At 41.9% G+C, this 108,133-nt stretch overlaps 1 protein-coding gene across 3 annotated transcripts; it reads right to left on the bottom strand.

The window, feature by feature from the left end:
• Positions 1-3,303: 3,303 nt before the first annotated feature.
• HOMER1 (homer scaffold protein 1) lies at positions 3,304-107,408 on the bottom strand. Of its 3 annotated transcripts, none has more exons than XM_084833396.1 (9): positions 106,168-107,408; positions 71,739-71,895; positions 65,347-65,478; positions 61,352-61,444; positions 54,492-54,631; positions 32,336-32,492; positions 17,818-17,928; positions 14,893-14,973; positions 3,304-6,559 (listed from the first exon to the last, which is right to left on the bottom strand). In XM_084833396.1, the coding sequence occupies exons 1-9, from the start codon at positions 106,170-106,172 to the stop codon at positions 6,371-6,373; spliced, it is 1,065 nt and encodes a 354-aa protein (XP_084689522.1). In that variant the 5' UTR covers positions 106,173-107,408; the 3' UTR covers positions 3,304-6,370. The 3 variants fall into 3 exon arrangements, with proteins under 3 accessions (XP_084689522.1, XP_084689521.1, XP_084689520.1); XM_084833395.1 differs by lacking the exon at positions 106,168-107,408 and adding an exon at positions 94,580-94,642; XM_084833394.1 differs by lacking the exon at positions 106,168-107,408 and having other exon boundaries at positions 71,739-72,002.
• Between the last annotated feature and the right edge of the window lie 725 nt (positions 107,409-108,133).

Raw genomic sequence — 108,133 nt, 5'->3', positions numbered from 1 at the left:
GCCTGCCCATAGAGTTCAGCTGTGAAGATGTAAAACATACCTGCAATGGCACACTTCTATTTACATAAGATTTTGAGAACTGGTCTTGGCTAGGAGTGTGAGTCATGGGTGAGCTTAAAAACACTATTACGCTACTGCCTTTAGAAGAGCAAGTGAAGGTACTTTTTGGAATTGTGGAATACCCTTGAGGAAGGGAATTATGTTTATGAGAACTCTGAAGAAGAAAAGTACAATAAACAATCACCTTGAATTATTACATTTTCATGATGGTCTTTTGTTCTCACCAGATCCATATAAAGCAACTGGCCTTTTTTGGGGTTTCTCAGCACTTTAAAGTTTCTACATCCCCCTTTTTCTGTACCTTTCTAGACATCTCTCTCCTGCCCCTCCATAAAGCCCATTTAGTATATGATACTAGCAGCTCCTGTGTAAAGGAATGTAGAGCATAACAGCCACCACCCTACAGACAAGGCAAATCTTACAGCCAGACATCTGTTCATGCTCTAGCCTTGGTAAGGATCCATTTTTAACATTTATTTTTAGAAATTTAAATACAAATAAATCATTCATTTATTAACCGTCAATTTTAAAAAAAATTAAAATACTTCTTGCTCAGTGATCATCCTTCACATTTTGTGTTTTTATTTTTTACACCTACCTCTTAAGTACATTCCTCCTTTCAACAGCAAGGACTCTGTTCTTTGGCCAAGCTGTGTTACTACTGTTTTAATTCCTCAAGATGCTGGTGCTTTCTGGTAGAGAAAGAGAATTCCACGCTCCTTGACGCAAGGAATAAAATATACTTCTGTGGTCGCAACAGTTCAGATTGGTTTCCTCTCCTATTGAGGCAAGCCAAACGAGTCCAGCCACAACCTGGATGATGTTCCCAGCTTACCTCAACCTGGTGCCCTCCTGATGTTTTGGACTACAACTCCCATCAGCACTGGCATTGTCTTTATGGGAGTTGTGATCCAAACCTGAATTACGCAAACCTAAAGGGTTTTTTAAAAGCTTGTAGAGTACTGTTTTGTGTGTGCAAAAAATTAAGGCTGCCACATTTGAAGAGAGGCTTACAAAACAATCCTACTTTTTTCAGAAGCAAGTCCCATTATGTTCAGTGAGTATAGAATTGCAGCCTTAGTGTCACACAATGTCACAGCAAAACATAAACATAATTAAATGAGCAATAACAATATTTTGTGTTTTTTATAGTGCTTGAAGCGCTAAAGGTGCTTTGCATACTTTTTTTCACTGATGCAACCTTTAATGCCAAAGTTTAGTATATGGAATAAAACCCTTGCCATCTGTGGCATGACTGCATACCATCCTGCAACAAGCAGTACTGTTGCTTTTATGGAATAACTACGGACACCCTAAAATGTTTAGAAAAGAGGAGGAAGATGCCTATTGTAGCCAAGCTCCAGAGTAGGATCATATCCATTTTAAAACTCAGAATGTTCTAATCGATTATATAGGAGGCTCACTCTGAGAAAAGACTTTATGTCTTCCTCCTACATACTAATAGCAAACTCATTCTCCGAGTGTGGATTCTGATGTAGCCAAAATGGCATGATTCACACACAAAAGGGACGTATGAGCAGATGTGAGGAAACACCAAATTTGCAAAACTACGGAATATTATTAGAAAAATAACTCTAGGAGGAAGGAATAAACAAACAGCCCAACAAGGACAGCATAAAATGCTGAGGGGGGGGGGTGGAGAGGAGAAAAGGAAAATGGGGGGGATGGGAGAATGGAATGGAGCACAGTATCCTAGAAGAGAGCTTGTGGCTGGCTGGCTGGAACTGTAACAGGAGCACATTTTACTCCAGGTCTCACTTGTATACTTACTAAGTCTGTTCACTTTTCCATGTGTATAAAATCAAATGCACCAGTCTAAATTAACATAAGAGGATACATTTGCTAATCTGCATAAGTGCCACAAGACTCTTCATAGTTTCTTCCAGCTTTAGCAGGCACACCTTATACCAAAAGCAGCTGCAGACCAGAACAATAATGTATACCTTGCTTCCTTTATTCCATGGCTATTTCTTTAGGGCTTCAGAAGGTTGCTCTGGAAGAAGGGCTCAGCCAGGTAAAGTAGCTTCTCAGCAATGTTTCCATTTTCTTGGTATCAAAACCAAACTTCAAGCTTTTTTGTACCGCTAGAACAGCTACGATTTTGCTATGGCTGTCAACATTTAATTAATCCTATCCTGCACAGTTAGTCAATCAACCAACTAGGATATCCAGGTTAAAGAGCTGCTTACCACCAAGTTGCTATCAAGTATCAAAAGTGTAGCAGCACTTTGGTCCAAGGTTTTACATAGGGCTCTCTGACCGTTTCCTCTGACTGCCAATTGGTTGGGCACTGCTCAATAATATTGCCATTTTGATACAATCTATGTTTCCCAAAAGGAACCTTGACTTTGTAGGGAGGTGGCTAGCAACAAAGGTAGGGAAAGCTAATTTACAGTGCAGTCCTATGCATGTTTACTTGGAAGTAACTCCCACTAAATTCATTGAGACTATGCAAAAGTATCCATAGAAACACAGTCTTATTAATTTTAAAGCAGTATATTACTGTCTATTATCCCTTATATAATAATTTTAAATATAATTTTGGCTTGGATTGAGAGTTCCTGTGAACTGAACTCCACTCATGTTCCTACTGATAGAAGGGGAGGGGTTATTTTTGCGAATCCCTTCTTCCTACTGCTGTCCCCTGTATCCCCTGAAAATCTGCTGTGGAGGATTGGGAGACCCTCTGAAATAGTGTGGGAGATGGCATGGAGAGAAGGAGGAATCTGTGAAAATCACCTCTCTCCCTCCCTTTTCCCCCAGCCGGAGCTTCCACTGGATTTCAGTCCCTTCTATAAATGGAAGGACTCTTCCATTTGTATAAGGGCAACTTTGAATCCAATCCTGTCTTTATGTTCACCACAAATCTCACATTGATGCAGTCAGAAAATTAACCATTATACATTCTAGCTTACCCGTGAAATGGATTTCTTGGAGACCTGACCAACTAATTTAACATTCTATCCTGCTCTATCTTGCTTGCTATGGCTACAATTCTAAGCATACTTATTAGGCAGCGAACTCTATTGGACACAGTAGAATTTAATTTGGAGTAAACATGCATATGATTGTGCTGCAGTGAAAGAACTATTGCCTCATTTTCATTTGTAGTGTTCTGGAGCAAGTAATTCTAGGGTAGATAGTGGAAGAATTAAGTTGGCAGAATATGCTGGAGTACAGTTATGAGAAAGAGGCTCCAATGACCAACTTCCAGACAGGGGTATACTTATAAAAGCTTTTTATGTCAAAGTCAGAATTTCACAACATGACACTCTAATTCAAAATCCAGTAGCACCTGAAGGATTAAGGTAAATGCTGCCATCCATTGAACAGTTTGTAATACTTAAAAAGAGTCCAAGAAGAAAAAAATGGGTAAAGTACATTCTCCAGAACAGCAATTGTATTTCAAAATAAAAACTGTATTTTGTTGGGTTTTAAAAGAGTTGTTTTTAACAAGACTCCATACTTGTCAAATAACAAGTTATACACAATGTGATCGTTCTCCTATGTAAGTTCTTGTTTGCTTTTTTTTTTTGTCTACAATACCCAACATTATTTTCAGGCATATATATTCCCACAATTTCTCTTAAAGATAAGATACAATATGTAATACCTGTTCCTGGGAAAGATAACTTTTTCTAATATGCCAATTATTATCTTAATAATACAGAAGTGTAGAGGCTACAGTAGGTATAACCACCTAATTAGGAACTTCAGAGTACAATTTCTAGAGTATGATGTCTAAACATCCACCTACTGTAAATATCCATTAAAATATTCTTAACAATAGGATTTTATTTATATGTGCACTTAAGTCCACCTTATCCCATATAAATGTTAGATGACTTTTTGGGAATTCAATGGTGCAGCCCTCATAGATTTTATTTTTATAAACAAAAGAACCCAAAGTCAAGCATCTTAATATACATGAGAAAAGAAATTCTCAAATATTGATTTCCAATTTTTAAATTTAATTTCAATAGGAAAATATTAAAAATGTGCACATTTAAATTTTTCCATATACTGTATATACATATATGTGTGTACATATACAAAGAAATTTCTTGTACCACACATATACACAGCATTTAAGTGGAAATATTTTGTAAACTATTTTCCCACATGTAAATGACATAATATTAAAAATTTTGATCTCATTAAAAATAATGTTACATTTTTTGCCATCATATTTCTGTTCTAACTTGTTATAATTAGGAACACCCAGCATGAACATATTTCATTCCTCCCACAATTACACCAATTTTATACTTTGCTGAAGATGTTTCCAATTGACACTCGTACAGCAAGAGAATCAGGTACAAACTTCTCCAGGTAAATTAAAATCAGGTAATCACTACTATCCTGGACCTGATAAAGTTACACGTCGTCAACATCTAGCTATTAAGTCTTTTAAAAAAATCACCATAGAAAGCTTTTACCAATGAATGCAATGAACAAATATTTTCCCCAATAATAAATAAAATAAGTGATAAACTACTCTAAAATATGGATGAAACTTAAATGATGTGTACAGTACATACAGTATAATACATGATAATTTAGTGTTTAGTTAAATGGTAATCCTGACATTTTAGGAGACACCTGTTTGATTACAGATAAAGAAAACTGCATTTTATAAATTAAACCGTGTATTTCTCCCACTTTGAATACAAATTAGAATGCGTGTATTATACAGTATATACATACAGTACACACATAAAAAACCCGACTTATATTATCTAGTTTTGAATAGCAGTCCTTAAGTGGAAAAATTATCTATTGTACAGAGTTTATATTCAAGCTGGATTTTGTATTTAGCATTCAAATTAATTTGGGTGTAAATAAAGGTCAGTGCATCTTGTGTCTGATTCTTTTTCTTTCATATTTTAAAATCCTCTCCAATATTAGACAATTTACAGCCAGACTGTCCCATAATGCAGTTCCCATTCAGTAAGCAGACATATGACACTTGGCTTACTTTCATTTTTTTCTTTAAAATAAAAAATATTATATAAAGAAATACATGTTTGGCAAAAGTCTTTTTTAAATTACATCAAAAGAACTTAAAAACATGTTCACTGAGGATAACTGAATTCAATTCCTGTTTTGAAGTTCAGAATATTGCCTGGTGTGGTTTTTGATAATGATGTGATGTGAAGATCCAACAGAGAGAAAACAAAGCACTACATTTCAATTTCCTATGATTATACAGTGTCTTTAAAAAAAATTGAGCAAGGACAACTTAAAGAGAATGCCTTGCAAATCACCGTGTTTCCAGAACATGAGGTCTCTTGCTAAATAAATGATAAAAACATATATCAGTAACAGCAGATATTAAGCCTATGTAATCGTTAATAGGACTAGATTGATCTTTATACTTCTTATCTCTATATAGCAAATTTTAAAATACTTTTGAGGGACTCACCTGTCTTCATAGATTGGCTTCAAAATGTGTAACAAAATGGAATACAGAACTTCTACATACATGGACTTCAATAGGGAAAAGTAAACCATACACTGGACAATATTATAGAACACCAGAGTGAACATCATAAATAAATACAGTATCTTCCAGTATAAAAAAGGGAAGAACTCTATACAAGCAGTTATTCACTAGGTTTGAATTAAAGATGCAACTCTCTCACTCCTGGCAAGAATTAATTGGTAATGTACTGTTTCTTAACAGTGCAAAATATCCTGAGAAATTATTAAGATTACAACAAAAGACAGGGCTGTCATCACAAAGTTCTTGCACAAAACACAGCAATTAGGTACCTTAGGGTGCAATACTATGCATGTTAAGACAGAAATAAGTCCTACAACTCCCAGCATTCCCCAGCCATCAAAGCTGGCTGGAACATGCTGGGAGCTGGAGGACTTTTTTCTGTCTAAATATGCATAGGACTGTGCCTTTAACCAGCAAAATAAAATAAAACAGATCATAGACATTGTGTCTAACACTAAAAGGGATGTCATTTGGGGCACTTCTCATTATTTCACTGGCTAATAATTAGAAAAGGATTGCATTCAATTACTGTTAATATCTTTCGAGTTATCTATGGCCAATTATATACAAGGAGGTAATTTGTAATTCAAGTTATTTTTTTTTCAACTAGCTACAAGCTGAATTCTAAAATTTTACACTGAAATATATTGTTTAAAATTTAAAACAGGCCCTCCTGGAGGAGCATTTTCCTAATTTTGTGCAACTTTGATGCAGAGCCCAACAAAGTCCTATGAAGAGAGACAGCGCATCTTTAAGAAAGTTGGCACTGAGATCCCATTTTCTTTAGCTGCATTCTATTAGCTTGGCCAGGTTATCTCGGAGTTCTGTTAGTTCAAAGATTTTGCCATCAAGAATTTCTAAAAGTGTTTTCAAGTTATTGCGAAAAGCTTCTTGTTCATTCTGACTTTTCTCCAGACGCTGCTCTAGCTCAGACAGTTGTCCTTCTAGGTCTTTGTTTCGAACTTCCACTTCCTTTAAGAAAAATATGCATTAAGTGTCATTTGTAAATAAAGCAGTACCCTTTCATTTTTTTATACTGTTAACGTGGGGCTGTAGTAATTACTATGCAATCTACGCTATAGAGTGCGACCCAAACGGAGTCCTTCCAGCACGGTAATTATCATACCGCACATCTTTGTGTAAGAGTGTCAAGTTCTAGACGATGATCCCTGTCTCACAACTGGGAAGCAAGGCTCACATTCCAAACTGATGGTAAATGCCTAGGATAGAAACAAAATGATCATGGACACTATACTGTGGCTACCAGTGCATGGACAGAAGGGTGCTTTTTTCACTGCTTCTGGAATAGTTGAGAAGGGGATATAGGACAGAGGTGTGGAGACTGCCTGCTCCATTGTACTTTGCATACCCTGCCTCTGTATTGTCTTAGCAAACAGATATTTTAATCATTTTAAAATCATTCTGTTAAAGACAGTTTTAAAATCAAGACTACTTTTGGCCGTGTTTGGGTTCAGGGCATAGTTAACAGGATGGTTAAACTTTAACATGCTGAATGCTACTTCACTTTAAAAATGTTATTTTCACATAGAAAAAATTGTCACCTCAAAATAGTTTTGCAAAGGATGCTTTTGTCCCACTTATTTATGAAGCTGTTTTATAAGTCCCTCAAGGGCACATATCCCACTGAATGGTCAGGAAAAAAGCACAGTGCAGTATCTGGTTAATAATAGACCGTGGCATCATTTGTACAGGACTATAATCTCACTGCTTATTACCCAGTAACTTGACCAAGCATTTGTGAGAACTTTAACGGCAATAAAGAGCCAAAACACATGCTCATTTGATGAGATGAAAAACATCAATGCCTATAAAAATTTGCTAAAGAATCCAGCTCCAAAAGCTATGAACACTAACACTCCTACCATAAATTGCAACAGATACATAAAAGAAGGGTTATTTACATGGTGATTATGCTCAGCAGGAATTCATCCTAGCTACCCTGTCCAAGTTTGGTTGTCTTCCACGAAGAAGCAATATAAAATGCGGCACAAGCTTTGGGGTATAATATTTCAACATTTTAGCAATCTATTCTCAAGCAAATAACCTTTAACCAACACTGAGTATATTTGGCATACAAAGTTTCTCTGTATCTCTCTGCCTCCTTCTTGACAGATGTGTTGTTGCCAGGCACCTTCACCAAGTTTTACCGAGTGTGCATGGACTAGGATGTATCCAAGCTTTAGTTATGATGGGAGTTAAATAATGTTTCAGTTTAAAAAATTCTCTTTCAGCATTGCTTTTTCATGTTACCAGAATAACCAAAATGCACAATCAGTCCCCACGTAGGCATTGTTGCCTGACCAGGAAGGCATCAACATAAGGCTCTAGATAGTTCTCTTCCTCTTCCCCATGCATGCACAAGTGCACCTGGCCATCCCATATCCCCATTCTATCTTCCTTTTCACCCAGGTGCAACTTATTCAAGCTGTCAGTGACTGAGCTTACATGACAACCTGCCGTAGGCAGCCAGCCATTGTGGGTTGTTGTGTCGTCTGAACCTGGCATGTTCTCTAGGGTGGCTTAATTTTCACAAACAAGCCACCCTGAGAACCCATGGCTCCCATGGCTTGTTGTAGGCTCGTTCATATTCATGGTTGGTTGTCATGTCATCCGAACCCAGAAGAGCAATTTTATTGTGGGTTGCCAGGATTGGCTACAGAAAACCCCGTGCTGCTCTTCATGATCTCACTAGTGCTGCCTCCAGCCTCCCTTGCCAGTGATTGCCCTTCCATCTGCCAAAACAGCACTTTGAAAGAACCATCACTTGTTCGCCACTTTTTTTTTTTGATGTCTCAAAATTGCACATATTGGGTCGTAACTTTTTTAAAGTATTATTTTTGTCGGTCTTTCACAAGTGTGCAAGTGCACACTCACAACTGTCCGATATGTGTAGCTGTGCCTCGACAATTTTCTTGCATGTTTCAGCTGACAAATGGGGTGGTGAAGTTAAGTAGTTAACATATAAGGAAATTGACAAGACGAGGCTGGATATAGGCTAATTTGCGCAGTTGCAAAGGACCGAGAGAGAAATAACAGTAAGAGAAAGGAGGGACTTGGAAGCACCGAAAATGGGGAAAGAAGGTGAACAGAGTCAGTGCACCAAAAGGGGGACACACACAATATCTCTCCCTTGGCAATGTGATCCCCTCACTTTTAAGTGTTGAACTGACCCTTCTCAGTGTCCTCCTCCCATTCAACTCTTCCCCGAGTCTCCAGTTAGTCCAGAAATGGGAGTTATTAACTCTCCCCCTCTTTTTTGTGGCTCCTTTACAGAGCAATTACTGAGCTTCTGTGGATGTGTGCAAATCTCCCTGACAGTTAAAAAACAAACAAACTTAGAAGGCATGGGACACAGTAAATGGGGCCCCATGGGTGGGGCAGGTGTAAGTACTGCTGGTGCAGGGACCCCATTTGCTCTGTCCTGTTTAGCCACCCTTTAAGGTTTTTTTTTTAAATGTCGGGAATATTTGCACAAATGTAAAGGCTTGGTGGTAAAAGGAAGGGAAATTTGTGCACCTGCAGTAACTGCTCTGAAAAGGAGCTGTGAAGGGGGGCGTTAATAACTCCCATTTCTGGAGTAGCTGGAGATTCCAGGAAGTGTTGAAAGGATGGACGACACTGAGAATGTCAGTTCAACACTTAAAAGCAAGAGGATTACATTGCCAAGGGGTAGATATTGGTCCCCCTCTTTTGGTACACTCACTCTGGTTGCCTTTTCCCCCCATTTTCGGTGCTTCTGAATTGTGCTACCAGGTTCCTCCTTTCCCTTACTGTTATTTCTCCCCCGGTCCTTCACAACTGTGCACAAATTAACCTATATTCAACTTCCTCTTGTCAGTTTCCTTGTATGTTACCTACTTCACTTTGGAGCTCCCTTTGACAGCTGCAACCTACAAGGGCATTGATAACGCAAGGCTACACGCATCGGACAGGTGAAAGTATGCTCTTGCACACTTGCAAAAGAATGGGAACGATAATAATAATTTAAAAAATTAAGAACATATTTGCATACTCCTGAAGCACTGGAAAAAAGAACAGGTGGTGAAGAAAAAGGGGGAGTGAAAGGAGTGGGGAGGAAGCTGGGGCAAGGAGACAAGATGGGTTCTGCTGCAAAGGCACCTGGGTTATGTGTTTCAGCCTGAGAGTGGGTTCACACATCATGCTAAGCCACCCTGCAAATAAGCCACAGTGGGTTGGTTGTTCGCAGAATAATTCACAGTATGCCCAACAGACAATCAGGCTTATGGTAGCTTGTTCTCCCCCTCCTTCCCCCTTAGCCTTCCAGACAGCTGTGGCATGTATTCCAAACACTTTTGCACTAACTGTTCCCAAAAGGAGCCGTGAAAAGGGGGGAAGCCAGTATCTCCTCTTTCTGGACTTGAGAGGCTTGGGGAAGTGTTGAATGGGGGGAGGACACTAATAAGTGTCAATTCAACATTTAAGAGCAAGACAATTACATTGCCAAATGGGAGGTATTGTCCCTACACCCCTTTTTGGTGCACTTACTTCTCTCACTGGTGCTCCTTTGACAGCTGAATCAAAGAAGGAAATTGACAAGGCAAGGCTACACATATCGGGCAGGCGAAAGAACAGGAAAAAAAAATTGTGAACACACTTGCGTACTCCCGAAGCACTGAAAAAAAAATTTAAAAACAAGGTGGCGAACAAGTGATGGTCCTTCCACAGTACCATTTGAGCATCGGTGGAGGGGCAGTCACTGGAGATGGAGGCTGGAGACTGGCAAGATTGTGAAGTGTTGGGCCCGAAGGGCAGTCTGGGGATTCTGCTCGTGTACTGTCCACCCCGCTGCACGACTGACTCCCTGGCCGAGGTGCTTGAGGTGGTCTCTGATGTGTGTGTGCAGTCCCCTAACTTACTGGTGTTGGGGGACTTCAACATACATTCGGAAGCCATCCTCAAAGGAGCACCTCGGGACTTCATGGAGACCATGGCCTCCTGGGAGCTGCACCATATTCTAACTGGGCCCACCCATGTAGCCGGTCATGCACTAGACCTTGTGTTTGTTTCCGGAGAAGTGGGGAGTGATCTGGAAGTCGGAGGTATATCCACCACCCCCTTGTCATGGTCAGATCACTATCTGGTGACGTTGGACTTCTCGGTTCCACAACCCCTCCGCAGGGGTGGAGGACCCATTAAAATGGTCCGCCCCAGGCGTCTTATGGATCCAAATGGATTCCTGAACGTGCTTGGGGATTCTCTGGGGCATGCCAACGGCCACTCGGTTGAGACCCTGGTGGGTGGCTGGAATGCCACAATCACTGGGGCATTAGATCAGGTGGCTCCGAAATGCCCTCTCCCCCTGAACAGGGCTTGGACTGCACCATGGTTCAATCCGCGGTTACGAGCTCTGAAACAGGAGGTGAGACGGCTAGAGAGCCGGTGGCGGAAGTCTCGCTCCAAAGACGATCAGACATGGGCTAGAGCTGTATCTTCAGCCTATCACGTGGCAGTGAAGGCAGCAAAAAAGGAATATTATGCTGCCTCCATCGCGTCTGCAGAGTGCTGTCCCAGGAGGCTGTTCCAAGTGGTCCGGAGCCTGGTCGGTCCTGTGGCTCCGGAACCACTGGAGCATTCTAAGGCCTCCTGTGAGGCCTTGGCAAGGCACTTTGCAGATAAAATTGATCAGATTAGGTGTGTTACTCTGCATGCTGTGGATACAGTTAGTGAGCAAGAGGCGGCCTGTGGCAAACCGGTTTTGTGGGATCAGTTCCAGCTTCTTCCTCCTGAGGAAGTGGACAAGGTGCTTTCATTGGTACGGCCAACCACCTGCTTACTTGATCCTTGCCCATCTTGGCTCATTATGAGCTGCAGAGAGAGACTGGGTGAGGGGATCAAGGCGGTGGTGAACGCCTCCCTTGAGGAGGGAGTGATGCCATCAGCCCTCAAGGAGGCAGTGATAAGACCGCTCTTAAAGAAGCCCTCCTTGGATCCTCAAGTTTTGAACAACTTTCACCCAGTCTCAAATCTGCCATTTTTGGGCAAGGTGATTGAGCGGGTGGTGGCGGTGCAGTTGAAGGCACACTTGGAAGAAACTGATTATCTAGACCCATTTCAGTCGGGCTTCAGGCCTGGGCATGGGACAGAAACGGCCTTGGTCGCCTTGGTAGATGATATGAGGAGGGCTCTGGATAGGGGTGAATGCTCCTTCCTTGTTCTCCTCGACCTCTCAGCAGCTTTCGATACCGTTGACCACGGTATCCTCCTGGACCACCTGGAGGGTTGGGCATTGGGGACACCGTATTGTGGTGGTTCCGGTCCTTCCTCTCCGGCAGGTACCAGAGGGTAGCACTGGGAGAGGAGGTTTCGGACCCGTGGCCACTTACTTGTGGGGTGCCACAGGGTTCCATCCTCTCCCCGATGCTATTTAACATCTATGTGAAGCTGCTGGGGGCTATCATCAGGAGGTTTGGGGTGCAGTGTCATCAATATGCAGATGACACGCAACTCTACCTCTCGTTTAAATCTTCACCAAGGTTGGCCGTAGAATCCCTGTCCAAATGTCTGGAGATGGTGAGTGGTTGGATGGGGAGGAGTAGGCTGAATCTGAACCCTGACAAGACCGAGGTACTTTTGGTGGGAGACAAGAGGAGGCTGGGGGATGTTGACCTGGTGTTGAATGGGGTACGGCTACCCTTGAAAGACCAGGTCTGCAGCTTGGGGGTCATTTTGGACTCCCAGCTGTCCATGGAGGCTCAGGTGTCAGCTGTGAGCTGGACAGCGCTGTATCAACTCCATCTGATACGGCGGCTGCACCCCTTCCTTCCCGATCATCTGCTCCCATCGGTAGTACATGCCCTGGTCTCCTCTCGTTTAGACTACTGTAATGCGCTCTACGTGGGGTTACCCTTGAAGACGGTTCGGAAACTGCAGCTGGTACAGAACGCGGCGGCTCGCCTGATTAAAGGCAGCCGCCGGCGAGATCACATCACTCCAGTGCTGAAGGAGTTGCACTGGTTACCAGTTGTTTTCCAGGCCAAATTCAAGGTGTTGGTTTTGACCTTTAAAACCCTATATGGTTCCGGCCCAGCCTATTTTAAGGAGCACCTCCAGCAGCACCAGACAGGCCGCTTAACAAGATCAGCCTCGGATGGCCTTCTCTCTGTCCCATCAGCCAGGACAGCTAGACTGGTGGGGACGAGGGAGAGGGCCTTTTCTGTGGTGGCCCCCACTCTGTGGAACTCCCTCCCTAGGGAACTCCATCATGCCCCCTTTTTAATGAGCTTCCGTTGTGCATTAAAAACGCTGTTGTTCAGGCAGGCATTTGGGGTGGGTTAGGGTATTTTAGAAAATGTTTTTATTGTAGAATTTTATTGTTTTAAACTGTTTTTATTTTATGTTGTACATCGCCCAGAGTGGCTGGGTGACCAGCTAGATGGGCAATTAATAAATTTAATAATAAAAATAAAATAAATAAAATAAAAGTGCGGCACGGGATTTTTTGCTGCTTTTACCAAACAGGTCTATAGTTGAAGCCAGCAACCCATGATAAAATCACACTCCCAGGTTCGGACAACACAACAGCCCAATTTGGGTATGAGCAATCCTAGAACAAGCCATGGGTTCTCAGGATGGCTTGCTTGTGAAAATTAAGCCACCCTGCAGAGAACCCGCCGGGTTTGGACGACACAACAGCTCACCATGACTGGCTGCCCATGGTTTGTCGTGTCGTGCAAACCCAATTTGAGGCTGCTGAAACAGGCCAGGCCCCTTTAAGGGAAAAGTCCTCAGTCAATAAAGAAGCAGGTCTAACCAGCCTAAAGGAAGTCAAAACCATACTTAAGGTTCAGTCACAATCTGCTGCCTGTTGACATTAACATATAGGCAAGCTTATATGTTATAAGCTGGCTGCCAGCCCCAGCATCACTCGGAGCTCTCCATGATGCTGCTCTATCTCCTGTCTCTCTGGGAAACCCAACTCCTGCTTGGTCAGAATCCACCAAATGCAACTTGCTCAAAGTCCTCAGTGTGAACTTGACCTCAGAGTGCTCAGTGAAGCCAGGTCCTCACTGTGACAACAGGGCTAGCTAGCTGAAAGGGAAGACTTGCACTTGGCTCAGAGAGAGGCTGGATGAAGATGTCAGAGTTGAGCATGGGGTTCTCAATCATGGCAATGGCCTCACATACCATGGGAAGGGAGAATGCGCTCTACTTAGCACTCTGCTGACTCATTTGCATGGGGGTGGATAAGCTATCTGGAGAATTGACCTGCAATTCTCTATGTACTCAACTCTAAGGTTTTGCACACTGCATACATTTTCAGAGACATGAAAGTCATAGAATCATAGAATAGTAGGGTTGGAAGGGGCCTACAAGACCATCGAGTCCAACCCCCAGTGGGATTGTTATTGTTCTTTTTGTCACGTTGCTGCACGTGTTTGTTTTCCAGGGTTTCATAGTTCTTCAGACTTATCCCCAGAAATGTAACCAGAATTCTTGTGACACAGATGACCTAATGAATAGTACCTACAACATCACTGGTGAGATATTATTATATTATTGGAACTTCTTTTAAGGTTGTTGTTGTTATTTAAATGTATCGGGACCAAGCTGGACAAGCAACTACATGAATTGCTTTTTAAAAAATAAATAGCCAGTGCAGGGGCCCAATCCAGACCGAGACCCTGGTGGGAGCATTGGGACCTCCTGGGGTCCCAAATTGGATCATCTCTCATGCCTGTTATATGCATTGGGGAAAAAGTTTCCATTTACATGAAAACAAGCTTTTCTTCCAATGCAGATAGTGGGTGTGGGGGTCCTTTCTGGATTGGGATTGCAGTGGAGAGCAAAGAGTCCAAGTCCCCCTACCCCTGCCAGAGACCCAATCCTAATCAGGCCCCTGTATCAGCAAGTACTTTGAAAAAGCCATTTACACACTAGTATGGTATGTGCTTAAATCCATGAGTTCTCATGTAATTCTTTAATAAGAAAAAAGAAAAGAGTGTGCAAGGCTATTTCCCACCCAAAAGCAGTGTTTGGTGACCAATATAGCTTTTGAAGGATGTGCACTCCTCCTTTCCAGTACTAGGCACTATGTCTTCATTTGTAAAAAGGTTTTCCCTTGCACTATGACAAAACTTCCCAGCCTCCATTATGTATATACAGTGATCATACTACCATTGCAGGAACAGAGCACAACCAAAGCAGTAAGGGAGAAACCACTCCTATCGCCACCCCAAAATGACTGAACAAGTCCATAACTCTCCACCTTCTTTCCTCCAAATTTTTAGATTTACACACACACAGACTGCCCCACCGTTACTTACTTGTAGCTTCTGAGTTAAAGAGTCCCTCTGTGCCTGAAGCTCTCTAGCATTATCAATTTCTTTCCTCAGTTTCTCTATCTCCTAAGGGGAATAAAACAGCAGATTACCCCAACTGACCTTAATGCATATACGAACTTTCATCCGGGATGAATCAACCTTATCATATCAGAACTGACACTGATTGGTTGGTTACTGAAACATTAACACCTGGAGTTACCAACTCCTATAAGTTATTCACCTGTGAACAATGAGCAGCATGTGCTGCATGGTTCGACTTGGGCAATGAATTTACATCAACATCTGTGCTTCTGAACTAGCACAGGGAAGAAATGTTGTAGTGGCTTTAGCTTCATTGTAATCTAGCAAGCCAGAATTAATCTTTCATTTAAATAAATATTATTGCAACATCATATGATCCTATGTCTGCACACCCAAGCATTGCTCATGCTGCAACAAATACCTGTGCAGTACAAGCGGGAGCAAGCAGACAGCTGGACTGCATCCTTCTCCCTAAATACATCACCCTAAGAGCTATTTTGCCAGCCTTACAGCCTTGAACTTCATTATACTTCTGAAACCTTATACACACACATTTCCCAGCAGGAAGCATTGCTTGCACTCCAGTTCCATAGGCACAGGAGGGTGCTATCAGTTATGCAGCAATAGCAATAACCGAGTCAAAAGCATCAGCTGTCAGAGAGCCAGTGCACTTTGATAGTGATGAAGACACCTGGGAAGAAAAGTGGCCAAGACCAAGGATGTGATTCCAGATTATGAAGGACTGGGAACAACTGTGTATTTTATAGCATGAAAAAGCCTGAGGAAGCATATACACAGCTATGAATGACAGAGAAAATAAGCTGTAAAGCAATGCTGAAATTATTTAGTCAAGCATGATATTAATATTGTTAGTTTACAGAATGTCTAGTGAGCCTATGGAAATAATTTCTATACCATATCCCTGGGATGCAAATTTTAAAATGAATGGCAGAAGCATGGGACATCTATAAATGATTTACCAGGCAGTAGCAGAGTTATGAGAGGAACAAGAAAGCTCTGGAGATACAATAGCAAGGATTGCAAAATTTAAAACAGATGTTTCTAGAAGCAGCAAACATCACATACAGAAGAATAAAACTCTACTAGGTGACTAGGAAGTAACTTCCCTGAAGGCATGTTATTTCAGAACTGCACTGAGGTATCTTGAACTTTCCTCTGAAACATCTGGTGCCAATTACTGACAGAAAAAAGAATAATATGCTTCCGGGATGATAGATGTGATATGAAAAGGCAATCCCTACCTATTATTCACTCTTGGGAAAGTGACTGTGCTTTGCTAGAAGCAGCAAAGATGCTTTTTGAACTTCCCACCAATGCGTGGGCCCGTACTGATAGGGTCATTCTGTCGGTGATAATCTCTAGAGAAAGTACCTTTAATCCAAACACACCAGGCTTTTCAAGCACTTAAAATCAGTATATAAAAGTAATCTTGTAGAAACAGGTTGAAGTCTATTTGTTAGCACACTTTCACACTTCTAAAAAGAGCATAGTGAATCTACTGCCTTCTGAAATAAATGTGTGCTTTGGCACAAACCCGTATTTATCTAATTATTTTTAATTTTTCCATAAAGAATAACTATAATTTATAAATATAAAGAATATGTTTATAAAGAATAAACATAAAAGTAAGAAAATTTACAAGATTAATAATTATGAACATTGTCATTCCAAAACATCAAGAACACAGCACATTTCTCAACAAACATATCATCATTTTGCCTTTCATCACACATCCCTACACAATAAGTTAATTTGACCATTGAGATCACGCTCCATATTTTATGGAACCAATCCATTACTGATGGAGCACCTGCATTTTCCAAGCTTGTGCCAGAACCATTCTAGCTGCAGTCAAAAGGTGACAATCACTCTTTCTAATACTGAACTCCGCTGTTGATTGTCACCAGGATTGTAGCCAAAATGAGGCCATTGAGAAACAAAAAGGGATATCAACTTGCTCATGGAACCCTGAGAATTGCAAAAGGACCAAGTCTCATGACACCTCCAAATCTCATGAGATTTTGCCTCAGCTCCTCATATCACCACCACCACACCACCCTGCCACAGCACTTAGGTTTAGAAAAAAGTTCCCATTGGAAGCCCAAGTGGGATTGTTTGGGACTTTTAATATGTTGCTCAGGCAGTAAAGCTGAAATTATGTACCAAATTTCAGCTTGCTTCGAATTTCTTGCTGGCTTTTTTGGGTTAATGTCTCTGGACTATTTGTTAGAGATCCCTACTTGTTGCATATATTTATTTAGTAAGCCTTTAGAATACTGTCCTATCTCTCAGGGGAGCATGGTCCCATGGTAATGTAATCACAGCATGTTGGATCTGCTGCAAAAACATTGAAAAGCAAAGGCCTCCCCACATCCAACAGCATCAGTAATTTCAGGAAAGGATTTTACAGCATTTCCATTGACTAGTTCTTTTAATCTATAAAATTATTTCCCCATATGGTCATATTCCCCCATACCTCTTTAGATTTGGTCTGCTTGCTATAATGGAATTTAGCTTTAGGGTGATAGAACTGGGGAAAGCTAGGTTTTAAATATCTTCTGCACTGGCACCAATGGAAGCATTTTAAAAAGCCTAATTGGTGCCAGGCTGAGGAAGGGAAGCCATGAACCAGATGTTCTCCACCCCTGGTGTAACCCATACATTTGATACAAGTTTAGCTTATTTTAAGAAAATAATTGGTGATTTTCATTATCATCAATCCTAGACCGAAACATTCTTTTTTATTATCTATAAAGAAACTCATGCCAATTTCTGCTGCCATTCTAAGATTTAACATTATGAACTATATAAATGACATATTTGCAAGGCTACTTTATGAGTCAATGAACAAAAGCAAGTAAGTACCTCTTCCTTTTTCTTCAGTGTGGCTTCTAATTCTTGAATTGTCTGGTTTAATTCTGTTTTATGAGTATGGACTGCATTTGCTTGACTACTCACACATTCCAGCTCAGTCACCTATAAAAATACAAAGAGTAAATAAATAATTAACGGGCAAGATAGAAAAATTCTGCTTTCTCGAGCATCTGTATCAAACCACCAATTCCTGTACAAATGTGTATAGTTACTTTTGCACAGTATTTGGATCAGAGTTGGTGGAACATTGTTTAATTGCTATGGTTGACTCCAACACTTCTAAAGGTAGTAAGATTTGGATCAAATAAGTGGAGGAAAAAATAGCAATATGTGGGAAGTACTAAAGAGAAGGACACCGAATGGCCATTGCAATACACTGGTTCTTTTTACATGGCCAAAGGAAATCACTGGAAAATTTTAAGGACCATCTCCAAATCAAAATACTTGCCCTAGGAAATTATTAGTTGTTTTTAAGGACCATCTTCAAATGAAATACTTGCTTACATAGTGGTCTTTAGAGAACAAACCATATGATACAAAGCATTTTTTAGGGATCATCCAAATATGTAAACCCATTGAAATGCAGTAAATCAAAGGTGACTCGAAACTTACAGTCTTTAGGCACCATCTCCATAGGAGTTCCCAAGCTTTCTTGGGATCATTTATATGCTTATAGATTGCCTCTCTGCCCGCACCTCACCACAGGGATGGCCTTTCATTCCGAATGGCCATCAGAAACAACTATCCTTCTGAACAGCCACAGAAATGCATTGGACTGAGACCACCAACCCCACAGTTCCCCAAGGGAATGCAGGAGCCCCAGTACTGCTCATGGTGCATCTCTCAAACCCCTCAAATGCTTTCATTGCTGCCACCACCACAATAATCTCTGTGGGAATGGTTTGTCTTTCCAAATGGCTATAGAAATGTATTGGATTGAGCCTGGTTTCCCAACAGCAAGAACAGTGATAGTTCTCATGGGTGTACGTATTTATGTATTACATTTCCATACTGCCCAATAGTTTGTATTTTCTGAGCAGTTATCAAAACATGAAACTCTAAAATGCAATATGATAAAAGGAATACCCCACCACCACCACAAACAGCTTCTGTTGCCATGACCCTATCCTCACCATGACTTCTCCATAGGAATGGCCTGTCTTTCTGAATGATCATAAAAATAAACTGTCCTTCCAAGTAGCCATGCAAACACAATGGACTGAGACCAGTTCCCCACAGGAAGCAGCAGGAGTCCCGGTATTGCTTACAGGTGGACCAAGGGAGTATCCTCAAACGCCTTAAGGAGAACCTGTTGCCATAATCCCTCCATAGGAACACAATATATTTACATCTCCCCATGATAAACAGCATTTTCAACATTAAGAAAACAAAGATCATGGCATCTGGCCCCATCACTTCCTGGCATATAGAAGGGGAAGAAATGGAAGCAGTGACAGATTTTACTTTCTTGGGCTCCAAGATCTCTGCAGACGGTGACTGTAGCCATGAAATTAAAAGACGCTTGCTCCTTGGGAGGAAAGCTATGGCAAACCTAGACAGCATAGTAAGAAGCAGAGACATCACCTTGCCAACAAAGGTCCGTCTAATCAAAGCTATGGTTTTCCCAGTAGTAATGTATGGCTGTGAGAGCTGGACTATAAGGAAGGATGAGCGCCGAAGAATTGATGCTTTCGAACTGTGGTGCTGGAGAAGACTCTTACGAGTCCCCTGGACTGCAAGGAGGTCAAATCAGTCCATACTAAAGGAAATCAACCCTGAGTGCTCATTGGAAGGACAGATACTGAAGCTGAAGCTGAAATATTTTGGCCACCTAATGCGAAGAGAAAACTCTCTGGAAAAGACCCTGATGCTGGGAAAGATTGAAGGCAAAAGGAGAAGGGGGCGGCAGAGGATGAGATGGCTAGATAGCATCACCGATGCAATGAATATGAACTTGAGCACGCTCCGGGAGAGAGCGCAGGACAGGAAGGCCTGGCGTGCTATGGTCCATGGGGTCACGAAGAGTCGGACATGACTGAACGACTGAACAACAACAACAAAAATGATAAACAGCAGTCCCACAAATGCCCCAAGCACTTCAACCCTTCCATGGGAATGGCCTGTCCTTCTGAATAGCCATAGGAATGCATTCCTCACAGGAAATAGCAGGAGCCCCAAAACAGCTGATGATTGTATTGAGGAAATCCCCCAAAACACCACAAGGGGCTGCTGTTGTCATTGCCCGTCTCCGTAAGAATGGCCTGTCCTTCCTAATGCCCATAGGAATGCATGGGAGGGAAAGGAATGAATGCATTGCAATGGCCATTAGGTGTCTTCCTCTTCAGTACATCCTGCAATGCATAGGGCTAAAAATGAGCTTATTTAACTCTGAAGGCTTTGAAAAACAAACTGTGCCCTTCTAGAGTTGACACCATTTAATGGATTGATACAGATACAGTTTGTTGAAATTATTTAGGCAAAATAATCTTAAACTTTAGTCATTTATTAACCTATATTGTCCACAGCCTTCCCTAAAGATGCCAGTTAATCTCACTGCAGTTTTCCATCAGCACAGAGAAGAAAATCTGATTAAACTAAGGAATTCACTAGCTGAAGATGTAATGATGGTCATCAACTGAAAGGCTTTAGGGGGAGATTAGACAAACTCATGGAGGATACAACTATCAATGGCTACTAGTCGTGATGGCTGCAGATTATCTTCAGTATCAGAGGAAGTACAGTTATAACACTGTGACTTATGCATTGTTAGTTGTAATTCCGAAGACCATGTGCATGAACTCACACAGATGCCTGTAGACTTAAGTTTACAATTCAATGTTAATGTCCCAATGATGGCGTGGAAGCAAAATTGGACCATTCAAAAATAAGGCACGGGTTTCTACATACTTGGTGGGCTCCTGAGATATGCATAAGTACAGATGTTTGGAAAATTAAAAGCAAAAAGATTAAAATAAAGCAGCCCCAAAAGATCCTGTGAGGTTACAAAATGCTGATGGCAGCTAAATCTGTCTCTGTCTGTCTAGACAGACAGACAGACATTTATGTATCTAGACAGAAAAGGGGAGTCGAAAGAAACCAGACATCAGGCAGACTTTAGCCCCCTTCGTGTGTCTCTACGTGGAGAGGTTCCATGCAATCAAAGGGTATTGGGGCCACATCATTGGTCCCTACCCACAATTATGTGCCACTTGCCTGGATCCACCCTTGAAGGGGAGCTGGCTGTAGTTGTGGAGGCTCCTCCATGTGAAAAGCCTTCGCAGGAATACAGCCTGTTCCCGTCAGACCTTCACAGAATGCACAGAGTTCTCAGTTAGGCAAGCAGATGTATTGTTGTGGGGTAATGCCAGCAACATGGCTATGGTATGTTTGATTGTGTGGAGTACCTTCACATGGATAATTCATGAATTATCCATGTGAAGGTAATTGTGTGAGTCTGTCAATTAAGGCTATGGCAGAGACAGTTGGTACGCAGGATGTAAGATTGTCCACTGAAAAAAAACAAACCCTACCCCCCAGGAACATGGAGGACAGGGGGAGAGAAGGAATTAGCCTGCTCAAATTCCTGACAGCTTATAGTCAATATCATGGAGGGGGAGGAATTTGGGTTGAGAGGAATGTTTGCCATGAGTATATAAAGCCCCCCCCCCCCATGTTTCAGGAGGGAGAAAAGGGAAAATGACATGTTTTTTCTTTTCCACTCTCCAGACATGTCCACAGCCTATATGACAGGAGTGGGCAACCTTTTTGTCTCCAAGGGCTGCATGCGGTGGTAGAGAGTAGGCCAAGAGCTACATGCATGGCCAGAGCCAATGGTGGACAGGACCTTGCCTTCTCCTCTCCTCTTTCTCCCCAGCTGTTCTCACACGTACACACATTTTAATCGGTGCACTCGTCACCTGTTTCCAGCACTGATCAGCTGGGAAGCAGGGAGGGAGACCATACACTGCGTGGAAATTGGCTGTGGCCCCCATTTGACTCACAAGTTGCCCATGTGTGCTATATAGCTATAAAATGCACCATATATGGAACTGGAAGCCCTCTAGTATAGCAGGGGAAGGTAGTGGTGAGGGTCTTTATCCCTTTCATCCCTCCAGGAATCCACCCCTCCTCTGAGAGTCCTGAACATGACTATGAGGCTCCCTCTTCCAGGCTGTCTGGAGCCCTTAACCGGAGCACTTCTATCAGGAGCTGGGAAAACACTGCAACGTTTTGTCATGCCTAATACTGTTAGCAGACCTATTCTCCCTGGCTTAGTCTGATCTTTTTAAAAAGCAATTTAAGCTAGTGAGTATCACCACATCCTGCGGCAGCAAATTCCACAAGTTAACTATGCTTGGTGAAATAGTATTTCCTTTCTGCCCCTTCTGAACCTACTGACGATCAATTTCAAGCTATAGTATTATGACAGGAGAAAAATTTCCCACATTATTCAGCTATTGGCTTTAAAATGGAAGAATCTGGAGAAAGGAAGTCATAAGACTGTGAAAACTATTGCATTTCACGAATTAAAAACATTGTGCCAAATGTTACTTACTATGTTGCATATATAAAGACAAAAGAAATTAACAAAGAAACCACCAGTTAACAAGCTAGCATCTGACTGAAAGTTATACGACATCTTTCTGTAGCTGAGCATATTTTAACTCAGGGAAAGAGTAGCCATTTTGTGTGCATGCTTTTCTTCCTCCAGTCTCAGGGATTAACAGTACTAGGTGCAAAGAGTACTAAACATTAAAGGAATTTTCAGTCTGTCCTTGTTTCCCTTCATTCTTGCCCTCAGAGCTATCCTGAAGCCAAATGGCAGCATAATTAAAATGACATAGACTCTGGACATTGACATTATCCAGTTGGTATTCCCTACAAGTAAATGGAAATATTCTTGACAGATATTCTTATAAAGCCAACATGCTTCATAGCAACAAACATCACTGAAGAATCTAAGCCTTGGAGATAAGAAACATCCATCCTCCTTAAAGACAACCTAAGAGCCAAACTCCACAAGACAAACTACATGGGCGGTCTGTGACTGGGTCTCTTGACATTTCTATTTTAGTTAAAAGCAGCCATGGGGGAAGGGGCTCCAACTTTGATCACAGTAGTGGCACTGAGTGAAGGATGTTTCTTCTGTAGCTGCAATTCTTTCCAAAAGTGAAAATATGCATGCACTTGTCCTTTTTTCTAGCAGAACAAACAGCTTTGCGGTCACAGTAGTGGTAACTATACAGCTTGGGGAAAATGGCATCAGGGAAAGGGTTAACTCCTCCTCTCCCCAAATACCACTACTCCAATCAAAATGGACTTCTCTGTGGCTACTTTTTAATGAAAACTAGAAGCACGGGGAGATCTGAACACAAATCTCCCATTTCTTACATAGATCAGCACATAAAAAGAACAGTGTTGGATCCAACCAAAGCCCAGCCTAGCATTCTGTTCACACAGTGGACAACAAATGCCCAAATGGGAAGCCCACTAGCAGGATATGAGTACAATAGCACCCTCCTGCATGTGTTTCTGAGCAACAGGTATTCAGAGGCATACTTCCTCTGATACTGAAGATAATCTGCAGCCATCATGACTAGTAGCCATTGATAGTTGTATCCTCCATGAGTTTGTCTAATCTCCCTCTAAAGCCATTCAAGTTGATGACCATCATTACATCTTCAGCTAGTGAATTCCTTAGTTTAATTATGTGCTGTGTGAAGAACTACTTCCTTTCATCTGTCCTGAATCTCTCATAATTTACTTGGGTTCTCGTGTAACCCACTTGATGCATTGCTCGGTTTCACATCAATACTGGATCAGATTTTACACTTCCACATAAACTGACACAACACAATAGGAACTTTGGAATAATTTTACAATTAGTAAATTCAACAAACAGAGTTAAAGCATTTGTAGATAAAAGACAAATAAAAGCGCATATATACAGATTAACATATGGGACCATATAAAACACAGGAACAATAAAGAAAGGGAAAAGGGAAAAAAATGAACAGTTAAGAAGCATCCCTGAGGAAAAGATAAATCCATAAATGATAAATCCATAAGGCAAAAGAATCCACTAGGCCACTGTAATCCACCAGTTCTCTCCTCTGCTCCTGACAGGTTGCCAGGTCGTCCCAGCAGCCTCTTCCTCACCAATTCAGTCAATTTCCCCAACCGACAGTCCCAACTCCCACTCCGTGATTCTGTGCTTACATTCCCCTGCCCACTGAGATAGAAAGGCCTTATACTAGCATCATGAGAGTGGGAGTAAAACTTCTCCCTATCCACTTTCTCCATACCATGCATAATACAGCTTTTTTTTTTAAAGCACCAGATGTCATAATCTCTCCTCATAGGTGAGGTGCTCCCTCCAGCTCCTTGAGGAAAGCTTAAGAACATAAGAAGAGCCATGCTGTATCAGACTAAGGTCCATCTAGTCCAGCATTCTATTCACACAGTGGCCACCCGACTGCCTGTGGGAACCCCACAACTAGGACATGAGCTTACAACAGCTGGGCCTTATAGTTTGGCAGTTAGTTACAGGAAGAGGGTTTTTTTTTTTTACCTTTACAACACATGGAGAGTCAGCCCCACCCCCACCCTAACCACAGACCGACGTTGTATCTGGTGGAGACAGGTTGGAGTACATCAGATCCTCATATGTCTAGTACCTATTTTCATACCCACAGATTTCCTCTTCTCTTCAGTCAAGTAGATTTTTTAAAAACAGAATCTCTTCAAGATGCCAAGTGTACTTGAATAGATTGGGAGGCTTCTATAGTATCCTTTTAAAATGACATTTTAAAGATACATGCCCAGTTGCTACAAGCTGGGTGTGTGAACACCCTTATTTAAATCTCAGTTTCTGAAGCAGAAATAAGACTCTGCATCACTAACAATGGCATAATGGCCAAATTGCCCAATTTAACCATTTCTGACTTCCAGTAATTTTCTTCATGATGTGAAATGCAAACATGGTAGCAGCGGTAGCAGTTGTCATAGTCTTTTTGCCACAAAATGTGCTTATATTAAGTAGAAAATCAGTATGTCATTTGAAAAGAAGGAACAGTAATATCAGCACAATGCATAGTTAAACTAAAATTCTTCAGTCCCGATCAAGAGAAACTTGACAGAATACCCATACAATTAGAACAGCTTTTGTCCATTTCTGCTTAACTACTCCAGCTGACATATGCCAAACTAGTTTTTAACGTCACCCCCCCTTACAAAAAAAGTACCTTTCAATTTGGGTTGGATCCAAAATTAGTCATGCTTAGAGTAGACCCATTGAAACCAATGGGGCTTAAGTTAGTCATAACCTATGTGTCCCATTTCTTATCTGGAGCTTCAGAAATAGAAATCTTCTGATTTGCTAAGCTTATGGGTCAGGTTTCTAGGTATCCAGGAAAGAACAATCAAATTGAACAAGGCATGGGAGATAGGTTGTGTGTATACCAACTGGAAATCTACAAAATGATGAGCTGTACAGCAGTGCAGTATAAGAATTGTACAACTGAAAGCAGAAACAAACAAAAGATAATGGCCCCAGGCAAAAGATCTGGGTAAAAATTTTATCTGCTCTATTTCTTTTGCCTCAAAATGTTTTTATTTTTGTTATGACTAATGACCCAGGAACTGTTAAAACAATATCCACCGTCCTGGAATGTGTATGTTACATGGGCAAAAAGTTGGAGCAGGAGTCAGGAGAAACACTGAGGGTAGAATGTGGAATATTCATAGTGCCTATAACAGACATGAACTATCAGTTGCAACCAAAAAACCTTATCAAGAAATAATATTGAGAGGCCATGTAATAAAAGTATAATTTGGTGGTTGAAAAATGTAATGCATTTTAAATATACAATAATTAAAACCTAACACAAAGCCTCTGGAAATGCCATAATTCTAATACTTTTGGCTTTTAACTGTACCACCTCATACCCCTTATTTGATGGGAAAGTGATATAAAAGTATTAAAACTGATATACATTTTTTTTTACTTTCCTGTCAACAGTTCCCTTGTATATGACTTTGATCTGGTTCACATGTAATGACCAACCATAGGTTAATTAACCCAAGGTTGCTCTAGGCTGCATGGGAACAGGTGAGTGCACTGCCTCCTGCCCACTCACTTCCGTTTTGCATCCAGTTTAGAAAACAACCCAGGAATGTACCTGGGTTGTTAGGGGTGACATGTGAACCCAAACTCTGGGTTGTTGAGTTTAAACTCAACAACAAGCCCTGGGTTAAAACTCTGGGTTGTTTTCCCCTCAACAAACTAAAGTTCTGGATTTGCATATCAGGCCAAACAACCCAGAAATGGGGCATTCTTGGGTTGTTTTCTAAACTGGATGCAAAGCAGGAGTAGTGAGTGGGCGGGAGGGAGGGAGGGAGCTTGCTCTCATGTGGTGCCAGCAACCCATAGGTTAAACAACTTATGGGTTGTTGTTAAATGTGAACTGGATCATTAGATTTGATGGTACCTGGCACAAAGAGGTAGAATGCAGAGCAATTGAGATGAGTACTAGGTTGCACTGGAGACAATTACAGAATTAATTTTTTCAGTATTAACATATCAATAACAATTAGTTTCCATATGAATTGGACTGTTCTCATATGAGTGGCTAACTTTGAACTCTACAATTCTAGCACTTAGTAGATGACCAAAAAAGAACTGGAAAACACACACTTTATTCTGGTGAATTAACAGATTTTTCCAATAAAGGACTGTGAACAAAGATACACCTTTTGACCTGTCTGGGGATTGGGGAGGGGAGGGGGAAGAAGCTATATTCTGAGATTTTTTATGGATCTGTAACTCATCCTGAATGTATTAAATGGAGAATGCTGTTTTCAGGAGGCACTGAAAACAACGCAGTGTTGATACCTGCCTGACCTTGAGAGGCAGGGAGTTCCACAGGATGGGAGCCACCACACTGAACGCTCTTCTCTGGGTGGACTCTAGTCAGACTATAGGTCCAAGTGGAACCACCAGGAGCATGCCCTCTGATGAACTCAGTGATCAGGCTGATTAGTAAGGGAGAACGTGCTCTTCCCATAAGTAGGATATAAGTAGAGAAAATTAATACAGTTGTAATCCTATCCCATTTATCTAGGAATAAGTCCCATTGAACATATTGGGACTTACTTTTGAATAAACATGTCTTGATTTACATTCCATACCAATAAATGGCTTCCGTTTTATGGAGAGAAGAAAAGTGAGGGCCGTGCCTGTCATCTAACCTCATCAAACATTACTGAGAACCAAGGAACCCCATGGGGAGCTAAGAAGCATGGACTAAGAAAACTCACCATCGCTGAGGACAGAAATGTCCCAGGCCCACATAATTTCAAGGTAGAACTGTTATCTGGATTACTAAAGGGTGAATGCTGGCAGTTCTGTGGCATACTGTTGAGTTTTAATTGTCCTTCAGGAATTGTGATCCATCACTCTACAAACTGTGAATACTATTCTAGGAAGAGGAAATCTGCAACGCAGCATCTACTGCATCCAAAGTCCAGCAGCTAGGGCAGGAAGTAGGTAGGTGTGGTGGTGTGTGTACGTGCGCCAGTTTTGAGGTGGCATTTTGTTTGTTTAAACCTTTTCCTCCCATTGAAACCAATGCGAGGAAATAAACTACACCAGCACCAGGGCTGGCCTAGTTTAAGGCCTTGTTTGAGGGCATGTCTGCAGAGTGGGAGAGTTTTGGGTCCTGTATATACCAGGCCTCTTGTAATTTGCCTCCTAACATGCAACTTCCACCCCCTACCACTGTCTCCAGCAGCAGACCTCCTTCTCCTCCCATGGAACTCCACAGAGACCATGGAAGAGGGAGGCCCTCATGAGCCATAGGATTGTACCTTAAAGGTACAATTGCTATTCCTTGCTCTGAACCCTAAAGATGGAATGGGCCATTAAATACAAAACAAAATATATAAATGTCATATTAATAGACGGACGGACAGACAGACAGACAGACAGTCAGATAGGTTTAAGTACAAAACCGTATTACTTTTCCTTCACCCTTTGTTTTCTGTGCCATCTGTCTTTGTAATTCCAGCTCTGTGTAGGACCTCAGTAGACTGGGGCTTTAATTGTTTAAGCTGGGGCTTGCAAGTTTAACTCCACATGATTTGCAATTCCTATAACGTAACATGAATTCCTGTAACACAGAAATATGTGATGCAATCCAGTTGGAAGGGTGTTTCGCTACTTCTGCTGATCCCCCAGGCTCAAATGCATGCTTCATAAGAACAATGGGCAAACCTTTGATCTTGTTCACCTTCTTGACCTCAGAAGACTGAATCTAATAATGAAATCTAAAATAGAAAAAAATCGATTCCTTGAAAAGGCATGCTATGGGAATCTGCTGTTCTAGATATATAGCTGTGATTGCCTCCTGGTTGATTACAATAATATATCAGCAAAACATTTTCAAGAGTTTTGAGGTAATTCATATACGTATATCTATGGTGTGATGTAAGACCAAAATACGTTACTGGATTTAATATTCAACTAAGAGCTTGTCTGTATTCAACAGCTACGTCTAATCTTTTAAAGAAACAAGGACAGAGGGGGAACCTGAAGAAAATAAACAGTGTGCTCAGCCTTTTTTGGGAGCAAGCACATTGATTACTGAAATTTACCCTAATTTGCTCTACTTCTGCAGCCATCAAAGTGATCGCAAATTGAAGTTGCATTGTTTTTTAAATACAAAAGTGTCATATGTTTCCTTAGAGGGTTGGATTTATTAATTCAACCAGGTCTCTCAGCTATATTTCATAATTCCCAGAGAGGACAGCACACTGCATGAGTTTTTGCTGTTGTAATTTATGGCCACATTTACAGAAATATCTCACCATAACGTGCAGCCAACTTCATAACTAACCTTCTATGATTATAACTTATGTCAATAATTTCAGAAAAAAAAGGAGAACACAAAGTCTTCTTACTAGATAATGGAGTAGAGAAAAGTTGTAGAAAACACTGTCAAACAAATGGCACGATCTGCAGATCCAGCTTTCACAAAATATGCACTTTCTTACTTATTTATTTAAATATATTATTTGTAAGTAAATGAGTGTGTTCTATATAAGAGATCAGTGCCCACAGTATACGGATGCTTCAATTGATGCCAATTCTGGCTGTATCATTTAAAAAAATTCTTACATGGGAATCGTTGTCATCACGTTGAGAGTCTTCAGGCCCTGCCAAAGGTCACTAGGAACATCTGTGAGTGCAGAGGCAGGAATGGAAACTCACAGTGTGGTGACAACAAATGTTGTGGCAAGCATTTCTAAACACAACAGAGGTAGCAGGTATCACTGTGGGTAGTGTAACATGTGAATTGGCCTTGAATTGCCAGAGGACAGGGCTAGAAGTTGACTTTGTTGAATGCATGTGTAATTGATGGCTGGCCTAGAGGTCAAAATAGCTGGGATACTGTGTAGTCTCTGCTAGTGTTATATCATTCTCCCCTCTCCTAAAACTGGACAAATCACCAACTCTCAAGTAGGACAATACCCATCAGAGAACTCACCCCATGACTAATCAGAGGCTAGTCCTGAGTGCTCAGTCTCTGAGAGAGGACTGGATGTCATTTGCAACCTAGCATTGGGAAGTTTAGCCCTTCAAGCTGTTTGGGATTCCTCACTGAGTACCAGACATCAGCCACACAACTTTCAATGTTTCATAAAATATACTAATTGGTTAACGTCATTTGCTATCAGATCTTCAGATTGCTGCCTATCCAGTCTAGGAAGGTTGAGTTCACCTCTTGGTTCTCTTCAGGACTTCAGCGAGTATTGGTTGGTTAGTCCATATGAATTATTGCTATTTCTTTTGCAACTTCTAACACCAAGACCTGGGATCTATATCAGCAGGAGCACAGCTAGGCCATGGCAATTCCTGCAAGACCTACTTAAGAGGCAATGGTTAGCCTCAAGACTTACTGGAACATTCTACCTGGGTGGACTTTGGGGATCCAAGTGTGAATAGGCCTATAGACTCCTAGGAGCCAACTACATGTAATACAGCCCTACCAGCCACTTTTTCTGAAACAAGGTAAGTTGAGAGGGGCCTAATTTGGGGCAGAGAGTTGGCAGGTACAGAGTAGTGTTTAATCTTTTATCCAGCATATATATTCCCTTTCCAGATCCCTTACTCCAGTTGCTTTTCTTCCCCAGGGGGTTCCAAGCATGTGTTTCTCTGCATATGGATCCCCACAGAGGAAAAATAAGCTGGGGTGATTTTCTGGAGCAGAAAAACAGCTGTTAGGGAAAGAGTTAAGCACCCTCTCCCCACTCTTCCATTTAAAATGAGCCCCTTCCAAAGCCAAGTTTCTTTAGAAAAAGCAGCTGTCACAACTTTGTGACATGCATTTGCATATGATGCGTGGTTTGCCCCTTAGAACGCTTCAGAACTTCCCTCCTCTATCCTCTGAAAGGTTCTTATCACTACGGCATGCTGTGATAAATACTGTGCAGTGATCCTTCCTGGAGAATGGTGTATGCATAGAATGGTGTATGCACAGTTTTCCATCCAGTGATGTTGGACTTTAACAGATTTACATACAAAATGAATTTCCCTTTTTTCTACAGTCGTCACCCACCCAAAACTACAACAAAGAATGTTTATATTTTAGATTAAGTAGAAGCTTAATGAAACAAAATAGTACAAAGACAACTTAAGAATGAAGGCAGACATAATATGAAAACAGAACCCACAGGAATTTCTCCACCTGCAACGTAAGCCTGGTTTCCTCCCAGCTTCACAACTGAAATGACAGACAACCCATACCAGCAAATTGTGCATTAACTCAGCCAACATTCTTACCCTTCCTCCAGTACTTCTCCCCTGTACTGTTCATTCACCAACTCATTTAAAAAAGAAATATGTTTTAAACAGTGTAAAACAGCTCTAGAAGTAAGTGTGTGTGTGTGTGTGTGTGTGTGTTTCCTGGTGACATCAGGAGGACCAGTCAATCAGCATGATACAATGCTGATTTCTACTTTGTATTTGTAGTAGATTTGTATCAACTTTATCTGCTAATTAGAAACACGTATGTTTGAACTGAATGTAGTGAGGGTGCTTCCGGGGCAGATGCTATGCTAAAAATGTTATGTGCTCATCTTACAATATCTTATTCATGTAGGCATTAATATGTCGTTAATTTATCATTGACAGCTCTAGAGAAAGATGTTTTAGGTTGGTCTAAGTGTACCAAAACAGAGGATAAATTAAACAATTGGGGGATGAAAGAGTCCAAAGATCATGGCAATTTTGAATGTCCACACTTGTCTACGTTATGAATTTACCAAGTTAATGTTGAGCTGAAGGAACCAATGCAGCATCCGAAGTGACAATATTACGCTTGCTACAATTTAAGAAGGTATATAGACACATGCAGGTAAAAATCTGTATTAAGCCCATATTCTATTATGTCATCATGATTGTTACTAATGTCTGGGCTGAGATGGTTTTCCCTTGTACTCTCCCCTGCCTTTCTCCATGCAGTCTGGCACAAATAATTCATCTTCTGGCTAGTTTATGTTGCTTTCAATTAATTTCATGAGCATAAGCGCACAAATGCTGTGTTGGATTGTGGCCTTGGAGCAGTATCCAACTGTGTCATTCAGTTAGCACAAATGACTTTGCATTAGCGGAACCTAGGTTCCAAAGTATGCACAAGAGGAGAATCCAACTAAAGTGATGCTTGCGCAACCCATTGTGCATAACTCTTGTGCAATCCATTGCACAACCGGTTTTGTAAACATAATGGCAACTGGTTGTGCAATGGAAAGATTCGGTGGAGCTCCACTAGCGCTATTTGTGTTTGCAGAATGACACTGTCGGATACTGTGCATGGTCTGCATATAATTCAGCAGCAGTTAAGAGCAGGTAGTTAGATACAAAGGAAATCCAAGTACTGCAGATCATCACAATGTACATTTGAGCAGCATCAAGGTGCAGTGTCCACAAGCTCACGCAGCAGTGTGACACAGATGCAGTGGTGAGTAAACCCTGCCTCTCTCATTGCTGTACGCTTCCTCCCAGTATCTGGCCAGGTACACCAGATTAATCTTGTGCAACAGACACAGCACTACAGACTTCTCTTAATAATTCACATTAAAATTCTGTGGTGATTTCATTAGATAAATCTAAGTCTATATGCAATAATAATAATGATGGTGGTGGTGGTGGTGATGACGATGTAGGCATTTCTAACCATGGTGGGGGGAGGGGGCAAAATCATTGGAGAAGGTATCCTATTACAAATGTGTAACATATTTAATTTCAAGAACTGAAAATTAAATTCAGCTTGCATAAGCATTGTTTGTTGTTCCATCATCATTTACAATTCTATACCACCCCATAGCTGAGGCTCTCTCGGTGGTTTACATGAAGGTTTAAGCTAATATTTTATTACACTCTTTGAATTAAATAAATAAATATAAAGTAATAGACTCACAAACTCCACATATTCAAGTGCGTTAAACTCACCCGCTTATGTAGACGTTCTGCTTCCTCCTGATATGCAGCAAGCTGTTGTTTCCATTGTTTCACATTGGCAGTGGACTCAAGCAGAGCTGCTGTTAGCTTGGCATTGTTACCCTTGAGTGTAGCGAGTTCTGCTTCCCAGTGCTTGCTGATTGCCGAACTACGGAGGGACAAAACGGGTGGTGTCACAATAGTGGAGACCATGGCATCACTAGGGTTTTTTTGCTTTCTGGCTTATGCCTATACAGTTGTCTTCAAAAGCCAACAGGGCTTGTTTTTTAAAATGTATATTAACATGCAACAGACAGAAGCTTAGTGGTTTGATGCCAAAACACTTTGTTTAGGGGATGGTGGAGCAAAGCTCAGTGGGAAAGCACATGTTTTCCATGCCAAAGGTCCCACTTGGTGTCTTCTCCAGTTAAAAGGCTCTCAGCTTACAGTGTTGGAAAAAAATACTTTTGATACATAAGACATAAGAAGAGCCATGCTGGGTCAGACCAAAGCTCCATCTAGTGCAGCATTCTGTTTACACAGTGACCAAACAGCTGCTTGTGGGAAACCCACAAGCAAGACACAAGTTCAATAGCATCCTCCCACTCTGGTTCCCCAGCAACCAGTGTACGTAGGCATACTGCCTCCAATACTGGAGATTGCATAGAGCCAGCAGGACTAGTAGCCTTTGATAGCCTTAACCTCCATAAAAGTGTCCAATTCCCCTTTAAAGCCATCCAAACTGGCGGCCATCACTACATCTGATGGTAGCGAATTCCATAGTTTAACTTTGTGCTTGCTGTGTGAAGAAATACTTCTTTTTATCCGTCCTGAGACGCTGGAGAGTCCCTGCCAGTTAGAGTAGGCCAGGGGTAGACAACCTGGTGCTCTCTACATGTTTTAGACTACAAGTCTCTTAAGCCACATCCAGCATGGCCAATGATCAGAGATTATGGGAATTGTAGTCCAAAACATCGCAAGTGCACCAGGGTGCTCACCCCTGGGGTAGGCATTAGTGGGGTAGATGGATCAATAGTTTGACTCAGTCTAAGATAGCTTCACACGTTCAAAATCCTCCGTAAACAAATATTCCGATATTGTAAAGGAATAAAACGTCCATAGTAGATAACAGCAGTGTAATGCTAAACTATAATTTAGCAGAACATGCAAGAGAAGAAAGGAATCTTCATGCTCCCCTTCCCCTCTCTTCCTTCCGCATGGCCAGGAGGAGGACTAAATCAAAATTCAGTTTCACTTCAACAGATTTCTGACTTGTCTTTACACGTGAACCAGGAACTTTAAACAAGCCAGAAAAATAAACTCAGGGTTGTCGTTGTTGTTGATGTCTTTAGCAATTGACTAGAGTATCTTTTAAACCACGATTCCTGATTGACATGTAACGACAAGTCAGGAATCTGCTGATGTGAAACTGAATTCTGGTTTAGTCCTCCTTCCGTTGCATCAGAGGAAGGGGGGCGCTCCTTTCTGTTCATGCACACAGCACTGAACTATGATTACGTGCAAATGCTCCCAGGATATAATAATATGTGATAAAACGTATTAGTAATAAATTATGAAAATGTCCATCATTACTTTGCCAGTATAACTAGGTTTAATAACAGGTAACCAATAAAAAGCATTCATTTTATTATATTAATCACTATCATATTTGCTTAGTTACTAGCCCTCTGTATCATGAGCAGGAACAATGAAACAACATGGACAACACTCTGCACCATGGCTACCATCCAAACATTTTAAGCAAGACCTTCTTGAAGTACTCTCAAAAACTTTAACTTGGGAGTAGCACTGTGGACCCTGTTGAACTTATTGGCAGTTTCCTGATTTATTTTCATGGGAAATACTTTATATACCTTTGTTCTCATCACAATTGCACAGACTGAACTCAGCTAAAAAGATTCTTCTGATTTGAGACTTCTCTCAGTTATACTGGGAAGCTATATAAAGTGATGAATTATGAAGAATCTATTTCAACTGAATCCTATGTGCGTGTACTTGGAAATTAGTCCCATGCATTGTGATTCAAAGAACTCTTCAAGTAGTTTTGCATGGCTGAGGGGACTTGAGTACTGTGTTTCTCAAACAACCACCTTCCATGCTGCATGCTGAAAGTGAAGGGACTTTCAGAAGGAGTTTATAATCTGGCCTGGAGGGACTGCTGTTCCAAGAAATAAGTCAAGGGGCAGTACAAGCAACCTCCAGCACAACGCCAACAGCGTAAGCTGGAGTGATGGGTTTCCCCAGAAAAACCATCACTCCAGTATATGCTATTGGTGCTGTGCTAGAGGTTGCTTGCCCTAGCACTACGGCATAGGCATAAGTGGAGCGGCAGCATTGGATACTGCCCAAGAATCCCACTGTACATGCCCAAGCCCTGGGCCTTCCTGCTCTCTCGATCCCAGCCACTGTATTCAACCAGTATTGCTGATTTAGATATAACATTCCTGCACCTATCGTTTTAAAAAAATGAAATATACAAACTTCACCTATTTTAGTCATGTAATGATTCTTAAAAATATTTTGCTTACAGATGTCCTATTTGCTCCTATGGAATTTTCACTGGTGAAATATTCTGAGGTTTAGGGCACTTAATTCAATATTATATTTGGTATACTACTGTAGACAATTGTATTGCATCATTGTATTATTCTATACAATTGTATTATTTCATATGGATTGATGAAAATCAGCAGAGCTGTCTACAGCCAGATTTACAACATTATGATCTCAGGTTTAGTCCCATTACTCTTCTTCTTACATGGTTCATTGATTTACGTGAGAGTGCACTAAGCCAGACAGGTGTTCAAGCCTCCCCCACAATATATAACAGAAGAGGAGATTTCACCTCCTTTTCCCACTTTTATTATACACAATAGCCTACTTGAGAAATAAAATTAATGTTTATAGACCACTTGTCAAGGGAAATTGTTTCACTTTGCAACAAAATTAATAATTTAAGTTGCTTCACAGGAATTAATAAAGAAAATAAAATTACATTTTATATAGGTGGGGAAAAGATAGATGCATGTTCCATGAAATATCTGTTCTTTAAGTCTAGCTTCACCAAGAACGTATCAGCAATTCTGCAGTGCTGGACACACTTGGACTTCTCGCGCATGCATTGCCCTCCCATTTAGGTCTTGAGGAAGGTACTGTGCCAATATGTGAGATCCTGTCACACAAACCGGGACTATTTTTAGCTTAAGCACTAAATTGATAAGGGCAGCAGGAAGACTGGGAGATGCAATACAGAGCTGCCAGGACCCCTGATGTCTTGACCAACGCATGGCTTGGAACATGCACCAACAGCCAAATGGTACTCAGGAGAATACTTTGGGGAAGGGCTGTGGCTCAGTGGCAGAGCACATGCTTTGCATGCAGAAGGTTCCAGGTTCAGTCGCTGGCACCTCCGAGGTAGGACTGGGAAAGACTCCTGTCCAAACCCTGGACAGCCATGGCCAGTCAGCGGCAACAAACTGAGCTGGATGGACCAATTATCTGGCTAGGCATAAGGTAGCTTCTTATGTTCCTGCACTACAACTCTGCTAAATACACAGTTTCTATAGTATTTGAGCCAGTGGATCTGTTGCAGTATACTCCTCCCTACATAAATCTGCAAGGGAGCAATCTGACTAAAAACAGTTAGGCCCTGAATATTCTTTCTTAACCGTTGGAAAGATGTGCATAATCAGAATTATTTAGTGGTATGTGAATAGGCCTCTATGTCCCCCTCACAAAAACTACTCCCCTCACTCACTTCCACTCACAGCTTTAACCCTTCCCTTCCTCTGAAAAAAGGGGAAAAACACTCTAGGAATGGGCTCTATGGTTCCTGCAATAGAAGGAACCATAGTGCCTCCAGAAGCAGGCAGGAACCTTTGAGCACTACTTCCTAGGACACTCTAGAAATGAGGTTTCTATGGCATCCATACAGCCTGTTCCTAGAGCATTTTTTCCTTCCCCCTTTTTTGGGGCAGTGGCAGGTGCTGGAGGTCTTCGTGGCTGCCAGCCCTGGTGTAGGGGGAGCAGAGAACTGCACTCCCTGCAGCTTGTACTTTTTGTACCCCTGCTTTAAACTATGGCTTATTGAAACAAGGAAGGATGAAACTATGGTTTTTGAATGTGGCTTATTTCAACAAACCAGGTTTAATCTAAACAGAGTTCCCAGTTCAGACTTAACAATAAACTCCAGTTAGTTTAAACCAGAAAGCAGATGTTTCCAATCTTCTCCTTGCAGCCACACCAGAGGAGGAGAGGGGTAGGAAGAACTGTGCACAAGCTCAAGGCTCTTCAAGGTTTGTTCATGTAGTGCTAAACTATGGTTTAGCTTACATCCGAACTAGAAGATACAATCCTACTATCATGATATGCAAACTAAAAATGTTATGTTTATTTTTGTAGTATCATTTCAATTATTTGTACAGTATCAATTGTCTCTAGCAAAACAAACACCAGAAAGAATACACATTCCAGCAACATGGAACAAGAGGAAGACCAAGGAATAAAGGATCTTATGAGATGAAATTTAAAGAGTTTCACTAGTTTAAGCAAAAAGGAGGGAAGTAGGTCACCATGCAAGTTCAATTAACACAAAAATGTGAGTATAAATGCTTGTGCAAGATCCACATTTAAGCTGTTAGTACATTTATGCTAGAGACCCAAAAAATCTGAAACATGGAACCCTAGAACCCTTTGCATATAACATTCCTGGACACATTTAAGAAAGGCCACGTATGATCTTTTGCTAAGGAAGATGCCTTAATCTATTTTGGTTAATTGTGGAATGAATTTGTCCTATGCTGTCATCTGAGGTGTCTTATGTTTTGACAACCCATTCATCCCTCCTTCTTTGAAATAATGTCCTGTGGGAAGGGCAAGTACCAACAAAGCTGTTTGAGAGGCTGGGAGTATTCATTCACACAGGACTTTTCTAAACACAGAATCAGGTGTTTTTTTTAAAAAGAGGCAATGACCTCTAGGCATCTGCTCACATTGTGGAACAGTGTACAAACTTGGCCTACTGAGATAAAGGTGCCAGAACTTACTGTGATGATGGCAGTACTTTTTTTTAGCCTCTGTGTGGAAATTATTGTTGGTGCTACCTGTGGACACCTGTCACCAGGTTCCATTATCCACACAAATATGTCCTCAGTGATGGTCTGAACTGCTCATCTGTAATTAGACTCATTTTGTGTGAAAAAGGCTCATGGATAAGCTTTTATTTTTATTTTTTAATTTATTATAAGGTATTGTGTAACTTATGTGTAATGGACCGGTATGCTATGAGATATTCCCTACATCATATTACCTTTTGACTCTGGGCAATGTGAACTCTTTTTACAGTCATCAGTTATAAAGAGCACATATGCACACAAACCATCTTTGTCCCTTTAAAATACATGTTATCAACAACCTGGAAAGGACTGGGTCTCTGTTTTGATGTATTTTAAACTGAAATGTCACAAATGCATACATATGTGTGACCTTCATAAATTATATAATGTGCATGTATTCAATATCAGTACTCAGCTACAAAATGTCTCCCAAGACATGGCCTTGGGTTTTCCCAAAAGCCAAGCAAGGATAATGTGTATTAGGAAGGTAACTCTTTCAGGTAGAAACCCATATTAAGATTAAAGATTATAGTGGAGGTTTGGCTGATGGGGAAGGGCCTAAATTGTGGAATTCTTTCACCTAGGTGGCTCAGTTGGCCCCCTCTGTTATGGCAAAACTGTAATTGTTTTAATTGTTGTTAGTCAGGCCAAGTGGTGCACCAGAAGGGCAGGATATAAATGTCTGTATTACTCCATTAATCAGTATGGGTTGGGGAAATAGTATGACTGAACCAAAGGGAAGGGGCATGATTTTGATCAATACATTTGTCAGCATTGAAAGGTACCCCCTTCCCTTTTAAGCAATTATTCAGGCATCTCTAAGAAAAGGAGAAAACTGTTCACCTGTTCAAGAAGCATTGCCCCAAACAAACTTTTGACTGCCCTTGTGTTCGTTATTGTCCAAGTTCACCGATGTGACCAGTCCAGGAAATATTTCCCTTAATCTAAATCAGCTTTCTTTGTTCTTGGTGACGTAATCCTATAGCATCATGATCTCATCACATTCAACATGTGATCCCTGATTAGCTGAGATCACTTTCCTAACCAAGGAAAAAATGGGCAGAAACAAAAGCAGATTGCAGGATCAAGATCAGTGAACAAGTGTGGGGAAAGCAAACAATCTTAGCAGTAGGGGATATTTGTTTGAGGGAAAAGTTTTCACCCCTCAGAAACACTACTTTCACATTGAAAATCAAAATGGGTGAGGGCACAACCCAGAAAATAATGTAATTATTATATTTCCCCATTTTGCCTTGGGTCCTTCAGTCTGATCCCTAAAGTATATAGAGAACCATCCATCTCAGTTCCCAATCAAAAAGATTTGTGGATTCTCTACATAAACCTTTCCTATAGCTTTCATCTTTCAATTTTTAAAATGTTGGTTTATTACTATATCAGAGACCTGCAGGCCCAAATCAAAAGTCGAAAGTTGTAAGAACAGAAAGCCACTTGTGCAACGAGGTTTCCCTGCCCCTCCAACTCACTGTAGCCATCTGTGCCTCCCCAAAAAACCTCCATTGAGGGTTGGAAGAACCTTCTGAACAGTGTGGGCCATGGCATAGAGGTTGTGGTGCACATGTGGCATTGCTACAAAACTGAGTGGAGCCACCCTCATGCAAGCTATCCCCACTTGATTTTTGGCAATCCCTCTTCCCAGTGCAGTACACAGCCCAGCGTCACAATCCACGCTGTTCAGGACGTTTTCTGCCAACACTCCAGAGAGTGTAGGGAGAAGTAGTGGGAAGAGGCAGGAAATCAGAATCCACCCAAAAACCAGAATTCACACACACCTCCTCCATCATCCCCTTACTGGCATTGCTGTTCCATAGTTCCCCAGGCTCCAAAGGTCCTTTGGGTGACCCTGTGTGAAACTTTTGCCCAATCTTGGATAAACCTCTGTTTCATACAACTTCACTGCACCTCCACTCGTTTTCCCTTCAGATATATGGCTCCTCTATCCATCCTCTCCTCCGGTCCCTGCTTTTCATCTTGCTACCAAATCTACTCTGCTTTTTTTAGTCATTCAGATTCTCTGACCTCTTTTCACTGCCAGCCTGCCCACCCTCTTGCCTTTCTCCCCACATTCTGCCAATAGCTTACAGTAGCCCCTGTCTGTGGGCCAACTCACTGGTCTCTTTTGGGAATGAGTTCAACCAGCCTTCAGAAGGTAATTTTAGTCTGTTCTTGTTCTTTTGCTGCCTTTTACAGTTTACTTTTAAATAGATAAGCTTTTGACTAGCTTCACTTGGTACGCCACCTGCAGCCATAGCTGTATAGGGATAGTCAGGCCATAGCAATCCATGCATTGATAACCTCAAGTTATTGCAATGCACTCTAGACTGGGTTCGCACTGGATTTGAAACAAGCCATAGTGGGTTGTTGTGTTGTCCAAACATGGACTGCTTCCCATAGGGGCTTATTTTTGGCCAACAAGCCACCTTGACAACCCATGGCTTAGTCTTGGGATTGTTTAACCCACAATGGGTTGGCGTGTCATCCAAACCCAGCAGAACCAACCCATCATGGGTTGTGGTGACTGGGCAGTGAGCCCTCGGCAAGAGCGAAAAAAACCCTGCTGTTCTTCCCAAGCAACCCTGCACATACTGTAGTGACAGCCCCTCCACTGATGCCCAAACAGCACTTTCGAAGAGCTGTCATTTCTTCGCCAACCAACCCTTTTCCCCCCAAGTCCCGACATTTGCGCAAATGGGGCTGACATATATGTTTATTTTTTCCAGCCCCAAGAATCTGCACAAATACCTTTTTTATTATTTTTGTTGGCGTTTCACAGTTGCGCAAGTGTGCACTTGCAGCTGTCAGAAATATATAGCCTTGCCTTGTCTATTGCCTTGTATGTTTCAGCTGTCAAAGGGAACAAAGTGCAGTATGAAACATACAAGGTAATTGCCAAGAGGAGACTGCATATAGGCTGATTTGACAGCTGTTAGTGACAACTGGGGAAAAGGGTTCAAGATTGCCCCCTTAGCAAGGTGATCCCCAGCGTTTTAAATCTTGAGCTGACACTTGGGGGTGCCCTGCTTCTATTCCACGCTTCCCTAAGCCTCCAGCAATTCCTTTTAACAGAGCTCTAGGGTCCACTTCCTTTTCGAAGCTCTCATTCTGAGCAGTTACTGCGAATAGCATTGCATCTCACCTTGAAATGTTTTTAGATTAAAACCAATTGCTCAAAACTAGACTATTATTAAAACAGAATAGTTGTGTTTATTGCTGTAAGCTGTTTCATAGGCCTACCAAACAGAGAGGCAGTATGCCTATGCATACCAGTTGCTGGAGAACATGGGCAGGAGGGTGCTGTTGCACTCATGTCCTGCTTGTGGGTTTCCCATTGACAGCTGGTTGGCCACTGTGTGAACACAATGCTGGACTAGATGGATCCTTGGTCTGATCCAACATGACTCTTCTTATGTTCTTAGAGATGGGGTAAAAGTGAATAAAATATGTAAAATACAGGCCCTGTGTAATTTCCCCCCGTTATCCTATCCTCTTTTATTGGTGTTTCTACTCCTCAGCTCCCTACCTACTTCACCTTCCTTCTTGGCCCAAGCCTGCCTCCTACATGTATGGTCTGGTTCCTTTTTCTGTCTGGTTCCTTTTTCTTGCAAAAGATAAAATCTGTATGAACATTATTCTATTTCTGAGTTCACACTTCCTGACTATATCTTGTTGTTGTTGTTTATTTGTTCAGTCACTTCCGACTCTTCGTGACTTCATGGACCAGCCCACGCCAGAGCTTCCTGTTGGCTGTCGCCACCCCCAGCTCTCCCAAGGTCAAGTCCATCACCTCCAGAATATCATCCATCCATTTTGCCCTTGTTCGGCCCCTCTTCCTTTTGCCTTCCACTTTCCCTAGCATCAGCATCTTCTCCAGGATATCCTGTCTTCTCATTATGTGGCCAAGGTACTTTAGTTTGGCCTTTAAGATCATTCCCTCAAGTGAGCAGTCTGGCTTGATTTCCTGGAGTATGGACTGGTTTGATCTTCTTGCAGTCCAAGGCACTCTCAGAATTTCCCTCCAACACCACAGTTCAAAAGCATCTATCTTCCTTCGCTCAGCCTTCCAGCTCCCGCAGCCATAGGTTACTATGGGAATACCATTGCTTTAACTATGCGGGCCTTTGTTGTCAGTGTGATGTCTCTGCTCTTAACTATTTTATCAAGATTTGTCATTGCTCTCCTCCCAAGAAGTAAACATCTTCTGATTTCCTGGCTGCAGTCAGTGTCTGCAGTAATCTTTGTGCCTAGAAAGACAAAGTCTGTCACTGCCTCCACGCTTTCTCCCTCTATTTGCTAGTTATCAATCAAGCTGGTTGCCATAATCTTGTTTTTTTTTTAATGTTTAACTGCAACCCAGCTTTTGCACTTTCTTCTTTCACCTTCGTCAGAAGGTTCCTCAGCTCCTCCTCGCTTTCATATTCTAGTTAATCACAACAGTCCAGACAGAGAGCTTAAGAGATGCTGGGACAGACAAGAGTAATTTTTTAGCCTAATATGTACATGTGTGTGAAATTTTATATAAATATAATTCTATTAAAGAACATCTCTTTTTCCTGGGTTGCATGTAAGCCACATTTTGCAGTAGCACCAGTGTGATACATGTTCTTTTATTTCTTGAGCTAACTGCCAATGGGCTAATGCTTATTATCCATGGGATCCTTTTTGGCTTTGGCATGCAGAAGCAAGTTTCAGACAGGTATGACTCTCTCACTGTGCTTAGAACACTTTGTATAAACCAAAATCTACAAATGAACATTTGTCCATGAATAGACCCTGCTCAACCAATCCATCCACCTCAATAAAGGGGGTGGATGGATCACTCGGCTGAGGCATACCTGCATGCATATGTACAGGGGCATGAGTGCATCATAGCTGCCTATGCTGAATTGCATATTTGGCTACAAAAAATAGGGGAAGACATTTAGGAAGAATGCCTTTATTTATGGTATGACTACAGAGATAACCGTATTTCTGTCACCTAAAACTGAATTTATTTCAAATGGCTCAGCCCATATATCCAATGCAGCCTAAAAGGGTAATAATCTAAATTTACTAAGAAAACTAACTGAACACAACAGATTTCAGTCAAATATAAAATGACACCAAAATCAACAAGGTAATAGGAATATATTACTTTTGTTAATTGTGATTATTTGACATGCTATTGGAACCAAGAAGATGGAAGGACAAACTGTTGTAGCATTTTAGGTTCCTGCCTTGCCTGAAAAATATGTTCTAATATGGTTAAGATGCCAACCTTGCATACATCCCCTTTCTGAAATGCCAGGGACAAATCATTAACAGTTTTTCAAAACATGCAGCTAGTTTATCTATAAGATACATGTTAAGGACTGTCAGTATGTGTGTTCTTCTCTTCTCATCTAAATTCACCCTTAAAATTTTATTTGCATTTCTGTGTGTCATGGAGATAATGCGCCCAAATCTTTGCCCAGTACATATTTTAAAAATCTCCTTATAAAGCAGCAAAGTTCAGAAGCAGTGGGGTATGAAAATGAATGGGACACCAACATAGCATTTTGGAATTATTCTTCCCCATTAACAGAATTGGAGACAACGTGATATAGGATTTTGTAAGGCAAGTGATTCAAGAGACTTGCTCTCTGATCCAATTCAACTTGGAAAGAAGAAGCATAGCTCTCTTCCAAAAAGGAATGTCAACGAATTTCAAAGAATTTTTGCACAGATGACAGCTTTGCTGTAGTTTGTGGGTGGTACTGCACAATTGCCTTTGTGGTTACTTGGCTAACAGTGTAGCCCTCAGTCTATCCTATGCCCTGCCAGCAGGAGCCAGGCAGCATGGGAGGAGGACAGAGGCGGAAATACCTCCCATTCCTCTTTTTTTTTTTTTTACGTTTTCAGCTAGACAAGCCTCTTGGCTCATTTAGCCAAGTTATCTTACTGTGAGCACGATGTGGCGCCTGGCCTCTCCTCCTCCTCCCTCCCTCCCCACCCACCGTCCTACCTCCTCTTTCCTCTCTCTGAGCTATTCCTACATCACTACTGCAACCTTGGAAGAGCAGTCACTGTGGTGCGTTCCACAGCAGCTGTGGGAATGAGGGTGAGGAATGATCCAATCTTGCAGTCCTGCCTGATCTCATCTGATCTCAGAAGCTAAGCAGGGTCAAACCTGGTTAGTACTTAGATGGGAGACTGCCTGGGAATCAGACGTCCTGTATTGAGCAGGGGGTTGGACTCGATGGTCGTGTAGGCCCCTTACAACTCTATGATCTATGATCCCTGGGACACTCTCCAGGGACCATAGGATTGCTCTGTTATACTATTAGATAACTGGGGAACTCTGGAGAGGTTCAGATATGATCTATACAGTAATATACTACCAAGGCGATACCAGAGTTGCGTTCCTACCTCTGCGTTGTACATTTACCAAGAGTTAACAGTTTGTTTTTCAACTTGCTTTTGAAGCAAGCTGGGCTATTTTTAATATTTTATTTTCATTTTCCCCATCACTACCAATACAAGTAATCACCATAAAAAGTAACATTACCCTTCCTATCCAAAACCTACAACCTTTCCTCTTTAACTGCATACCCTGGCTAAGAGTTGGATTACACTAATTCAGTTATTCTGTTTACTGCTTTTCTACAAGCTGAAGACAACAAAACCTCTTCAGGGTTTTTTTTAAACAGTAAAAAGTGGCTGGAAACTTTCTTTTAAATTTAAATCTTTCCTACATTTTCTAGCTAAACAGTTACTCAAATGAAAAATATATAATAATTATATTACAGTTTATTTGCAATACTATGAGCCGCTATCTGTCTTTAGGTAAAGAACACAAGGTGTCTAATCTTTTCTCAACTACTGTAAAACTAGTATTTCCAAATGAGCTACATTTGTACTATACTACTATGCAAGAAAATGGTTGCAGTTTGGTATCAGCTGCATCAGTGTGATCAGGAATAGAATCTGGATCATGATATATTTAAATACAACTATGAGCAGAATGTAAACATACAGGCTTACCAACAACTTAAGACATTCTGGGGTGTTTGAGCATCCCAGCACATTATATGAGGGGTATCTAATCTGTGTGATATTGTCTCTAACATGGGCTCAAAACTTTGTTACAGATGATCTACTTTCTTCCTGTAGGTAGCTCTTACTTTGTAGGCCTTTCCCTTAAACTACAGCCTGTTATCACAGCTACTATTAAAGTATAAGTTTGTGGAGAGAGCCATATCTTTTCAGTTTTCATAAAGCATCTGGTATAGTGATCGTTGGGGTATAAATTATGACAGCTTTCCTGGAAGCTGACATGTCTACTGCTATTATTAGCACTATACTGAATGTGGCTTCACAAGAGGCACTTACACCTGTTAGATACTGTTACACCTGTTACACTCTGACACCGAGAGAGACAAAGGTCATAACTCCTCTTTCTGCTAGCCAATAACATTATGTGAAATTCTAAAGAAATTATTTAAGTACAACATCATTTGCACTCTCTTACTGTATCAATCTGTTGTGGAGGAATTTATGTAACCCCTAGGCAAAAAAAAAAAGTGGTAAAATGAACAAGGCTACTTCCTTCCCTCCACTTCAGTTTCCTGAATCTTTTTCATTGTATCTCTTTGCAAACCTTCTTCAAGCAGCAAAATGCATATAGAACCTGATTCCTTTTGGAACAGAAAGAGCCCCTATAATAAGGCTTTCTCTCCTTCCATTATGGGAGAAAGGACAGCATGTTTGTGGTGCTAGACTGGCACTAGTTTTATTACAAGGGAACGACAACAAACTGTTCCAGTATTCCTTCTCAGGTTTCCACTTACTCTATTCCATTCCCCCTTCCCTTGTCCAGTTTTCTGTTTCTCCCCCACCCCCAGCCAACAGTTAGTTCATTCCATGGCCACTGAGCATTCTCCGTCCTGATTGAGTGGTTTTTGGGGCAGTTCCTCTGTTTAACCATTTTTTGGGTACTTCTCCAATGTTGGTGGTTCCCCAAGCTTGCTGATACCTCCCCTCTTGTGTGGGGCTGGTGCCGTTTTGCCAGGCTGGCATAAGGGGAGCAATCCTGGGGCCAAAGTTGCCTCGGATCCAGCAGACCTAATGGTCCATCCCACCCCTGGAACGTCTTTTTTCAGGGCCTAATGCCAGTTACTGTTGGGGGCAATACCGCCTGCAGTACATCCATATCCATGCAGGTGTATTGTCAGGTGACAACTGAGGCAAAAAACTATATCTGTAACCTAGACATACGTTTGTGATCTTCCTGTCTATATTTTATATTTCATATTTATTATGCTCTTATGTTTTTATTGTAACGCAATGTGAATGTGCCTTACGATAAATAAATAAATAAATCTGGGTGTAAACTATATAATGGAACCAGTTTCTGGATGCAACAAGGAAGAATAGCTTTCAATTGCACTAAGCATAAATAAATATTTTGTCCAATTATGCTGCAAAATGACTAAATGAAGCTAATAAGCCTTTGATAATCATGCTTGAGAAGTATCACTTTCATGTAATTATTCTTGCTTTCAAAATTTGAATACAATGAATGTTTAATGTGAAGATCAGTTAAAGCTCTGTATTGAGATAGTGCACGTCTACTTTTATTTGATTCTTAACAAGGGGAGATATGAAAGTATGATTACATTATAGAAAGTTCTTCTCTGATAAAACTATCTGGGTAAGAATGGTAACATTCAGCAGTTACCAGTGGATGCCTTTAAGGTAAACAAAGTCATAATGGGATGACTACAAATATTGGTTAGATCCGATTAAGTTGCTTGAACTTAAATCCCATTTATTTCAACGGAACCAACTCAAGCCATATGAACTTCCATTGATTTCAATGGGACCAAAGTTTGACTAAATTTGGATCCAATCCATTGCTTATGTCTTGCTGCTGTGACTTATTTCTTATAGCAACAACTTATGCAAGGTTAAAATATCCAGAATGTTTTTCCTTTAAAAGAATTAAAACATGTTAAAATTATAAAATGCAAGATTACATAATTCAACAAAGTTTGTTAGATATCCAAATTCGTGAGAACTGAAGATTTATATTGAGAAATGCTAGTAATAAATTGTAATCATTGTCTTTGAAAGGCAATACCAAACCTATTAGCAAGATTCAGGGAATTGTTTAGGAATCTGTTTCTTAAGAAGCATAAATTCTAGTTTATAGTGAGTTCAATAAGCAAAAGAACTATTGCTTTAGGCTGCAATCCTAGACACTTACATGGGAATAAATCCTACTGAATATTACAGGGCTTACTTCCAAGTAAACATTACAGAACTGTGCTTTAGGCTATGTAACCTGTACACAAGCCTGAGTTTGAACTGAACCTTGAACAGGTCAGATTACTACTTTGTATGCTTGAGCCCCTGAACGTTAGAACATAAGAAGAGTCATGCTGGATCAGACCAAGGGTCCATCTAGTCCAGCATTCTGTTCACACAGTGGCCAACCAGCTGTCAACCTGGAACTCACAAGCAGGACATGAGTGCAACAGCACCCTCCCACCCATGTTCCCCAGCAACTGGTGTACATAGGCTCACTGTCTCTGATACCGGAGGAAGCACATAGCCATCAAGACTACTAGCCACTGATAGCCTTTTCCTCCAGGAATTTGTCCAACCCCCTTTTAAAGCCATCCAAATTGTAGCCATCACTACACCCTGTGGTAGCGAATTCCATAATTTAACTATGCGCTGTGTGAAGTCCTTCCTTTTATCTGTCCTGAATCCCCCACCAATCAGCTTCATAGGATGACCCCAGGTTCTAGTTTTTTGAGAGAGGGAGAAAAATGTGTCCCTATCCACATTCTCCACACCATGCATCATTTTATAGACTTCTATCATGTCTCCCCTTATCCGCCTTTTTTCCAAGCTAAACAATCCCAGCTGTTGTAACCTTCTCTCATAGAGGAGATGCTCCAGCCTCTTGATCAATTTAGTTGCCCTTTTCTGTACCTTTTCCAGCTCTACAATATGTTTTTTTAGGCGTGATGACAAGAACAGTACACAGTATTCCAAGTGTGGTTGCACCATCGATTTGCTTAAGGGCAGTATGATATTGACAGTTTTATTCTCAATTCCTTTTCTAATTATGCCTAACATGGACATCATCTTTTTTACAGAGGCTGCACACTGGGTTGACATTTTCACTGAGCTGTCCACTGAAGAAGAGCATGTGTTCAAAATGTGTTTTGCTATTGGTTTTTGGACCTTCTATGTACTGCTTTCATTTAAAGCCCCTTTGTGGCTGTATTACAGTTTTCAAGAATGTGGGTCAACACCTTGTTTAACAGAACTATTTGTTTTAAACCCTAGTCCTTGAATGAATGGTTCCAGGATACTTTATGGTTTTTGTCTGTTGATGTATAGATATATTATTTGGTTTTAAATAAACATTATTTTGCATTTATTTGGGAATAAATATTCTAGCGATGTTTACCCTTTTATATTATTTTTATATATTGCCTATGGTTAGTGACAGTTCCTTTTTTGTTTGCTACTAGAATAGCCTTTTCCCCTTCTCCAGCAATACCAAAGTTCCCTCATTCAGAAGCTAAAAAAAACCTCTACTTAAATCTAGAATTGCATGCTTGGTTTTCTCTCAAGCAGCTGGGCTGCTTTTGGGACACCTAGCCATGCCCTTGGGATGCCTTCCCCATAACATAAAAACAAAATCAGTCCAATGAGGACTGTGCACATTTTATATAGAAGCTGCTTTCCTGTATATCTTCTAGATCAGGGGTCCCCAACCCCTGGGCTGCAAACCGGTCCTGGTCTGTGGCCTGTTAGGAACCGGGCTGTATAGCAGGAGGTGAGCATAGACACCCCCTTACCTTGGGTCTGCGGGGGTCCACGGGGGGGAGGGAGGCGATCTGCCCCCCCCCCCCGGAATCCTCGCCAGCCCTGGCCAGGTCCACGGAGCTGCCGGCTGGGTCCAGCTGCTGGCGGACTTCTGGCTGCTGGGATACAAATGGTGTCCGTAAAGAACATGTACACAAATGGACCCCCGCAGTCCATGGAAAAATTGTCTTCCATGAAACCGGTCCCTGGTGCCAAAAAGGTTGGGGACCGTTTTTCTAGATGACAGTACTTTTGCTTCATTTGCATGAAGCAAAGGAAGAAAAAAAATAGCAAGAATTTAAAATGGGCTCATTTGTTGTATAACTGGCTTTTGAACAGAGGCAGAATGCCCTGATACCACCCAAGTTGGAATTTTAGGCACATAATGAAACAATGGTCATGTTACAGTACTAGTTATTCCCATACTACTAAGACCTTATTTACATGTTGCTCTTATTTATATGGTTAGATTGCAAAACTATTCACTAAAGGATTTTGGTGGTGGTGGTGAAATGTCTAGCACCAGCTGACTGAATGAGTGTGATACCTTAGAATATCCATAAACATTCTAATAACTGAAAATGAAAACAGGAAACGTGGAATGTCCAGAGACAGTCTCCTCTGAGAAAAGCAAGGTTTAGGGTAAACTGAAAAAGCAGTGTTGACAAGATAGCACAGCTGAGTGAAAAAGGATCATGTGCACATGTGTGAGCCTCTTTCTGTATATACAGAAGGCTCACATATGGCTTACAGTAGCTGATGGAAGCAAGAGCAATGAGAGGAGAAAGGGGAGCTTGAACCAGTAAGTGACAGAAGAATGGAACTGATGGAAGGAGGAGCCAAGGAAAAAAGTGAAGCTATAGAAAAATTAATAACAGCTTAAGTCGTTTCCTTTTTTCTATCAGTGCTCCAATGCCTTTAAACATTTTCCCCATTTAATAATTTGTTCACAGCAAGGTTAAACTACACACTCAAGAAACTGCAAATGCAAATATAAGAATGCATTTGAATTCAAATTCAAGCATATGATCTAATTTGATTTAAAGAACAGATTATGCTGAACCTTTCATTTAAAATGTCTTGCTACACTCCAAAGTACAACAGTAATACATACAATAAAATGCAAGCCAGTCTACAGAAAAGTAAATTTCTACATACATTCTTTAATGATAGTAGCAAATGTGTTGTTACAGTAATGAATATACATGCAGCATTATCATCAAATTGTTTGCTATACAAAGAAAAATGAAAACAGAACCATTATTTGAAGGAGCCTTCTCATGAAGGCAAGAAATAGATCAGATTGTTATGCCAAAACTTTGTACAGAAAAACAAACAATTACTTTAATAGGCACACAATTACATACTATAAATCTATTTCTGTTACTGTATAACGTGTTTTCTTAAAATACTGGGTTGGATCCAAAGTTTTATTCTGTCAGGAGTGGAGTTCCACTTAGAATGCTCCTGCTGGTGGAAAAAGGAGGGGGTTGCCAATTTCCCCTCCCTCTGCAGCCCCCAGCACCACTTTGCCTCTGTTCTGGATGGTCCCCCAACCCTCTGGAGGACATAGGAGACTGCAGGGAGAAGGGGACTTAGTGAAGATAGCCTCCTCCCCTGTTCAGGCAGCAGAAACACTCTGCTTGATCAAAAGCCTCCTGTAGACAGAGGGAGCCCTTCTATCCATGAGATGCTTTTGCTGGATCCAAGTCACTGTATTGTAAGATTGTCTTAACAAAATTCATATAACCACAGGTTTATGATAATGAAAGGTATTTTGCAACATCTTCAGATACTGACGACAAATACTTTCAGAAGGACATCCCAAATTTCCGAGAAGGTGTCTTCCATCTACTTATCAATCCTCATTTTAAAAAAGGATAGTAAGCAACCGATTCCACTTGTTTTCAGCCAGTGTGCTAGTTTTCTTGCAGGAAGAACAATTCATAATTTAAAAGCTGATTTTAGAAACATCCAAGATCAGATTCCATTTATAAATTTGGCTGGCTATCTAGCAAAATCCTATGAACTTTCAACAATAAAAAGTGCAATATGCACATGCAAAGACTTAAACTTTTAATGACATTACATTGCATTCCATGTGGGGGGTTTTGAAAAGCTGTCTTCCTATGCACAAATATGACATTTTTGCCACAGTTTTAGTATCAGAAAAAGAACACAATTAAAACATTTACTTTTAAAGCAAAGTGGGCAGGAGATGCGACAATAAGTAAATTTTTTGCCATATAATACACATGAAATATTTATGTTACTGTCTACAAGTCCCACAGAAATATTTTGAATATAATTCAACATTTAAAATTTTGATATATCTTGATTATGTTTGGACACAATTATGCTACATTGTGCATTTTACATTTATCAGATTGTTTACATAAATGTTTTTTATAATTTAAGGCAGCAACCCTATGGTCCCTGGGATGAAGTCCCAGGGGCCAAAAGATATAGCAGAACCAAAGTAGAGGGAGAGCCGCCAGCAGAAAAGGAGATCAGCCTTGAGAAGATCTGCTGCTATTGCTCTGCTGCTGGAACCCCGATGGTAGAGGGCAAAAAAGAAGCATTTGGGGGGAGGCCTTAGATCCACAAACCCACCCAAATGTGGGACTAAAAGATCCATAAAAGGCCAAAGAAAAAGGTGGTTTGGCGAGTGCAATCCTGACCCTACTTACTCACATGCAAGTTCCAAAGACCTCTACAATTGGTGAAACTCTTTCCTGACATTCAGAAACCAAATCAAACTCCTCAGACTTTCACGCCTCTTCATTTCATCAAAATCCAGTCTTCAGTACATTCCATGCAGCTACCTCTCTATATATTCCTATCTTGTTCAACCTTTCTGTATTCTTTCCCAAGTGAACAATTCTCCCTTTTAATAATCTGCTTTTCCACAATCATACCTTTTTCTGATTACAGATGAGGATGGAATGGAAAAAGTGAAATGAAGTTCTTACGGCCATCTAGGTTAAGCAGCACATTCTCCTGCTGCCTCATATCTTGAAACCTCAGCCACTGCTTCTCTTCTGCAAATCCCCTGCTCCTGACATTGTTTTGTAGGAGAGAAGCAGTGGGCGGAGGGAGGAATGCTTAGCTCCCCATACCATTTTGCTACTTTCCTCCTGCAACTCTTTTCCCCAGCCAAGGTGCCAGTCCTGTGTTTTCATCAGGATCTGGAACCAATGCTGGAGGAAAAGTGACTGGACAGATACCTAGCTGTAGTCTCTCCTAGGAATGGAACATAAGCACAATCTTTACAATGTTCACATGCAGATGTTATTTTCTGCACAATTCTTGAATACCCAAATTTATTATACAATCAGTGAAACATGAGCTAACAATTTCAAGAAAAATATAACACAGTAAAAAAACCTGACAGTATAGTATGCAGATGATCCATGATCTGATCTCCTAACATGTTTTAAAAAGCTAAATGCAGCTGTGCAGGTCACCCACCTCAAATCCGATCGGGGCAGCAGTGCTGGAGGAGAGAGTGGCTAGCCATTTCCCTCAAATAATCCCACGCCCCAGATGCTATTAGGGCTTCTGGGGGGAAAAGAGTTATGTGTTCATACTGAACTTGTCTCCCCACTGCCCAAGGGCTAATAATTAATTTGGGGCAGTACAGAGATTTTAATCAGGGAATGGTATGGGGGGGGCTTTAAGCACTCCTAACTCTCCCAACTTAATGGGGGTGTGGCTGCATTTAAGCTTTTTAAAGAAGATCAGTCATGGATTTCCTGTGTGACTTGTAATTTAGCCCTTATCCATTTCAAAACATCACATTCCTGGGCAGCAGTAATATTACTAAGAATGTATTTATTTAAATGTACAGCCTATCCTGTAGGAAATAACTGCAGCAGTCTTGCAAAGAGTGAGAAAGAGCTCACAAATAGCTTTGACTCCTCCTGCCCATCCCTGGAATGCCTATATTCCCTGCAACACCACCATAATGCTATCCAACACCATGAGAGCCATAGCTCAGTAGTACAGTAGTACAGGTACTACAATGCCTGCTTAAGTCCCAGGTTCAACCCCTGACATTTCCAGTTAAGAGATCCCAGCAGGCTAACCCCCTTCTCAAGACTAAAGGCCCGTTAAATCTGTAGTTCGCTGTTGTGTGGTTTTGTTTTTGTTTTCCTTTAAAGAGCAGCTGCATATATGAGGGCAAACAGGATAGTGATCACAGCAAGGGCAGAAGGTTTTTAAAGCCCTTTACCCTGCATGCCACCATCCAAATAAAACTGCCACCAAATTGGCTATTAGTGTTTGTTTCGGGGAAGACTTTCATTGGGATTGCAGCATGGAGGTAAAAGGTTATAAAAATCCTCCCCACTCACTGTGGTCCTGGTCACATCCCTCCCGCACGGCTATTGAAAGTTAAAAGAAGAAGACGCATCACACAGTGCTAAATTGTACATTTAACGCAACGTAATACCATAGTTTGGCCCTAAGAGAACTGCTGTCAGAATAGATGGACCACTGACCTAAGTCATGTTGTGACCATTCTTATGCTACGTTCTTTAGAAGAGTATCCCAGCTGCCTCTCCGAGCTTCAAACGAGCCGAGACAGACAGCTGTGCTCTTCGCAGAAGAGATGAATGGACTGTGGAACATGTGCAATTTGCCATGTGTCTGCTGACCTTGGAGCAATCAACACTTGCAATATGAATCGCACCCCTCAATGGTCTTATTTCTTCAACTCTGTTCTGCTTTACACCTAAAGCATGGCTTTAGGAAATCAGAAAGGGGCTGAATTTACATACATGCGATAGCTTCATACATGCTTCTCATAGCATTTGTCATATTTCAGGAGTGTGCAATTATCACAATAAAAATGGACACGCTCAAATTCCTTGTTATTATAGCAGAGTTCACGAAATTTAAAGCATGCCCATTTTTCATTTTATTAGGTAGACAACCACCACATTCCAAAACAGAGGAGAGGAGGACAGAAGGAGAGGGTGTGTGCACCTGTGTATGTAGGACACACACAGCTCTTCAGCTGCTCTAGATCATTACGCTCTGATTACAAGTCGCAAGTCTGAAATGCATGTTACTGGACAAGATTATGGGAATGGCAGAAAGGAACAGAAACATTTGCGTCCTATGTAGAGATATTCTTATCTGCAGATTTCAGACTTGTGTTTGAAATTATAGTGCAATATTCATCATAGAAACCAAAGTATTTCTTTGTGAACAACATTATCAAAGTATTTAAATCCATAAATAGTAGCAAAAATATTATCTTGACCGCTGAAACATTGCTTTCACATAAAAATTTTCAGAGCCCCTACCATTCTCTACATGGAGAAGAGCCAGTAACTACGTGGTTATCTATTAAAAAAATCCACACTGAACTACAACATAACCCATCGTAGATGGAGACTATTGACTCTGCATAATAAATCACAACTTCTTCCTACAATTTAACTGCAACTAAATTAGTAAAAGAAAAGACTCCTCACATTACATTCGGGAAATAAATATTCTTAAGTTTCAGCAGAAGGCTCAATACTGGAAGACCAATTCAAGATTATAATGTCAAATAGCACAATACTGTAAAGGATTGTCTCTCTCACACACCCCACACTGTATAGAAATATACATAAAGCAGATTTTAAAAGTCAGATTTCTGTTACTGCCAATATAGAAGTCTACAAATATAACCAGTAGTACAATTGTTTATTTTCAGAAAAATAATTATCTTAATTAAAAATAATTAAATTATCTGCAGATAGCCTGAGTGACAAATCATCCAACTTTTAAATTGTTATCAAAAACACACAATTTACAGTAATATAAATAAGAGCAGTCATTTTGCAATAATCAAGAATTTATTTACAACCTACCAAAATCACTGCACTTACTCCAGCTGCATTCATATTCACAATTCAGCATTCAAACATACATACATTTCAACTTAACTAGCCCAACTCAAAATCCTGTTTTATGGCTAGAAAAGTAGTAAACGTGTCTCAGACAAAACAGTTACAGTTTGCATGAACTGTGGTATGGAACCCCATATCCAGCACCCAGATCAGGAATACAGGAAACATTTTTTTAAGTTTAAACCCCAACAAATGGAAAAAAGTGGCCACCTTAACAATAAAGTACATCTGTATTACTTAATAAGGACTTGTGAATGGAATCTGTACCTATGTGCAAACGGCAGTGCATTCTGGGTTGGTTCAGCCCTTGGTTCTGAGTTTTGCGTCACTTCTGGAGTTGTCCTTTCATCATCCGTCCCATTAATGCTCTCAGGTGTAAGAGGAGATTGAATTTCACCTGCAGATTCCTTAAAAAAAGTCATGGTTACACATTGAGTTTTCTGCACAATATAATCCCAACAGTTAAAATAAAATGTTACAGCTATCATACACTTAGTAGGTACAAGGGGGGGTGGGGAATGGCAACATGCTCCTACTGGGCTTTAGCACATTTAGGTTAGAAAACCAAATGACAACTAGAGGTGTGCAACCAATGCACACCCTTCTCCACATCTCACTTATCTATCCAATCAGCATACCATGGGAGAATGTCTCTCTCTTCCTGCCACACGCCATGTTCTCCCTTCCTGCTGCCCTGATTTGGGGTGGTAGTGGAGAAGGTCATAAACAGAATACAGTGTTGTTGTTGTTGTTTTAACATAAATGTCACATTTGGGAAAATTCTGCCTGGATTTTGCTTGTTCACAGGGTCTGACAAATTACTATATGTGGAATCACTAAATCATGTATCCCAATTGAAACTGGTAACAACTTCAGAAGCGAGAGACAGTATATGTATTATTTTTAAAAATTCTTGGCCACCTTTCAGGGCAGAAGCCCTACCAAGGCAGCTCACAGCAATAATATATAGTTGTTCCATCTTCACTTGCAGCACCTTGGCCTGGCTTACTGGACTGCAAGGAGGTCAAATCAGTCAATCCTAAAGGAAATCAACCCTGAGTGCTCATTGGAAGGACAGATCCTGAAGCTGAAGCTCAAATATTTTGGCCACCTAATGCGAAGAGAAAACTCTCTGGAAAAGACCCTGATGCTGGGAAAGACTGAAGGCAAAAGGAGAAGGGGACGGCAGAGGATGAGATGGCTAGATAGCATCACCGATGCAATGAATATGAACTTGAGCACGCTCCGGGAGAGAGCGCAGGACAGGAAGGCCTGGCGTGCTATGGTCCATGGGGTCACGAAGAGTCGGACACGACTGAATGTCTGAACAACAACAATCTCAAGATATTTGCTCTGTAAGCATCCTTGGGCAGTTTACCTGCTCTCTCCTTGAGGTACATTACAAAAATTGTTCTATAGGAGATGCATGGATGGGTGATCTTATTTCCACAAGGAGCTGGACAAGATGGCCCATTAGACACTTCTCATTTTATGCTTCTATAGGAGATAGCTCATGTCCTGTTCTGTGCAGGAGTGCTGGCTTCTACATTGTACATCATGAGATCAAATGTAAAACTATCTCTGCTTCAGACTTTACTAATAATCAGTGTGCCTTGGGCTATCTGCATACTAATTTCATCTTCCTAGTTAATGTTTTGGGTAAACTTCATGCACCCACCCCAAGAGAAAGATGTACAAATGTCCAATGTTCAGATTTCTCTAGTTAACAGGATATCTGGGATGTTCCAAATTTCAAATGTCCGGGTAGTAAGAAAGTACCTCATGTAACTTGGGATACATTAAAGAAGCAATCCTATGCATGTTTAGACAGAAAACAGTCCTACAACTCCCAGAATGTCTGGCTGGGGAATGCTGGGCGTTGCAGGACTTTTTCCTCTCTGAACATGTATAGGATTGCACCCTAATGCTCTTTTGGAGATAGAGATATACAAGAGTCCCATTTTCATCAACCATACAATGGAGTGAGGACCTCACAACTCTTGTCTCCTTCAAGAGAATATAGTATCGAAGCCAGCTTTGCCCTGACAAACTTTCCAATATTTGGTCAGCAGAGCTCAGCCTTTATTAATAATTTGGACCAGGAGTTATTTCATGTGAATTTGGATTTTGTAGTATATTTATTTTTATTGCATATGTGTATGTCTATAGATACCTAAAATTTATCTTGTTTTTTTTAATTTTATTATATTTATGTATTTATTTTGTATGTGTGAGCTTGGCTATATTTGGAAATGTAACAGTTAAATAAAATTGCGAATGCTAAAATGCCCCCATCAAAAAAGAGTCCCATTTTCAGACTTTCCAGTAATTAAGACTACATACACAGCGCAATTATGTTTTGTGTTTTGTGGAAATACTCCAACAACTTTGATACTTCCATGTATCATGCAAGTGAGAAAGTCCCAAATGTTTTATATAAAAGATTGCATATTCCAGTGATTAAGGAGTAGTTTCCATTTGTTATATAAAAATGTAAGATATATAATAGGCATAGATTTAAATCATTCTTCCTGTATCAACTTACTGGAAATGGGGTTTTATACATCAGCTTAAAAACCAAACATGTGTACTGGAATGCACTACATATGAGTATAGGAACCCACATTTGGGCCCATATGTTTGCATAATGAATGCAGTGTGTTTAATTGACTTAAATTCTTTATGTGTCAGGTTGTCACAAGAATTATTTTTAACCAAGGGTGATAAAAACAACCTCTATCAACTCATGAACAAAAATCACATTAGCTGGAAAATTCTTTACTGTTCAGTTGCAGCATATTTAATAAACCTTATCACCTATGAAGGCAAGGTTTGAATCAAATGGAAGGCGCAACATATATGCCTGAGAATTCATATGATATTCAGTGCTTCACTAGTGGAGGGTCCTACATGTTCAGCCAAAAATTACAACTGAAATATGTTTAGAGATTGGGAGCGTAGACCCAAACAAGCATAATGCTTTCAAAGAGGATTGCATAGTGGTGATCACTTCTGCAAGCTGGTATTTAACATCATATTTACAGTAAATAACGAAGAATAAAGCTCTTAAATGTTAGGAAACATTACAATTCAAATAGCATGCTACCAAGTTTCCTACGTTCCCTATAACTTGATTATCCATTCAAGGACATAATATATGAGCTTCTTTAGGCGACCTGCTTGAGAAATAGCTTGAGACACTCGCTCTTTAAAATGGTGTGATCCAGGCTGACCGGCCTAGGGAAGTTTTTGTTTACATACTGTCCTGAATAATGCATGAACTTACTAACCCTTTGTGCACCAAGGTACTCAGTAACAGAGAGGTCACGTGAATCAAAGTACCAGTATATGGGGAAGAGCAAGTGATTAGTTTTTGTATTCCAGTTAGATGGAGGAACCAAGTCCTCTGTCATGGTCAATTGCAAATAATTACTAAAGTCAGAGGATTAGGTATCATAACTTTTTTTCCAACTACTTTATTAGTATTCTACACATTCTATGGTTATTTTCAGTATTTCTCCTGTAACTAACAACTAGAATGTTCTTAGTAAAAGCTAACTGCACTATCTTTTTTTAAAGAGTCCCTGGACAAAGAAAAATGGGATTGTTCCATTTTAGCACATCAGCACATAATTTATTTGGCCAGTTTGAACATAATGGTGGCAAACCTTGGGTTAATTAATTAATTCAGAATTTGCTGGGATGCACGTCACTTCCATTTTCTGTAAACAACCTGCAATTGGCCCAATCAGACATTGTGAGCATGACATGAAAACCTGGATTGCTGGGTTATTTAGCCCCTAAACAACCCAGTGATCCAGCTTTGCACATCATGCTCACAACCTCCAATGGGGCTGATCAGACGTTGTTTACAGAAACTGGAAGTGGTTCACAGGCAGCACATATCCCCATGAATCATGGATTAAATAACCCACAATTTGCTGATGTGATGTGAAAACCAGTCATAGAAGGTGTGTATATTTTGTATTGCAGAACAGATTGAACTGAAGTGCTTAGAAGATAAATAAGAAAAATAACTGGAGCAATGATTTTGAGATATTCACTGTACGTATTTAATAGCTTGCTTAAGCTTTCAAACAATTATTCTTAAGCTGGCAGTGCCAGAAGTCTTCTATGTAGTACAGGTAAGGGGGTGCATAAGGCTGACACATATAAGAACATTTCAAGTGCCTATTTAAATTAATGTACCAGTAAGATGCAAAGATCAAGAGGAGAAAGAATCTAACAATCTTCCTCAACAGTAATATTAAGAAGTGTACCACTATGAATACCAGTATGGCTATACAAACTCACATTCTTCAGTCACCACACAAGTCACCATTTTGTCTCCATTCTGACAGATAGAATTGCTGAGACATCATGTTTTCCACGCATAAAAAATAAGATCTAGTCAAAATACTAAATACCATTCATGATGGACCTGTTCACACCTGTGAGCAGATTACTATATATGGAAAAGCGGGTAAGGGGTCATGCACAATCCACAAGTAACAATTGTCGGAGATGTGGCCCTGATTTTACCACATAGTGATACTATTTTTCTTCAACTGAAAGATTTCCATATGGATTTGCCCCCTAGGAAACTACTACGCTTTTCCAGCATTCTCAATCACTTGGACAGCATACATGGATACAGGAGGCTCTCCACTTCAGCAAGTCACCTTCCATGAGTAGAGGGCAACAAACGTGACAACTGAGGGGCTTGAGGCTAGGGCACCCCTTCTCCTCACACATTCAGTTTAACCACTTCAAGAATGCCTGAATAGGACTAAAATAATGCAAACATCAGGATATCAAAGGACAACATTTCCAGTTTTTATTGCAGTATTTTTCCCTATTCAGGCATTCAGTCTCAGTGCAAGAGGGCAGAAAGTGTGTAGGAGACCAGGGGTGCATACACTGCCACCACCCTCAATATCCCCACACATACTGGCTCCACCACCTTCACTTTCAGCCTTTGTGCTTTCAGGTCTGAATGGGAATTTGAAACACAATCAGGTGAATTCACTTAGAAGCCCTCTTCAGAAGGGAGTAAGAGTGCAGTGGAGGCAGTGGGGCTGGTGTGCACAGGGATGTTAGGGTCTGGGGTGGTGCATGTGCCCCCAGCCCTCTACACACTTTGTGTCCTCATGCATACAGGCACCATGCCTGAAAAAGAATTGTATTAAAGCAGGTTAGAATTGTGTGATAACCATTTGGAATATTTCTCTCCTTCCACTTTCACTGATCTTTAACACCAAGGGAACATTCTTTGTAATAACTTCTATACTACGTCAAATATGACAAAGACAATCCAAGCTCTATTTTTGTGGCAGGTGCTGAGCTTTAATCCTAATGATGCTGTAAGCAAGTTACACAATACTATGAATCCTTAGGCTACTTGAAAAGTGGCAAAGAGCTAAAAGACTCCTCCTGCCCTTAACAAGAATGACAAACAGGAATTTATCAGTAGGCTAGTTATACAATAAGCTTTTATAATTCCCTCTTGTTTTTGATGTTCAGGAATGAGTGACGATCCTTATGTAGCACCACCCACATACAAGAAAGTTCTCTGCATGCTCGAAGGATCCCTGAAGTAGGCACAAGTACAATAGAAATCTTTACCAAAAAATCAGAAGGGGGTTAAAAGATCCCAAAGACACAGAACAAGGGAAAACTCTACATGTGTATGCACATGGTGGAGAGGGTAAGGAACAGATAGCAAACAGAGGTGAGGAGGCTGGCCTGCAAAATTGCCCACTCACAGCACAAGCTGCATTTTGACCATTAAGGCCCAAAGACTACTGGCTCTTGGCTATGTGTAGAGCAGGGGGTAGGGTGGGGAGGTGGTAGGAAGAGGTAGGAGGAAGTGGAGGAGATGGAGAAGAGAAAGCTGAAAAAGGAAGGATAGCAAGAGATGGGGAATAGGGGGAGAGCTGAGTAAGGTAAAAGGGGCATTGAGGAGCCAAAAGTGAGGTGGCGCTGGGTGACTGGCAGATTGAGGAGAAAAGCAAAGAAAAGGCAGCCAGAGAAATAAATGCAGCGACAGGTGGGAGAAGGAAAGTGAGAGGCAGAAGCTACTAGTTATGTGAAGCATACTGGACTCACAGTGTCTCTGGCACCTCCTTGCTTTCCCTACTCTGCTTAGCAGCCACATATCTCAACACACAGCAGTACATTTTTACTTCAGTTTAATTCTGCTTTAAACTTAAGGCTTTTATACTACATTTTACTATGTTATTGTATATCATGGTTTTAAGTTTTGTGAATCGTCCACAGACCTTTGACTATTCAGTGGTATAAAAATGCAATAAATAAATAAAATATGTAAGTCCCCGTTCTTCCTTGCAAACTTGCTGTGCCCCTACACCTACCTGGGGAACCCTCTGAGCTGTCCTCTAACCTCTGTGGCAAACTTCTGGGGTATGGAAATAGCTGCTGGGACAGAAGGAGCCCAAATCTCTCTCTTTCTCTCTCCCCACGTACCTGAGCACAGCCAAGGAGCTTGAACTGCTGTTTCTCAGCCTGCCTGCTGAGCCACTTTGCTAAGTTGGTGCCCCCCTCTATTGCCCTCACCCCCACCTAAAAGCCCCACTATTCTCCTCCTCAGCCCCTCACCTACCACCTCAGCTAATCATTGCCCTAAAATCATGGCATACTCCTGCCAGCCTCCCCCTGCTCCCTACAGGTCCTGCTTCAGGTCCATAAAGCTTATATTATCCTAGAAGAAGGGATGGCTAGCTAGCTGGCTGACTGAATTTTGAACAGAAACACTCCTGTTAGAGGTGAGGATCCACAGCAATGTTTTGTTGTGGGTCTCACTTGTGCAGAATAAAAATTAAATCCACAAATTAGATAGCTTGGTTTACTCCCATTGTCTTTATTGGTCTATAGATTACTGCTTCTTGGGCTGGATACACACTCCCACATCAACCCCAGGGAATGAGCATCCACCGAGCGTTCCCCGATGTGTAATGGACCTGCCAGGCACAGGACTGAAGCAGTCTGTATTTAACTATGCACCTGCGCTTCCCAACCCACAAATGTAATGAATAAATCAAGCCCCATTTTTAAAGCAGTTGGTAGTATCCAGAATGCAGTCTGAACAGAGACTAGAACAAACGCACCTGTGAGGGTGTACTTGTTAATTCCATCTTTTCTTGGGATTTTTCCTTAGCTAGTCGTGCAGCTTCTTTAAATTCCTGAAATTTTTCTGCAAACTGAAGGCAAAGATTATATAATCAGGCATTGTACACAACGTTTTTTTCTGAGCAAAACATCCTAAATATGATACCTTGGCCAGCGAGAAACATTTGCGCTTGGGTATTCTCACCTTCAATAGCGGTTGATAAAGAATCTGAAGCAAATGGCAGAGACCTATCTTGAAAGACCATGCTATCCACAAAATGTGGCAGATCTGTTCAGGATTTTGAAGCTAGGCTGAGTCTGAACAGTGAGCCAACCTATACCCACAATAATATTTGCATCTACTTTGTAGCCCCGAAATTCACTTACATAGCTCAGATTTTGGAATACTAGTTAAATAGAGTCAGAGCCTAAGATCTCAGATGCCCAATCTTGTCCAACCTTGTTTTGGTGAATGGGGAATTGTTCAGAAGACAGTTGTCTTGCTGCTTCTGGCACATTTGGATACTACTGGCTTTCTCAACTATAGCCAGGTTGGGTTTCTACTGAATTATGGTGGAGACTGCTGTTATGGCCTTGGCTAACGATTTTTGCCTAGAGATTGATAAGACAACTTGTACCTTACTGATGTACTAGATTTTTCTTCAGCCTTCAAATATTAATCATTTATTTTCAGAATATATCTTGCTAACCATTTATTCTGAGCAGGAATCTCTAAAACAATTTTCCTAATCTTGTACGAAATCTATTTTAAAAGGCCTTTTACATCATGGTATCTGAATCCTCAAATTCTTTGGGTTGGATCTAAAGGTTCCCTTCCTGCACTGGAGAAAGGCTCCTTCTCTAGGAAGAAAGGAATCTTTGAATCCAACCATTTTGCATATTAAGTTGGGAAAACATTCTGCAATGTACAGAGTCTGGTATATACATCTCTATTACTCGTGTTTATGTCTTTGCTTGCAGTTATTGATTTGTACACATTATTCACAAGGGCATAGACAGCAGAGTGAGAAGGGTGGATTCACAGATCCGCTAGTGAAAACTGAGGGGAAGAAGGCAGTCTTTTTCCTTTCTTCTTCTATTCTTTGTTTCATATAAACCTCTGACTTATTATGTCTCCATGAGTTGTCCCTGTATGCATTCAGGCACCTGTATTTGGAAAGTAACCCTTCCGTAATTTGCCAAAGACCCATCTTTGGTTCCCAGTTCAATTCTTGGCTTTTACTTGCTTTTCCACTTCTTTAATTTTAACTACTTCTTCAGTACCTGTGTGGCTGCACAGAACCATCTGTTGTGGTAGTTTAAGCAGTTCCAAATATAATACTCTCTTTGAAATTCAGAATTCCAGAACCAGCTGCACCCAATGTCATCGCTTTCTCTAGAACGTCTGTATGCTCTAACAATTCCAGAGCATATGTGAGAAGTCAGTGTTCCCTGGGCTATACTTCCAGCATTGAGACATGTGTCCATTTGTAACACTGTGTCCAATACAATCTGACTATTTTTGCTGTATTTAGCTGCAAGCATCTATTTTTAAGTATTGCAACAGTATTGAAGGCAAAAGGAGAAGGGGACGGCAGAGGATGAGATGGCTAGATAGCATCACCGATGCAATGAATATGAACCTGAGCACACTCTGGGAGAGAGCAGAGGACAGGAAGGCCTGGCGTGCTATGGTCCATGGGGTCACAAAGAGTCGGACACGACTTAATGACTGAACAACAACAACAACCTAATCAAAGTCTTTTAAAAATCTTGTTCCCCAATCTACTTCCTAGTGCTGCTTTTAAGATGCACAACAAAGTTCATATTTTTCCATCCATCCATCCATCTATCTATCACTGGTCTTCAGTCCTTGAGACAGCTCGCATCCATAGGTCCCATAGCTGGAGTGAGGGGCCGAGCATTTCCAGTTTGCTTCTGACGGTTAGATAAAAAGATCTGTGAACAATAGTCTAAGAAACTGGCAACTGAAATTTGCCCTGCCATTCTGCAAAGGATAGGCTTCACACACAGGATACTCTTAGAAACCCACTTTTCCTACACAGAGACCATGCAGCTTTAGCTGAGAAGGACCATAGCTCAGTGGTAGAGCTGTGCTTTGCATGCAGAAGATCCCAGATTCAATCCTTGGTATTGTCAGGAGCACCCGAGCTGCCTCTTACAGTCCCCTCCAATAGCCAACTCAAGACACAGACGAAGAGGATTCTTTCCAAGGCTTTATTCCTTTACAACTTAATGACTCTTTCAGATACTATTCACCAGTGAGTAAGCAAGGAACTGGACTGAGGTAGTTAGCAGAGTAGCCTAAGCTCCAGGTAAGGCAGTTGGTCCCTGTTTGAAGAACAGCGGGAAACCTCTGAACTTATGGGCTATGGAGAGGTCCTCCCTCTTACCCGTAGGTCCTCAGGACACGGCTGTTGTTTTAGTGCCAAGCGGGCAGAGCGCCTCCTCTCAGCGTCCTCCATCTGGCGCTGCTCCCTGCATCTGTGCTGAGCACCCAGCGAGACCCCATCCCCCGCTCTCTCACTGCCAGGGTCACTATCTCTCTCAGGAACGCAGACAGGAGGAATCTCTCTCTGCCGCTCTGCCTGTGAGCGATGAGCAAGCTCCTCTCCCACAGGTTGTTGCTCTTCCTCAGAATCAGAACTGCTCTGCGGCAATATGGGCTCAGTTTCCACCCCGACAGGTATCTCCAGTTAAAAGAATCAAGTACCAAGTCAAGGGGAAGACCTCTGCCTGAGACCCTCGAGAGTGGCTGCCTATAACAGTAAACAACAGTGGGCTAGATAAGTTGTCTCACCTAATATTAAAGGAGTGTCTTATGTTCCTAGATCTTGGGTTAAACTACAGACTTGCAGAATGAGCCATGGGGTTAAACCCTAATTTACTAAGTGCCCACTGCCAAATCTCTCTTGCACCAAAGACAGCTAGGATCTCATCTCTATTACAGTGGTCACTGTAGGATTCAAGTATTGCTTTCATCTAGAGGCAAGAGTGTGTAATGTGGGACATGGCAGATATTCATCCAGTTGTTCAGGTGTGGTTTTTAGCAGAGAAGGGCCTTTCATTTGATATCCCATACATGTTTAAAAGTGCCTATGAACCTGCTGAACAAGATTATATGGAGAGCTGGTGGGTGGCAATATCAGTGCCCTGATAACAGATAGCTCACTCTTGCCTCTTCACGCAGCCTCCAGTTTTGGTCTTTACTTCTTGCCTGTCCACAATCAAAGACTGGATGAAAAGGAGCCAAATGAAGCAGAATCCAGACAACACTGAAGAAATTATGGTTCTCAGACCCAATGTCCTGGTTAATACAAGGGAACTAGTCATTGGCCTAAGAAACATGTATTAGGTCCACCCCAACACACACACAGTCACCTTCTCCAACTTGTTCTGTCATGTTTCCCAAGACTGACTAAGAGCACCCTGAAGTCAAAACAGGAAGTACACATAACAAAGCACAGCCAATGGTTGCCCCATAACTCTGGAATGTCTTCCCCTGGAAAATAGCCAAATTCCAAACCTAAACAAGTTCCAGAAGTCTTTAGGGACTCTACAATTTGGCTTGCCTTGGTTCTGGTAGCCAGGGTTCAGCTGGCACATGGTGGATGGTTTAAGCTATTTTAATTATGTTTTATATTGGTTGAATTCAGCCTTTGGAACAGAGTTCACGTTCAAAAGAGAAAGTTGCTTTTCAAAGTGAAAAGGAATAGACTGGAAAGTTAATGCTTATGTTGTGTCATTCTTCCCAAACCTACAAGTTAATTTGCCTTTGCTGATACGAATTGGAGGAATACAGGGGCATTCTCAATGTTTGCTTGGGGAGTCTTTGCCCTGCAGGCAGCATTTTCTCAAGTATGCACTGCACAACGCTCCAAGACCATCTTGAGATATTATCTTGCACATTTTCTGAGCCTATCCTATTCCTTGGCAACTCTAAGCAATCAAACAGTTGTATAGTGTTACTTACTTTTGAGAGATGATGTTCAGAGGAAAATCCCAAGCCATAAACTGTATTTGCTCTGCTATCTGCCCACTGACCAAACTTCTGTGATGTTTTTGTGAATGTCATGTTGGGAGTGATAGTGCTATTTATTATTGCCTGTACAAAAAGAAGGAATGAAAGTAAAACAGTCATAAAGCTGCCCTGAGAATGTCGATTGGCCATTGTGTGGGGGGGTACATGTTTTAGGAAATAAATAGTGTTCACTTCACCAGTTAAAGAAGCATATCCTAAATACCCAAGCACACATTTGTAACTGTGGTAAAATGCACAAAGGTAATATGTTCCTCATGCAAAAACCAACAACTAGCAAACTGAAATAGTATCTGCTAACTACTAAAATCCACTAGTAGGCAGTGAAAAATTTTATGACAAGAAACTGTCATCAAGGGATATTTGATGTTACATTACCATAAGCCCTATTAAATCATTATTATCCATTAGATTGTCATCATTTGAAGAGCAAGAGAGTGGGACTGTGTCTTGCCCCCTCTGCTATCCATGCACTGGGGGAATGCCTAAAGCACATAACTTCTCCCTGTCATTTAAAACCCTGTATGATCAGAGTGGGAACCTACGCATATACTGCAGGCTTCCCCGTAACAGACATTCCCCCAATGTGTGGGCAACAGGAACAGGGCCAGCAGGGGAAGCAACAGCAGAGGTGGGGCAGCAGGCACAGCTCTGCGCTCTCTCTCTCTCTGTCCACAATCATGATCACATGGAGAACCGAATAGGGCTATATAGCAGGTGTGCCAGAAGGTAGATCTCTAGATGTTTTGGACTTCAACTTCCAGAAGCCCCTGCCAACATGGCCAATAGTCAGGAATTAACTCCTAGTATTAAGTCCAAAACATCTGGAGATCTACTTTCAGTTCACCCCTGGGCTATAGTGCCTAAGAGAACAGAATTCTGATGATACATGACATATGATCACCTACTATGTGAAACAGGATGCTGGTCTAGATAGCCCTTTAGTCTGACCTGGCAAGGCTCTTCTTATGTTTCCTTCAAGGGAATTCCTCTATTTCATACTAGCTCACTGAACAGATGTACTAACAGAGGTTTAAACTAAATTTTATTTTATTATGCTTTCCCACTAGAATGCTCCAAATATAGCATCATTAGGAGGAATTCTGGATTAAAAACAAAGAAAAAAAAACCCAACAACTGACAACCACCCCTGCAGCAGCACTAGAAATAAAGTTTAAAAAGCCACTGCTGACACTAATGGTAAGCCCCCTTGAATATTTGAATTCCCCCCCATTAGTCCTCAATTTTGACCCTTCTCCCAACTTAGAGCTGAAAGTCCTCACTTGAGAGCTGCTGGCTTAGCCCTAGTTTGTAAATTCGGGTATGTGCTAAAAATATAAAAACACTATTGAAAAATAAGTTTCAATGTTATTCCTAAAACTGTAAATACAACATTTGCATTGGGATTAAAGAACTGTACCTTTCCTCTTACCTGAGTGCTTAGTTTCAAGCTACAAAATGGATGTGCTCATGGTGCAACTGGATGGCTAAAAAGGTGCTAGCTGGGAAAGAATGCTATATGCTGCCCCAGTTTCCAGAACCATTTAGTTGTAATAAAAGGCTTTGATGATAGTGTAACCCAGACTGGGACTCTGTTTTGTTTCAGGCCATTATGTAATTCTCTCACAGAAAGTTTTGTCCCAGGTCCCTGCTGGTACATTACTGTACATCATAACTTTCCACTGTGTAGCTTAGGTCACTTACTACACCAAACCATGTTTTAGCATTTTTAAAGTCATGGTTCAGTTCACAACCACCACCAAATCATGGTGTGTTGTTACATTAGTAGTGCACCAACTGTAACTCTTTGGAGACAAAGATAGCCCAACCACAGCTCTGATAACATTCCATTTGGATTACTGTAATGTCTTTGAAAACTATTTGGAAGCTTTAGATTATGGGTGCACAACCCACAGTGCAGAATCCTGGAAAAAGACTAGCAACAGGAGGATCTCAGAAAGACAGCTTTCTTCAGAGGTAAGGAAGGAAATCCCATTCTTATCTCTGATTAGTGGTTGGGGATAATAACATTTTGAAGACATTTAAACTTTAACTATTCAGCTGGGTATTTAAAATTTAAATACTTTTACATTTTAGAACTGAGCTGTGGTTTGCATGCTTGAAAGCTGTTACACTGGGGCTTACTTCTGAGTATGTTTCTCTCTCTCTCTCTCTGAGCTATGCTTTGTACACTTGGTGGGAAAAGTGTCCAAATTGGTAAGAATTACATTTGTGGGAGTGTGTATATATGTGTGCATGCACTTGTGGTTTTTAACCTCTACCTCTTAGTTAATATTCCACTTCTTTTACATTTTGATTGTGTTTTAATCGTTAAGTGCTTTTTAGGGTTGAAGAGTGAAGTACAATAAAATACCTTAATAATAAGCTCAGTGTGTCTTTGGCTCATGACCTCCCCTTTCCTTCCCATACCCCAACTCCCTCCATGACTTCCTGTTTTGCAGTGAATTATAGTTTGCCGTTAGCTTACCAATTCGGATGTATGGTTGGCACTTGAACTCCAAACTCAAACTGGAAACTATGATCAATCCATGGTTTCCAAATCTAGTTCAGAAAGTAAGCATAAAACCATAATTTGCTGATTTGGGCTTAATGGCAAGCTATGATTTAACACAAAAGAGTGAATCAGAGCACCGGAAGGGAAAAGGGAGTGTGCAAGGCTGACACTTGCTCAAGTAACGCCAGAACAGCAACAGCCAAGAGGAACTCCACCACTGCAACACTAAAACTGAGCTTTTAAAGGTTGACTGCTACCACCCCTAATGGTAGGCCCCCTAATCCATTTGTGGTATTTTGTATCCTAATACAATCCCAAAATGCTCCCTCCCACATGAAACTGACCTCTGGAAAGACATTACAGCTGATCGGTGGTTTACTAACAGTGAAATCCTATACATAACTACTCAGAAGTAAGTCCCATTAAGTTTAATGGGACTTACTCCTAAGTAAGTGGGTACAGGATTGCAGCCTAAACCTATTATCTCAGTCTTAGGAAATGGCAGGTGATCAGAAATATTGCACTTCCCATCAGCAGTTGTCAAGTCTTTATAGGGGCCATAATACTGAAGCAACACGTGCAACAGTGGAGAAAAGCAGGAACTTGTAAGGGTAGTTTTGTTTCCTCTACCTGTGTACACCAAGGAGACATTGCTAAGGCGGGCTTTGAAATGTGCTGTATCAATGAGGAAAAAACGCAGCAAGTTATAAAACAAGGACCAAACGACGTATTACACAGAAACTCTGCAGTTGGATCTCCCAATACTTTGCTTTCACTATAAGCTAAATTCCATTTCAGAGAAGCTCTTGGTAGCCATATCCAGTGGTGGACAGGGCCCAAACACCAGCATATTTTAGCTTAAAGCTCTTACTACAAGTAACTATGCCTTAGGAGAGGCACTTCAATTTTCAGAATGGGGGAAAAACTGCAGAAATGCCAGGAAACCACCCAATGATCTGTGGTTGGGGGGAAGTGGGAGGGCCTTCTGGGAAACTCCAGGGGGTCGGATTTGGCTCCCAAGTCTGAGGTTATGCACCCCTGCTTTAAAGCAACTGCAGGAAATGTTATCAAAGCTGTGGCACTGGGCAAGGGGCTCTTTCATTCCTTCCCAATCTGGACCACTCCCTCGCCCAACGCTGCTGTCAACCCCATGGCGGGGGTGAGTTATAACATTTTCCCCTCTGTGGGGCTAACAGCAACTTTGGATTGTGGTGCCTAAAATCCTGGTTTCCTAAAATCAGGAAAGGGTTAAATAGCCCCTCACCCAGCGCCATCAGATTTAGTGCTCTCCTGCAGTTGCTTTAAAGTGAAGAGGTGCTTTAAAGTGGGAGATCTAATCACAGATCTTTGGCATAACATGGAGTTTGTAAGTGCTCTTGAATGCAACTATTTAAATGAAAGTGCAGAACAGAGTCTGCACACTTCACCAGATTTGGGGGTACAAGGTGCCACTAATATCCTTACTCAGTACTTCTTTAAGGTATAATTCAAGAATAACATATGTATAATGCTTCATGTTTAATGTATTCCAGAAGTCTAACTGAACAAAGGCTACTTAATTAGTTTGTGCCATAAACTGAATTCTGTGTTTTTCAGGAGCTTGCAAGAATGTAATTTGCATAGCTACTAACATATTTAATTCAAGTAAACCACAGCTCAGAAATAAGAGAAGGCTAATTTTAAAGGAGTAATTAGTTCTGAATTTAGTTCAAGGCAATGGGAAGTTTGATGCCTATAGCCAGATCAGTTCCTGAATGTAAAGGTCATCTTCCCTGGGATTAGAAATTGAGACTTACCACTGGAGCCTGAAATCTACCACTCAGCAAAACTGGAGAAAGAAATACTTGTTCAAAGCTTTGTAACTCTAAAATTGCAGCTTGTTCCAATGAATAGGTTTTGAAGAGGGGAAAACAGAGCTAAGGAGCCTGAAATCCTAATTAAAACGCCTAGGTCAGATCTTCATATATTTTTGGCAGCGCCCGTAGCTGTATTTTGACCAAATGAGTTGCTACCATTTAATTGAAAAATGAATGAAATAATACTTCAGCTTTCTACATTTAAGTCATCCAGTTGGTGGTGCTAGATAATTGTACAAACCAATTCTCACGTGAAACCCTGCATGTTTTTTCTGATGCCTGCAAGAGCCCACTACAACATGAATGAACTTGGATAGCAATATCAATATCCTCAGAAAACTGCTTTGTGCGTTACCAACAGGCTTCAATGAAGAAATTGTTTGATCTTTCAGTGCTTGAATTAAATCACACAGTTTCAGTGTTTGCTTTGCATATTGGCATCAATTAGCCCGTTCAATGAATTAGGAGACTGATATACTGCAAGGATACCAACTACCCATAACAATGAGAGGCAGGCAGCTCAACTTTCTAAGCAGCAGATCAAGAAGTAACACATCTTTAAGAAGCCCCTGTCCTACAGATGCGTCTTTACTGGAGGCCAATTAGCTAAATAGGCATTTTTAAAAGCAATCCCTTTACACATCAGGGCAAACAGTGCAGATGTTGTAACATTCCCCTCAACTTCCTGTTCTGGGTAGTGAGGGATACCACCATTTTGAACTCTTGTTAATCTTGCTTAGTTCCTTCTGTGTTGTTTCTCCCACTGTCAAAATATAGATTGCGAACTCCTTGAGGCAGGGACCTCCTGTTTTGCTTATATTACACCAAATACTTGGGTGACACTCACAAAAATGTTGTTTGCAAGCTGCAATTTGTCCTTAAGGTTCTTTACTCTTGTTAGAAACCAAGAATTTTGGAGAATATGAACTAAACAGGTCAATGAACCAGCTTTCATAAGCAACTAGATGCAATTTATTGTTTGGATCAAAAGTTAGGATTTTTAAAAAGATTCAGAAGGAAAGACAATGTGCTAGTAGTGTAATAATGATACTGTTTCACCTTATAACTTGCTATTCTGAGCGCTCAGGAAGATTACACATGTTTACAAATGTATCAACTTGTCCAAAGACATTCTCTAATTCAAGAGACCCCCTCTCTACTTGCAGCTCAGCAGGTATTTTTCACACTAACACACCCATCATCTAATTCCAAACCTCTTCACTCTCCATCCAACCCCAGAACTCCCTCTTGTTCATAGTGAAACCAGAAAGAATCCTACATTTGTTAAAGCTGCACTTCTTTTTACAAGACTTTGAAATAAATATTTCAAATGGTCAAACTGTTAATTTCTAGATGGTTGTAAACCCTTGAAGACTTCACATCTATTTATCTTTATAGCATTTTAATACTTTTTACAAATGGATGGACGGTGGAGTGCACAGGTTATCAAATGCAATCAACAGAACATTCCTCAGTGATACCATGTTATGACAGCAAGAAATGCTTTGACCTTTTAGAACGCAATCTATAAAGTATTACAGAAAAATATGACCATTTCTAAAAATCAGAAAATGGTTTCTCTGTTTTTTTAAAATTAAATGTTAAGTTATGACCAACACACACACACACACACACACACACACACTCTCCACACACATACAATACTTCAAGCAGCACATACTTTAGCCTCTTGCCTACTTTGTAGTGAATTCACAGGCATAAGTCAAAATGAATCCAACAATCCCTGAACTTTTGCCAACACATGTCAAAAGTATATTTTAGTAAAGTATTATCTTGTATGCAAAATTCCAAGAACTGTTGCCTCATTTTGGATCATGTTTCAATTGAACGTTCTGAGTTGTCTTGAAAGAAAACAAATGAAACTTAAGACATTTATGCTTACATTTCAATTATTTCTAGTAATTTATGTGTGCTGAAACAGTCAAATAGCTTACCTTTGAGCCATCCAAGCTGATTATCCTATAGACATTTCTTGTGCTGTCGTAAAAGTAGGACACGGTAACAGCATGCTTGCTGGTGGGAACCCAGTTCTTCTTCGTGTTAGGGTCAATCTGGAAGACATGAGCTCGGGTGCTGTAGATGGGTTGTTCCCTGAAGGGCAGAAAGTAAAAGTGATGGATTTGATTTGGACGCAATATGGTCGTACACAAGTCATTTGGATATTCCATCCATTGGCCCCTATGGACTTCACTTTGCATGAGTAATGCACTTGCCCCCCACAGGCTTGTGTGTATCGAGTGGGATATAACTGTGGAGCACATGAGAAGTACTCACAGGAGAGGGAAGCACAAGTCCTTTAAAACAAATCGAGGAGCCAGCTGTACAGTCAGATAAAGGAGACGTATCTAAATATAGAGGCACTACTGATCCACCACCTTCCCCTCCCCCATACTCCATCTGTCAACCTCTTTAACAGTGACTGTCAATAATACAAGTGGAATTTCCTTCCATTGAGGGATACCTAGCTATATGACTTCTATCATCCTTTTTCTTGAGCTCTTAATAGGTGCTCTAGATTGTTAAATAAATCATAGCTCATGATCAGAAACTGAGCCGCCACCGTCTCCTCCTCCTTCCAAATACTTCAAATGGCAGACCACGAGTACTGCCTCCTTTAGCCATATCTCAGAATCTAGTTTTATGGCTGTTGAGGCATATTCAAAATATCAGCTTACATCTGCCAAGAAAAAAAATGTAAGGAATTTGAACTGTCCAATAACATCAAGGAGTCCGATCACCTTGTTTCTGCGGTCAGAAATCTAGCACCCTGTAGGAAAGCTATGCAATTTTTGCCTCAACTTCCTCCCACCTCAAGATGTGGCCTTCAGGTTGAACTTGAGCACCCACCTGTAGATTCAGTTACCAAGGACTCATTTGTTCCCTTCAGATCAGCTGCCTGCTGCTTCTTCCTGATAACCACTGGTAGCACCTTTATTAATACCCTTTCTAGACACCATAACCTTTAGTCTCCCTCTCATGGAACGGTTTCCATGGCACAGCATGTTGCAGTAGATCCAGTAGAAATCCAGTCACCATGCATTGACTACAATATTAAGTGGTGATGTGAATGAGTGGCTATAAATTCCCTCAGACAGAACTTTCAGAAACCTGATGTCAGCTCAAACACAATACTTAGCAATGAAGATCTTTCACATACTGCGGCTGAGAACTGTTTAAAGTGTTGAATACTCAAGCGATGAGATGAAAGATAAGGTGAAGCGCTACACATGTAAACCAGTTCCTTAGCTCAAATCCTTGCTCAGCCACAAAACTCATAGGGTAGCTACACATATCAGACAGCCATAAGAGCGAACTTGAGCACTAGCAAAAGACAATTAAAAAAAATTATAACCTCATTTGCACAAATTTCTGGGGCCAATTTTTTTTTAATGAGGGGGCAAACCAGTGATGGCCACTCCAAAATGAATGCCACTCGGGCATCAGTGGAGGGTCTGTCGCTGGTGGTGGCCCAGGCGAGTCCACAAAGAATGGCTGGGGGGTTTGCTGCTTTTACCGAGCTGCTGATTGGCCAATTCCCACAACCCAGGATGAAATGGCTCTGCTGGGTTCGGATGACACATCAATCCATCATGAGTTGAACAACCCCCTAAAACAAGCCATGAGTTGTCAAGGTGGCTTGTTGCCCCAAATAAACCACCCTGCAGGAAGTGGTCTGGGTTCAAACAACATAAGTTACCCATGATGGGTTTTGGTGAAACAAGCCATGATGGGTTCTCATGTTTTCTGAACCTGGACTACTTCCCACAGGGTGGCTTATTTGTCACCCACAAGCCACCCTCACAATCCATAGATTATTTTAGGGGTTGTTTTTACCCACAATGGCTTGGTGTGTCATCCAAATCCAGCAGAGCCAACCCATCATGGGTTGCAACAATTGGGTACCAAGCTACTTGGCAAGAGTGGCAAAACCACCAGCCGCTCTTCCTGAGTAATTCTCCTGTGCCACAGTGCCAGCCCCTCCACCAATACTCAAACAGCACTTTGGAGGGGCGCTCAATTGTTCTCCAACCCCTCTTTATTTTTTTGCCCCCAAGGTTTGCGCAAATGGGACTGTAATTTTTTTTAATTTTTTTTTGGCCCCAAGAATTTGTGCAAATGTCTTTGTAATTTGGGGGGGAGGGTCCATCTTTCACAGTTGTGCAAGTGTGCACTCGAAGCCATCAATGCCCTTGTTTTACCTGTGAAAGGGAAGGAGGTGTAGTATGAAATATACAAGCAAATTGACAAGACTGCATATAGGCTGATTTGACAGCTGGGGGACAGGATATGCCATGTGGCAAGGTGATCTCTGGGGGTGTTAAGTGATTGGCTAACACTTGTGGGTGCCCTGCTTCCATTCCATATCTCCCTGAGTTTCAAGCAAGTCCTTTTAAGAAAGAGCTGGCCTCCCCCGCTCTCTGTGGCTCCCATTACTGCACCATAATAATAATAAACAATTATGAAGACATTTACACAAATTCCTGGGGACAAATGCACACGCGCACGCACACACACAAAATGGCCTCATTTGCGAAAATCTCAAGGGCTGAAAAAAAGAGCCAGGGAATGAAAACAGGATCATAATCAGAGTGAGGAGGGGGACGGGACAGGCAGACAAGACAGGTTGTGCCATGCAGAACCTTGGGATACCAGGTGGAGCACTGAGGGGGAAGGAGGGGGGAACAACCCATGATGAGCTCCGTTGTCTGTCAGGCGCACCATGGGTTGTTTACAAATAACCCACACTACTTAGCTTATTCAGGGGGAGATTTATCACGTCGTGCGAATTCACCCAATGTCTTTTTCCTGTCATTTCACTGGTGGTGGTGTTAGCTACCATCAGTATTCTGGTACTAAACCCAATGTAACTAAGCAATTTGAGGTCTTATCATTTTCTATCAGTTTATGTAGGAGAGATCTTTAAAAACAAATTTTGGCACTTCCCAAATCCTCTGGAGAGTGATTTTAGTGATAGTGACATATTTTTGTTCGCAGTTCAGCTATTTCGCATCTTAAGTCTTTTATACACCAGGTAAGCTCAAGGTAAATCCCATCTGACCCCAGTAATATCACGTTTTTAAAGTGTCAATTAGTTCCACCACTTTAAAAAAAATTACTAATATTTTGCACCAATAATATCTCAATTACTGTCCCCTGCTCCAACAAAACTAACATTCCCTACACTGAAACAGGATTATGATATCAAGCTTGTGTACATCAAAGGTAAAAATCACATTTTTTTCATAAGGTCTTTCAGCACTATTGAAGCCATGCCACAAAGTATTATGAATGCTTTAGGAAACCCTTCTGGCACTTCACCCCATCCAGCTCTCAAAGTACAAAGAAAATATATGATACCCTTCTTCAATAAGAACATAGGCGTAAATCCTACACAGTTAGCTCACTGAAAACAATGGGCTTAAACATGCCTCACACTGCATTGGATTTACAATCAGCGTAAAAAATAAACAAATCAAAACACTTAAATTAGCAGCAAAACAGCAGACTGAAATATAAATGATCTAAAATGAAAACAGAAAGGTTTTTGCCCAACACCTAAATGATAAGAGTAGATGCTGCTAGGTGGCCCTCCCTGGTGATGGAGCTCGACACGCACTGTGCAGGAGGGCAGCACTTAGATATACATTCGGTTTATCTGCAATTTCCCATCCAAGGGTGCTTCAGGATCAGACTCATTCCTGCTTCAGCCCTGTGCACTCTGATGACAGAAACTACTATATAGCCACCTCTGCTTTCATGTGTAACCACGCTCAGATACTAGAATGCAGTAAAAGGGAGCTCTGACCTCCATGAAGCCTGACTGCCTATTAGCAAAGCATTCAATGGTCCACTCTTGCAAGATGGCTTCCCCATTGTAGCTGTCACCCCAATTTGCTCTGCACTAGCAACATCGGTAGCAACAAGAAGCTGAGGTTGATTGGTTCTATGAAGACCTACAACACCTTTTAGAACTAACACCAAAAAAAGATGTCCTCTTCATCACAGGGGATTGGAATGCTAAAGTAGGAAGTCAAGAAACCACCGGGATAACAGGCAGGCATGGCCTTGGTGTACAAAATGAAGCAGGACAAAAGCTCATAGAGTTTTGCCAAGAGAACACGCTGATCATAGCAAACACTCTTTTCCAACAGCACAAGAGGCAACTCTACACATGGACATCACCAGATGGTCAATATTGAAATCAGATTGATTATGTCCTTTGCAGCCAAAGATGGAGAAGCTCCATACAGTCAGTAAAAACAAGACCTGGAGCTGACTGTGGCTCAGATCATGAGCTGCTTCTTGCAAAATTTCGGCTTAAATTGAAGAACGTAGGGAAAACCACTAAACCATTCAGGTATGACCTAAATCATATCCCTTATGAATATACAGTGGAGATAAGGAATAGATTTAAGGGATTAGACCTGATAGACAGAGTGCCTGAGGAACTATGGACGGAGGTCCGTAACATTGTTCAGGAGGCAGCAACTCAATCCATCCCAAAGAAAAAGAAATGCAAGAAAGCCAAGTGGCTGTCTGAGGAGGCTTTACAAGTAGCTGAGGAAAGAAGGGAAGTGAAAAGCAAGGGAGAAAGGGGAAGATATACCCAACTGAATGCAGAGTTCCAGAGAATAGCAAGGAGAGACAAGAAGGCCTTCTTAAATGAACAATGCAAAGAAATCGAGGAAAACAACAGAATGGGAAAGACTAGAGATCTCTTCAAGAAAATTGGAGATCTCAAGGGAACGTTTTGTGCAAAGACGGGCATGATGAAGGACAAAGAAGGCAGGGACCTAACAGAAGCAGATGAGATTAAGAAGAGGTGGCAAGAATACACAGAAGAACTATACAGGAAAGATCTGAATGTCCCAGATAGCCATGATAGTGCGGTCACGGAACTTGAGCCGGACATCCTACAGAGTGAAGTCAAGTGGGCCTTAGGAAGCATGACTAACAACAAAGCTAGCGGATATGACAGTGTTCCAGCTGAGCTATTTAAAATCCTAAAAGATGATGCTGTTAAAGTGCTGCACTCAATATTCCAACAAATTTGGAACACTCAACAGTGGCCACAAGACTGGAAAAGGTCAGTTTACATTCTAATTCCAAAGAAGGGCGACGCCAAAGAGTGTTCAAACTACCGTACAATTGCGCTCATTTCACATGCCAGCAAGGTTATGCTCAAAATCCTACAAGCTAGGCTTCAGCAGTATGCGAACCGAGAGCTACCGGAAGTACAAGCTGGGTTTCAAAGAGGCAGAGGAACTAGAGATCAAATCGTCAACTTTTGCTGCATCATGGAGAAAGCAAGAGAATTCCAGAAAAATGTCTATATCTGCTTCATTGACTACGCTAAAGCCTTTGTGTGGATCACAACAAACTCTGGCAAATTCTTCAAGAGATGGGAGTACCAGACCACCTTACCTGTCTCCTGAGAAACCTGTACGAGGGACAAGAAACAACAGTAAGAACCAGACATGGAACAACCGATTGGTTCAAAATTGGGAAAGGAGTACGACAAGGCTGCATATTGTCACCCTGCTTATTTAACTTATATGCAGAGCACATCATGAGAAACGCCGGGTTGGATGAATCACAGGTCGGAATTAAGATTGCCGGGAGAATTATCAACAACCTCAGATATGCAGACGATACCACCCTAATGGCAGAAAGTGAAGAGGATCTAAAGAGCCTCTTGTTGAGGGTGAAAGTGGAGAGTGCAAAAGCTGGTTTGAAACTCACCATTAAAAAAATGAAGATCATGGCATCTGGCCCCATCACTTCCTGGAATATGGAAGGGGAAGAAATGGAAGCAGTGACAGATTTTATTTTCTTGGGCTCCAAGATCACCGCAGACGGTGACTCTAGCTGTGAAATTAAAAGATGCTTGCTCCCTGGGAGGAAAGCTATGGCAAACCTAGACAGCATAGTAAGAAGCAGAGACATCACCTTGCCGACAAAGGTCCATCTAATCAAAGCTATGGTTTTCCCAGTAGTAACGTATGGCTGTGAGAGATGGACTATAAGGAAGGCTGAGCGCCAAAGATTCAGATACTAAAGCTGAAGCTCAAATATTTTGGCCACCTAATGCGAAGAGAAAACTCTCTGGAAAAGACCCTGATGCTGGGAAAGACTGAAGGCAAAAGGAGAAGGGGACAGCAGAGGATAAGATGGCTAGATAGCATCACTGATGCAATGAATATGGACTTGAGCATGCTCCGGGAGACAGCGCAGGACAGAAAAGCCTGGTGTGCTATGGTCCATGGGGTCACGAAGAGTCGGACACGACTGAATGACTGAACAACAACAACAACAGCAACATCCCCTTTGGTGTTAACTTTGTGAAGATAGATGTCTAAGGTGAAGGTTTGTAGTAAACCACAACAAACATACTTTAAGCAAGACTGCAGTTGATTTACTTTTGTAGTGCCTAATTTTTAAATATTACATTTGCGAGAATAAACAGGCATACGTTAAAGGAAAATGAGAAAGAAAAATCCCACATCCCAGGAGTCTAGGACCATTTTTAGTCTCATCTCTTGTTCTCAAAATAGTGTTCTCACCAACCAGGAACAGGTGGTTGTCTGGGTTGATTTTTCTGATTTCTATTTGCGCTGAAGGAACCACAGTGTTATCTAGGGTTATGCTAAGACATGCATCAAATACTTCCACCCTATTTGGCAGTAGTACAGATAAAGCTGGATTATTGGGTCCACTTTGGATAACTTTTCTTTAAGATAGATAGTGCTATGTACATGGATGACGCTATCTATAACTAAGAAGAGACAGACTGGAAAAGGTTTAGAAGACAGAGGAAGTAAGGACAGAGTGGACTTAACAGTACAGCTAAAGCAATAATTAGTAAATTAATTATTCACAGTTTTAAATGCTGTAAGGCACATTTGGAATTGGAACAGTTCTCCAAAAACGATGGTGACAATCCCTCACTTAAGGATAGGGCAAGAAGGAATTAACGAAGTTACCAGTGGTCTACTTATTCCTTTTGTTAGGAAGATTGCTGGTTAACAGTCCTTGATATCTTTTTATGGGAGTTAATTCTTAGAAGATATTTCTTAAAGCAGAAATCTCTCTTGTTTGGAATGGGGCATCCAGCTTCTCCAACTAATGGTGTATGGTTGTAGAAGCAGCATTTGGGGAAATTTGGGAACAGATATAAGCACAGAAAGATTTCAGAGTATGCTGAAGGCACCTTGAACTGCAGGCACTAATGCAGGGAAGTGGATCGGCTGCCTCTACTTAGGCTCTACTTACGTATTTGTAAATAAAGCAAATATCACATAAAGTCCAAAACTCTCCAGTGCACTCTCTCCTCCACAGGAAACCAAAATCCAGCCATGTTGTCCTTGGAACTTCGCACAGCTCAGGGAAGTGAGGAAACTGCAACAATGTATGAAACTGCACTCTATATAGCACTAGCTTATGCTAGACAAAAACAAGCAGCTGGCACAGATGGTAATATTGTTGCTACTGCTTATATCGTTTCTCCCTCTTTCATAGTGGATACGATTAAGGGTTTTCTTTTAAATCATTTAATGTATTTTAAAAGTTGCCTCAGTAAAGAAGCCAAAAAATGAGTTCCTCAGAGACAGTTTTATCCCCCATACTATTTAACATCTACATGAAACTGTTGAGTGGGATCATCTGGACTATATTAACATCAGCATGCTGATGACACGCAACTCTACTCCTTTTTGTCTTCATCAGGCTGTGCATGCGCTAGATCAGTGACTGGCTGAAACAATGGGGGCTAATAAATTGAAGCTTAATCCAGACAAAACTGAAATGCTAAGGGGGAGGCTCTTCTGACTGAATAGACGGTGTTTACTGGATAGACGGATGGGGTTGCACTTCCCCTGCAGCAGCAGGTTCGTAGCTTGGGGGTTCTCCTAGGGCCATCTGTGCCACTTGGGGCTCAGGTAGCCTCAGTGGCACAGAGTGCCTTTTACCAGCTTCAGCTGATGGCCCAGCTACACCCCTATCTGAACAGGGATAACATGGCGTCAGTAGTCTATGCTCTGTTAACCTTTAAGTTAGATTGCCGCAATGAGCTCTACGGGGAGCTGCCCTGAAAGACTGTTCAGAAGCTGCAGCTTGTGCAAAATGTGGCAGCCAGATTAATACCGGGGACCAGACATTCTGAGCATATAACATCAATTCTGGCCTGTTTGCACTGGCTGCCTGCACATTTTTGAGCCCAATTCAAAGTGCTGGTTTTAACCTATAAAACCTTACACGGCTAATGACTGCAATACCTGACAGAGCACCTCTCCCAATATGAACCTCCCTCAGACAATCAACATCTGAGGCCCTCCTCCGAAGGCCTCCTCTGAGGGAGGCTTGGAATGTGGCAACAAGGGAGAGGGCCTTCTCAGTGGTGCCCCCCCCATCATGGAATTCTCTCCCCACCAAGGTACGCCTGGAATCAACATTGTCATCTTTCTCGCACCAGGTTAAGACTGTCCTCTAGCTCCCAGGCATTTGACAACATATCATAGGACATTTATGTCAGTTGTTTTCATCAGGTACAATATTTTATCATAACTGTTTTTAGCTATATGGAATTGTTAAAAAAAACCCAAATATTTTAATATAATTATGTACCTGGGGAGCTTAAAGGCTTTTTTTTTTTTTTTAAGGCGGGCACCCCACCTGAAACATGGGAGAGGCAAGATAGCAGAACCACCTTTGATTTGTTAGTATGTATAGCTAGCTATTATTCAAATTAAGAAGCTGGGAAGAAGCCGGGCACACAGCAGCCAAGAGATCCAATGCGAGGTTCTCTTTTTATGTCTCACCTGCCATCTCCCTTGAAAACAAGGAAAGTTGTTCCCTTCTTCCTTCAGTAAATTCTGCTCACTGTTACAGATTAAGGGCATTTTAGACCCCTTCCAGCTCAACAATTCTTTTATTAGTGGAGACATTGTGTAGGAACACAGGCTGAAGCAACTGGAAGTGGAAGCACTTAGAAATGGAAATGTTTTTCACATATCTCAGTCTACTGCAATTTGCTATGCTAATAAAACAAATTCAGCTGAAGCCAAATGTATCAAAACAGCGCCCATAGAAAGTCACCCTGGAGAACAGGTTAGACACAATAGTAGACAGGATGCTCTTCTGTTGCTAAGGTCATGGTGACCCAAACTTCCACACCATGCAGTTGTTTTCTCCTCTTATTGTGTTGTTACACACACTATCTGGAATGCAGCAAGGACATCCAGCAAGGTAGTTTTTAAAAGCAACATTTGGTATTAAGTCATAAAAGAAAGATCAAGAGCAACTGTTTTATTTATTTATTTATTTATTTCTATACCACCCAATAACCAAAGCTCTCTGGGCGGTTCACAAAAATCAAAACCACAAAGTGCAGCATAAAACAATATAAAATATGAAAGCTTAAAAACACAAAACAGTACAACAAGAATAAAACCTAGCAGCTATGCAGAGATTTAAAATACAGATTTAAATCACCAGATCTAAAAGACTAGGAAGCTAAAATGCTAAAATACTGGGAGAATGAAAAGGTTTCATTTTGAAACCTGGCACCGGAAGGAGTACAACATAGGCGCCAGGCGAACCTCTCTAGGGAGCTCATTCCACAGCTGGGGTGCCAAAGCAGAAAATGCCCTTTTCCTGGTAGCCACCTGCCTCACTTTCTTTGGCAGGGGCTCACAGAGAAGGATCCCTGAAGATGATCTTAGGGTCCGGGCAGGCACATATGGGAGGAAGCGATCCTTCAGATAACCTGGCCCCTGCCCTTGGCCCCTGTACCAGTATATTTAGAGTCATAGAATCATAGGGTTGGAAGGGGCCTACAAGGCCATTGAGTCCAACCCCCTGCTCAATGCAGGAAGCCCGATTCCCAGGTGGTCTCCAGTCTAAGTACTAATCAGGGCTGACCCTGTGTAGCTTCTGAGATCAGACGAGATTGGGCACATCCAGCCCTCTGATTGGCAAGTTAATATTAAAGCCTTTTAAAAGGCTGCAGTTTAGTTACAAGTGTACTCAGCTATATATTTCACACCAAATGCAGTTCCTACTCTGTTTTAAATCAGAAAAGACATTTCTTAAAGTATCTTAGTTGGTTATTATATATTATATATGCTTCCTAGATTAGTAGTGTAGCATACACTGCCCTCTTGCTTCTTAACTTGGAAATAACTTCAGTCTATACACTAATCACATTCTACTCCTCCTTCTGTCAAGAGAGTTTTGCAATCTGGCCAGCTGTAAACTACCCTCCTAGAAAGAAAAATAGGACCTGGTTTTACAGTATTTCAAGAAAGCTTTGGAAACATCCTCTAGGTTTGTTAAACAGTTTAAAACGTTGGTAGTTAGGCGTTCTTAACTATTGTATTTATTGACTTACATGGTACATCGTACTGAAAGGCATGGAGGCTTGAGCTATTTCCAGTTTTTTATATCCTCCAGGACTTTACTGATCCATTGGAACCTCAAGCCCCAGATAACATCATTTCTTGGTGCTCTACCAACAGGTTGCCAATGGAGAACTTCCTAGGCTGGTTGCAAAGACTCAGGTTTCTTGTTCTGGAAGATTTCAACACACATGGAGACTATTTCTTCAGAATTTGGTTATGACTGAGTGACCTCTGGCACAGCTATGGGTCTATTTCACATGATAACCAGGCAGGCACATGGAGTAGGACACAATGTGGACTTGAAATTTTATCCTGACCTAGGGAAAAGGTGCTCTGATTATTAAAGGTATGGAAGAAAAGCACAGGTCCCTGCCCTTCCCTGCTCCTGTAGTAGTGATATGTAGATCAGCAAGGTTAATCTCCACACAGATTCGAAGCCAAGTGCATTTCAAAAGATCCCTGGGGAATACATTAACTAAGCTTGAGAGCTACCGCTTAATTTAACCCAGGGCAGGCAGAAGGTAAATCAGCACCTACTCGTAGATCTTTGGGTAATTTGAAGTAGATTGGTAAGAATTTCTGACTTGAAATTATTCAACAGTGGCAACAACAAAATGACTCTCCTCCCACCCCGCAAAAATATACTGCTGAAATGAACGTGCAGGTGTGACCAGGATTGGGTTTTGGTGTGGAAGGACTTGACTATGAGCTCAGTTCAGTTCTGGTACTTAAAACAAATTCCTGGGCTCACAATTCTTTAATTTGAGAATGGGGAACCATTTTCAGCCCAAAGGCTGAACTGGCTCTGGGCCAGGATGTTGGGAGCTGAGCCACATGCCAGCAGTCAGCAGGCCCACTTCCCAAAGTGTCCCTTGAACCTGTGGCTGAAAAAGCAGCTTTGTTCTTGCCTCCCATTTCCTGATCAAGAAAGGCAAGAGGGGAGCAAACCAGAGTGAGCCACAGCCTTGTGACGCACTCCTCAAGGCCACAGCTTAGTTGGGAGCTGCTCTCCTGCTACCTCTCCTTTCTGCAGGGGAGGGGCCTCACCTGACGCCCTTGTGGGCCAGATAGGGAGGCTCAGTGGGCCAAAGGTTCCCCACCCATGCTTTAATCCCAAGTGTATGCCTTTTTCTCCTGGCTCCAGTTGATGGAGCTTGAAGTTCTAGTAAAAAAAACAAAGTAGATCCTGCAAGCCTGAAGTCTGCCCACTCCTGCTTTAATTTACAGAGGGCAATTTGGGCCCCAGAGGCAAGGTACCATTAAAAACAATTGGTTACATTAATGTATCGTTAGGAGTCTAGAGAGGACTTAGGTGAGCAGTAAGTCACATGCTTTGGATGTGTATAGGTCTCAAACTCAATCCATGGTAGTTCAAGTTAAAGGATCCCAGGCAGCAGGACTGGGAAAGACATCTGCCCAAGCTCTAGAGAACTACTGTCAGACACACTGATCTGGTTCACATGTAACGACAACCCAAAGTACTACTTTGGGTTTACACATAATGGCAACCCATGGTATAATGGTCTGTTAGCATGGCTGGGTTCATACATCATGACAACCCAGAGTTCAACAACCAATCAATTAAATAAACCATGGGTTAGCATTATGTGCAAATTAGGTCTATCGATTGAGTATTGGTTGTTGAATCCTGAGGTGTCATTCCATGCGAACCTGGAACTATGAATTACCTATGGGTTGTTAACCACAAACAACCCAGGAAGAGAACCTATGGTTTGTTGGGTTGGTTCACCAGGCTACAAGGGCAGCAGGCAAGAGTGGTAAAAAAAATCCAGCCACTCTACATGCCAGTACTACAGTACCAGAAAGGCCTTTTGGGATACAGGGAGGGACCAGGCAAAGAAGGAGGGAATCAAACAACCTAGGAATTGACCAAATAACCTGCACTTTGCACAATCATCTGACAGACAAATCATCGGTAAACTCTGGGTAAGGCAACAACCCATACTCTAGGTTCTCATTATGTGTGAACTGCCCAAGTGGATAAATAGCCTAACTCAGTATAAGTACGTTGATAATCAAACTTGCTCTCTCCTTCAAGCGAAAAAAGTTCACGCTGGAAAGATTGCTTCAAACTGCCTCCTACTTAACAGAAAAAGCACTCCATGAGCAATTAGGTACTACAACACCTATTACTGAGCTAGCTCCAGATGGTGACCGTGAAAGCTTCAGAGCTCAAGACCACTCTTCTTCAGGTCAAAATAAGAGCACTAGAACAACAAACTTCACTTCCTACTTGAATTGAGTTCATATCTTGAAGAGCTCTGAAGCTCAAATATTTGCATACTCTTTACAAAGTAGGTTGATCTGATCAATTTTCACTCTTCCAATCAGTTCAACTCATTCAAATAGGTTTAACTTGCCACTGTTCAGAGGCTGAACAGCTGGTGGTACTGAAATCATTTATTCACATGACTTGTGAAAGCACATAGACAAACTTTAGGGAAAAGTATATTGCACAAACATAATTCTAAGGAATGCAGTGAGAAAAGAGTTGTTGCACTAGAAGCATAATGTCACATGTCAAAGACAAAGAAAATCCATTTGTATTTATTTATCCTCCAAGAGCTCAAGGCTGCATATATGACTCTCCCCCACACCACTTTTCAGCCCCATAACAATTCTGTGAGGTAGGTGAGGCTGAGAGCTAGTGACTGGCCCAAGAACACACAGTGATGCCACTGATCACTCTCTTCAGGTCCTTTGCAGTTTCTACTGTATGTGAACAGTTAGGTCTGGTCTGTGTGTAACGATGACCCACATTTAAAAAAAAATGTGGGTTGTGGTGAGTGAAGCAACGTGTTGGTGCATACTGCCTGATCACTCCCACTGTAAGCAGGAGTGGCTAAACAGCCCAGGGATGCTCTGTCCTTAGGTTGTTTGCTGTGACATGCAAACCAGGACCTCTGTCTTGTCTCTCCCCTTGCAAGCCAGAGTTCCTGGTTCACATGTCACAGCAAACAGCTTAGGAACAGAGCATCCCTGGGTTTTTTAGCCACTTCTGTTTGCAGTGGGAGTGATCTGGGAGTGATCTGGGAGTATGTACCAACCCACTAGTTCACACAACAAGCTAACCCACACTCAGTGGTTGAGTGCATGTTGTTAAGGAAACCGAGGGTTGTTTGTTGAACCATGGGTTAGCACATTGTCTGAACCCAAGACGTTTTCTGCAGGGCGGCTTGTTAACTATGCAGTGTGGCTTATTGACCATGCTGAACAACCCAACAACATACCATGGGTTCTCAAGGGGGCTTGTTTGAGAAAAATAAGCCACACTGCATGGTTAATAAGCCATTCTGCAAAAAATGTCTTGGGTTCAGACAACACACTAATCCACAGTTCAACAAACAACTCACAGTTCAACAACAACCCACACTCAACCACTGAGTGTGGGTTAGTGTGTTATGCAAACCCAGTCACTGCCTCATTCACCACAACCCACAGTTTTCAAAAACTGTGGGTTCCTGTTATGTGCAAACCCTTACTCTGCAGAGGAGAATTCAACTCACCTTAACACATGGTTCTCTGAATACCAAATGAAATACTTCACTCATGTTAGGAGGAGCAAGATTAAAAAAAAGGAGTTGTCGTTATTAACTTGAAATAACCATCTCTGTTAGCACCCGTATTGTGGTAATGTTTTCCACAAGTATTATTTGCAAGTTCTATTTCAGAGATTCTGCCATGTACTTTTCTATCAATTATATGGAATATATGCACATAAACCAGAGCTACAGAGTAGTTCCCTATACATATATACAAAGACAAAAAGGGACAGTAGACGATGTTAGTTGTACCAAAATGCAGCTGAAATCACCAGGGTTAAGTAATCACCAGGTTGAAGCACTTAAGTCCCACCAGATTCATCTTTGTTTCTGAATTATGGCTAACATTTTAAAACTCCAACACTTTCTTTTAGGCTGATAACCTTTAGCACTGTTAAAACTAGCAAACTTTACAAATTGTTATGAATTTGTTTTCTGCTGTATCGGGAGAATGTAGCAAACCTCCACCTCGCCCCCCCCACGCAAAAGTTTTCTACACACAGCATCTGCCAAAATATTTCTACTTAAACCAAAAGCATAGAACACGAACAAAATTTGTGTACAAGAGATGCTACTAACAATTATCATGAAGCAACCAGCTACTAAGATGTGATTCTTGCACACCCTCTCCCAAGCTGGTGCCCTTCAGATGTGTTGGACTACAACTCTCATAACCCCTAGGCAGTATGAGCAGTGGCTGTGCTGGGAACGTAGTCCAACATATTTGAAGGGGACCAGGTTGGGGAAGGGTGCTCTAGAGTTATAGCATCTGAAGGCTTGCTTAGGGACATCGCTTCTTTTTGTGCTGAGGGAATAAACAGAAATTGAAACAGTGAGGGGAAGGCATGACAATCAGATCTTTGAATACAGCCAGCTTTGGGATATGAAGCCAGGCTTTTCCCCACGCACCAATTTGAGGAAAGTAATGGAGCACCTGCATGTCTCCATCAGATACACTCTTGGAGCCTGTGGAAGGCGATGAGCACGCTCTGAAGCAACAAAGGGTGCCCCTCTCTCACATGGGCCAGATGTAAGGCACTTTTCAAGCTTCTCTTTGTTTAAAGCCTTTACAAGCCCCCAGGCACTACCATGCTACCATTGGTATGTGGCATGTTGAACCCAGGCAAGGAGAGAGAGAGAGAACTTCCCAATTCCAGCCACCACTGAACCAGCTGTTTTGGAGCCTGGAGAGCTAGGGAAACGATTTCTCCAGCAAGCCAACTCCATGGACTGTTGGCAAGGGACGGGTTGCACCTCACAAACGCTGGGAAGAATATGTTTGGCCACAGCATGAAGAACTTCATCAGGAGGGCTTTAAATTGAATCTTAGGGGGAAAGGAGACGTAAAGTTGGGGGTAACAATGGACAAAGACCCATGCACCGCAACAGAGAGAACAGCTCTAATAGCACCCAGTAATAGTCTTCACAAACATGTAGGTAGAAAGCCAGACCATGAAGCACATCGTCTTCGATATCTATATACTAATGCCCAGAGTATGGGAAACAAACAGAATGAACTTGAACTCTTAATACAGGAGGGAAATTATGACTTGATAGGTGTAACTGAGACTTGGTGGGATGACTCTCATGACTGGAATACAGCAATTGAAGGATATAACTTGTTCAAAAAGAACAGAAAGGGAGGTGTGGTTGCACTATATGTTAAAAATACGTGTCTCTGCACAGAAATACAGGAGGATGAGCTTGATGGCCCCATTGAGAGCATCTGGGTTAAAATAAATGCAGCAAAGAATAAAAGGAACATGGTGGTCAGAGTCAACTACCGGCCACCCAATCAAAGAGAAGACGAGGATGAAACTTTTGAAAACCAAATAGCCAATGTTTCAAGGAAGCATGATGGGGTACTTCCCCATTTGGGGTACTTCCATTTCCCTGATATTTTTGGGGAGACAAATTCTGCAAAACATGGCCCCTCCAGGAAATTCCTGACTTGTGTGGTGGATAACTTCCTCCTACAGAAAGTAGAGGAAGGAACTAGAGGATTGGCGATCCTTGACTTGATCCTAACCAACAGAGATGACTTAGTGGATCAAGTAGCAGTTACAGGAACTCTGGGGGAAAGTGACCATGTTATACTTCAGTTCATGGTTCTAAAGGAAGCAAAAGCCGAGTGCAGCCAAACCCATACCCTGGATTTTAGGAAAGCTGATTTTAATAAACTCAGAACAATGATAAGTGAGGTCCCATGGCAAGCGACTCTAACGAGAAAAGGAGTCCAAGATGGGTGGGAGTTTTTAAAAAAGGAAATTCTCAAGGCACAATTACAAACAATTCCAACAAGAAAAAAAGGAGGAAGGCAACAGAAGAAGCCAATGTGGCTTCACACAAAGCTTAGAGATGACCTGAAAACAAAAAAGGACACATATAGGAAGTGGAAGGAAGGCCAAGTAACGAAGGAAGAGTACAGGCAGGTAGCACAGAATTGCAGGGACGGCGTCAGGAAGGCTAAAGCTGAGAACGGGCTGAGGTTAGCGAGGGATGCTAAAAGCAACAAAAAAGCTTTCTTCAGCTACATGCATAGTAAAAGGCAGAGGAAAGAAATGGTGGTTCAGCTATTAAATAAGGATGGCAAAATGATAACAGATGACAAAGAAAAGGCAGAAGTGCTCAATTCCTACTTGGGCTCAGTCTTCTCCCAAAAGAGGGTCTATGACCTTCCTGGCAAAGGAGAAGTACAGGCTGAAGGGGCAGGATTGCAGCTTGAGATCGATAGGCATATGGTCAAGGAATACCTAATTACTTTGAATGAGTTCAAATCTCCAGGGACAGATGAACTACACCCTAGAGTAATAAAGGAACTGGCAGAAGAACTCTCAGAACCACTGTCTATTCTCTTTGAGAAATCATAGAGGACGGGTGAAGTGCCAGATGACTGGAGGAGGGCTAATGTTGTCCCTATCTTCAAAAAGGGTAAAAAGGAGGAACCTGGGAACTACAGACCAGTCAGTCTGGCATCAACCCCTGGGAAAATTCTGGAGCAGATAATAAAGCAATCCATCTGGAAGCACCTTGAGAACAATGCAGTGATTATTCAAAGCCAACAAGGATTTGTCAGGAACAAATCCTGCCAGACTAATCTGAACTCATTTTTTGATCAGGTAACCTCCCTTGTGGACTGTGAGAATGCTGTGGACATCATATACCTCGACATCAGCAAAGCTTTCAACAAAGTGCCCCATGATATCCTGATGAGCAAACTAGCTCAAAGTGGGCTAGATGAAACAACAATCCGGTGGATCCACAGTTGGCTACAGAATCAGACTCAAAGAATGCTTATCAGTGGGATCTTCTCAAACTGGGGAGAGGTAATGAGTGGGGTACCGCAGGGCTCAGGGCTCTTCAACATTTTATTAATGACTTGGATGAGGAGGTGCAGGGAGTGCTGATCAAATTTGCAGATGGCACAAAATTGGGTGGGATAGCTAATACTTTGGAAGACAGAAACAAAATTCAAAGTGATCTGGATAGACTGGAGCGCTGGGCAGAAAACAACAGAATGACATTGAATAGGGGTAAATGCCAAGTTCTGCACCTAGGAAAAAGAAACCAAATGCACAGTTACAAGGTGGGGGATACATGGCTCAACAACACTACAAGCGAGAAGGATCTTGGAATTGTTGTCGATCACAAGCTGAATATGAGCCAACAATGTGATGTGGCTGCAAAAAAGGTCAATGCTATTTGGGGCTGCATTCATAGAAGCATAGCTTCCAAATCCCAGGAAGTACTAGTTCCCCTCTACTCGGCACTAGTTAGGCCTCATCTGGAGTACTGTGTCCAATTCTGGGCACTGCACTTTAAGAGGGATGCAGACAAGCTGGAGAGGGTTCACAGAAGGGCAACAAAGATGATCATGGGACTGAAAACAAAGCCCTATGAAGAGAGACTAAAAGAACTGGGCATGTTTAGCCTTGAGAAGAGAAGACTGAGGGGAGATATGACAGTGCTCTTCAAGTACTTGCAAGGTGGTCACAGACAGGAAGGCTAGGATCTCTTCTCCATCATCCCAGACAGCAGGACACAGAATAATAGGCTCCAGTTACAGGAAGCCAGATTCCAGCTGAACATCAGGAAAAACCTCCTGACTGTTAGAGCAATAGGATAATGGAACCAATTACCTAGGGAGGTAGTGGGCTCTCCCACATTGGGGGAATTCAAGATGAGGCTGGACAGGGATGCTCTAACTTGGATGCCTGCATTGAGCAGGGGGTTGGACTCGATGGTCTTGTAGACCCCTTCCAACCCTACTATTCTAGGATTCTATGGATAAACAACTTTGTCGAACAGGCAACCAAATTCAAATTCCCAGGCCACTTGTGTGCTGATTTGTTAAGGGTTTTCTCCCCCCCCCACCACCTAGAGGAAATCTGGTCTCTTAGCTTTCCAAAGCCTCTGTCTTCCAGCCCTGCTGCAGCGATGGAAATTATTCCTCAGGGGCTCAGAGTAAACACTGCATTGCCCTTTTGTCATCTTTGGGGAAGGTGACAAAACTGATCCCTACCTCCTAATAAATCTACAACAACTGTTTCTAGGGGTAAGCACACATTTCTGTCCCTACAAGTTCTGTTGTATTGTGAAATGTAGGGGTGTAAACTGTAATCTTTCTACAAAAATCACTGAATATTATAGCATAGCAACTGGGGCTACATAGATTCTATGGGGATGGATCATACATGCATGGTCATCATGTGTATATGTAAAATGAGCCAGCACAGACTTAACACCATCATGGTTTACATATCACCACAAACACAATGCTTTTCAATGGCATCAGTTCAGTTTCAGCTGGCAATTATCAAATGGTAAGTAACCAAAAGAACAGAAACGATGATATACAGATATATGCAAATTAGTCCGTACATGTGAATTGAAGTAGCTATTGCAGCTTGTAAGACTACTTCTCTTATTACTGGCATGTTGCTTTCTCTTGCATTTAATATCCAGGTCCTAAGGTTCTACACCACTTAGTAGCAAAGTTTTAACCCAACAGATAATATTTTTAGTATAACATATCTAGTTCCAAATTCTGAAATTCTGTGTAGGTGCCCAATTTTTTTCAAAACAATTGTCATCTTGGCAAGTCTTTCTGGAGTACAAGGAGCAAAACTTCATACAGTTTTGATATTAACGTATTTTGAACTGAGTAATGCTCAATATAAAAGTATTTTAAAACAAGTTTCCCATGCAATCTGTTGTAGCATTAAGTACTCTTCTGTTCTAGCCCTTTAAGATACTGGCACAATTTTAAAAAAGGAAGTGGAAGTCAGCACTACGAATTTAACAATGCAGGTGGAAATCAATATATTTTCCATAACTCATTCTTTATTAGCCAGAGGATAGGTTCCCTCATAAAAATTTTCAGCTTTGAAAAGATACCAGAGTTGTATAGACCACAACTCTGACCTTTATTTTTGCTACACACATATTTCAGTGTCAACCAGCTGTTGTTGAGAGACAGCTGTGAGCTTCAATGTGTTTAGACTGGTGCCTAAACAGAAGGCCCAGATATGTCTGATTTAGTTGTATATTTATGCTATAATAGAGCAAACAGCACAAGAGAAATTTCAGTGGCTGATAGTGCTTAGCATTAAGGAGCTACCAGGCCGACTGGACTAATCAGCTTTAGCAAGCTCTAGTGCTACTGTGCTTATTATCTTCATAACATTTCTTTAGATTTATTTTTCAAGTCCTTATCTGAAGCTCTCAATTTCTCAGAAACCACTTCCTTGCATTATAGCTCTTAAAAGTTCAAGTTTAGAGTTATTGCAGGGAACATAGCCACTGTCCCCTGCTTGTCCCATTTAACTTACAATCTGCTGACTTTTCAGGGTTTTTTCTTTAAAAATCATTGTTTTTTTTAAGTTAAGTATTCTACCTTTAAACATCCTGGTGGAACACTTAGCTTACTCACTCATGGGTCCAACTAATTTCAATGGCAAAATTCCACAATTTTGAAAGGCAACATAGAGGAGGCAAAACCCCACATGTATACCCTCATCTTTACCAAAAATTAAATCAACATTCCTTAGCAGGAATCGCACAAGATACAAAATCCAAGTGTTCCCTACTTCAGCATATAATATACTAGATTTATAATTTATAGTCTCTCTCTACTGAATGAAGTCAGTTGCATATACATATGCACAAATACAGATTTGACATACAATTCTGGTTTGGGCTTTATTTATTTTTTAAAAAATATTGACAGTGCCAATAAATCTGGTAGCCAAGATAAAAAAAAAAAAAAATAGAAGACCTTATAACTTACAATTAACGTTTGGGCTTGTCTACTGATAGAGGCAGCAATACTAAAATTATCTAGTGAAAACTTCTCTTCAATCTGTTTTCTACAAGTCAGTTCATATACAAAGTAAACTAAGACCTATTTGTCAGAGTCAAACTACAAGATCCTTTCTTTTCCTAACTGAAAAGCAGTCTTGGGGGCTGCCATCAAAAACACAAGAACGTCTGCTTAACTCATTCCCTTTCTGCAGCTTGTATGCAGAAAATTGCGCCCCAAGCTGCTTTTCTTCCCACAGAGGAAAAAGCGACAGGCTAGGCTTTGTACAAGCTGGACAAAGGAGGCCCTGGATTCAGGGCAAGCACATGGCCTTCCGCCTGTTTCACCTGAGCCACACACACCATTGCCTCATTGCTTTGGCTCTGGAGCTTAACTGCTCATGTTCAGCCAATCACTTCTCCTGAAAAAGTCAGCAAGCTCTCCCTTCCTCCCAGCCCAAACCTCGTGGTACCTCCTTACTTTATATAACTATGGTGAAATGGAGAGATAACCTGTGGGAGAAGGGTGGGAGAGTCCCCCTTGTGTGTATGTGTTGGAAAGGTTTCCCTTCCTCTGTCCACCCCTCTCCTAACTGCATCCACATGCCTATGAGTGCCTGCACTCAGCCCCCTGCCCCCTACAAGCACTGCGAACTCTCAATGGGTCCTCACTGGTTATATAATACCTTGATAGCATATTAGAAGTTTTTACTGTCATTCACCTTAATAAGTCTGAATCACGTCTCTAATGTGCTCACAGTAGAGACCAGAACAGGGCCTGATAGAAAATTATGCTCAAGACTGAAGTATATCCTGAGCTATGCAAGGATTTTAACTCGGGTCTCTCACATCTAACATCTTAGCTACTGCTGACCCTTTCAATTTAATGTAATGGTTAAATCTAGCTTTATGAAAGTGACTTCTGCTGTTGTCACCAACCCTCATCAAAAGCATTCCATTGCAGCTTACCTAAAATATCACTAAAAATGTGTGTCTTGACATATATTTAGCAAGGATCATTACACAATTGTTCATGAATACTACTGTGGCTTTAACTAGAGTTGACAGCAGCACTGGGTTATATCCATATGTTCAAAATGGACAGTTCTGCTATACCAAGGAAAGCAGCCTGACGCTTTACAGATATGTTGGACTACAACTCCCATACTCCCCGAACATTGTCCATGTTGTTTGGGGGTTATGGGAACTGTAGTCCTAAACTTCTGGACGGCGCCAGGTGGTGGGGGGATGTTCTATGCCAAAGGACTTTGTTTGAGCCAAGTCTTGGTTATGCTAGTGGGAAAAACATAAGAAAAGTATTTTAATTCTTGAATGCCCAGGCAGAGAACGGAAACGATGCTGTGTTCAGTTTTGAGGTATAACCAATTTGTGTACTATTTGTCTTCAAGCAGCTACTTTTCTAATTTCCAGAGGAGTAGCCTATTATTCTGTTTCAGCAAAAACAGACACGACTATTGTGGAACTTTAAAGATTAACACATTTATGATGGTATCAACTTTTGTGGACTAGCGTCCACTTCATCAGATGAAACTTGTCCACAAAACCTTATGCCCTAATAAATTTGTTAGTCTTTATGACGCCATAAGACACTTCGTTGTTTTTACTTTTCTGATTTTGCCTTTCCCCAAAAAAAGGGATGTTTCAGAGATCACTTTCTTCACTCACACAGGTAGACTAGTCCTTTGAAAAGTTTAACATGAAGCATCCCATTAGATTTCAGCTACTGTAACTTCAACAGTCTCCAACAGTCTTGCTGTACCATTCAAGATTGCCAAAGCTTCTTCATCCAAGATCCATATCTAGTTTATGTTAGACCGCTGTTAGTGGTAGTTACATACATGAGTATGCAACATGGACAATCATGGGGGAAAAACAAGAGATAGAAAAGAAATAACAAAAAGACCTTGTCCTTTCTCAACATTTTAGTTTCATCCTACACACTGCAGAAGGCAGCACAATCCATCTGCATTATCTTTTTATTATGCTTTTTCCACAACAAATAACACCTCAAAGTTGACAGTTGCAAATGAGTTATGGGAGCCACTCTCATACTGTCGAATCTGCCACAGCATTTAAAAGGGAAGGTGTACGTTCCCTGTGTTTGATTTGGGACCAATTCACATGACAGAACTGGCACACTGAAAATGCTATGTAACATACTGCACAAAACTCCTCAAGAAATTGTGCAACTGCTTCACTATATAGTTTGACTCCAAACCTACATTACCAAGCCAAAAGCATCTTAAGCAGTGGTGCACACATCTGTAGGTTCACTTGTAAGCTAAGACATAGCCCCAAAAATAGTCACACTATTTCTTCACCACAAGGTGAATTCAAGACAAATCAGCATGTCTGTTTGGTCAGATGAATTGGCTCTAAATTTAACTACATGTACATGCTACCAACTGCAATGCACAGACACTTCGTATGCTGCATCTCTATGCAAGAGGCCTGGAAATTTGGCAGTCTCGCTATCAAAGAGAAAAATCTTACCTTGCTTCTAGGGCATGGCCTGCATTCAGCAGCTCCAAAGTTGTGCCTACATCTTCCATGCTTGCCACTCTAAGGTAGAAGAATACAGGAAGAGAGGTTCCAAGATACTTAATACATCTTAAACCAGGAGTGGTGTGACGTGGGTTGACCTAGCAAATGACCAAGCAATTGCTCTTATCTGCCAACTAGATCATATGGTTGGATTGAGCATCGGCACAGGCTAGACGCAAAGCCTCTCTGCTCTGTGTTCATAAGGAATCACCCACATTTTTGTCTCCAATAGTTCACAGCCTCCACATGACACTGCTAGCAGTTCCAACATCTTTCTTACTTTTTCCTTTAACAGCAACTTCTTCCATTCTCCCCTCTTCTCCATCATATAAGTCAGTGTATGACCTCTTGACACCTTCAATAGTACATAATGAAAAATGCCAAATTCACTAAACATCCCCTCCAAATAACTTCATAGTACCAATGGTAATATGATTTTATGCCTCTTTTCAATTATTCAGAAGTGTGTCAAACTTATCCTGCATGACTCTGAGGCATGTGGGTGAGAGACACCTAGCAAAATGGTGCCTGTACTGACACAAGACAACCATGTGGGTGCTTCCAGCAGACAGATCCTAGTGCTATCGATCAAGAGGCATTGGGCTGACGTTCTATCTTTCCTGCCTTAACAGATTCTTTTGCAGAAAGAAAAAAAAGATGGAAGCTGTGGGAAAACACAGGATGGTTACAAATGGAAGACTGCATTTGGACCCACCGATGTGAATAAAGCTGGGTGACTGCACAATAAAAGCCTCATCTAAAAGCACCCTCTGTCTCTTTGTTCCACTTGTGGGATCTTCTACTGGCACAGTAGCAGGTAGTGTAGCAATACCCTCTCCAAGAGGGAATGTGCCACAAAGGTGGCAGAGGGCATATTTTGGTCTAAGTGCCAGTCTCTCCATTGCCAGCACAGTATCATACCAGTTTTTAGTAGTATAGAACAGGAGACTTGAGAGGCAAGGTTTCTATGAAGAGAAGTCCTGCCTCAACCACCTTTCAGAGTTATTTGACAGTGTCAGTAAATATGTTTAATAAACAGGAATGATCCAGTACACAATATATACTTGGGACTCCCCAAAAGCTAAGATAACTGGAGGAGCGGCAAGGTACAAATATGACTGATAATAACAAACAACAAAAAGAGAATGAAACAGTTATTCAGGAGAGCTGAAGAACTTAAGGCAGGTGGGAAGTGGCAGAGTAGACTGTTTTACATCAAATAAATTAAAACCAGCTATTTTAAATCAGGTTTCCCATTTTATATACTTTGGATAGTAAGTGCTTATGTTGTGAAAATAATTGGTTGATACAACTATTAAAACATCCACCAAAATAGAGCGCTTATACTACCCAGAAAGGAATATTTTAACTTGTATATTATCATATATTTAGATTAAAATAGAAAATGATACATGACACTTGGCTTATTGCTCATGGTTTGTGTCAAGATGCATTAGAAGTTAGCTGGAAGGTGATGTATACACACAGTACATCATATTTTTATTTCAAAACCTAGACTTCTCTTTACCTTTCTCTCTACATATACAGTGATACAGACCAAGACTCTTTATTTACAGAGCAAGTGCCCGAGGCAGGAAGTTATAGACCATGCTTCGTAGGAAGTCAAATAGACATAATCTGAGAACAAAGGAAACTGCAGGGCATGGATAGGTAGAAGACAAAACATAGGAATCAGAGAGCAATGGATTATTCTGGTGAAATAAAAAAGGACAGGGTCCCCTGGACCCAGATGCTGGATCCCAGTGCCTATAGCTATAGTTCGTCAGTCTCTGGCCCTATGTGTCAAGCCCATAATTAATACTTTCCCCCGACCTCCACCCTTTATATTCAAAAACAGTGTTTTACACATTGGCCACATTCACACGTAATGATAAAACTGGACTCCCAGGTTACTGTGAGCAAGCAGTGTGCTGGTGTGTGCAGCCTGTTCGCTTCTCCCTTCACTCTGCAAATAAACAGTCTGTAACACTGAACATGTAGAGAGAGAATGACTAGCCCAATATCATCCAATAAACTTTATAGCTGAGCAGGAATTGGAACAAGGATCTTCCCAGTAAATTCAACACTAACCACTACACCACACTGGCTATTTGCCCATCATGTCCGGAATTCCATCCCACAATACCTGTGGTACCTAAGTACTTCCTACTTAATCCTGTTTCCATCCCCAACAGCAAGTAAATCATGAGTCCATGTTTCTGCATTTGCTTACATTCATCCCCTCTTACCCTTCCCTCACCTTTCTCCTCCTTCTGTTATCTCCCCTGTGCCAAAGCTTACATTATAAGCTCCATGGGGCAGGAGGGACAAGTCAACGGTAGTGAAGGGAGTTACTACAGACTTGCCAAAACAGGTTACTGGCAAGGTTCAAGACAGACATTTGAAATAAGAGAATGGGAATTCTGTTCTCTGCACTGATTGAGTGCCAGCTGGCTAACTGAAGTTTTAGATAATTTAAGGATATGTACTGACAAGGCAACAAAAGAGAAAAGCATCCAACAAAAGACAGTTAGATGTGAGATGTCAAACTTTGCTGAAAAAGAGCAGTTCGTGTTTGCTTTAAGAAAACTCTTGTCCTTTTGTGTGTGCAGGGGTTAGTACTTAATTGTAACTATCGGTTTGAGGTCTACAACTAAGTATTCATCAAGATTCTATAAAAAGAGGAAACAAAGTTGCTATACAGTAATTCACCAATTTTCTTTATTTTCAGCACTGTTCAGTCTCTGCAAGGCAATAAACAGTTGCCTTATTTGCTACTACATCTGTGATCCTAAGCACATGTCAATGGAAATACTTCCAAGTAAATTAGCTAACAGTCTAGGACTACATTAATAAACCATAGTTTAGACTGTCATTTGTCACATCAATTAACTCAGTGTGGGAGAAGAGAGGGAAAGAACAACATTGCCACAAATATAGGCAGGCAAGCCATTCTCTTGGCTACTCATCTCTATCACCACCTTATCAGAAAGGGCCAAACTAGGTGTGATGGTGATACTTCTGTGCATTTAAACACAGAACCGCCCCTATTGCAGAAAAACGGAGGGCAGGGAATAATTTGAAGAGCAAGAGGGGCAACCCAGGAGGGGTGCCAAACCCTTACCACAGCTCCCCTCACCCCAAGTACCTTTAAGTGCAATCAACTATGTGACTTCTGTTATTGATATTCAGCCTAGGAGAAAAGCACGTGGGGAAGAGATGCTGGAGGGAGGCAAGCACAGGGTGCATGAAGGGTTTAGTGCCCCTCACCAATGCCAACCCCCAAGTCAGACCCCTATAGAAAGTTCTCCTCTTTCTATGCAGTTGGGGCAGTTCCTTGTGCTTTAAACACAAGGAACTACCACCATCGCATCTAGTTTAGCCTTTCCAATAACATGTTTTCAGTGTTGAGATAAATCTATTCTGTACAGACATGAAATATTAGCCAACTGCTATGTCAGGAGCAGCGGGCTATCATGTGTACCTGAGTCAAAATTAGAGTAACCCAATGACTGGTGGGAATCCAGCCAGGTGCCACAAAAAGCTTAGCCAAAACTTAAAAACACAACTTGTTGTAGATATATGCTTTCATTTTTAATACGGTTTTTACAAACAGACACACTCTCAGTCTATGGAAGATTCTATAGAGAATGAGTGTCATCTGATTATTAAGCCTGGTAATTACAATTATTGACTAAGAGTAATAAAAATAATGAAGTTACTACCACTCACCCTAGCAGTTAATGACAATCATCATCATCATCATCATCATCTATAGTACCAATGTCAGATTACTAATAATGTAAGACAATTTTAAACTCATCCTAAGCATCATGGTAAAAACTTAGGTGGGATCCAAAGCATCTGATGAAATGGGTTCTGGCTCATGAAAGCTTACACCACACTCAATGTATTAAGTATTTAAGTTGCCAAAGGACTGTGTTCTCACTCTAACATTAAGGGAGCAATCCTGTGGTCCCTTGATAGCATCTGAGGGGCCATCGGATATTTTGGATTCCCAGATCCAAGGTCAGAGACAGTGCTCTGGCGTCGGAAGGGGGAATCTGCCTCTGCCCCCTCACAGCCAGCACAGAAAGAACTGTGGTGGTTGCTCTCCGAGGTAGAGAATTCGACCTCAGAGGACAAGGAAAGGGGGTGTTTTAGTGGGCAGGAAGGGGAGGAGACTGGAGAAGCCAGGATACGAACTACTGTGAAGCCTCTCCAGCCTCCTTCCGCTCTGAAACACCCCTGCTAGATGGGCAAAAAGCCTGTCTGGCAAAAATGCCAAGTGTAAGGATGGGGAGGCGAAGATCGCCTCCCACTCTGCATTGGATATTGTAAGCCTCTGAGTTCAGAGGATTATGATAACTGAAGGCAGAAACAATAGGAGTGCACCCTAAAGGAAACTCAAACAAAAGTGAAGTGCAAAAAGAAATACTTATTACAGTATTTCATGAGTTGTACTAAAAACTAATACATTATTAGCCCACACATTCTGACCTGGTTTGCACTTAACACCAATTCCTGGCTTAAACAACCCAGTAGCTGGTGTGGCTGTGCAGGAACAAGCGAGCTGCCTCACACCTGCTAGCCACTTCCACTTTGAATCAGCTTTCTGAAATAACCCAGAAACACCCCATTCCTGGGTTGTTGTTGCAATGTGTGATTCTGGCACTCTGGGTTGTTTAGGGTTAACCCCCCAGAGTTTTAACCCAACAACAAACCACGAGTTAAAACTCTGGGTTGTTTAATCCTAAACAACCCAGAGTACTGGGTTCACACATCCTGTGCTGGCAGGAAGGGCTAAAAAGATTGAGCATCGTCCAAGGACTCTAGTCCATGAAAGCTTTCTTCCTTGTTTTTGCTGCAGCAGGCTAACACAGCTACCGCTTTGAAAACATTTTCATGTAATTTAGAGAAACTTCCCTATCTGTTCACATGGAGACAATCTTTACTTGCTATAGGAAAATGTATTTACAAGTGTAAATTAGGAAAGTGAAATAAATCAGTGGCGGTGACTTGTGGCTCTCCAGAGGTTTTGGCCTACAGTTCTCATCAGCCCTATCCAGCATAGCCAATGGTGAAGCATGATGGGAGCTGTAGGCCAAAACATCTGGAGTGCCACAAGTTGTCCAACCCTGCGACATGAACAAATACTATTTAATGCTTTATAGCAGGATTATCCAAAAGCCATGAGTTCTAGGGCCAAATTTACCATCTAGCAGACAACCTGAGGGCCAAACCCATAACTTCATCAAAAATATCAATTCACATTAATTCAAACATACATGAGTCCCCCTCCACCCGTCCGCCAACCACTATTATCATACTACTGCAAGCATTTCACTGCCTGGTGTCAATACGGGATTTCCTCCCAATGCAAATAGCAGGGACAGAAGAGCAATTTTCTCCTTTTTTGTAGTACTTGCAAATTAGAGATTATATTCAAGAAGCAACTAGGGCAACAGACATGGATAGGCCTCATACTTCTTTCGAGAAGCTACTGAGTTCGAACATACAGAATGGATTCGTGTCCAAAGCATATAAAATATTAATACATATATATTATAATGGAACAGAGATAACTAAACAAAAGCCGGAAAGAGAACTTAGCCTTGGAGGAGCAATGGAATTATGTCTGTTCAAAAAATTTGTAGGACTGTACTAGGCGTGGCTTCTAGAGAATACTTCTATAAAATAATGTATGTGATATTATACACCAGCCAGGATCTCTACAATGTTTCCAGCACTAAAAGATATATGCTGGAGCATAATAGTAGAGGAATGTTTGTCCATATATATGGTGGCATTGTATTCCTGTTAAGTAATATTGGAAGAAGATAATAAACAGCACCTGAGAAATTATGGGCTATGAGTTGCAATTAATCCCAATAACTATATTCTTGGGTGATATTAAAGATCAGATCCGTAGAGATTTAGTGGTGATGGTGAGCTATACGTTAATAGCTGCAAGGATCCCCTTAGCAAAAGTTTGGTGATCAACATGTGTACCGTCTTTGGTACAATGGAAAAACGAATATTTAGATTGCAATGGTGATGAATAAAATATCAAGTTATAAATTGCTATGGAAAGGAAGAATGAACTCCATCCAGACTTTCCAAAAAAGTTTATTATTTATTACATTTATATCCTGCTTTTTTTCCTCCTTAAGGAACCCAAGGTGGCGTACATAATCCTCTGCCTCCATTTTATCCTCACAACAACAATCCTGTGAGGTGGGTTGGGCTGAGAGTCTGTGACTGGCCCAAAGTCACCCAGTGAGCTTCCATGGCCGAGTGGGGACTAGAACCCGGATCTCCCGGCTCCCAGTCCAATTACTGGAATACGTTTCTGGAAATACGTGATTTAGCAACTATACATATACTATGTATGTGTTAAGTTGAAACACTATAACTGTCTTGAATGACTGTATGGGAAAGCAGAATATATTTTTTTATTTAAGGTTAAAAAAAGAGTAATTTTCACAAGGAGAGAAAAGGGTTGAACTCCCACCCCTCCTGCTGCAATCTGATGGGGGGGGGGCACAGTGGCTGTTCCTTGCATCTACAAAATGCACACTAAATGTGAAGTCATATTTAACATCATATCTAGCTTGGCTTTAAGGCTTGGACTACCTTTTGGGATCCCAACGGAAGAGAAAGATTAAAATTTGAAATCAAGCCCCAGATATTAATAGTGATATAATAGTAACATACTAATACTGATATTGGCCCAGTTCACACGACCACTGTTGCTTAAACTAGCCACAGTGGTGTGTCCTAGGTGTCATTTGCCTAATTACCAGCCTGGGTCCAGCTTGCCATGTCATCCAAACCTAGGCAGCATGGCTTGTTTGAGGGGGAAACAACCATCAAATAACCCAACAACAGGCCATGGGTTGAGAGTTGTTTCCCCCTCAAAAAAGCCTTACTACCCAGGTTCGGATAGCACTTGTTTAAGCCGCGGTGACCATGCAAACTGGGCCAGTAGCTTTAGTGCCTAGCAGGTTTGTCAGAAAATATTGCATTACATTGAGCATACACATTGGTTATCATATGTCTCAGAAGAATTAAATGAGTTTTTCATTTAAAAAAAATTAAAATGCTTTTACTAAGCATTTTGAGATACAAAGAACAGTTAAGAGTTCTGAAAAAAGGCATTTAGCCTACTTTTGACTAGCCAGGTCCCCATAGCAGCCATTATATGACTAGTCATATCCTCTGTGGGAGCCATTTTGTGGTGGTGCCCACAGTAGTTTCTTAAATTCCCAAATGTGCCCATGGGTCCAAGAAGCTTATGGACCCTGACATATGAAGCTGCCTTATACTGAGTAAGACCACTGGTTTATCTAGTCCAGTTTTGTCAACACTGACTGGCAGCAGCTCTTCAGGGTTTCAGGCAGTTCTTCCTGTCCTACCTGGAGATGCCAGGGACCGAACCTGGGACCTTCTGAATGCATCCTACCACGGAACTACAGCTCCTCTCCCACAAACATACCACGGAACTACAGCTCCTCTCCCACAAACATAATGGGGGACCACCCCCCAAAACAGCACAATGGCCATAGAATACTGAGTGTGGGTTGCAGAGGAGAAATGGGTAAGGGGGGAGGGGCAAATGGAATGGAGTATCCTGGAAAATAACATGGCTAGCTAGCACCCTGACAAGAAGCACTCCACACTGCAACATTTGTTACAGGTTCCACTTCTATGTCTAGTATTTAGGAAGCCACTCTAGCATTTGCGCATATAACGCAATATAACGCATTATAACTCATTATATAACGCAAAATATCTATGCTTACATGAGCACAAAGTCTTGATTTGTGAGTTTATTATTGAGCGTTCTAGAGTACGGGTGAGCAAAAAGTAGATCTCCTGATATTTTGGACTTCAACCCCCAGTACTCCTTACCATCGGCCATGCCAGAAGGGCCTTTTGGGAGCTGAAGTCCAAAACAACTGGAGATCTACCTTCTGCCCATGCTACTGTAGAAAGCCAGATATTCAAGTAAAGTAAAGAAGACTTAGATTTCGGAGCTGCATCCCCTGTTTGTGGATGCAAATGTTTGGTTGCAGGTAAGTCCATTCACAAGGGGGCTGTGGTGGCTTAGTGGTCAAGACGTTGAACTGGAGACCAGAAGGTCGGTAGGACAGCAGTTTGAGACCCGAGTGCCACGTGATGGACTGAGCTCCCATCTTCAGTCCCAGCTCCTGCCAACCTAGCAGTTCGAAAGCGAGAAATTGCACACAGATGAACAGGTACCGCTTCGGCAGGAAAGGTAACAGCATTCCGTGCACCTCGTGTTCAGTCATGCCGGCCACATGATCACAGAATAGTCTTCGGACAGCGCTGGCTCTTCGGCTTAGAAATGGAGATTAGCACCACCCCCTAGGGTCGGACACGACTGGTTGGCGGACACCTTTACTTTACCTTTTTTTACCATTCACAAGACTAACAACTTACTGAAAAATATGTACTACTTGAATCACACTGTTGCATTTTTTCACATTTCTGGTTATCTGTGTTCTTTCCACATCTGACAATGCATGACTGACCATCATTTTACTATATGACAGTATGGCTGAACTGTCTCAATTGGCTAAAACTAACAGAAATAAGAAAGCATGCTGGTTTAATCACTAAACTTGACATGGGATCTTGGCATAAGAGTTATGTCAAGAACGGCAACTGTTTTTTTCAGTGGAAAAAAGTATTATAGACCAGCCTTGCCCAACCTGGTACCCTCTATATGTTTTAGACTATAATTTCCAGCATTCCTGACCATTGGCTATGCTAGCTTTGGCCGATAAGAGTTGAAGTCCCAAATATCTAAAGGGCACCAGACTGAGAATGTCTGTTGTAGTCATATTCTCTGACTAAGATATTCACTTGGGGCTACCAAATCTCATCATAACAGTGTTGTGGTAGAATCCATTGTGGTTGAGGAATACATTCTGTCTCTCTCTGTGTGCCACGTTAATTTTTTCAGAATAATAACTGAAAAACTTCAAAGTCCTTTGGGAAGTGGAAAATGTAAGCAAGGTTTTTTTATGCCTCAATTTTTTTACTGCTTTGTATTACAGTACTAAGAATATATACTTTGTAAATATCCCACTGGTTTCAATGGAAAGTACTTTTAAGAACTATGCTGAGAGGAGTAAAAGAAACATTACATACAAATTCATATAAGTGAACTCTGCCAACCCTTTTGTTTTCACATCAGATCTAGTAACACTCATTTGTACACAGTGTACGTTTAGGCCCTTAGATTAGGGATAATCAAACTCTTATCATAATGAGGTTCTTCAAGGCCACAGACCAGTTTTCTAACAAAGAAGAAATGCAAAGCATTCAGTGGCAACACTTGAGCACACATCCAAGTAGACCAAAGTCAAAGGGCACACAATCCTATAAAGTGGGGGGGAAAAACCCAAGGAAATTTAGACAAGAAGAGTTGACTCAATGAGACAACTTTGTGCAATCTGGCTTCACATTGACTGGGAGATAGTAAGTTATCACTCTGTTATTGGGCACAATCAAGCCACATTAAGGCTCAAAATACACATTAAGCAGAGTTCTAGTTCTTTCCTCAGCTTTTTTTTTTTTTTAACCCAAAGCAGCATGAGACAGGCTAAATCCGACTGGGTAGGAAGTGGTTGTTTAGTGTTCTTGTATGTTTTCCTCTCCCTATGGATGAAAAAAGAAGTTTGGAAAGGGAGATTTTAAGGTGAAAAATGGCTGCTTGTCTCTGTGCATCCTCCTTCCACTCAGATGCCCCTGGCTGTTACAGCAGAACAAGAACAGGGCAGAAGACAACTAAAAACTCCCATGTTACACAGTTTGAGCCTAGGAGTGGACAGAGAAGAAATGTTAATCTCTTCTACTAGTGCATCTGGCTCCTTTGTGAGGCTTCCCACATGTTGCGGAAACCTGTGAATTAAGTACAACTGAAAATTCACATGGGAACTACTCACATATAAGACAGCCTTATATTTTGCTTATTATACCAAATAATATTATACAAAATATTATATGCAGATGAGAGATGACCACTTTCAGTGGGCTCCATCTTCTTCAGCCTTTTTGGACCTGTGGGTACATTTGGGAATTTGAGAAACTGCTGTGGGCACCACCACAAAATGGCTCCCACAGAGGATGTGACATAATGGCTGCTGTAGGGGCCTGACTAATAAAAAATGAGCTACAGAGGTGGTAGGGAGGAGAAAAATAGTGAGGCTAAAAAGGGAGAAAGAAGACTGCCCTAACATTTCCCAAGGATTTTAAACATTTTTTTTAAAGGGGCAGGTAGTGGAGAGTTTTGCTGTTACCCTTGGAGGTGCCTGTGAGTGCCTTGGTACCCGCCACACTGGGGACCCCTGGTAAACTGAGGGTGCATACTCAGTATTCATACTTCACCACACAGTAGGCACCAGTAACTAGGAACACTGGGCTAAAGCCACCTACCCCAAAGTATTGCCCAGTCTTCCCAGATGCCAACTTGAAGACAAAAATAGAGTTATATTTGCGGCAATAGAACTTGCAAGCAGGACACTTTAGGGGATGTGGTTTAAGGTGCTAGCACTTCCATCTTCACTGGCTTCTCCAAGTGCCCCTCCAGGACACCTAGTTAATAGAATTACCAGGATACCACATAATATCCCCGAGAAAAAACAACCCAGAAACCAGAACAGTCCTATTCGTTGCCTTTTACTAGTTAAAGACATGTGTTTTACAATGAAACCTGATTGTATATGTATAATCTTGGTATAGAAAGAGAAATGTCTAGATTATTTAGCATATTTCACGAGTGACCCTAAAATTATTTGTTTGGATAACTTGTGAATGTTATAAACAGAGGACAGAAAGCAGAGGAACACCATTTTACAGAAGTTATATATACACACACACACACACGTTAGGAGAATTTTCAAGAGTGACACTTGCTGTACCAGTTATCACCAATGAACCAAGGGGTAGTGAGAACTTTGGAACAGCTATTCATCAACCTCACAAACTGCTTAAGGAGCCATTTTCCTCACTTTGGAGAGCAACGAGCAGGGCAAAAGAGGAACAGCAATTTTAAAATATTTTGCCTACTGAGGATGTTCTCAGAGTGTGTATGCGCTGGCAGGAAGGAGAAGCACTACACTCCTTTGGATTCCAGCACCTATGGAAAGCAGACTCATGGACCGAAGATGTGACAGACCTAGCTGGCAAAACTAGAGCAACAATTGTCTTGTGCCTTATGGCTGAAACACTCCGGTAATATGTAGCATCACCCATATGAATAGGTCAGTGGATTCATGGCCTTACTGACATTTCTCAGTAATGCAAGAGATCTACTTGGCCATGAAAGAAGGTATTCTGAAGTTAAGCTTTAGATAGCAGCAGATCCACCAATTACAGTGCCTCCCCTTTCAGGTAAGGGGAATAATTTGGCCTGCCTTTTAAAGATAAACATTCCACAGAAACTGAGCATGCCAGATACACATTTCCCTCCTTTACAACTCCTCGATTCAATATGAAATCCTTACCCCATGATGACCAATGAGACGTGCGGTGCGAGTTGTTTAGCTGACCAATTCCGAAAAGGATTTTTCTCCCCCTTTCACAACGCTGCAAGTGTACCCCGGCCAGTCAGCAATGCTGGCACTCCTCTACGTCTGATTTTCTGTTCTTTCCCGTTGTAGATCCCAGATGTTTTCACGAAATCCAGGTGGCCCTGTGCTCCTTTCTCAGCAGGATTTTAAACGCTAGAGTCTACAGGCATGTGGGAGCGTAGCCAGAAACCCCCCCCCCACAACCCTTATGAGGAGGAAGAGTGTCTGCCTAGGGAGTCAGCCCGAAGGGAATCTGCCCCATAGCCTCCCGGGGCCACCTTCTCCGCACCCCCTGCACCACGGGGTCCAAGGGCAACTCCAGCTCCCTGCCAGGAGGAGGCGGACGAGGAGGAGGTAGAAGCAGTGGCAGAGGCAACAGCAGCAGCACCAAGCCAGCCCTCCTTCTGCAGGGAGAAGGGGAGGCACTCGCCCGCCTCTAGCAGGGAGGATTAGAAAACCCACAGCAGCGCTGATGCCTTCGGCAGTTAACTCAAATGCCCCGGGGCAACGAGAGCCCGGGATCGCCGTCCGTCTCAGGTGCACAGCGGGACTGGGGGGCTTGCGGTGTGCGCAGCGCCGCGCGCTGCCCTTCCTTCTAACACCCCCGTCGGCGGCGGCAGCGGCAGCAGGATGGGGGGTGTTGCTTCATTCTCCCAAGCAGCGGCGGCGGCGGCGGCAGGCGGAGGAAGCCGTTTCGCCGGCGCTGACATCGGGCTCCGGTAGAACGGCGGCTGAGGCAGGGCACCGGCCGCACATCCCCTGCGCCTAGGACGAGATGATGGGCTTGGGGGGCTGACGGGGAGAGGCAGGAGACGCAACACGGGGGGCGCCGCTCCTTATTCCGGCGGGGGGGTGGGCAAGTCCCCTTCAATCACGCCCGTTCCTGCGGCGGGAGGGCATCTTCCCGGATCTGGCTGGAGGATGGCAGATCAATCATTCGCAGCAGCAGCGAGGGAGGAGGAGGAGTGGCGGCGCCGATCGCAGCAGAGCCCCTCTCGCCCCTCTCTGCAGCAGCGGGGCCACTGCGCGGGCTGCGGCGGCGGGAGGAGGAGGAGGAGGAGGAGGAGGAGGAGGGCGCCCGCCTTCACAGCACCTCAGCCGCCGTCCGCGGGCAGACGCGGCTCTTCCCAACCCCAGGGTCAATCCGTGCCCGGCTGTTCAGGCGCTTCTCCTCCGAAAGCCTCTCCGCGCCGCCCGCTCACATCCTCCCCCTCCCCCTCCTCACGCCTCCGCCCCCCGCCCGCGCACACGCCTCCGCCAGTCGCTCCCTCACTCGCTCCCTCTGCCGGTTTCCCGCGCGGGGCGCCGAGCAGGAAAGCGCCCCCCTCCCCCCACACGCGGGGCCTGAGAGGGCAAGAGGCGCTGAGGCGGAGGAGAGCTCTCGCTTCGCCCCGTCCCTCCCACTGGCGCCCGCAGCCAGCACCCCCCCCCCAAAAAAAAAGGGCGAGAGAGCGGGGAAAGCGTGTCGCGGGATCGGTGGGTGGGAGAGTGGAGACAACGCGTGCGCTCCTGCGACGCGAACAACCTGAGCTGGGCACTCTCTTCCCCGCTCCACTCAGGCCCAGCTTTCCCTGCGGGGCTGCGCGGCGCAGTCTCCCTCGGCTACTCTGCAGCCGCGCTCGCTTAATCTGTCTCCATCCTCCGCTTGAGGACCTTTAAATAGGATACGTCACCACGTTCCCCTACGCACTGGCGTCACACAACTGCTCCCGGCGCTGACGTCACCGGGGTGCGGGGGATGATGTCAGAATGCTCCACGCCGCCGGAAGCGCTTCTATAATAGGGAATGGAATAGGAGAGCGCGGGAGTGAAAACAGAGGGCGGGCTGGGCTGGAGCCCGCCTCCAGGAGCTGGCTTATGCCTTGGTACTTCGTCTAACCGGCCACCTCCGTAATTATTC

The sequence above is a fragment of the Heloderma suspectum genome, chromosome 2 (assembly GCF_057233095.1).
Source record: "Heloderma suspectum isolate Gila_16-S chromosome 2, 16-S_ref, whole genome shotgun sequence".
Taxonomy (NCBI): domain Eukaryota; kingdom Metazoa; phylum Chordata; class Lepidosauria; order Squamata; family Helodermatidae; genus Heloderma; species Heloderma suspectum.
The sequence above is the reverse complement of the archived record's forward strand: the minus strand, read 5'-3'. Positions and strand labels throughout refer to the sequence as shown.

Coding starts and splice junctions, on each gene's coding strand:
- HOMER1 (XM_084833394.1), bottom strand. CDS start 72,002: ATGCAAAGTGAAGTCCATAGGGGCCAATGGATGGAATATCCAAATGAC. Junction 61,445..65,346: donor CTGAACATCATCTCTCAAAA/GTAAGTAACACT, acceptor CTTTGCCTTCAG/TTTGCAGAAAAATTTCAGGA. Junction 6,560..14,892: donor CTTTAACTCAGAAGCTACAA/GTAAGTAACGGT, acceptor TTTTTCTTAAAG/GAAGTGGAAGTTCGAAACAA.